Source organism: Thalassophryne amazonica, chromosome 8, assembly GCF_902500255.1.
Source record: "Thalassophryne amazonica chromosome 8, fThaAma1.1, whole genome shotgun sequence".
NCBI lineage: Eukaryota > Metazoa > Chordata > Actinopteri > Batrachoidiformes > Batrachoididae > Thalassophryne > Thalassophryne amazonica.
The window spans coordinates 11,042,776-11,171,177 of NC_047110.1; the positions used below are offsets into that span (position 1 = coordinate 11,042,776).

The window sequence follows — 128,402 nt, forward strand, 5'->3', positions numbered from 1 at the left end:
CAGCCTGACTGGAGAGAAAAAAAAAAAAAAAAATCACTAAGGGCCCTCGGCCAAGGTCTTTAATCCTCTATTTCTCCCAGTGTGTAGTGAGCGCCTTGTATGGCAGCACCCTCACGTTGGGGTGAATGTGAGGCATTATTTGAAAAGCTTTGAGCGTCTGATGCAGATGGAAACGCACTATATAACTGCAGTCCATTTATTTTACATAGCACACAACCTGCTCCTTTTTGAGTGTCTGTTTGAATACGTGTTGAACGTGTGAAATTCAACCTCCACACCACTTTTTAAATGTTGTTAATAGGCCAAGTATAACTTGAATTATGATTAATAATTTACATTAGTTGTTTGGGGGGGATAATATTCTCATATTCACTGGGCGTTTTGCAGACTCCCGTAGTAAAAATGTATTTCCTTATTCAGGGCTGGAATGAAATACTACTCCCTCACCTGCAGCAGGAGAGAGGGGTGTTACCATTGATGGAAAACTCGGGAGCTAACCAAGCAAAATCGCCAACTCCACATGAGTTTGATGATAACCCACAGACCCCAAGTGGGTGTGTGGGGGTGCGCGCGAGCATTTTGTGAACGGGATTTTTTTTTTGTCTCTCTCCGTCTGTGACAGCAAACAAGTAAAAGAAAAATTTTTCTTTATCACTGGTGTAAAATATATTACCAAATAAACAATGATCCCCAATCCACGTAATTTGCTTGCTAAGAGAAGAAAAATGTGGTTTCATGTGGAGCGAAAAGCAGACGGCGATCAGTTTTGAAAGTTGTGTGTTATTGGCTATGCTTGGAGTGTGTTTTAGTGTGTGTGGTTAGTGTGTGGTGTACAACCCCAATTCCAATGAAGTTGGGACGTTGTGTAAAATGTAAATAAAAACACAATACAATGATTTGCAAATCCTCTTCAACCTATATTCAACTGAATACACCACAAAGACAAGATATTTAATGTTCAAACTGATAAACTTTATTGTTTTTGTTGGGAAGGTGTCGTAGCACGGACCCACAACAGGGGGCGCAAATGAACGGACAATGAGTAAGCCAAAAGGTAACAATTTAATGTTGTGACAATACACAACTAAATATACAGAAATTGCAAAGTCAATTAACACCAGGTGACGTGTGGGCAGGCTCGAAGATAGAAGACCCCGACGAGAGAGAGGCCGCGTCCCACACGGCCTCCACCACCAACGGTCTGAAGAACACCGGAGCCGCCAAGTCCCGAGTCCCCAGGTGACCTCTGTCTTCGGCTGTCGAACCTGGTACTGCTGGCAAAAAGCAGAGACAAGATGAATGAGTGTAAGTCCTTACACTCAGTGGTCTACAGTCTGTACACAGTCAGGAAGAGGACCTCCACCTCCGAATCACACACTCGTGCAGCTCCTTGTGTAACCACTTATCTGTAGCGCAGTCGTCGTCGTCACGCCACACGCCAATTCCCCAGATAAGGGCGAACACCACAGGATACCGGCTGCAACAGAAGTTCAGAAATTACTCAATGATATGAGTCAGCAGAGAAGTTACCTCTCGGTAGTCGATTTCTCTGCGGGGAGGTGGAGTTGCAGTCCGGCTTAAGTACTGGTGTAGATGAGTGACAGCTGGTGTGATGAGTGACAGCTGTCACTTCCTCTGGGTCTGGCGCCCTCTTGTGCTTGGAGCCCGCACTCCAAGCAGGGCGCCCTCTGGTGGTGGTGGGCCAGCAGTACCTCCTCTTCAGCGGCCCACACAACAGGACGCCCCCCTCAACGGGCGCCACATGGCGCCCGACCAGGCTTGTCCGGGTGACGTCTGTAGAAATCGGCCAGGAGGGCCGGGTCCAGGATGAAGCTCCTCTTCACCTAGGAGCGTTCTTCAGGTCCAAACCCCTCCCAGTCCACCAGATATTGGAACCCCCGGCCCTTACGACGGACGTCCAGGAGCCTGCGGACCGTCCAAGCAGGTTCCCCGTCGATGAGCCGGGCAGGAGGCGGCGTGGGTCCAGGTGTACAGAGGGGCGAGGTGTGGTGCGGTTTGAGACGGGACACGTGGAAGACAGGATGGATCCGCAGCGAAGCCGGGAGACGGAGCTTCACTGCGGCCGGGTTGATGATCTTGAGGATAGGGAATGGTCCGATGTATCTGTCCTTCAACTTGGTTGAGTCCACACAGAGGGGGATATCCTTTGTTGACAGCCACACCTCCTGCCTGGGCTGGTACGTGGGGGCCGGGGACCGTCGGCGGTCCGCATGGGACTTGGCCCTCGTCCGGGCCTTCAACAGGGCAGAGCGGGCGGTCCGCCACACCCGGTGACATCTCCTGAGGTGGGCCTGGACCGAGGGCACACCGACCTCTACCTCCACCAGCGGGAACAATGGGGGCTGGTACCCCAAACACACCTCAAAAGGGGAGAGGCCGGTAGCAGACGAAACTTGGCTGTTGTGGGCATACTCGATCCAGGCCAGATGGTGACTCCAGGCCGCCGGATGTGCGGAGGTGACACACCAAAGGGCCTGCTCCAACTCCTGGTTGGCCCGCTCTGCCTGGCCGTTGGTCTGGGGGTGGTACCCGGACGAGAGACTCACGGTGGCCCCCAGCTCCTTGCAGAAACTCTTCCACACCTGTGAAGAGAACTGGGGACCACGATCTGAGACGATGTCCGAAGGTATCCCATGCAGCCGCAAGACGTGGTGAACCAGGAGGTCTGCTGTCTCCTGGGCCGTCGGGAGCTTCGGGAGGGCCACGAAGTGGGCCGCCTTGGAGAACCGGTCCACTATCGTGAGGATTACGGTGTTGCCCTGGGACGGCGGGAGGCCCGTGATGAAATCCAGGCCGATGTGAGACCAGGGGCGATGAGGCACTGGCAGGGGTCGGAGGAGGCCCGTCGTCCTCCGATGGTCAGCCTTGCCCCTGGCGCAGATGGTACAGGCCTGAATGTAGTCCCAGACGTCGGTTTCCAGGGACGCCCACCAGAAGCGCTGCTGGACTACTGCCACGGTCCTACGCACTCCGGGATGACAGGAGAGCTTGGACCCGTGACAGAAGTCCAATACGGCAGCTCTTGCCTCTGGTGGGACGTACAGTCTGTCCTTGGGGCCAGTCCCCGGGTCCGGGCTCCTGGTCAGGGCCTCCCGAACGGTCTTCTCCACGTCCCAGGTAAGGGTGGCCACGACAGTGGACTCGGGGATGATGGTCTCGGTGGGGTTCGACAGCCCCGCTTTGGCTTCTTCTTCGTGCACCCGGGACAATGCATCTGATTTTTGGTTCTTGGTCCCGGGGCGATATGTAATCCGGAAGTCAAAGCGCCCGAAGAACAGAGACCAGCGGGCTTGCCTGGGGTTCAGCCGCTTGGCGGTCCGGATGTACTCCAGGTTCCGATGGTCAGTGAAAACCGTGAAGGGCAACGACGCCCCCTCCAGCAGGTGTCTCCACTCTTCAAGAGCCTCCTTCACCGCAAGAAGTTCCCGGTTGCCAACGTCATAGTTCCGTTCAGCTGGGGTCAACCTGCGGGAATAAAAGGCACAAGGATGGAGAACTTTATCAGCCTCCACGCTCTGGGACAGCACGGCTCCTATCCCTGAGTCAGAGGCGTCCACTTCTACTACGTACTGGCGATCAGGATCAGGCTGCACCAGAACTGGTGCAGTCGAGAACCGGCGTTTCAACTCCTGGAACGCAGCTTCGCACCGATCCGACCAGGTGAAGGGGACCTTGGTGGAGGTCAGGGCAGTCAGGGGGCTAACTACCTGACTGTAACCTTTGATGAACCTCCTGTAAAAATTTGCAAAGTCGAGGAACTGCTGTAGTTTCCTGCGGCTTGTTGGTTGGGGCCAATCTCTCACCGCCGCAACCTTAGCCGGATCAGGGGCGACGGAGTTGGAGGAGATGATGAACCCCAGGAAGGACAAAGAAGTGCGGTGGAACTCGCACTTCTCGCCCTTCACAAACAGCCGGTTCTCCAACAACCGCTGTAGGACCTGACGTACATGCTGGACATGGGTCTCAGGGTCCGGGGAAAAGATGAGTATATCGTCCAGATATACGAAGACGAACCGATGCAGGAAGTCCCGCAAGACGTCATTTACCAAAGCTTGGAACGTCGCGGGGGCGTTAGTGAGGCCGAACGGCATGACCAGGTACTCGAAATGACCTAACGGGGTGTTGAATGCCGTCTTCCATTCGTCTCCCTTCCGGATCCGAACCAGGTGGTACGCATTTCTAAGATCCAATTTCGTAAAGATTTGGGCTCCATGCAGGGGCGTGAACACTGAATCCAACAGAGGTAACGGGTATCGGTTGCGAAATGTGATCTCGTTCAGCCCTCTGTAATCAATGCATGGACGGAGTCCGCCGTCCTTCTTGCCCACAAAAAAGAAACCAGCACCCATCGGGGAGGTGGAGTTCCGGATCAGCCCGGCAGCTAAGGAGTCCCGGATGTAGGTCTCCATTGATTCGCGTTCCGGACGTGAGAGGTTGTACAACCTACTGGACGGGTACTCAACGCCCGGGACTAAATCGATGGCACAATCATACGGTCGGTGCGGAGGAAGAGTGAGCGCCAGATCTTTGCTGAAAACGTCAGCAAGATCATGGTACTCCTCTGGCACCGCCGATAGATTGGGGGGGACTTTGACCTCCTCATTAGCTGTAGTGCCGGGGGGAACCGAGGATCCTAAACACTCCCGGTGGCAGGTTTCGCTCCACTGCGTCACAACCCCGGACGGCCAATCGACCCGGGGATTGTGCTTCACCATCCATGGAAAACCCAAGATCACTCGGGAGGTAGATGGTGTTACATGGAACACTATCTCCTCCCTGTGATTCCCAGACACAACCAAGGTCACTGGTTGTGTCTGATGTGTGATTAATGGAAGCAGGGTGCCATCTAGTGCTCGCACCTGCACTGGTGCCGGCAGAGCCACCAGAGGGAGCCCTACTTCCTTTGTCCATCTGCTGTCCAGCAGATTCCCTTCTGACCCCGTGTCTATCAGTGCTGGGGCGTGAAGGGTTAACTCCTCACAAAGGATTGTTACTGGGATTCGTGCCGATCTGCGGGGTCTTTCCGCGTGTGTGTTATGGCCCACCCTTAGCCCAGTTTCTAAGGACGGGCGTTGTAGTTTGACCATTCAGGGCAGTCCCTCTGCATGTGCTCACAAGAGCCGCAGACAAAACACTCCCCGCGGGCCAGTCTCCTTTGTCTGACATTTAATCTTACTTTGGCCCTGCTCGTGTCCATAGCCTCCTCAGCAGGGGGAGCTGTAGCCACACGGGGCTCTCTGGCAGTGAAGCGTGGGGACGACGTCACCTTGTCGGAACCGGAAGGGGGAGGGACGGCTCGTGCCCGGTCACGCCCCCCGGCCTGCTCCCGACGATGCTCATTCAAACGGTTGTCTAAGCGTATAACCAAATCAACAAGCCCGTCAAAATCCCGCGGTTCCTCCTTAGCCAGTAGGTGCTCCTTGAGGACCGGTGACAGTCCATTTACAAAGGCGGCGCGGAGCGCAACATTATTCCAGCCGGACCTCGCTGCCGCGATGCGGAAGTCGACTGCATACTCGGCTGCACTACGGCGCCCCTGTCTCATCGACAGCAGCACGTTTGAAGCGGTCTCGCCTCTGTTGGGATGATCAAACACTTGTTTGAACTCCCGTACAAACCCAATATAAGACGTTAGGAGCCGTGAGTTCTGCTCCCAAAGCGCCGTAGCCCATGCGCGTGCCTCTCCTCGAAGCAGATTAATAACATAAGCTACCCGGCTAGCGTCTGATGCGTACATGACAGGGCGCTGTGCAAAGACGAGCGAACACTGCATGAGGAAGTCCGCGCACGTCTCGACACAGCCCCCGTACGGTTCCGGAGGGCTTATGTATGCTTCAGGGGATGGTGGGGGGTTCGTTGAACGACCAGTGGTACGTCTGATTCAGGCCCAGGACCAGCCAGAGGAGGAGCTGCAGCAGCGCCCTGATCGTGCGCTTCCACCCTGGCGGCGAGAGCCTCCACTCTCCGATTAAGGAGGACATTCTGCTCGGTCACTAAATCCAACCGAGCCATGAAGGCGGTTAAGATCTGCTGCAGCTCACTCAACACGCCTCCCGCTGACGCCTGCGCCCCCGGCTCTTCCATTGGCCGTTCACGCTCGAGCTGACGCCCCTCGGAATCCATGACGATTGGCCGAGAAATCCTGTTGGGAAGGTGTCGTAGCACGGACCCACAACAGGGGGCGCAAATGAACGGACAATGAGTAAGCCAAAAGGTAACAATTTAATGTTGTGACAATACACAACTAAATATACAGAAATTGCAAAGTCAATTAACACCAGGTGACGTGTGGGCAGGCTCGAAGATAGAAGACCCCGACGAGAGAGAGGCCGCGTCCCACACGGCCTCCACCACCAACGGTCTGAAGAACACCGGAGCCGCCAAGTCCCGAGTCCCCAGGTGACCTCTGTCTTCGGCTGTCGAACCTGGTACTGCTGGCAAAAAGCAGAGACAAGATGAATGAGTGTAAGTCCTTACACTCAGTGGTCTACAGTCTGTACACAGTCAGGAGGAGGACCTCCACCTCCGAATCACACACTCGTGCAGCTCCTTGTGTAACCACTTATCTGTAGCGCAGTCGTCGTCGTCACGCCACACGCCAATTCCCCAGATAAGGGCGAACACCACAGGATACCGGCTGCAACAGAAGTTCAGAAATTACTCAATGATATGAGTCAGCAGAGAAGTTACCTCTCGGTAGTCGATTTCTCGGCGGGGAGGTGGAGTTGCAGTCCGGCTTAAGTACTGGTGTAGATGAGTGACAGCTGGTGTGATGAGTGACAGCTGTCACTTCCTCTGGGTCTGGCGCCCTCTCGTGCTTGGAGCCCGCACTCCAAGCAGGGCGCCCTCTGGTGGTGGTGGGCCAGCAGTACCTCCTCTTCAGCGGCCCACACAACAGTTTTTGTGCAAATATTTGCTCATTTTGAAATAGATGTCTGCGACACATTTCAAAAAAGCTGGGACAGTGGCATGTTTACCACTGTGTTACATCACCTTTCCTTCTAACAACACTCAATAAGCGTTTAGGAACTGAGGACACTAATTGCTGAAGCTCTGTAGGTGGAATTCTTTCCCATTCTTGCTTGATGTACGACTTCAGTTGTTCAACAGTCTGGGGTCTCCGTTGTCGTATTTTGCGCTTCATAATGCACCACACATTTTCAATGGGCAGCAGGCCTGGACTGCAGGCAGGCCAGTCTAGTACCAGCACTCTTTTACTATGAAGCAACGCTGTTGTAACACGTGCAGAATGTGGTTTGGCATTGTCTTGCTGAAATAAGCAGGGACGTCTCTGAAAAAGACGTTGCTTGGATGGCAGCATGTGTTGCTCCAAAACCTGGATGTACCTTTCAGCATTGATGGTGCCATCACAGATGTGTAAGTTGCCCATGCCATGGGCACTAACACATCCCCATACCATCATAGACGCTGGCTTATGAGCTTTGTGCTGGTAACAATCTGGATGGTCTTTTTCCTCTTTTGTCCGGAGGACACAATGTCCATGATTTCCAAAAACAATCTGAAATGTGGACTCATCAGACCACAGTACACTTTTCCACTTTGCGTCTGTCCATTTCAAATGAGCTCTGGCCCAGAGAAGGCGGCGGCATTTGTGGATGTTGTTGATGTATGGCTTTCACTTTGCATGGTAGAGTTTTAACTTGCACTTGTAGATGTAGCAATGAACTGTGTTAACTGACAATGGTTTTCTGAAGTGTTCCTGAGCCCACGCGGTAAGATCCTTTACACAATGATGTCGGTTTTTAATGCAGTGCCGCCTGAGGGATCGAAGATCACGAGCATTCAGTGTTGGTTTTCGCCTTGCCACTTACGTGTAGAAAGTTCTCCAGATTCTCTGAATCTTCTGATTATATTATGGACTGTAGATGATGGAATCCCTAAATTCCTTGCAAATGAATGTTGAGAAACATTGTTCTTAAACTGTTGGACTATTTTTTCATGCAGTTGTTCACCAAGTGGTGATCCTCGCCCCATCTTTGCTTGTAAACAACTGAGCCTTTTGGAAATGCTCCTTTTATACCCAATCATGCCACTCACAGTTAGTGTCCTCAGTTCCCAAATGCTTATTGAGTGTTGTTTGAAGCAAAGGTGATGTAACACAGTGGTAAACATACCACTGTCCCAGCTTTTTAGAAATGTGTTGCGGGCATCCATTTCAAAATGAGGAAATATTTGCACAAAAACAATAAAGTCTATCAGTTTGAACATTAAATATCTTGTCTTTGTGGTGTATTCCATTGAATACAGGTTGAAGAGGATTTACAAATCATTGTATTCTGTTTTTATTTACATTTTACACAATGTCCCAACTTCATTGGAATTGAGGTTGTAAATACACTTACAATCATTAACACTTTGATGTTGTGTTGCTAACCGCTATGTTAAATAATGTGCAACATGTCCTTTAAACACTAACTTACTGAAGAAAGAAGAAGAGAACAACTCACCCGGATCTCACATAACGTCCAATCCCATGGGTACCTGATGCGTGTTTCTCTGTCAATGTTCCTAGCATGCAAAACATCAGCTTTGTCTGTTTCTATCATGTCTTTCCGCAGATTGACTCATTTTGTTTGGCTGCGGTTTGGCGCCATTACAAACCAAGTTTTTTTTTTGTTGTTTTTTTTTTACTGCTTTAAGGCAATTTGCGCCCATTTACGGTAAGCATATGAATATTGTAAAATGTTTTTAACGACATCTCAGATTTATACCTCAGGCAAAAGATTGGCAAAAATTCAAGTGTGTAAATATTCAAAAACAGACAATTCTCACATGCCTCAGTAAATTAGCATTTAATTTGCAAATTAGCAATGAGCAATTAGCAAAAAATTATGTATTTAAGAGGAATAAAAGGCTTGAGTTCCTCTTAAACTATTGAGGTTTAAGGGCCCTGTCCCACTTAGGAGGATTTGCGGATGGAATGCGCACAAAAGTGGCCCACATCCGCCAAACAACCGCAATAACCGTGTAACATTCCTGTATGAGTCAGCCGCCATCCGAACACGTCCGTGATCATCCGCAGAGGCACGCATGTCCGCAGCCAGGATTTTTGAGCGGCTCAAAAATCCTGCTGTGGATGAGATCCGCATCACTGCCTGAACACATACTGAAAACATACGCAGGACATACACAACCAACGCGCCGCATATCCCCTGTCATCCGCTGATATCCGCAACCGACGGGTTGACGCAGCTTGGCGGCGGACCGGGACAGCGTGCAAAACAGATATGATGCGTGCCCAGCACGGCCACATCATGGTCGCAAATGGTATGTCGCGCATGCAGACTAGAGCATGACACGGGAGTGGATTTTCACTCCCGTCCCATCCCGCTCCCACAAACAAAATCTCATCCTGTCCCAATCCTGGACTGGAGTAAAAAAAAAAAAAAATCCCATCCCATCCCACTCCTGTAAAGATGACTCCCAATCTCATCCCGCTCCCACTCAAAATCAGTCCCACTCCCATCCCACTCCCTCATGTCTCGCGCCTTGATGATCAATCAGGGACTGAATATGTAGTGTATGTAGTTTTATTGTTTACATGTGCGCGCATGAACGGGACAGTTGGTCCTCAAACTGGGTCCTGCAGAGGTGGAAGGACCACTGAAAGCAGCCGTCATCCAGACTCAGCTCCTGCAGCAAATAATGATACTCTCTGTATTGGGAGCTTTCCACAACAACTCGCTCCGTGTGATGAAGGTCCGTCATGTTAACTTGACTGACAACCGGAGCCGGCGAGCGGAATGGAAGCTCCTCCTATTTGATGACGTACCAGGGTGAATTTTCACAGCAAAAGCAGAGCGACACACCGGGCAAAGGAGGCGCGTCCGTCGCCATGCGACCCCCAAGAATTTGTAGCGTCTGATCGCGCCCGGTGTGAACGCGACATTAAATAGATGAAAATCATCATCTATTTTTGGCATTCCCGCTCCTGCCCGCTCCCGTTCATTTTTATTCCCGTCCCATCCCAATCACGAGACTGATAAAATTTTGACTCCCATCCCGCGGGAATCCCGCAGGAATCATGTGACCCACGGGAATTCCCGAAAAATGTCATCCTCTAATGCAGACAGAGTGGGCACGGATGAAGCGAGTGCATCACGGCCGCTGTGCCCCTTATGGGGGCGCCTCCGCGGTCGCCTTCGCTTCTGTTCCCTGTTATATCCGCTTTTCTTCCTCATGTATTCGCTGATCCACCCCGGGACATTTGTCATTTCCGCCCACCTTTGTTGCGGACGTTCAGCTTTTGTCTCCTCATTTCATGCGCAAATCCTCCTAAACGCCAGTGGGACAGGGCCCTAAGGTTCTAAAAGCATTATGGACTCACACGCCATTCCAACTCATTATAGAAACTTCGCATAATTTATTACCACCATTGAAAAATGTCCGCTACCTATTTTATAAACACTAGCCAATCTAGAGCCTGTAGATCTCCACGGGCAACAAGCTAGTTACTTTTAAGCTTCTGAAAGACTAATTTTCGTGACTGGTGAACTGGGAGGAAATGCTGGCTGCACTTAAGGGCCTGCCTGTAAAATCAGTGCCTTTTTGAGAAAAAAAAAAGAAAAAAAAAAAACTTAAAAATGAAATCAAGGCTTTCAAAACACTATTCCAGATCTCCACAAATCAGGATCCTCCTTAAGAGCGAGTATCTGGAATCTCACTTGGCAGCCTCCTTCGAGTACATAGCAGTTTTGTTGAGCCAGTTATTGAGATGACTTGAGCAATTAATAACCCAAACATCCTGACAGTTGGGCGATAGCTTGAATTGTCGTGTCATATCATGGTGGACGCAATGTCTGACTCCAATAACAAATATAATCTGGTACAGTTCTGTATCTACAAGTGGGGCAGGTGGTTAGAATTTTTCTACAGGTGACCGCATGCTGCCATGTATCAAGGCAGCAGGTGGAGCTGCCTGTGTTTTAACTGTTTTATTACGCATTCTCTTACCCTATTAACAGTTTTATGCCATTGTTTGAGAGTGCACATTTATCTTCTGCTTTTGTGTGTGTGTGTGCGCATGCACAGCGTGCACTGTGCTGATTTTATTAATTTATTGCTTGCTCACTGCACCTCTATGTACAGTGCACCTCCTGGTGAACGTTTTATAATATATAAAGTTAAGAATATCACCATCAGCTTTTCCTTTACATCCATGTCACAGAGGTCTGTATGAATTTGGCTTGTGTGAATTCAGAAATGGCTTTTTGTAATAAGACAGCAGTCATGTGACTTTTTTTCCCCAATTGGTGAAATGTTTTTTTAAAGAAAATGTTTTTATATTTTCCATGTGTGTTTCTTAAGAGTGCAAGCAATTTATCAATTTGTGATACATGTATGGATTGACTCAAACACAGAAATTCCACAGCCTCACCCACATTCACTGCAGAGAACTGTGCTAATAATCCACCACTCTGGTGTATTATCAAAAAACGATAATACCACTGGTTCCATTGATAAGGCCACTGGTTCATACCATCCTACTGAAATATGAATCACTGTGCGACAGTCATGTTTGCCAACAAGTGTTACTCGTGTCATAGGCATGCTCACTAGTGGTGTAACAGATCACAGTTGATTCATGGACCAAATGGGCCACTCACCATAGTCGGTACATTTATGAACTGATGCAGTTTGGTAAAATCATAATCTGAGTGGAGGTTTTAGGAGCTGTGTATGCACGCTGCACCCTGTTGAACGCAGCTTGTTAAAAACAGCTTCGTGCTCCACTTGCTGCACACTCGGTACACTTCTGGATCCAAAAACCAACAAAACTTAAAGCTGAGGACAAAATGTCTGTACAGTCTTGAGCCCACTAAAACTAGCATTGCAGTCAAAACAAGGGCACAGCAAAGCTGGCAAGAAATTCAGAGCTCCAAAACAATCACGAGTATTCCTGACTTTTTTCAAGGACCTGTTCAAGAAGACCACTGACATTAGGGATGGGGCCGATCCAATCCCATATCGGTATCAGGTTCTGATACCAACAGAATTCACAGATCGGAAATTTCACACGTGTGTGTGTGTGCTGAAACGGTTTCCACAGTGCTGCTGGCTGCTCCGCTGGCTTACTTTACCCAGACTGACTCTAAATCTGAGTAAATTAAGTACGTTTATTTATTTTTTTGGTGGTTGTGGCATTTTGGAAATGCGGAAATGCAGCACGTACTCTGGGTGGGCGTGCCATCTGGTTTTCAGGAGATGAAACTTCAGCCACCGACCCAACAATGGCCCCGTAAACATGTATATCACTAATCAGACTTATTTTGTTCTTTTACATTTAAGTGTTTCAACATTTTAACCTACTTGCACTGGTGCTAGTAACAAAAAAATTACATGCACCAAAAAAAAGTTACTTGCACAACCAAAAGTCAGTCTTATATCAACCTTAAAACTCCATCTCTGATGTGTCAGACTCTTCCTCTCTGGGGAGAGTTTGAGGGGAAAGCGGCAGCAGTGGCAGACAGTTTTTTTTTTTTCATGTGTGCACATGAACAAAACGTTCGTGAAGATTATTTTATTTATTAACTACACAGATGTATAATAAAACAAATGGTGACTGGTTTATAACACAATGATGACAGAGTTTGAGGGGAGAGAGAGCAAGGAACCGCAGCAGCAACCAGTTTTTTTTTTTTTTCTTTTCTTTGTTTACATGTGCGTCCTCAAACTGGAGCTCCTGCAGCTCTAGTTATTTGCTGCAGCTCCTGTAGCAAATAATGAAGTCCCCAAATTGGGAGCGTTTCATGAGGATGTTGTGAACCCAGGGACGGTGCTGCTGGCAACGTTTGTCAGCTTTCCACAACAAACAGAGCACAGCAACTCGCTCCATGTGTGAGAGTCATAAAACACAGGGAAGACGAAGACAACACACTGGAAATTGTTTTTTCCTTATTTATTCCTTTAATGGTTCATTCTACTGGTGCTTATAGTTGATAAAACTTGGATATAGTTACTTGCACCAGTGCTAGTGCAGTATAAATTATGTGCACCACTCGAATAATACGTGCACAAACTACAGGGGTCAAAATAGTACGTGCATGTGCTAGTTTGTGCGATATGCTGATGACACCACCATCCTGGGCCTCATCAAGGGGAGGAATGAGTCAGGGTACAGGAGCCTGTAAAAAAAAAATTCTTGTTTATGGAGAGGAGAACGACCTCATCCTCAACAGAGACAAAAGAAATACTAATGGACTTCAGGAATAATCCCCCCTCTGCAGCCTCTCATCATCATCAATCAATCAATCAATTTTTTTTTTATATAGCGCCAAATCACAACAAACAGTTGCCCCAAGGCGCAGGTAAAATCTGACCAATGCTGGACTCTCAACACTACTGCCACAGTGAAAAAGCCCCAGCAGACAGTATACTTCCTCAGGCTGCTGAGGAAAGCTGGAGTGAACCATCGCCCTCGCACCCAGGCCTATACAGGTCTGACAGAGAGCATCCTCACTGCAGGCATCACTGTCTGGTACAGCAACACCACACAGGCAGAGAGGAAGGCTCTTTAAAGAGTCATAAGGATGGAGGAGAGGATCATTGGGACTAAATTTCTTTCCATGGACTCAATATACACAGAGCGATGTCGGAAGAGAGTAGAGAGCCTCATCAAGAACTCAGTGCACCCAGGTCACTCTCTGCTCAGACACACATACTGCATAAACAACCTCAGACACAGAAGAGTGCACACTATCATTACCCACAAAACATGATTTCTTAACAGCTTTTTCCCTGCTACAGTAAGACTGATGGCAAAACAAAAACACTGAACATGTGCAATAATCCCACACTACCTCACTTTACTTCTCATGTGCAATAGTTGCTGGAAATTTGTAAAATTCACCTGTGTAATTTCTCTATAATTTTTTGCTGTCATGCGCAACATTCCCCCATAACTCTTCCTTTCGGGACTTTTAGCTTATTTATTACTATTATTATAATCATTATTAATTCTTTAGCTATTTTCTGATTTATTGATATTTCTTTCTTTTTGTATAGTGAATTAAGAGCCTTCCTCTGTGTTTCCTTTCCTTTTAGAACAAATAGACTCCAAGAGAGCCCCGCACAAGAATTCCTATGTACCTGGATTGTTTGGTTTATGTACAAATAGCAAATAAAGAATGTTGAAAAAAAATTAGTGATCAACCAATATGGGTTTTTCAATGCCTGGTGCCGATATTTAAAGAGGAAAGAGGCCCAAAACAGTGGCATGTGCACTGTAGGATGATTATTACACCTCACCTGGATGATTACAAGACATGACATTTTCAGATAGAAAAGTGGGCATGGCCAAACTCCAAAGGTTGGATCAAGACCAAAAAAAATAATAAATCTTAAAAATCCGTCAGCTATGTTTTGGAGCTACCTACTAGCTACCCATGTGGGTCATTCCATATGAAATGAGCCAAATTGAGAACATCTTCCAGTTTTATGGTCTCAGAATTGCTCTGTTTTTTTTTTTTTTATATTTTGTGGTATGAGGTGCAAGATGAAGATTGCACTTCATTCCAGTTAAATATCTCCACCCATTCCGATTTTATAGGCTGCTGAAAAAGGGGGCATGGCAACGTTAACCCTTTGTTATTGGTTTGTAAGCATTTTTAAGAGGCTCTAACTCAAAAACTAAACAAGATATCAATTTGATTTTTTCAGAATGTATTAACTCTGTCTTAAACTCTCAGAAAAAAAATGATTTTTACAAACATTCACCCTCCACTGGCCACACAGGATCAGGGTGAAAATTGAAATTTGAACGGTACTGAAGCAAAATCAGCTGAATATAGGCACAATTTTCTCACATACCATTGAAGATAGTGCCTTTGCTTTTAGTTTTCTGGAAAGCACATGCCAGGGGCTTCCAAAGGAAGTGAACTCCAGACTGATGCTGTTATTTATTTCAGAGCAATGTTAACCCTTTTCAGCCTTGGTTGCCGGGTGGGGCACTTTTGGACCCCTTTTTTCACCATGTGGGTATCTTCTGATTTTCAAAAACTTTGTATCATCTAAAAGCTCTTGATATGTGCTGCTAGAAAAATTACCCATTGATATAAAACAAACACCCCTACACATAGAATTAAAGCCCTCTTTTCAGGGTATATCCCACTTTTTGCATATATTTTAATGTACAGTCGTATGTACATAAATGTACACAATACATAGGAGTTATGGTGCATAGTTACCTAAAATGCATAAATAATACATGTACAACAGCTCTTTTTCTTTTTTCTTTTTTTTAAATATAAAATATGTAAACCTTGAACTAACTAATTATTTTAACATCCTAATGCATTCTGTTATTCACAATCAACCCTTGTACCTCTGGTTCTGGACAAAAAAAGCCCACAATTTTGCCAGGCTACTCTTAAATATTGACTTCTACTCTGTTGCCAACTTCAGGCTGTCAAACCATCCCTGCACTCTGGAAGCTTCTTGACTAGATAAAACATAGTTCCTTCCAAGTCCAGTGGTGTCTGGAGCATCCATCAAGAGAATGTGAGTCAAAGGTACCCAGCATTCGTCCACCCTACGAGGCCAGTGGAAATTTGAGGCTGGTCCATTTGGGTGCATAAATGAAACTTTGACATCGTCATTCTTTTGAGATTGCTCAATGATATTTGCCAACCACCAATGGCCATCATACAAGCAGGCCACATAATGACCAGGGATACAGTCTGCCAGTTTTAGAGGCTCAGGTATAGGACTACAGCACTCAAATCCGACCTCCTCTTCACCCGACAAACGTTTGACGAGAATGGTACCATTCCTAGTTACACTGAAACAGTGGTTATCCCTGGTACCCAGAACTTTCTTAGCCCCCTCAAATCTCTTCAGCTGCTGCTTTGAGTGCTTCTGAACATCCTCACTCTCAACAAAAATTGTCTCAACCCCCTTGATATTTGCGTGGGCCCACTCAAATAAGTCATGGGGAGTAAGAATATGACCAGAAGCAATTGCTTTCATACTGTGCCTGGCTGCCTCCCGCTTGATTGTGCCCCCTATTCCATCGCAAGGACTCTTTCCATGAGAAGTGGCAAAAAAATGCCATTCTGCTTCCATGCCAAAGTCTTCCTTGTGATGGAGAAGGTTGCAAAAGTTCTTGAAATTTTTATATTGGGAGGCTGCACCATCGCTGAAGTAATATGCTTTGCTTAAAGTTGTCGGGATACCTGTTTTGATCAGGGGCACAATCTGAGTGAGGAAATAATGAACTGCAATTGTGTCGTGTTGCAAGTGATTGCTGATTACACATATGCTTCAACAATGCAGGGAATCATTCATCTTGTAGTACACAGTAAAGGGATGCAGGGTTGCTTGGGAATTATCCCAGTGGTAACCCTGTGCTGCATCCTGTACTACAAACGAGTAATTCTCAGCAAAGTCAAGCAGAATGATGCATTCATCTTCCCCCATGTTAGTTTTTAGCTTTTCCAGAAAAGCCCCCTGATTCTTAGCAATAAAGTGATGGGTGGTTAGTTTATCAACCATGGAAGCCAACTTCTCAGTGTAGGCCTGACAATCAAGAACATGCTCTACAATAGCTGTTCTGTCAACGGTAACCCATTGCTTGAATCTAATTTCCTCAAGCCCTGCCACAGCCAACCGTTCCTCTAGAAAAGAGACAAGTGCCTCATTTCCCGGACATAGCTCACATCAGTGAAGCATGCAAGTTTTTGACTGCACTGAACAGACCATCTTTGACATCAACTCATGATAATCAATTTTATCACCTGGCAAGCTTGCTAACATTAATTTGACATTTTGGTGTATAGTACAAACACATACTGAGTGGTTCCCCTTTGCACCAACAGTAACACATTGCTTGGGTCTCAATTCACAAAATTTGGACAAGCCTCTTATCATCAGGGTACTGCTTTTTAAATTGAATGTACAATTCATTTAAGTTCAACAAAATAAGTCTTTTCTGCACCCGCTGCTTCTCCCCATTCAAATCTTTCACATTTACAAAATCTTTTGCCCCTGGTAGCATTCTAGTAAATTGGTCATTTCCATAGAAAGCCAAGACCTTGTTAATTGTTTCTAAAGCTATTTGCCGACTGCCGGTTTTATTGACTAAGTCAGGAAGAATTCCATTCTGTTTCCGCATTTTTACAGCATTTCTTGCAACATAGTTTGTAACACCAAACCTGCTCACAATCTGTTTCCTACTCCAGGAAACAGGGGCACATGTAAGCAGTTGTATCTTTACTCTTGTTGATGCAGCATCCACTTTCATCTTTAGCTCATCCAAGAAGATGTCATAGTCCCTGCATACACACGGCCTTTTCCATTTAAAAATGAAGCAACATTTTCAACACCGTCACAGACTGTCAAATGTGGGAAAGTGCCTGAAAAGAAGGACATTCCGAGGGAGGCATGGGTATGGTTTAACAGTTTTGCAAACCTGTGTATTGTGTACATTTATGTACATATTACTGTACATTAAAATATATGCAAAAAGTGGGATATACCCTGAAAAGAGGGCTTTAATTCTATGTGTAGGGGTGTTTGTTTTATATCAGTGTGTAATTTTTCTAGCAGCACATATCAAGGGCTTTTAGATGATACAAAGTTTTTGAAAATCAGAAGATACCCACATGGTGAAAAAGAGGGTCCAAAAGTGCCCCGCCCGGCAACCAAGGCTGAAAAGGGTTAACATTGCTCTGAAATAAACAACAGCATCAGTCTGGAGTTCACTTCCTTTGGAAGCCCCTGGCATGTGCTTTCCAGAAAACTAAAAGCAAAGGCACTATCTTCAATGGTATGTGAGAAAATTGAGCCTATATTCGGCTGATTTTGCTTCAGTACTGTTCAAATTTCAATTTTCACCCTGATCCTGTGTGGCCAGCGGAGGGTTAATGTTTGTAAAAATCATTTTTTCTGAGAGTTTAAGACAGAGTTAATACATTCTGAAAAATCTAATTGATATCTTTAGTTTTTGAGTTACAGCCTCTTAAAAATGCTTACAAACCAATAAAGGGTTAACGTTGCCATTCCGCCTTTTTCAACAGCCTATAAAATCGGAATGGGTGGAGATATTTAACTGGAACGAAGTGCAATCTTCATCTTACACCTCATACCACAAAATATAAAAAAAACAGAGCAATTCTGAGACCATGAAACTGGACGCCTTGGTCTTTTCATATGGAATGACCCATGTGCCAAATTTCAGCTCAATATCTTTCAAAACTGCTGACCAATGGATCTCGGTGGCATTTTCAATATGGCCCCCATGGCAACCATATTTGAAATAAAACCAAAGCCTGAGATCAAAACGTGTTGGATATGTTTTTAGGCTTGCTGATTACTACCCATGCAGCAAATGTCAGCTCAATTGCTGCATAAACGGCTGAAAAATCACTATATATGAGCGTTTCACAATGGCGGCCATATTTGAAATCAATTTTCAATTCAATTTATTTTAATTTATATAGTGCCAAATCACAACAAAGTTGCCTCAAGGAGCTTCACACAACTAAGGTTTAAGCTTACCAACCCCAAGACCAAGCACACAGGTGACAGTGGTAAGGAAAAACTCCCTCTGAGGAAGAAACTTCAAGCAGACCAGACTCAAAGGGGTGGCCCTCTGCTGGGGCCATGCTACCAACATTAAAAAACAATTCACAAAACGAACATACAGGAAATGTTGCCGGTGCACAGGACAGGAGGGTTTCAGAAACAGACACCACACCCATCTCTGGATGTAGCCACACCTAAATAAATAAAAGCTACTCATAAGAAAGAGAATAAAAATAAGTTTTAAGTCTTGACTTAAAAATGTGCACGGACTCTGACTGCCTCACTGAGGGCCATGTACTGGCTAACCCAGAATGAGACTGCCCACTCAACAAACTTCCTCAGCCTTCTGGACATGATGAAGGGACGTGGGCTGTTGTACCTGGCTTTTCCCCTTTGGGTACCCCTAGAATGACCAATTTTTACCTTGAATTTTCAAAAGCTTCCCCTCTTCCGCACCATAACACCCCCCCACCACCACCCCCGCTCGCTTCACTCCCTCGACATTACCACTACGCTTAAATTTTATCCTAGCTAGAACCCTGCTAATAAAATGAATTTAAAAGAGTAAAAAGCATAGCAACATACTATGCCAGTATGCTAGCCATACCAAAGGGTAAATAAGTGCGACTTAAGTCTGGACTTGAAAGTCTCTAAAGAATCTGACTGTTGTATTGACGCAGGGAGATCATTCCACAGAACAGGGGCACGATAAGAGAAAGCTCTGTGACCCACAGACTTTTATTCACCGTCGGGACACAAAGTAGTCCTGCACCCTGAGAACGCAAAGCCCGGGCCGGTACGTAGGGTTTAATTAGGTCAGGTAGGAAGGGAGGTGCCAGTCCATGAACAATTTTATACGCTAGTAACAGAACCTTCAAATCTGATCTCACACATACAGGAAGCCAGTAAAGAGATGACAAAATGGGTGTAATGTGGTAAACTTTTGCTTCGTGTCAAAAGTCTGGCTGCAGCATTTTGAACCAATTGGAGACCCCTAATACTGGACTGCGGTAAACCAGAAAATAGAACAATGCAGTTGTCCAATCTGGAAGAGACAAATGCATGAATCAGGGTCTCAGCATCAGCCATAGACAAGATGGGACGAATCTTTACTATATTTCCCAGGTGGAAGAAAGCAGTCCTCGTAATATCTCTAATGTGAATGCCAAAGGACAACGTAGGATCAAAAATTACTCCAAGGTTCCTCACTTTGTCAGTGTGATGCATGACACACAAGCCTAGGCTTAGCGTTAGCTGGTCAAATTGATGCAGATGTCTCACTGGACTAAGAACCATCATTTCAGTCTTAGAGTTTAAAAGTAGGAAGTAGTTCGACATCCAGCTTCTCACTGATGCAAGGCAATCTTCTAAGGATTTTATGTGGATGAGATTACCAGCAGTTATCAGCATGTATAACTGAGTATCATCAGCATAGCAATGAAAGGTAATCCCAAAACACCGCAATATGTGCCCAAGGGGTGCCATATAAAGCGAGAAAAGGAGGGGGCCTGTGGAACCACAAATTTCATGTCACTAAGGTTACAGGTAGTGTTATTGTACAAATCACAGTGAGAACGACTGGTCAAGTATGACCGCAACCATGCAAGGGCACTCCCAGTAATCTCAAAATGATTCTCCAGCCTATTGAGGAGAATATGATGATCCACTGTATCAAGTGCAACACAGATCTAACAGCAGCAGAACCATAGTGGTGTCCGAATTCATTGCAAGCAAAAGATCATTTTTTTCATCTTCATTTTACATATAGTCCCAACTTTTTCTGATTTGTGGTTGTTTCTGTTGCATTTCTGAAATTACAGAACTGCTATAAAGAAAAGTGTGAACATTTTATTGTGTTTTAAAACTTTGTGGAGCAAATGTAAACACCAAACTCTTATAAAGAAGGAAAAAATACACAGACGTGCAGGAAAACTTTGATATAAACTGAACAGAACAATGCAGGCTGACTTGGCTCCTCAGTCACGTTTTGTGCTTGAACACTGCATTACGCTTAAGCTTGAATAAATGCATACCTTTGGAAAATAACAGCTGTTATAGTTCAGAGTTCTCACCTGCTTTTTGTGATCTGTGCCTCTGAACATCAGCTTCTCCACATCAGGGTTTTTTTAACCCATGTATGAGTAATTTTGGCTCAGTTCATTTATATATTTTCATTTTTTAAGGATGTTTTAAGGATATTTGACTGTTTATTTCATCTCATGATCTCATAAATTCAGTATACGACACACACATGGTGTGAACAGGTCGGTGCCATCAGAACTGCGTGGGTAGAAAAAGTGGAAAGAGAAGTAAAGGCAGCTCCATGGTTTGGTTTTGTTTGTGTGCGTGTTTTTTTTTTTTTTTTTTTTTTTTTTAAATCCTCTCTCTCTGCACTGCGATCGCTGTCTCAAGCGCACTGATGGTTCCCTCGCAGGTTGCAGCCAGCTGATTCCGAGCGCGCGCACGCACGCACGCACACACACATCCACACACCGACAGCTCCGGCTGTAAACTGCGCATTTTAAACGGCTTTGAACAAGACGGCCACTGTTTTAATCGGCCATCTTTATTAAAATTTGAACGTCCAAATGACTGCAGGATGGCTCGCTGCCTAAAACTATGAATTGAGAGAAAAACAAAGACTTAAATAAAATAAACAACTCGTCGACTAATAAATTAGTTGTCGACAGTTCCAACAGTCAACGTAGTCGTGACTAGTTGACTAGTCGTGGCAGCCCTATTGCTGGAACAACCAACAGGCCATCCTCAATTTCAACGTCATCCAATGTAGTAATGGGTATCAAGTTTACAAAGCATATCCCTCTATGATTTTTATGGACAAATCTACGGAAACAGGCCACAGTCTCAACTTGATGAATTTCTCTCCCTGACACATAAACTGCACTATACCATAGTGGATTTTCGACACTAATTTCCCAGCTGAGCTAAGGGATTCCACATCCACATTTGTCATAAGCCTTGCAGGGTCTCTAATCACCTGCTCCGTGGCCTGCTGTAAAATGCTAATGTTACACTCCCTGTAGAGCTACATGTTCGCAGACAAAATGACGGCGCCTTCCCCAGTAGGGTGAAGGCCGTTCGACATCAGTAAGCCATGGCGGCCCCAGAACGAAGGCCAGTTATCAATAAAACTAAAGCATTTTCTACAAAATTACGCCAGCCACATATTTAACGCTGTCAGCCTGCTAAAGGCCTCATCATTACCTTGGGAGGGGAGGGGACCAGAAACTATTAATTGATGCCGACACATCTTTCTGGCAAGGTCACAAGTCCTCTCTATGTCCATTTTTGTGACCTCTTACTGCTTCATCCTGACATTATTGGCGCCGTTCATGAATAACTATGTGACTCTATCGCGTGTCATGTTCCTTTGTCTGTCTATCCTTCTGCAGCGTCAGCACCCTAAGATGGGAGGCAATGTCGGGAGATCTGGCCTCAGGAATAATTTAACGTCAGCCGGCGTCTGTAACCTGACTTTGCGGGTGATAGAATCCCCTATCACTAAAGCCCAGCGTTTTGGCCTGGAGATAGGAGTGGAAGTCGTGGACTCAAAGAACTGACATCAGGCATATCCAAGGAAGAAAACTGGTTCACAGTGGTGAGTGTGATCGGGGTACCACAACCGGGCACCAAGCCCTACGTGATTTTCTCCACCGAACCGCAGTCTGAAAGCCGTCCTCCACAGCCAGCATTTCTAGGCTGATGTTAATGGTCACGCTAACCAGTCCAACACTAACCTCGTCTGGAGTGCCTGTAATATCCATCTCCACTGAGCTAAGAAGCTGTTCTAGCTTACGGACACAGCTCTCTAAAAGAGCCACCCTAATTGCCAGTAGTGTACTCTGTGCACCAGAAAATTCAAGAGTATTCACCTTATTCAGGAAGTCAGGGTGGGAGGACAAGTTTAGACATGCCTATCTCGGCTTTCAATGCTTACCAGTCCAGTAAGTATCAGAGAAATTGTGGAGAGCTGGACATGTCCAAACTTGTCCTCTTACACGCCGAAACGGAGGTGTTCCTTTGTCTCGCTTCCAAAGCGAATCGGTCGTTACGTGCGAAGCCTCCGCGTGGCTTTCCATGACAAAATCTCTTGTTAAAAGTGAAATCTGCCGGAAAATGGCTGATGTCCAGCTCTTGTGATAACCAGAGAAAGAGCACACGACAGTCTCGTATCCACAGAGCCATCCATTTAGAAATGGTCCGGTGGCTTGTGCCGCGTCGTCGCAGCTCGGAGCGTGGCACGCCGAGTGTCCTTAAAGGGGTCCTTAAAGCTGTAGTAACAGTCTTTATTCTCTGTGAAGCCCGTAAAATTTTCACCGAAAGCCAGATAAATTTTTCGAATGGTTTCCAGGTGCCAGTCTCTAACAGCTTCTGAAAAAATTCTGATGGAAAAAAGTCCTTTTCATTCCGCCATTTCCAGACAATGAAAATCCGACGAGGGGGCAGGACCACTCCTTTCCAAGGCGTGCTCACAGGCAAATGACGTAACCGACAGGCTTGGAAAAACTCACGCATGCGCACGAGGGTTCAAGCATGTCTGACGTAAAAACATATGAATGAAATCCATATAGTTTTTGAAAAAAGGACCGTTACTTTATTGACAGACCTCTTACTGTGCTGATACCATGCAGTATTTGATTCACCAAAAGTAAATCTCTGTGTATCGCCAATTCCAAACTAACATTATGTGCATTTTCTCACTAAAAGACTACAGCAAATGTAATTATTAGACAGTAAAATTGTATCTGCTATTAAGGCACTCTAACTGAGAGAACATAGCTACTCTGGTTAGCTGTGTAGACTAACACCAACACAATATCTCCCATTTGCCTCGTCTTCCCTTCTCCACTGGGAAGCGAAAAAACTGCACTTTTCGTGACTGCTTCGGTTATTGCAGTCAAAAACAAAACAGTACACCATTTTCCTGTGTGATGTTATGCTGTGTATATATTGCGCAACAGAAGTGGCTGTCTGCATAAGTGGTCAAATCCTGTGATCTTACGCAGGGTTTAAATGAGACTCCCCTGCCCTACTGTCAGCTGTCCTCAGTCATATGCATACAGAGTTTTTTTTTGTTTTTCTGCATTCTGCTGCAAGCAGGTGCTTTTAATTTTTGCACACACACAAACAGATACAGTGGTGGGGAAGACATCAAACGCAATATTCTTTTCACTCATGGTAAGTAGGGATGCACCGATCCACATGGTTTCACTTCTGATCCGATCCCGATACATGAATTTGGATATTATTCCGATGCCAGAGATCTGTTTGCTTTAAATATTAACATTATTGTTATAATTTTTTTTTTTTTTTTGCTTTTTGCTTTATTTTTTTTGTTTGTTTTAATATTATTATTATCATTATTGTGGATTTTATATGAGCTTATTTTCTATCCCCAGTTATGCAGCTTCATGAAAAAATGTTATAGGGAAGGACTTTCTTAAAATGCCAGAAGGTACATCTAAGATGCAAACCTAGATTTGATGTTTTGGTGAAAGAATTAAATAAATGTATTTATTGTTGGGTCAGTGGCTGAAGTTTCATCTCTTGAACACTAGATGGCAGACCCGCTGTGAATACATGAAGCATTTTCGGGACTGTCGCAGAGCATTTCCTCATTTACAAAACTCAACACGAAACCACCAAAAAAATAAATAAATAAATAAACGTACTTAATTTACTCATATTTGAAGTCAAGTCTGGGTAGTCTTCTCATCCTGGCTGTTTTTTTGTTGTTGTTGTTGTTGTTCTGCTCCGGTTTTAAAAAAATCCTTGCATTCTTTAATGTGGCAATTTCTTAAATGTTTGATTCGGGCTGCGACAGACCGTCCGAATCGCAGTTGAAAGGCTTTGCAAATATTTGACGTTGCTGTCTTGGATTTGCGGTGCTCAGAGGACATGTCAGCAAGAGAACGTCTCAGTGCTTGCCTGTTAGCCAGCTACTAATCAGGGAAAGGACCTCCTGAACAGAGGGGTCTCATATACAGCACTTACTCCTTGTCTCAGTGAGACACACCTCCATTCAGCAACCCCCTTCCCTGCTCTGCAGCACACAGAGTAGCAAAGGCAGCACTTGTGGTTCACAAACGTTTTCCTATGTAAGAAAACCCCGCAGGTTGTATTGGATCATTCTCATCCGTGAATTACGTTGGTATCCGAACCCGATTCCGATACTGCATCAGATTGGCCCAATCCCTAATGGTTACAACATGACATTTCACACACACACACACACACACACACACACACACACACACACACACACACACACACACACACACACACACACACAACCCCTGGCAAAAATTATGGAATCACTGGCCTCGGAGGATGTTCATTCAGTTGTTTAATTTTGTAGAAAAAAAAAACAGATCACAGACATGACACAAAACTAAAGTCATTTCAAATGGCAACTTTCTGGCTTTAAGAAACACTATAAGAAATCAGGAAAAAAAATTGTGGCAGTCAGTGACGGTTACTTTTTTAGACCAAGCAGAGGGAAAAAATTATGGAGTCACTCAATTCTGAGGAAAAAATTATGGAATCATGACAAACAAAAGAACGCTCCAACACATCACTAGTATTTTGTTGCACCACCTCTGGCTTTTGTAACAGCTTGCAGTCTCTGAGGCATGGACTTAATGAGTGACAAACAGTACTCTTCATCAATCTGGCTCCAACTTTCTCTGATTGATGTTGCCAGATCAGCTTTGCAGGTTGGAGCCTTGTCATGGACCATTTTCTTCAACTTCCACCAAAAATTTTCAATTGGATTAAGATCCGGACTATTTGCAGGCCATGACATTGACCCTATGTGTCTTTTTGCAAGGAATGTTTTCACAGTTTTTGCTATATGGCAAGATGCATTATCATCTTGAAAAATGATTTCATCATCCCCAAACATCCTTTCAATTGATGGGATAAGAAAAATGTCCAAAATATCAACGTAAACGTGTGCATTTATTGATGATGTAATGACAGCCATCTCCCCAGTGCCTTTACCTGACATGCAGCCCCATATCATCAATGACTGTGGAAATTTACATGTTCTCTTCAGGCAGTCATCTTTATAAATCTCATTAGAATAGCACCAAACAAAAGTTCCAGCATCATCACCTTGCCCAATGCAGATTCGAGATTCCTCACTGAATATGACTTTCATGCAGTCATCCACAGTCCACGATTGCTTTTCCTTAGCCCATTGTAACCTTGTTTTTTTCTGTTTAGGTGTTAATGATGGCTTTCGTTTAGCTTTTCTGTATGTAAATCCCATTTCCTTTAGGCGGTTTCTTACAGTTCGGTCACAGACGTTGACTCCAGTTTCCTCCCATTCGTTCCTCATTTGTTTTGTTGTGCATTTTCGATTTTTGAGGCATATTGCTTTAAGTTTTCTGTCTTGACGCTTTGATGTCTTCCTTGGTCTACCAGTATGTTTGCCTTTAACAGCCTTCCCATGCTGTTTGTATTTGGTCCAGAGTTTAGACACAGCTGACTGTGAACAACCAACATCTTTTGCAACATTGTGTGATGATTTACCCTCTTTTAAGAGTTTGATAATCCTCTCCTTTGTTTCAATTGACATCTCTCGTGTTGGAGCCATGATTCATGTCAGTCCACTTGGTGCAACAGCTCTCCAAGGTGTGATCACTCCTTTTTAGATGCAGACTAACGAGCAGATCTGATTTGATGCAGGTGTTAGTTTTGGGGATGAAAATTTACAGGGTGATTCCATAATTTTTTCCTCAGAATTGAGTGACTCCATATTTTTTTCCCTCTGCTTGGTCTAAAAAAGTAACCGTTACTGACTACCACAATTTTTTTTTCTTGATTTCTTATACTGTTTCTTAAAGCCAGAAAGTTGCCATTTGAAATGACTTTAGTTTTGTGTCATGTCTGTGATCTGCTTTTTTTCTACAAAATTAAACAACTGAATGAACATCCTCCGAGGCCGGTGATTCCATAATTATTGCCAGGGGTTGTATATATATACACACATATATATACACACATATATATATATATATACACACATATATATACACACATATATATATATATATATGTGTATATATACACATATATATACACACACATATACACACACACACACACACACACACACATAAATAAAAAATATGGCTGCTTGTTTGGAAACATAGAATCACTGTAGCATTTTTTCACAGCCTTCTACAACTCCTCCTCATGTTATTATGAATGTGTATAAACTGATCTAAATGCTAGAAATATTGCCACTGAAATTTTCATTATTACTTTAGTAGCAGTTTGTCTTCATTCCATTTGACAGTGCACACTGGGACATTTACTCAGAGTGATGTAGGCAGACTGCGGGAAAGTCTCTGAAAAACAAGTACGAGGTCTATTAGAAAAGTATCCGACCTTATTATTTTTTCAAAAACCATATGGATTTGAATCACGTGTGATTACATCAGACATGCTTGAACCCTCGTGGGCATGCGAGAGTTTTTTCACGCCTGTCGGTTACGTCATTCGCCTGTGGGCAGTCTTTGAGTGAGGAGTCGTCCACCCGCTCGTCGATTTTTTCCATTGTTTAGGAATGGCTCAGAGACTGTTGCTTTGTTTGATAAAATTTTTTTCAAAACTGTAAGGCACAACTGAGTGGACACCATTCAATAAATTCAGCTGGTTTTCGGTAACAATTTTAACGGCTGATGAGAGATTTTGGTCTGGTAGTGTCGCTTTAAGGACGGTCCACGGCGCCTGACGGCGATCTGCGCTTCGAGGCGGCAGCGTCTCGCCGTTTCAAGTTGAAAACTTCCACATTTCAGGCTCTGTTGACGCAGTAAGTCGTCAGAGAACAGAGAACTTTCAGAAGAAGTCGGCATGAGGAGTTTATTCGGACATTCCATTGTTAACGGTCATTTTGTAATGAAAGAACGTGCGGGCAGAGTCGCATGTCGGGCTGGACCCAACCGCGGGGGGTCGCGGCAGGAAAAACACCTCCGTTGGAAATCTTAACGGGCAAGTTGGAACATGCCCAAGCTGTTAAACAATTTCTCAGTTACTCACTTGTTGAAAGCCATCAAAAGCCGCCTGAATTCTACAAATGGTTTTCAACACGGAGGTGTTTTTCCTGTCGCGGCGCACACAGATTTGCCAAGTCGTCACGGAAACGACTCGGCGAATTTGCGCGTACGTCTTTCATTAAAAAAATGTCCTTAAACAGTGGAATGTCCGCATAAATTCCTCATGCCGGCCTCTTCTAAATCTTCTCTGTTCTCTCACGATGTCCTGGGTGAATTAAGCCTTAAATTAGGATGTTTTCAGCTCGAAACAGGCCGACGACAGCGCCTGGAAGCGCTGCAGGACGTCCCGCTCCGTGGGAAGTCCTTACACCGACAGAAACACCCCATAATCTCTCATCAGCCGTTAAACTTTTCACAGAAAACCAGCTTAATTTCTCAAATAGTGTCCACTCGGATATTCCTCACAGGTCCAGAAAAAATTTTGATAAAGCAACGCGCGCCGTCTCGAGCAGCGTGTGAAACAAAGGAATTCAGCCGAGAGGGCGGGACCACATCTCACTCAAGGCCTGCCCACAGGGAAATGACGTCACCGACACGCGTGAAAAAACTCACGCATGCGCACGAGGGTTCAAGCATGATTGGTGTAATCGCATGTCATTCAAATCCATATAGTTAAAAAAAAAAATAAAAGGGTCGGTTTATTATCTAAGAGACCTCGTATGTTGTTTTTAGGCAGTCTCCGTAGTGGTTTGTTTTAACTGCCGTAAGCTTAGAGACAAGTCACGGAAGTACACAAATTAATACAGGAATATCTTCAGACGGCCTCAAGCCACAGCCAAACTCTGAGTTGTTATGAATTATGCGTGACATGTCGTTAAGTTGTCAAGCATAAAGAATGGATTGATTTTAATGTACTTGCAATGCGTTCTGTGTAAGTGCATTTAGAAAAATATGAGTATGAGTATATTATATAATTATAAACAAGTATTTGACCCCCTGTCAGTTTTGCAGGTTTTCCCACCTACAAAGAATGGAGAGGTCTGTAATTTTTATCGTAGGTACACTTCAACTGTGAGAAAGAATCTAAAAAAAAACTCCAGTAAGTCACATTGTATGATTTTTAAATTAATTTGCATTTTATTGTATAAAATAAGTATTTGACCCCCTAGAAAAACAGAGCTTAACAATTGGTACAGAAACATTTGTCTGCCATTACAGAGGTCAGACGTTTCCTGTAGTTTTTGACCAAGTTTTCACACACTGCAACAGGGATTTTGGTCCATTCTTCATATCGATCTTCTCCAAATCTTACAGGTTTGGGGTTTCAGCTCCCTCCAAAGATTTTCTATTGAGTTCAGGTCTGGAGACTGGCCAGGCCACTCCAGGACCTTGAAATGCTTCTTACGGAGCCCCTCCTTAGTTTGGGGTCATTGTCATGCTGGAAGACCCAGCCATGACCCATCTTCAATGCTCTTACTGAGGTAAGGAGGTTGTTTGCCAAAATCTCGCAATACATGATCCCCCATCCATCCTCCCTTCAATACGGTGCAGTCGTCCTGTCCCCTTTGCAGAAGAGCACCCCCAGAGTATGATGTTTCCACCCCCATGCTTCATAGTTGGGATGGTTTTCTTGGGGTTGTTCTCATCCTCCAAACATGGTAAGTGGAGTTGATTCCAAAAACCTCTATTCTGGTCTCATCTGACCACATGACCTTCTCCCATGTCTCCTCTGGATCATCCAGATGGTCACTGGTGAACTTCAAACGGGCCTGGACATGTGCTGACTTGAGCAGGGGGACCTTGCTGCCCTGCAGGATTTTAAACCATGACAGCATCATGTGTTACTAATGTAATCTTTGTGACTGTGGTCCCAGCTCTCTTCAGGTCATTGACCAGGTCCTCCTGTGTAGTTCTGAGCTTTCTCAGAATCATCCTTACCCCACAAAGTGAGATCTTGCATGGAATCCCAGACCGAGGGAGATTGACAATCCTCTTGTGTTTCTTCCACTTTCTAATAAATAATCATAACAGTTGTTGTCTTCTACCAAGCTGCTTGCCTGTTGTCCTGTAGTCCATCCCAGCCTTATGCAGGTCTATAGTGTTGTCCCTGGTGTCCTTAGACAGCTCTTTGGTCTTGGCTATGGTGGACAGGTTGGAGTGTGATTGATTGAGTGTGTGAACAGGTGTCTTTTATACAGGTAACAAGTTCAAACAGGTGCAATTAATAAAGGTAAAGAGTGCAGAATAAGAGGGCTTCTTAAAGAAAAATTAACAGGTCTGTGAGAGACAGAATTCTTGCTGGTTGGTAGGGGGTCAAATACTTATTTTATACAATAAAATGCAAATTAGTAAATCCCTTCGGCTGCTCCCTTGTTTGCATTCGGGGTCGCCACAACAAATCCAAGGTGGATCTGCATGTTGAATTGGCACAGGTTTTTCGCCGGATGCCCTTCCTGACGCAACTCCACATTACATGGAGAAATGTGGCAGGGGTGGGATTTGAACCCGGAGCTTTCTGCACTGAAACCAAGCACATTAACCACTTGGCCACCACCCCTGCTATGCAATAAAATGCAAATTAATTATTTAAAAGTCATACAATGTGATTTTTAGGATTTTTTTTAGATTCTGTCTCTCACAGTTGAAGTGTACCTATGATAAAAATTACAGACCTCTCCAGTATTTGTAGGTGGGAAAACCTGCAAAATTGATGAGGTCAAATACTTATTTTCCCCACTGTACACACACACACACACATATATACATACATATATACGAGGGTAGGCTGAAAAGTTCTAAGGCTCCCCATGAAGGAGTAATGCATTAACTGCATTATAGTGAGCCTTAGAACTTTTCAGCCTACCCTCGTGTGTATATATATATATATATATATATATATATATACACACACAATTATGCATGATTAAATTATGTATTATGTATGTGTGTGGTTAAATTAAATATAGATTTGACCCCCAACTTGCCTGGAATGGCAAGTGACCTCTGGGGTTCAACTAGAGTCAAGCCTGGTAAACAAACTCAGTGGACTATCCCCTGCCAACACTAGTCATGTCAAGGTTATAAGTCTAGAAACAAACTTTTCTGCATAGACTTCTGTTCCCCTTGCAGCAAAACACTGCAATCATCTGGGTGTCTTGTAGGGATGGGAACTGATATGATTATATCAATAGCTACAGCATTATAAAATCTGCTTACTGGCCCCACTTCTTTATTGATGCGTGATGGGCCGACAGGGTTTCAGGATCACTGAAACTTGAAACTTGAATTTTTGCAACGTGGAGCTTTCAGAAAAATATGAAGGCATTGGTAAAAGAAACTGTTGGTGTCTGATGCATAAAATTCTGACAAAGTGAAAGCACTGGAATTGGATCTCGATTCCGATCCATCGCACACAGTAGACAAGTCACAGAACATCCCATTTGGCAGACAAGACGAAAAGGATTCACTGCAGAAACATAAATCCCTTCCAAATGTCAGTCTGTCAAAAAGCAACACTGAAGTCCAGTAAAACACAACAACACAAACCTACATTACAAAACTGCACTGAAAAAGAACCAACTTAAAAAGTTGGTTCAATTGGTAACACCTGAATGAATTAAGTTGTTTGAACTTAAGTTTGTAAGATCAATCAATTCTAATTTACTAAATTAAGTTCAAACAAGTTAATTTAGATGTTACCAAACTGAAACAATTCATTTAAGTTGGTTCAACTATTCTCTTTTTTCAATGTGTTATAAATGACTCTGAAATGAGGCCCCTCATATGCTGACTAGTTTTTAATGTATTTCGATGTAAAACAATGAATTAACTTTGCTCATCCACCTCTGACGTGCATCCAAATCTTCAAATAAAAAACTTGGATGAAATTGTATTTAAAAGTAGATAAAATTAATGAAGAGCAATGCCACTGGATTTTAGTTAGTGCCCAAAACGGACATAAAAATATTTTCCAATTTCTTCCAGACTTGGTGATTTAATGGTGAGCTGCAGCTCGAGCTATCACTCAGACTTTCCTCCTGACATCACATTTATTACTTTATTCTGTGACAGCAGGCTTTAATAACTCCATCAATAAGTGAGTCGGGATTGGTATCGCGACCCACGGATGAACACTGGGTTCGTGAGTTTGCTCTTAAAATAAGAAGGAAGAAAAAAAAAACTTTCTCCACGTCAGACTCGAAGCTCTCACGCACGACGATTTCCATTTAAACGCGGCTGTCTGCTAGCCTGCTAGCAGACTGCTAACGTCAACCAACTAACTAACTTTGGAAAAGTGTCCAAAACGGCTGGTGGCAGCGTCAAAGCGCCGAGCGACAGCTCTCACCTTAAAGTGTGGGTGTGCACAGGCCAGTGAGGTCCTGAATGGCAGCGAGCATTTCCAGCGGTAGCAGAGCGTCCGGCAGCGGGCTGACTGTAGACGTGTCCGTCCACACACCGGGCTGCTAACTCTGTTAGCACGTCGGCTAACCGCGACCAGCTGCAGCCAGGGGGTGCTGTCGATAATTTGTTACTGAAGTCGGCGCGTCCCGCTTCTAAAGCCAATAATAGATCGCCAAAAAATAAACACACGTTTTTGTCACAGTGGCCAACGTGCTGCAACGTAATCCAGCGTCGCCGCCATATTGGATGGGTCTCTTCACAATAGGCTCGCGGGAGTCAATTGGAGAGTGAGCAAATTTGTCGGTATTTTGTGCTGCTTATGGTTGCAATAACCGGCGCAGTATAGAAACCAGATCGCGTGGGATTACCTTTCATAAATAAGATTGAACAATAATTTTGGTTATTTTACCATTTGTAATATTATGTCATCATAATAAACAGCACTTAGTGTAACGTTATTACAGCAGGAACCGCTGCTCTCTCTGTTTCCATCCAACTACAGGTAGTATCGCAACTCAAGCAAATTTTCGTTAATGCGGCAAAAGGAAGAGTGCATTTGTGCACATTTCCATCCACTTGTTATGCACTTTTGTTTCACAATTCTTTGGAATTGAGTGGCGTCTGTATTTCACAAAGTAAGGCTGCACGATTACATCGCAGAATTAACTCCACTGGAGTTACAGATTGTCAGCACAAGCAAGAAGCTGTGCAACACAGTTCTTTTTCAAGACTTTTAGTTCTCCAGCCCCAGTCAAAAGACTAACAAGGTAGTTTAAGACCCTGGAATAACCTGGAACTTTCTTTTCCTGGCCTTGACAGAGAGAGAGAGAGAGAGAGAGAGAGAGAGAGAGAGAGAGAGAGAGAGAGACATTCAAATCAACAATCCAAACTTGTTTCTTTACTAAATTCTAAAATTAATTTATACATTTATCATATGCCATACCATATGCCTTTGTTAAAGAGCATAAGACAAAGTTTTTCAGCAGAAAAATGGGTATTTTTAATGTGTGACAGCATTCTGTATCGTAACTGAATCTCTGCTGTTCCTAACAAACCAAACCGTGGGAAAATCGGGTAAAAATTCGGGGAGTTACGGATTATTGTAGTTGGGGATTCACCTTCCTCAGTACAAATAAATGCACTGGGGGCGCAATAGGGACCCAGCCAAGATGGCGGCCGCGCTGATACGTCAGCTCCAATAGGCAGCGGCAGTCCATGAGACGTCTACGTATATGTCTATGACAGTGACCGTCAGCTTCCTGTGCACAAACATTGGCTGAAGAATAATAATAATATTATTATTATTAGTAGTAGTAGTAGTAGTAGTAGTATCATTATCATTATTATTAAATCCGCAAGGGGGTTTTAATTATAAGATAGAATTTTTTATTTTGACATCAAAAATAATTCCTGTAATAATTCATATACTACTGCTGCTACTAATAATAATACAAATATTAGTAGTAATAGTAGTACGATTAACAACAACAACAACGATAATAATAATAACAACACTAATAATACTAATGACTATTTATACAGTACTTTTATATCAAGGTGTAATTCAAAGCACTTTAAAATATGCAATTCACGTAATAAAAACAATAAAAATTGAAAAACACATACAAAACAGCACGAAAAAGCATGGACCGCTGTTTACATCAGACATGGACAGAAGAGGACAAATCTTTGCTATATTACGCAAAAAAGGGAACATATATGTGGACCAAAATACAATGTCAAATCAGAAGCCATCCAGATTTTGGACACGATAGCTCAAAAGCAATACATTCAATACATGCGATCATCTCGTAACTTAAGGGCACTTAAGTAAAGACACAAGGACACACACGCTTTCTCATGTGGTGAACTGCCACCTGCTGGACGGTTGCAGAATGCTGGATGGATGATGCAGCCGTGTTCGTCAAAGGTAGTGAGAGACAGAGACTGTTTCTGCACAGAAATGTGTGACAATCACAAAAATCATTCAGCTATTTCGTCAAAGATTTACTACAACATGTTAACACAAGCAGATCTATATTTTTCTGATTGTTTCACAGCGATTATGTTCTGAAACTCAAAAGACATATTCCACAGAGGATTGTATATGAACTTACCCACAAAAGAAAAAGGAAGTGTCATATGAGATTATCACTTTTACAGCCAGTTTTCTTCAGGGAAAGATACATGAACATTTCAAAGTAGCTAAATATGTCTTGGGCTTCATCTACACCAATTATTAAGAAATACAAGCAGCATAGTACTGTATGGGCAGTACAGGGGTTTAGTGGTTAGCACTGTTGCCTCACAGTAAGAAGGATCAAGGGTTGATTCCCACCTGTGGCCTTTCTATTCTTAACCTGGGCTTGTGTGTCATACATCACACTACCACTGACACTGCATAAGATTGGCGTAGTCGGTATGCCAATCTTATGCAACTCTACATTGGCCTGGTGTGACAGGGGCTTTAGTGGTTGTGGGTTTGCTTCCCACCTGATCCTGTCATAAATGTCTTGTTATCAAGCAGCTGTTCTGACCTGATCGCAGCACAGAGAGGCGCAGCTGCCCGTGTTACGATGGAGACAATAGTTCACATTATTAATGTCCCCCATGGGAAGGAATGGACAAACATCTGTACTGTAAGGTCTATTGTGGATATAACAACCTGTTCAGATTTGTGGCACCATGCGCACAGAGCTTTCGGTTTGATAGCCGCTGTGTACTGTACATGATAATTCATAATTATTGTGATGAACTGCGCCACATACAGTTCACCTGGGGGGGGGGGGAGGAGCATTATTATATGTAACACTGCAGGTCATACTGGCAGGCATACCATGCCAGATTCATCTTGAGGTTCCCTCGTATGCGGTCAAATCGTTTCGGATCCTGTTTTGCCACCATCGGAATATGTAATTTGTGGTTAGATGGTCCTCAGATTACACATGGACTGCCATTGGATAGGTGTCCCATCTCAATGGTGCCTGAAGAATTATGAACATGCACGTCACACTCTGGGCCGCAGGCCGCTTTTGACCAACTGTGTCGACTTACGCAGATGGCTGTCAGAACGTTTTGGAACTGAAATCCAACACTTTTCAGATGGGCACCAATTCATAACTCCGACGGCACTCTGCGTGATTCTGGCTATGTGTGATGGGGGTATAACGTTATGGAGTGGCCAGCCCAATCCTGTGGGGTTGACATTAAAAATGATGCTTCTGAGGCAAAAATCAAGAAATACAAAGGAATTGTGGAATGTAGTCGTCCTGGGCTGGAATACCCGTTCACAGGTGCCACAAGTTGGTCAACTCCATGTGATACAGATGTGAAGTAGTTCTCAGAAACAGTGGTTATGTAATATTAGTTCAGTGATTCACAGGAAACAAGTATTTTTCAGTTTATACAGTAAATGTTTTTGTAAAGAAAAACGCAGACTGCCATTTTTTGAAGTCTAATATACTGTGTATATATATATATATATTCCCACTTTCTTTAAGCCTAGTGTCCATGTGTTCCCATCAGTTTCCAGGTGGTCTCCAGATAGAAATCAGGAAGCAAACAGCATCCAAAGCTGCAAAAAGGGGCGGAACTGAAGGTGGCAGAGACCTCGCCACTGCTGACACCTATTCACGGGCTGGGACATTTAGCCCCCTGCTTGCTGGGCTTCTGCAGGGAGCTTTAGGATAACAGATCTAGTACAGATCTCCATCTGTGTTTGGTACCAATCTAATGCAGTCAGCTTACAGCAGGGTTTCCGGGAATTTGTAGACAACCAGTTAAGCTGTCACAAGCTTGCCGGTGACCTGGTTGGGTTCCCAATTTCTATCAGCATCAAAATTACGAACTGCAAAAATTTTGTTCGATTATCCCAGCGCTCCAGATGGTGGGCAACTCACTCCAGGATGCCCATGTATGCTTGCACATAGATTGTGGTGGGGTTGGTGATCATCCCGTGAGCTTGCCTTTAGCAATTTTTTTTTTCTATTGGGAAGCCAACCACAACCTAACAGGACGGGTGTGGACAAGGGGTTTTAAAGTACTAAGAAATATGATAATTTTTCTTCATGTTTTGATTTGGAATAGAATGTGCAGTGTTCCCAATGCATTTGTGTCTATGGAAATAAAAACTACAAGGATTTTGAGCTTTACTCTTTTTTAAACACACTGTCACTTTGAACAACTGGTATTAAATATGACGGAAGGGTTGTGTGTTCCATTTTAGACAGAACTGATCAAACGTCAGGCTCACCCACAGCATCACTGATTCAGAGTGAATATGAATGAATTGATGTGTGCTTTGCACTAAGCTCAACATTTTGTTTAGTTTTTGTTGCAGGGCGACTGCCAAAAATCACTGTCCTCTTAGCGCACATTAATTCCTACTAAAATACCATCACAAGAATAAGAGTCAACAAATTAAAAAATTTGTCTTTTAATGCAACATAATTGTGGCAGAGTTACAATTAATCTCATGGAAATAAATCACCAAATGCAGACACAGGATGTTTGGTACAGTTATATATTACAATGTGCCTTGTTATATAATACAGTCGAGCTCTGTTTTAATAAAACGAAGCACAGGGAGACAGTGAATTCTTTGCAAACTGGGCATTTTGCAGATTATGCAGCTGCGCACGACTTGTTAATGAAGCATGTTAAGGTTGTCACAGAGCTTCCTGTCAAAGTTCAGGTGATGTCTGCAAACTGGAGAGAAACAGTGAGGGGAAGTACCAAAATACAGGAACAGGAACATGGAGTGATTTACAGTGTGTGCAGAAGATATCACATTTTTACGGTTTTTGGACTGTGTGGGACATTAACTGTGTAGTGAAGGAACATTCACTTCATCTAAAATACTCTGAGCCACTTTATAATCGTGGACATTTTTCTCCAGAAAATGATCATGTTCACCCTCAAATCAAAAGTCAAACTCAATGTACGGTCTGACTGACAATAAATATTGCACAAGTGGTACTGTCACATAGCAGGACATCTTTACCCCACATACGACTCAGTACCCTGTCCTATGTCATGTTTCCTCAAGACATATTTTTCCAAAAGCAATTCTAATCTTTATATAATCCATATACAAAGGATTTCATGGTGTTTGCATAAAAACAAAATATAACATCAATAAAAGTTGACTTCCAATGTGTAACAATGTGGAATCTTGCAGTGAGATCAAACCCTTCACCGTCCCTGTGTCTCAAATTTCTGGACAAAGACGATACAACTATCCAGTCATGCAACTTTGTTGGGGTGGGGGGTGTTATCTCTTTTAAGCATTCTGCATTTCCTTGCCAATCTTGTAGCTTAGGATCTTATTCCAATCAATCTTGGTGCGTGTCACAGGAAGCTGGCGGCGTAAGGCTTTGAAGGTCGTGTCTGACATGGTCTGGTAGTTCTCGTTGATGGCCGTCTGTTCAAATAAAGAGAGATGAGGGATAATTACCTAAAAGCATCAATATCTCTCTCTCTCTCACACACACACACCATTGCAAACATGGAAGTCTATTATATAGACTCTGAAGCTGCTTTTGTGCTGGTCGCCACAGCAGATCTGATATGGCTCTGCATGCTCATTTTGCACGCGTTTTAAACCGGATGCCCTTCCTGACACAATTCCACATTACATGGAGAATGGACATGGGTTGTCCTGAACTGGGAACCTTGTATTTTGGTAGCAAATGCACTGACCACCCAGCCACCACACCACACAGATTTTCTTTAATACCATATTCACCTGTGGGAGCACCCAGGGTCCATTTCATCATAAATTAAAAAAACAAAAACAAACCAGAAATAACTCACCTGTTTGTGGCCATTTTTGTCCTTTTCTCATTCAATAAATATGTTCCTTGTAATATATATATTACAAGGAACATATATTATTTTCATTAGTTACTTCATCCAAACCATCAACATGTTTATTAGACCCCATTCCTACCAGGCTGCTCAAGGAAGCCCTACCATTATTTAATGCTTCGATCTTAAATATGATCAATCTATCTTTGTTAGTTGGCTATGTACCACAGGCTTTTAAGGTGGCAGTAATTAAACCATTACTTAAAAAGCCATCACTTGACCCAGCTATCTTAGCTAATTATAGGCCAATCTCCAACCTTCCTTTTCTCTCAAAAATTCTTGAAAGGGTAGTTGTAAAACAGCTAACTGATCATCTGCAGAGGAATGGTCTATTTGAAGAGTTTCAGTCAGGTTTTAGAATTCATCATAGTACAGAAACAGCATTAGTGAAGGTTACAAATGATCTTCTTATGGCCTCGGACAGTGGACTCATCTCTGTGCTTGTTCTGTTAGACCTCAGTGCTGCTTTTGATACTGTTGACCATAAAATTTTATTACAGAGATTAGAGCATGCCATAGGTATTAAAGGCACTGCGGTGGTTTGAATCATATTTGTCTAATAGATTACAATTTGTTCATGTAAATGGGGAATCTTCTTCACAGACTAAAGTTAATTATGGAGTTCCACAAGGTTCTGTGCTAGGACCAATTTTATTCACTTTATACATGCTTCCCTTAGGCAGTATTATTAGACGGTATTGCTTAAATTTTCATTGTTACGCAGATGATACCCAGCTTTATCTATCCATGAAGCCAGAGGACACACACCAATTAGCTAAACTGTAGGATTGTCTTACAGACATAAAGACATGGATGACCTCTAATTTCCTGCTTTTAAACTCAGATAAAACTGAAGTTATTGTACTTGGCCCCACAAATCTTAGAAACATGGTGTCTAACCAGATCCTTACTCTGGATGGCATTACCCTGACCTCTAGTAATACTGTGAGAAATCTTGGAGTCATTTTTGATCAGGATATGTCATTCAAAGCGCATATTAAACAAATATGTAGGACTGCTTTTTTCCTCTAGGCTGGACTATTGTAATTCAATATTATCAGGTTGTCCTAAAAGTTCCCTAAAAAGCCTTCAGTTAATTCAAAATGCTGCAGCTAGAGTACTGACGGGGACTAGAAGGAGAGAGCATATCTCACCCATATTGGCCTCTCTTCATTGGCTTCCTGTTAATTCTAGAATAGAATTTAAAATTCTTCTTCTTACTTATAAGGTTTTGAATAATCAGGTCCCATCTTATCTTAGGGACCTCGTAGTACCATATCACCCCAATAGAGCGCTTCGCTCTCAGACTGCAGGCTTACTTGTAGTTCCTAGGGTTTGTAAGAGTAGAATGGGAGGCAGAGCCTTCAGCTTTCAGGCTCCTCTCCTGTGGAACCAGCTCCCAATTCAGATCAGGGAGACAGACACCCTCTCTACTTTTAAGATTAGGCTTAAAACTTTCCTTTTTGCTAAAGCTTATAGTTAGGGCTGGATCAGGTGACCCTGAACCATCCCTTAGTTATGCTGCTATAGACGTAGACTGCTGGGGGGTTCCCATGATGCACTGAGTGTTTCTTTCTCTTTTTGCTCTGTATGCACCACTCTGCATTTAATCATTAGTGATCGATCTCTGCTCCCCTCCACAGCATGTCTTTTTCCTGGTTCTCTCCCTCAGCCCCAACCAGTCCCAGCAGAGGACTGCCCCTCCCTGGGCCTGGTTCTGCTCGGGGTTTCTTCCTGTTAAGGGGGAGTTTTTCCTTCCCACTGTAGCCAAGTGCTTGCTCACAGGGGGTCGTTTTGACCGTTGGGGTTTTACATAATTATTGTATGGCCTTGCCTTACAATATAAAGCGCCTTGGGGCAACTGTTTGTTGTGATTTGGCGCTATATAAAAAAATTGATTGATTGATTGATTGATATAGATATATATATATATATATATATATATATATATATATATATATAGGGTCGCCAATATTCTGTCTGACCGAGCAGAAAGCAGACATCACGCACATCTCCAGTGGCGGGCACAGCTAACCAAAAAGTTAGCTTCAATAGCCGCTAACCCATTTTGGGTCAAAATTCATAGAACATCGCCATCTACTGGATGTGAGTGTAAAAAGCAACCAACTATCATACAGTCGCCATTCGGTGCGCTCCTGTATCGCACAAATAGAATGTTCAGTTTTACAAATGCCTTTTTTTAACAAACGAAAAAAAAAATTACATACTTACAAATACAGATTTATTCAACCAACCAACCAACCAGTGATCATTGAGGCTCAATTTCCCATAATACCTTTGAGCATCTGTGAGTTTTAATGCTCAAACATTCAGAATTAGTGCATTACTTTAAAACTAAAAGATATTTGTGATATTTTCACTTTGTAAAAATGACAGTTAATGTTAATATCAATAAACTGTGTAGAATTAGTTTGGTTTTTAAATCAAAACCATAAGTCAAACCTGCTTTCCTTTTCAGGTCTTCTGCCTCACGTCGGAGGCATTGTATGCTGTGAATGTAAATTACTTTCTTTCCCCCTTTGTAGCAGCCAGGCAGCCAGGTCCCTTCTGCTGGGGTAGTGTTGAGCTCAGCTCCTCACAGCTGCCTGACTGCTGCAAAACACAACAGAGACGAACTAACGTGATTTTAGGGTTTAAAAATGTTTTTGACCGTTCAGTTTTACTTACTATGCCAGCAAAAAAACATTAGCGGACTAAAAGTTAGCGAGACTAAATTTAGCAGAAGCTAATTGGTCCACTGATGGTTTCTGAAGTTAGCTGAAAAGCTAATCCACTAACAAAAAAGTTAGCTTTGCAAATTAGCGGTTAGCGGAACTGTGCCCACCACTGCACATCTCTCGTCTCATTGGCTGCTACCATGTGCTTCCCAGTATCCTTCATGTTTTAAAGTCACTATGGTCCCTTATCACAGACCGTATGCGTTGCTATAGCAAGTAGTTGAAGGCCGTCTGATTGTTTAACTCCTTTCAGGGGAACAATGTAATTTTTTTCTGCCAATGTGCATTTTGATCATATAGGCCATGTTAAATCCCATACTCAAAAGCTAATAAATAAAACTGGAGTGGCACCAAAGAAAATTCTTTTTATGATGTAAATCTTAAAGAACCCAAAGGCCATACACTTTTATGATCCTGGGGAAAATTCTGTGATGGAACAAAATGTCATTTTGGGCTTTTATTCAACAATACTTTTTAAGCAAATGGTATGCCACTCAAATCTAAGAAATTAGACAATGTACATATGACCTGTAACACACACACACACTCTCACTCACTCACTCACTCACTCACTCTAATATTTCACACGTCAACAGCAGAGATTAATAAAATATCAGTTGCAGATTATTAGACACCTGATAATCGTTCTCTGCAGCCTCCATGATCTTGACAAACTCCTTTGCAGTCGAAGCTTCATTCTGAAGAGACATAAAAAACAAAGGACATGCACTAATAAGCAGATCCACACTGTAAACACTGATCAAACACACATTCAAACCCACACAAACATGGTTTAAAGACGACAATTAAATGGAACTGATCAAACCTCAGTGTTTAAATAGAGCTGAGTGTCAGCTCAGAAACATGAAGTGAACAGCAACCCAAAAATGTCAATGCTGCAGGTCAGTACAAATCACTGCCCCCCACCCCCCACCAAAAAAACAACAACAGCAGCACAGCCAAAATCCTCCTCCACAGGATTTGTTTCTGATAAGTCAGGAATAATTGAAAGCCTTTAATTGCTTCAACATTTCTGATGTATAATTCTACAAATTTCCCTCAGCACGTAGCGCTGTCATGTGTCCAAATTCTACCATCAGTAGTAACCGTGAACAGATGCAACATTCTTAAACAGCGTGTCAACACTGTTTAATTTTGTGCGCCATTAGCACACTAATGATAACCAGAGTGCCACTGTTAGCTTATTTTCCTTGTTACACCCTTATGTCACAAGGCACCATTCTATTATGATAGCCAATGAGCAAAAAAAAAAAAAAAAAAAAAGTGCAGAAACGGGATGAAACGGCTTACTCTGGCTTGCCTCCTAACAGGCTGGCTTATAAAATGCAGACCTGGCAACCCACCCAAAACAAAACTAAGGACTTGCACCCTGCTGCACCGTCGCAACAAATGCTTCTGCTTCAAATTTTTATCTTGAAGCACAATTAAACAAGTTTCAAGCTGCACTCACTATGAATACCCCATTGAAGGACGTTCATACATGATTGAAGCTGTTAAGAATATGAACACCTAGAAGAAACAACGCACTACCAACAATTTTGCAAATCGGGATGAAAGTTTTGAACAGCTTGAAACTTTCACACCAATTTTAAAACTGCTGCTGCTGATGGCTGTAACCACTATGTACAGCAAGTTTGTTCAAGATTGACTAAGATGGATCAAGAAGTTACTATGATGCTTCAAAACGTGCCCTGATTTGCTATTCGGGATGAAATGAGAAGGAACGGTGCACTTGTGGAATAACCCCATTAGTTCCTTGTTGGCACCAGTGCTGGTTTACCTGTTACTGTGTTAGCCTCCTAACATTAACCTGAGTGCGTCCGCTACCTTTTCAGAGTAAAGCTCTGCAGTGTCTTCTGAGCTCAGCCAGCATTGATGTGCCAAACCTAATTAATACGCTTGGCAGCAATTTGGACCCACAAGTTCAAACCCCTGCCCCAGTACAAACTATCTCAGTACTGCAGATCGTTTCAATAAGCAGAAATGAACCACGTCATAACATTTGTCATTTATACTCACAGAAATTGTCATGGACTCCTGGATTTCTTTGTGGCTCACCAGTTGAACATTGCCATCTTCATAGTAATGAACCTGGAATGATTTACATTTATCTTGTAACTTTTTCTTCATGACATCAGATTGTCAACAAGACATCAGCTCACATAGACAAACATCAACTCATTCACACAGCACTGAAGAGTCCAGACACTGACGGAAGCAGATTTAAAAGCTTCACAGTCACGAACTGCTATTTAACTGTGATCAACTGGGGAACCAAGGACCTAAGTGAAAACCACTGCTTCCTGTGTGTGTTTGTCTACGTATTTTTTTTTAATCCAGTGAATGCAATGTACTTCCGTACTAATCTAATTCCTACAGCATTTTTTTCCCACAGGGTGGGACAGAGTCTATTGTTTCTGTTTCTATATACGAGGTCTGTCAATAAAGTATAGGTACTTTTTATTTTTTTCAAAAACTATATGGATGTCATTCATATGTTTTTACGTCAGACATGCTTGAACCCTCGTGCGCATGCGCGAGTTTTTCCACACCTGTCGGTGACGTCATTCGCCTGTGAGCACTCCTTGTGGGAGGAGTCGTCCAGCCCCTCGTCGGAATTCCTTTGTCTGAGAAGTTGCTGAGAGACTGGCGCTTTGTTTGATCAAAATTTTTTCTAAACCTGTGAGACACATCGAAGTGGACACGGTTCGAAAAATTAAGCTGGTTTTCGGTGAAAATTTTAACGGCTGATGAGAGATTTTGAGGTGATACTGTCGCTTTAAGGACTTCCCACGGAGCGAGACGTCGTGCAGCACGCATGCGCACGAGGGTTCAAGCATGTCTGACGTAAAAACATATGAATGAAATCCATATAGTTTTTGAAAAAAAATAAAAAAGGACCTATACTTTATTGACAGCCCTCGTACGAGTAAATACCTGGATTTTCATGATGCCCGCCACCTGAGTGGTGGAGGGGGAAATGGCAAATTTCCACTCTGATCTCCAGCGTCCGTTCCTGTGTAATGGAACACAGATGTTAGAAGCACTAAGACGCCATCAAACAAAGAGGAGTCCTTCAGCGACTCATGGAACAGGCAATAGTCGAAATGCTGAGTTTAACAAAGAACAAACACAGAACATTTGTTTTTAAAAATTCTATGATTAAAAACAAATATTTCATATATTAAATGTCATCTTCCTTGCATAAGCCTGTTTACTTGAGTCTTGCACAATCATTTAAATCTGAATTCAGTTGCACTTTGCATCCCAAACCCATTATCTGTGCCCCCCCCCGGCATACCCCCCGAGGAGGGCTCGAGCCACAGTTTGAGAACCTTCATCTTCATGGATCCACAATGCTGTGTGGAAGGAAACACAGGAGATCAAATCCAGGGCCTACAGGATCATTACACTCAACCCATTAGCTCAATAAAATCCACCAACAAAGAGGATTGGTGCAGCTCTTATCCAATGAGGTTAAGCCGATCAGAAGCGGCTCAACAATGCTTCCAAGGGCTAACAGCAGCATTCTTACTGCAAAGTAATCTGTCAGCGAGTGGGAGTTCAAAAAGCTTCCACATTGTTTCACATGTTGAACTGAAGTTTAAATTCCACACAATCAGAAACGGCACTAAACTCGTGCTGGACACTTAAAGAGAGGTCACGCTGACGGCGTAACCACAGTCCTCCCTGCAGTCCTAAACATGGACTGACTGGTCCAGAAGAAGCACGCTGCTGCTGTGCGTCTCGCAATCATTTGTTCTCAGAAAAAAAAGGAGAGGTATGAACCACGTGCACTTTAACAAGCCACACCTACCAGAAGTTTTTTGGTTGAAACTGATGGCACTCGATGCACACGATGATGGTTTGATGCCCGTCAATGGTTTTCCCGTAAATCTGAAGCAAAACACAAAAATACTCTCTTAGCTGCACATTTAAAAACAACCACGAGCTGAAATGACTGACACCACACGGCCACCAACTGTGACCTCTGTCAACGCACTGAAGGGGTAGACATTATTAAAAAATACTCAAGTGGTTTTTCATTGGAAATTTACAAAGGCGTCGTAGTTTGGGAATAAAGTGTCTAACAAGTTAAGCCTTAATGCATACCTTCGTAACTAGTATCAAAGTGGGTGTGACTCTTCCAAAGTTGGTGAGTGTCATAGTGCAATTTAGCGCTGGAATAGTAGGGGGCGGGACATGAAGAACAAGGCAGGGACTTTGTTTCTCCCTGCACTACCCCTGCTGCTGGTCATTTATTTCTGGAGCAATTTGTCCCTCAATGACCTCCACTTCTTCATACAATCATCAACCTGCAAATCAATGTTACGTGCAATTTCCCTCCATGAATTGCTGGTTATTTGATTGTCTTTGTAGTTTTTCAACACCATGTTGTAAAGGTGGCCATATTTGCAGACTTCCGCTGACAAATATTTGATTCATGATCGACGTGCAATCGGAGTGCGCACTGCAAAACCTTTTAAATATGATGGAGTGAATCCGGAAAAGTGATCACAACCCTTGCTGTCTGCGTCGTTTTGAGGTGGAGGTTAAATTTTTGAGAGGCGCAAGTCAGTCTACGAAGAGAGGCTTGGAGAAGGTAAATAGCGATGCAGAGGGCTCTGCGTAGCATAAATCAAGTCTGATACTGTTTTATAAAGACACAAACATGGATGCAGTCTTTTATAGTTTCCACGGTTTTCCCCAATATGAAGCTGTAACAACTGATACAATCTACAGATGTGAAACAAAGATCAAAATGAAGAAGGAAGCAAGCATGAAGAAAAAGAAATGAAAACTGTCACCCTGAGAGTGACCGTTATCTTGCCAAAAGGTGAACAAAAGAGACGACCACGAGGAACGACCGCCAGGAATAAAGGGCAAGGGAATATATGATATTCATGTGAAATTTGGAGGCAAAATTTCAATGTTGTTTCGTAAAATTTAGTGTTTGACCTTTCTCTGACCTTGAGTTTGATCCTGTTGAGTGCTGAAAGGTATCGCCATATGACTGCTATATATGAACTTACAAGAGTCTACAATGATGATTTACATGTTTTGTCAAATCCCTAAAAAAAATCTAAATATTGAAAGTTTTTTTCATGATGACGTCATCAAATGATTTGGATAATTTCATCAAGCCCTTTAATTTGGTGTATTACATGACATGTTTTACTGTAATCTGAAGTTTTACCTAATTTAGGTAACCTTTGACCTCAAGCAAAACCCTGAAGGTCAAGGTCAATTGCTGAAGACAGATAATGGCTTATGGGCAAAGCCTATCACTATGTCCATGCCAAGTTTGGAGGCAAAATTTCAAAACTTGCAACTAGGAAAATTTTTTGTTGAATCGAGTGTTGACCTTGATGGTTCTGTGTGCTGAAAGGTACCTTGCTAGAGCTGCTATATGTGAAGTTGCAAGAGTCTGCAATTTAAACTGTGTGCTGCAAAGTGAGTTAAAGGTGAAAAACGCAATGATTACAAACAAAAAATCTAAAACAAAACCCCAACATACATATCTTGCAAAAACTTTGTTTTGGCAACATAATAAAGAATAGAACCCCAACACATTACTGAGATGTACCACTTCAGTTGGGAGGGAATCATTTTATAGACTCATTCATTCAAATATAGTTGCATTTTACTATGCGCTATTTCCAGGTGCCAGATTTTCTCGTATTTGCTTTGAAAATTAGGAATAAACAATCAGACTGTATAAATGATGAGAAACACAAATGTTCCAACTAAAAATCACACATTTGTTGCTTTTCACAGCTTTCTGAATGTGGAATTCAAGTTTCTCTCATTTTCATTACCTTACTCGAACCTCTTATGTGCATCATGCTTCATTTTTCTGTCTGATTTCTATGCTGTGCTCAGTACTTTTATGGCTCAGAGAGAATGATTAGTGACGCGTTTAATTAGTCTCCCTTTAGTGACTTTTTGCTGCTCCCTTTCTTGTTTTTATTTACAGCAAATACTTGTAGTAAGAACCTTCAGCTGCTCACGTGTTTTCACTCGGGGTCGCCACAGCAGATCAAAGATGGATCTGCAGGTTCATTTGACACAAGATTTATGCCGGGTGCTGTTCCTGGCACACCTTCATATTACATGGAGAATGGGCAGGGGTCGGTTTTGAACCAGGAACCTTCTGCACCAAAAACAAGTGCTTAACTCTAAATCACTAAGGGCCCTTGGGTAAGGTCTTTAATCCACTATTTGCTCCAAGTGTGTAGTGAGCACCTTGTATGGCAGTACCCTGACATCATCGGGGTGAATGTGAGGGATGATTGTAAAGCGCTTTGAGCATCTGATGCAAATGGAAAAGCACTATATAAATGTAGTCCATTTACCATTTAACTGCTTGGCTATGCCACTGCAAATTATCTCAGGAAATTCCTGAGAACCTTCAAACATAATGTTAATCTGCTGGCTGAACATAAGCACCCTCTACTGTCTACATTTGTTGTAATTTCTGTTTGGTTAATGCAATATTTTGGTTAAACACACTAAACTGAAACTACTAATCCACACTGTAGGCACTAATTGTTTCATTTCAACTCCACTGTGGTGGTTTTACAGGCAAATTTACAAAAATAGTCACTGTCACCTACTTACGGACCAACTGTACAGAAGGTCTAATACAGATGATGAGGCCCATTGGTGCTCATGCCTGCATGAAGTTGATGGGAGTCCATGACTTCTCTTGGACAGCACACCAGTCAATCAAAGGTTAGTTGGAACCCCAGCAAAGGCCAGTTCCAGCCAAGTGGACTGGGACCATACAGATGAAAAGTCTTGTTGTTTGACACAAGCCGGTAGCCTGAAGCCCAAACCTGTGGCTTCATTTATCAAATTATGTCCATCCATCCATTTTCTTCCGCTTTATCCAGAGTCAGGTCGCGGGGGCAGCAGCTCAAGCAAAGCCTCCCAGACCTCCAGATCCACACACACCTCCCCCAGCTCCTCCGGGGGAACCCCAAGGCGTTCCCAAGCCAGCCGAGAGATGTAATTCTTCCAGCGTGTCCTGGGTCTTCCCAGAGGCCTCCTCCCAATGGGACGTGCCCGGAACACCTCTCCAGCGAGGCGTCCAGGGGGCATCCTGAAAAGATGCCCGAGGCACCTCAACTGACTCCTTTCGATGTGGAGGAGCAGCGGCTCGACTCCGAGCTCCTCCCGAGTGACCGAGCTCCTCACCCTATCTTTAAGGGAGCGCCCAGCCACCCTGCGGAGGAAACTCATCTCGGCCGCTTGTACCCGCAATCTCGTTCTTTCGGTCATGAGCCAAATCTCATGACCATAGGTGAGGATCGGAACGTAGATCAATCGGTAAATCAAGAGCTTTGACCCCCTACTCAGCTCTCTCTTCACCACGACGGTCCGATACAGCGACCGCATCACTGCAGATGCTGCACCGATCCGTCTAGCGATCTCACGCTCCATCCGTCCCTCACTCGTGAACAAGACCCCGAGATACTTAAACTCCTCCACTTGAGGCAAGGACACTCCACCGACCTGAAGAGGGCAAAGCACCTTTTTCCGGTCGAGAACCATGGCCTCGGATTTGGAGGTGCTGATTTTCATCCCGGACGCCTCACACTCGGCTGCAAACTGCCCCAGTGCACGTTGAAGGTCCTGATTTGACGAAGCCAACAGAACCACATCGTCCGCAAACAGCAGAGACGAGATTCTGTGGTTCCCAAACCAGACCCCCTCTACACCCTGGCTGCACCTAGAAATTCTGTCCATAAAAATAACGAACAGAACCGGTGACAAAGGGCAGCCCTGGCGGAGGCCAACGTGCACTGGAAACAGGTTTGACTTACTACCAGCAATGTGAACCAAGCTCCTGCTGCGGTCGTACAGGGAACGGATAGCCCTTAGCAAAGGACCCCGTACTCCCGGAGTACTCCCCACAGGGTGCCCCGAGGGACACGGTCGAACGCCTTCTCCAGATCCACAAAACACATGTGGACTGGTTGGGCGACCAGGACGAAAACCACACTGTTCCTCCTGAATCCGAGGTTCGACCATCGGTCGAATTCTCCTCTCCAGTACTCTGGAATAGACCTTACCGGGGAGGCTGAGGAGTGTGATCCCCCTATAGTTGGAACACACCCTCCGGTCCCCCTTCTTAAACAGAGGGACCACCACCCCGGTCTGCCAATCCAGAGGCACTGTCCTCGATCGCCACACGATGTTGCAGAGGCGTGTCAGCCAAGACAGTCCCACAACATCCAGAGACTTAAGGTACTCAGGACGGATTTCATCCACCCCAGGAGCCTTGCCACCGAGGAACTTTCTAACCACCTCGGTGACTTCTGCCTGGGTAATGGATGAGTCCGCCTCTGGGTCCCCAGTCTCTGCTTCCTCTTCGGAAGACGTGACGATGGGATTGAGGAGATCCTCGAAGTACTCCTTCCACCGCCCAACAACATCCCCAGTCAGGGTCAACAGCTCCCCATCCGCACCGTAAACAGTGCCGGTGGAGAACTGCTTCCACCTCCTGAGGCGTCGGACGGTTTGCCAGAATCTCTTCGAGGCCGACCGATAGTCCTCCTCCATAGCCTCCCCGAACTCCTCCCAGACCCGAGTTTTTGCCTCTGCGACCACACGGGCTGCGGCACGCTTGGCCTGCCGGTACCTGTCAGCTGCCTCTGGGGTCCCACCTACCAACAAAGATAAGTAGGACTCCTTCTTCAGCTTGACGGCATCCCTTACTTCCGGTGTCCAGCACCGGGTTCGGGGATTGCCGCCGCGACAGGCACCAGAGACCTTGCAACCACAGCTACGAGGGCCACATCAACAATGGAGGTGGAGAACATGGTCCACTCGGATTCCATGTCTCCAACCTCCCCCGGGATCTGGGAGAAGCTCTCCCGGAGGTGGGAGTTGAAGACCTCCCTGACAGAGGGTTCCGCCAGTCGTTCCCAGCAGACCCTCACAATACGTTTGGGCCTGCCAGGTCTGACCGGCTTCCTCCCCTCCCAGCGGATCCAACTCACCACCAGGTGGTGATCGGTCAACAGCTCTGCCCCCCTCTTTACTCGAGTGTCCGAGACACGTGGCCGAAGGTCAGATGATACGACTACAAAGTCGATCATCGACCTCCGGCTCAGGGTGTCCTGGTGCCACGTGCACTTATGGACACCCTTGTGCTCGAACATGATGTTCGTGATGGAAAACCTGTGACTAGCACAGAAGTCCAACAACTGAACACCACTCGGGTTCAGATCGGGGAGGCCGTGCTTCCCGATCACCCACCTCCAGGTCTCACTGTCGCCGCCCACGTGGGCGTTGAAATCCCCCAGGAGAACAATGGAGTCCCCAGTCGGAGCGCTATCTAGTACTCCTCCCAGGGACTCCAGGAAGGTCGGGTACTCTGCACTGCCGCTTGGCCCGTAGGCCGAGACAACAGTGAGAGACCTGTCCCCGACCCGAAGGCGTAGGGACGCGACCCTCTCGTTCACGGGAGTGAACTCCAACACATGGCGACTTAGCTGGGGAGCAATAAGCAATGCAACCCCAGCTCTCCACCTCTCCCCGTGGGCAACGCCAGAAAAATGAAGCGTCCAGCCCCTCTCCAGGAGTTGGGTACCAGAGCCCATGCTGTGCGTGGAGGTGAGCCCGACTATCTCTAGTCGATATCTCTCAAACTCCTGCACAAGCTCAGGCTCCTTGCCCCCCAGCAAGTTGACATTCCACGTCCCAACAGCCAGGGGCTGTGAGCATGGACCGGGCCACCGGGCCACCCGCCCTCAACCACCACCCAATCCTCTCTGCACCCGACCCCCATGGCCCCCTCTGCAGGTGGTGAACCCACAGGAGGGCGGGCCCACGTTGCTCCTTCGGGCTGAGCCTGGCTGGGCCTCATGGGCTAAGGCCCGACCACCAGGCGCTCGCGCACAAGCCCCAACCCCAGGCCTGGCTCCAGGGTGGGACCCCGGCTCCGCCATACTGGGCGACGTCTTGGTCCTTGATCTTTCACTGGTCATGGAGGTTCTGAGCTACCCTTAGTATGACCCGTCAACTAGGACCTGTTTGCCTTGGGAGATCCTACAGGGAGCACAAAGCCCCCGACAACATAGCTCCTACGATCATCCGGGTACGCAAACTCCCCCACCATGATAAGGTGGCAGCTAGAGGGGAGTAAAAAAAAAAAAAAAAGTGTTACAAAAAAAAGTTCTGACCTCTATCACGAACAAAATTTAATGTATGCAAGTACAAAATGTCTGTATCAACCGGTGCACGCCAGCTGTGCAAACATCTGTAAGTAATCAGCTGTTTCCTACAAGTTTGAACTCACATTTGTGCCCATTCAGTCATTTGCAATCAGAAATATAAATATATTATATAATACAAGTATTTGTCCATCACTTTTAAAGGTTTTGACACAATTAGGTTACACATCTGTTTCTAATGAAAATTTTGCTATTTGCATATTTGAGAAAATGAAAAATTATGTGGATGGTGCATTCTGTGTTGTCAGCAAAGCTTTCTATTTTAATCCGGGGCTGGGGGAGGTCACAGTACAATGATATGACCTTTAAGTTTGACTCTTGATCCTAGTAGTACACCCCTAGAGGAGTAAAAAAAAAATAAATAAATAAAACTGGGGTGGACACACTGGATCGTGGGCAGGAAGGGTGAAATTCAAGATGGTGTCCAAGATGGCCGCCATGCCATAAAATGGCCAATAATGTCCCACAGAATTGAGCCATATATTGATTTTGGTGGCTAACCCCATGTTTCAGGGTCAAGGAATCCACTGAAGTAACGCATCTTCATATCTAATTTACTTCTGGTAGAATTCAATATGTCCACCAAAATGGCTGATTCATCATTGAAACTGCCAAAGAGTTGAGCAAACCTGTTGAGTTTGGTGTATAACCTTGTGTTTTCAGGCTCAAGGAAACCAAAGGGATGGGGTTCATCCACATACCGTGCTTGATTTTATTGGAATTCAATACGGCGGCCAAATTTGCTGCCATATCATTGATATGTTTTACATTATGCCTGGGAATTTTTCAATAATAAAAATTTCTTGACACTCACATTATTTGCAGAGCCCGGAAAACATTCAGAAGCTTGATTTAACTTTCAGTTTTAACATCATTTCATGTTCATGAGTTATTACTGTGAATTGCATCCAAGTATCAGTTGTTATAAAGTGTTGAAAAGCTTCAATGGAGAGTTAGTTTCCAATGATAACACCTTCGGGGTTTTTACATGAATCCATGTCACTGGTTTGGCATTTGCAAAATATGCAGCATGGAGGTTTTAGTTCCCTGCAAGGGCCTACACGTTTCACCAGGTCATATTTGAATATCTCATGTGGATCACACACCCTGGCTATATATCCAGCTTCTTTTGGCCACTTCCAATTGGCAAACAACCTCCTTGCCTCAGTAAGAGCACTCATGATGGGCCGTGGCTGGATCTTCCAGCATGACAATGACCCAGTCCAGAACACACAGCCAGGGCAACTAAAGCCCTGGTCCCACCGAATAATGAACGATGAAGAATGAGCCACATAGCATTTTTTTTTGTACAAGTCAAGTTATTCAACAAACGTGGGAGAATAGTGGCTCTTAGAGGCAGAATATTCGGATAACGAGGCTCATCTCTGGGCGTGGCACAGGCTCAGAGATGAGACAGGACAGGCTATTTTGGCTCCGCACTCTCACGCACTTCGTCGTGACAATCCCACCTGCTTTGTGCACTGGATGCTGTGTATATAGAATAATTATTTTGTAGTGGATTAATCATTTTCTGTCAGAGTTTAGCTGTTGAAAACACCTCTAATCACTTCCAGAATCACAGAGGACTATTTCATCTACAGCTTTTCTTTCTCTCTCTTTCCTGCACTGCATGAGATGAACTTATTTAGAACAGTCTAAAAGGTAATTATTTGTAATGGCTTGGCAAAACAGTTGCATGTTCATTCCTTCTCATGAGCAGCTGTAAAAGTATGTTTATGACAGATTTAACATCTCATTGTAATCGATCAGATGAGCTGCGCTGTGTGCGCTGACACAATCACTTGCACTCGCAGTGTTTTTTTTAATTGCACAATTTTCATATACGTGGCAAATAATCACTGAAATTTCTGACAAATCCATACATGGCTAGTCATGGCTTTATTATTCGGTGGGACCAGGGCTTAAAGAGTGGCTCCGTAAAGAAGCATTTCAAGGTCCTAGAGTAGCCTAGCCAGTCTCCAGGCCTGAACTCAATAGAAAATCTTTGAAGGGAGCTGAAACTCAAAACCAGAAAGATCTGGAGAAGATCTGTGAGGACGAGTGGACCAAAATCCCTGCGGCAGGGAATACTTATTTGCCTCACTGTATAGGCATGAATATATTTTTCGTGAACTATTTTTTGTAACATGCGTATGTCTATCTAGATTATTTTTTGCCAAATAAAATAAAAAAGGTAAAAATTTGTAGAATTGGAAACTAGTGTTGCTGGAGGCTTGTAGTCTATGCTCTAGTTTCCTTTACAATTAGGCTCTGTGTGAAGATGAAACCCATCCAAAAGGATTCCTTAGCCCTGAAAACATAGGGTTAGACATCAAACTCAACAGGTTTGCTCAACTTTTTGTTAATATCAATGACGCATTGGCCATTCTGCGGCCATATTGAATTCCACCAGATGTAAATGAGATACGGTGATGAGAGTTGCCTCAGTGTGTTCCTTGGCCCTGAAAACATTTGGTTGTAGCTTAATTCCGAGTCATTGTATGGTATTTGTTATACCACTAGATGCTATGTGTATGCAAGACCAGCGTTATGTGTGTATTTACACATATTTCCAAGCATAAAAGACAACTTGGAAAATTCCACACTGCATAGAAATGTTCATATGTGCAGTTTATGCACAAACCTGTGCGTATGAATGGTTCATAAATAAGGCCCTGGGAATTGAACTCCTGCCAATATATTACGGTTATCTCACAGAGAAGATAGTACTGTCTGTTCAACTGAAAAGACTGATACGCAAAGTTTCAAAAGATAATAACTTGACCAGAACTCTTCTACAGTGATTTTCAATATGGAGTAAATAATGATTTCCCCCCCCCCCCCCCCATTACATTTTTAAGACCTTTGAAAGATGGTGTTAAGCTGTTTTAAAGCCCATTAAGACTACTGCTATTTTGAAATTAACAGATGCAACACTTTATTTTAAAGATGCACAGACAACACTGGGCTGATGGCGGGAGGCAGGAGAGTGAGACATACAGTGCAGACGCCACTGGGGTAGTGCTCCTTGACGTAGGCCCTGACGGCTGAGTCCACGGCGCTCCTCCAGCCCTCCAGTACACCGTCAACATCGTGAGGCAGCGGGTCGCTAGCCTCCTTCCTCAGGTGGTCGAACTTGAAAGAGATTTTGTTTTTGGGATCTAGGACCCGGCCATTCCCGATGTCACCATGTTCTGTGATTAAGACCTAGGAAGAAAAAAAGATCATGAACAACAAAGAGGACAGAAAAAAGCAAACCAGAAAGAAGGTGTTAAAGAAAAGGCCAACAAAAAAAGATGAAGAAAGAAGAACAAAGTACAGAAGGGAAAAGAAAAGACCAAAGGAAGAGTAGATAGCAAATGGTTTTGTCAAAGAAAAAAAAAGAACAAAGAGATGAATGCAGTAGAAGGACAAAGACAAGAACACGTTTCCATCAGCTCTCCTCCACATCAACAGGCAGCCTGCTGGGTAATAGAGGAGGGAGTCTCACCATATGATGTGGGAAAACACGGGCATGATGACATCTTTACATAAGACACTGCAATAATTACTGACACTAACATTCATTCACCAACATGTCAAACCTCTGATCATCTCACAGGCAGAAAGCACAACATCATCAACAAGAGTGTTTGTTAACTTGGAGACGAAGCAAAACCACACACAGACACGGCAATCAACACTGAGAGCTTCACGATTTCAGTCAGAAAGCAGCAATTACTACAACATACACTCACCTGCTCTTCATAGCCCTCAACTTTTACCGGGGTGAACTGGTCCAAATTGTACTGTGCAAATGCACTGCAGAGAGAAAAACCATTTAAATAAATACTTCAATCATGAAACTTTGTCTAGAGCTTACATTTTTGACTGGATTTGATATGTATAGTTGTACTCAAAAGTTTACATACACTGCCATTTTTTTTGGGCCCATTTTTCAGAGAATATGAATGATAACATAAAAACTTTTTTCACTCACGGTTCATGGTTGAGTGAAGCCATTTATTGTCAAATGACTGTTTACTCTTTTTAAATAATGATGACATAAACTACCCAAATGGTCCTGATCAAAAGTTTACATACCCCTGTTCTTAATACTGTGTTTTGGCCTCTTTAACATCAGTGACAGCTTGGAGTCTTTTGTGGTCATTATGGATGAGGCTCTCTGATGGTAAAAGCTGCCACTGAATATGTCTTGGACTTTAGTTACATCAATTATGAAGAAATGCAAACAGTACGGCACTCTGTGGTAAATCTGTGTGGAGCAGACAGTTCTCAAAAACTGGGCGACTGTGCAAGAAGGAGAAGGGTGAGGAAAGCCACCAAGACACCCAGACAACCAAAGTAATAGGCTTATGTGGCTGTGAATGGAGAAATTGTGCACAGTGCAAATTTTGCTTCACCAGTCTTAAGGTGCTTTTACACTGGGCCAACGTAGAGTTACGTAATGCAGCGCATCGACTGCATTGAGCTTATGCAGCCCTACATGGCAATATGCTGAGCAGGGTTCTCACCAGGATTTTTTCCACAGCATAGGGGGGAACTTAGCAAGAATAGCCACGCGAGGAGCATTGCAGGTGTGAGTACTGTAAGAGGGCACTACCCGACGCTAACCTGGTGAAAAATCCTTTTAGGTTTTTTTTTTTTTTTTATAAATCAGTACATACCTGCATTGCTAGATTTTATTCATCCAGCTGGACTCTGCTGAACTTTGCTGGCAGTGAAGCATCAAAACCACAGAGTAGTTTCGGAGGGCCAAAACTACAGAAGAAGAAGAAGAAGAAGAAGGGGTGGGCCAAAGGCCCCCCCCGCAGCATACGCAGCCATTCCTATGTAGTAGATACGGGTCAGTCACAATCAAGGTGTCTTAAGGTGTGTCACCTTAAGACAAAAATCAAAGTAAGTATTTTTCTTTGAATTTAGACCCATTATGAAGACCAATGTCTAGTGCAATATAATCCAAAATTTTATTCATGTATCTCTAGCCAATTTTTTTGGGTGACAATATTAAGACGAAGAGGCAAAGTCACATTTTGACCGTCACGGACTCTACAATAGAAAGGATATCCTTAATACAAGAGTCATTTATTTTACTATTTACTTAAAAAAATTGGTATATGTTTTGGTTATAAGGCTTAACAAACTGTATTCTTCAATATAGATAGAGCACTTCATCATGGATACTCAGAATCATCCATGTACTATTTTAAAACTATATGTCACAGACTCTACGTGTGTAGAGTCCGTGACATGGTGCTACCTATAGCCTTCATCATAACAGGTATAGGACCTAATTATTTATTCCATTCAACTTATATCCTCTAATTATCCTAACACAGGACAATAAAACTACCTAAGTTACATTCACCATGCTATTATTTTTAAATATAGGTATGTCAGACTCTACAGGATTTTCTGAACATCTGAGACCATGCAGTGTGATCATTGCCAAAAACAAAATATTGCTCTGGCCGCAGTAAATCTTGTTTATTTTTTTAGACACCCTTGAGACTTTAAATAAAATTATTTAAAGACCAAAGGATGACTTTTTATTGTTTTCATTCAGCATTTCCATACAATATTGTCTTGAAAATGAAATTTTACAACAGTGTAACTCATTTCTGTAAAACTATGTAGCTGTCTCGGATCACCCAAAATTGATGAAACTTTCTGAAAACAGAAAACAGATATTTGTTTATATCATAGAAAAACATTTACATAAAAGACTACCACACCTTTATTGTTATACAATAAAACATGTTGCATCAATTTTAAAGTGACACAGAGTAACGCCTAATTTCATTTAAAGATGCACCACGTTTCTGGTCATAACTTGTTAAATATTAGGATTAATCAAACCATTTGTTCGGCAACATGAAGTTTTTTTTCATATGCAGATGCTGAAAGCAAAAGCACATCTTCATGACATATGTTTTAGTGTTTCTCATATAACATCTGTATTTTGTATCTATAGCCTTGAATGTGACCGACCCGATAGCACAATGCAACTCTACGCAGGCCAGGTGTGAAAGGGGCTTTAGCTTCATAGTTGGAGTAGAGCAGAAAAGGATATTGTTTCACCAAAACAGATCAAATCTAGGCTTGCATTTCAGATGTACCTTCTGGCAATTTGTAGCTAAACTTTCAGGTCTTTTTTTTTTTTAAGAAAATTCTCCTCTATACCACTTCATCATAAAGCTGTATAACCGGTGAGGTTATTAGGGGAGACAATGGAGTGAAATGGGAAAAGTGACCAATCACAGCTCCTGCAGTCTGCTGTTTCGATGTGTGGTTTAAATTTTTGGGAGGTGCATGTCAGGCTAGGAAGAGGGGCTAGGAGAATCTACACAGCAAAGCAGAGGGTTCTGCATACTTTATTTAAAGTCTTTAGAATGAGGGGAGTCATGGTATGGGCGGAGTGTCACTACTCATGGAGATATGTACTTATGATACACGTGTGACTAGGGATGGGTATTGATAAGGTTTTATCGATAGATGCCATTATCGATTCTGCTTATCGATCCGATTCCTTATCGATTCCCTTATCGATACCTCGTGAATTTTGTACTAAAAGTAGGCTTTACAGGTTTTCTATGTATTTCCTTGAGTCTTAAAGTAAATAAATATGAAATTAGTCACTGTATCCTTGATCTCTGGACATAAATAAAAATAAACAAAACTGTGTTTCGCTTTGAAGTTATTCAGACTGAATTCTATCGTTCTATCTTGACTTGTCAGAGAGCTGTGCAACATTTGGAGCTGTGTGAACAGAACGGAGGATGATTCTCGTTTCTTTCTCGCAACGAGACAGGAGTCCCAGTTAGTAACTTTAATCTGCACAAAAGTGACTCACGACTCATATTCAGGGATGAAAGAGGTGAAAAACAAAAAAAGCTGAAACCCAAAATTACCCCCAACACCACCTGCACGAAAATGTTTGAATTCTAGAAGCTCTGAAATGCAATCTGGGACTATTCCAGACAATAAACTGGAGTGAGTGCAGCATCCATTTAGGTGAGAAAAAAAAATACAACTTTCCTTATTCAAATTCATTCCAGTAGTATTCTGCTCTTACTAGGATGCAGCAGTTTTCTAGTTTGGCAGAAAGTTCTGGAGGAAATCACTGAAGAAATGAACTGAAAATATGGTTTGACCAAAACAAACTGTCATTAAACTTAAATAAGACAGGGATGAAATGGAGGTGTAAGAGTCACTAGGTGTTCACAGGAAGCACTTATTTATGTATGTATTTATTTATTTATGTTAGTTGCTATTATATATTTTCTGTTATGTTTCTATTCAGGTTCTTTTTGTCTCTTTCTCTAAAATTGTATATAATAATCATTAGATTATTAATATATAAGCAAAAATAAATTTAAGGAATATTACAATTTGAACACAAATGCACCCGAACGTGATGAGAGCTGCAATTGCTAAATGCTAACTTTTAACATTGAAAATGCCATAGACATGCTAACGCGTTAGCATTGATCCCGTTTTTAAGTTATAAAATACATCTATCAACTGTTTCAGAAGAACATAACAGGTTGGTTTAACATAGAAAAGGTAAATAATACTCAGACGTATGCTCTTTAGGGTTTTAGCGGGGGAAAATTAAGCGAAAGAAATAATCGAAGCAATTGACCGAAGCATTGCTTCAATCTGCGAACCACGCTTCGATTGGTTCAAGGTTCAAAGCAAAGCCGCGCTGCAGAAAAGTTGATTAAGGACCCGCTGCAGAGTCTGTAATCAATGTAGAGAAATGATAATTTTCCTGACAAACACCCGCCAAAACAACGGCCACTCTGAAGGACCGATAACAGAATCGTTGAGCACAAAGCTTATTGATGTCGGTGGATCGAATCATTTCTTAACGATACCCGAAAGGAACCGGTTCTCGATACCCATCCGTATGTGTGACTGCCTCATAAACTGAAGAAAACATATCTGCACAATTTAGAGCAACATACAGTACATCCAGAAAGTATTGACAGTGCTTAATTTTTTCCACATTTTGTTATGTTACAGCCTTATTCCAAAATGGATAAAATTATTTTCCCCTCAAAGTTCTTCATACAATACTCCATAAAGACAATGTGAAAAAAGATTGAGATTTTTGCAAATTTATTAAAAATAAAAACTAAGAAATCACATGTACATAGGTATTCACAGTCTTTGCCATGAACCTCAAAATTGAGCTCAGGTACAACCTGTTTCCACTGATCATCCTTGAGATGTTTCGACAGCTTAATTGGAGTCCACCTGGGGTAAATTCAGTTGACTAGACATGATTTGCCTTCTTGCTCTCGGTCGGGATGGTCACATTTTTCTCTCCTTCTCCCTCCCCAACTTTCCTGCTACTGTAGCGTGTTTTGTCTGTGAGGCTCCCAGCCCTGCTCCTCTGGAAAACGGCAAAATGGATCTGATCAAGTGGTCTCTGAACGCAATTGATACTATTTTTTCCACAAGACACTCGGGAGCGGAGGACCCGACCTGTCCTGCTGGGACACATGTGGCGGGTTACATGATGGACAGCTGGCGGAGGTGGCAAGTCATGTGCCTGTACACGTTGTCTGTGGAGGACGATGAAGATATTTACTTATTTGAAGCTGTGGTGACCGGGTTTCTGCTGTGTGGAGCGGCCATAGCACTGGTTTACCGGAAAATTAAGAAGGTGAAGGCGGCATTAATTGGCCCGTCCAGGCTGCCCCACATGATTGATTCGATTGGAAGGGCAATGACAGCTCAGTCGAAGGGCGTCAACCGCACGTTGGAATCCATCTCGGGGAGAATGGCTGCACTGGAAAACCACTATGATCGTCAGTAAGACCACATCTCCTCTATTCAGATGTATTTGGGAGCCACTCTGAAGTTTCAGACTGTGGAATCTGCCAGGCGTCTGTTAATCTGGATATCTATTTGGTTTCCAAACACCAGCTGTCCTTCAAGGCCGCTGGGATAAAATCCTCCCCCCGAAGAACACTCCTGATAGCCTCGCTCCTCGTCTCCCCCGCCTCCTTGTCTTCCCCTCCCTCCTTCCCTTCCCAGTCCTGAGATGTTGAGTGTGGGACCTTGAGACTCTGGTGGACTGATTCAGGACTGGGATCCCCCCCCCCCCAGGATGGACAGATAAGGCCTGTTGATGGCGCCTCAAGGGAGGCCTTTCCGGGCTGTCTGTCTGGACACTGGACACATCCAAGTCTCGGCTGTTGTCTGTCGTCTGTTGTGTTTTTTTGTTTTTGTTATGACTGTTTTTCTGTGCTATGGGTTTTTTTTTTGCTCTCCAGTGGTGCTGCGGGAGTTCAACGCAGCAGCAATGGAGGTTTTCTTTTCCCAATTCTTTCATGTGTGTGCTTTTATGTGTTCATGTACCGGACCGGCTTATATGTGTTGTTGTTTGTTAAGTGTGTCATGAGGCCAGTCAAGGTTTGCTCAGCCCTGCTCATGACCGAGGGCAGGGATATACATCTGGAGCTGGGTCCCCGGATGCCAAAAAGGCGACCTCTGCTCCTAACTGGCAATTAGGATGGGTAAAAATGCAGTAAACATTTCATTGTGCAGGGAACATGTTCCTATGTGCATATGACAATAAACTTCTTTTGAATCCTTGAATTTGATAAGACACGCACCTGTCTATATATAAGGTCAGAGTTGACAGTGCATGTCAGAGTACAAACAAAGCATGCAGTCAAAGAAATTGTCTGTAGACCTCCGAGACAGGATTGTCTCGAGGCACAAATCTGGGGAAGGGTACAGAAACATTTCTGCAGCTTTGAGCACAGTGGCCTCCATCATCCAAAAATGGAAAAGTTCAGATCCACCAGGAATCTTCCTAGAGCTGGCCACCCGTCAAAACTGAGGGATCAAGGAGAAGGGCCCTAGTCAGAGAAGTGACCAAAAACCCAATGGTCACTCTGTCAGAGCTCCAGCATTCCTATGTGGAGAAAGGAGAACCTTCCAGGAGGACAACCATGTCTGTAGCAATCCGCCAATCAGGCCTGTATAGTAGAGTGGCCAAACAGAAGCCTCACTTTAGTAAAAGGCACATAAGAGCCTGCTGGGAGTTTGCCAAAAAGGACTCTCAGACCACAAGAAACAGAATTCTCTAGTCTGATGAGAAAGATTGAACTCTTTGGTGTGAACGCCAGGCATCATGTTTGGAGGAAACCAGGAACCATCCCTACAGTTAATCATGGTGGCGGCAGCGTCATGCTGTGGGGATATTTTTCAGCAGCAGGAACTGGGAGACTAGTCAGGAATGAGGGAAAGATTAATGCAGCAATGTACAAAGACATCCTGGATGAAAACCTGCTCCAAAGCGCTCTTCACTGCAGACTGGGGCAACGGTTCATCTTTCAGCAGGACAATGACCCAAAGTACACAGCCAAGATATCAAAGGAGTGGCTTCAGGACAACTCTACGAATGTCAACACTACAGAGTGTAGTGTTGTAGGGTGTAGCAGCACACAACACTACACCCACATCCATCTTATCTTGTGTATAATTTACACAACATTTATCTTAGACCTCTCCAGAAAGTATAGCAGATCATATCTGCGAGCTCATATACACAAACATCTGAAAGGTCTGAAACTTTGGGCATTTAACTTCCCCAGTCAGCAATTAGACACGGATGAATAACATATTTGTGTACCCCGACTGTGAAACAGCCCACATCAAACCTCTGTGCAGTTCTAAACTCACAGTTGAGGCTGCAGAAGGAGCAGGCTTTCAGGAGTGGGGACAAGGTCGGGTTTAAAGAGTCCAAGTACAGATTTGGGAAGATGGTTAGGGAAACTAAACAGCTGTACGCTGAGAAACTTCAACATCAGTTCTCAGCCAATGACTCGACTTTTATCTGGAAAGGGCTCAGACAGATCAACTACAAACCAAATCTCCCCCATTCTGCCAAGGACCCTCATCTGGCAAACCAGCTGAATGAGTTTTACTGCAGATTTGAAAGACAATAGGACACTCCTATTAACACTCACCATGATGATCATCAGCTCCAACCCACCAGCACCTGCTCCTCCCCCACCCCCCCCCCACCCCCAAACTGGGATCTGCTCCCTCATACAACTGCTCACAGCAAAGTCCCCCACCTACTTCCCCACCACACCTCTCTCAATTCATGAGAGGGATGTAAACAAGCTCTTCAAGAGACAAGACCCACGCAAAGCACCCAGACCTGACTCTGCCTCCCCATCCATACCGAAGAACTGTGCAGACCAACTGTACCGGAGTTCACAGACATCTTCAACACCTCACTGCAGACATACCAAGTGCCAGCATGCTTCAAGGCCTCTACCATCAGTCCCATCCCCAAAAAACAAAGAACTACAAGACTTAATAACTACAGACCTGTCGCCCTGACCTCTGTGGTGATGAAGACCTTCCAGCGCCTTGTCCTCACACACATCAAGGCCATCTATAACCCACACATGGATCCCCTGCAGTTCGCCTTCACAGCCAACAGGTCTGTGGATGAAGCCATCAACATGACCCTCCACTTCATCCTCCAGCCACAGCACAACAAAGGATGTACTTTCTGGTGCAGCTAAAGTTCAACCTGCCAAAAACAATGATGGTGAACGTCTAGAATGGCATAATTGAGTCCATCCTCTCCTCTTCCATCACCATCTGGTACACTGCTGACACTGCTAAGGACCGAAGTAGACTGCAGCCTATCATCCATGCTGCAGAGAAAGTAACTGGCTGCATTCTGCCATCCCTACAGGACCTGTATGCCTCCAGGGCCCTGAGGCAAGCAAGGAAGATTGTGGCCAATCCCACCAGCCAGGTCACAAACTTTTTGTCACCATTTCCTCTGGCAGGAGGTTGAGGTCAATCAGGACAAAAACTTTAAGACACAAAAACAGCTTCTTTCCATTGGCAGATAGACTAATAAACAAAGCTAGACAGTTGTTAGATAGTAAAGTACAGATTGGTGATCCCTGCACTGAAATGTACTATACATCTCTTCTCTTATCACCTGCTTTTGCACTGTCCCATTCCATTATATTCCATATTTACTTAACAGTGAATATAGTTTTACCTATTTTTCACCTCTTACGGAAAGGTTGTTTTTTTTTCTTATTGTTTATGCACCAATAACAACAGATCAAATTCCTTGTATGTGCGAACTTACTTGGCAATAAATTAGATTCTGGTTCATTGTTACAGCAGCACCCAAAAACAGAGTTGAAAAGGTAGCTTAGTTTTAAAAAATAAAATATGTACAAAAGGTGACATTTCAACAAGAAATTATAACAGATTACTGCACATATAACATCCTATTGCATGATAGGATGAAAAATTCAGGAAAACAGAGGAAAGACAAGTTGAGATGGCTTGTTTCACAGCCAAGTGTATTGCGACCAGCGAAACCTGACCTTCAGCTGCGCATGGCATTGCACTGCACAAGATCTGTGATATCACGTGCAAAGCTTCTATCCCACTCAGAGCACCCTCATCCCCAGGAAACCACTGCATAGCAGCTCACAAATGCCACCCCAGTGTTGCAGAATTTAGTGTGATTTTAGTTTTTAATAAATTTGCAAAAAAGTTTGTGAATTTTGTGATTTTTTTTAAGTTGGGACATTGTGTAAAATGTAAATAAAAACATAATACAATGATTTGCAAATCCTGTTCAACCAATATTCAATTGAATACACCACAAAGACAAGATAATTAATGTGTTGGATGTTGTTGATTCATGGCTTTCGCTTTGCATGGTAGAGTTTTAACTTGCACTTGTAGATGTAGCGACGAACTGTGTTAACTGACAATGGTTTTCTGAAGTGTTCCTGAGCAAAAGCGGTAAGATCCTTCACACAATGTCGGTTTTGAATGCAGTGCCGCCTGAGGGATTGAAAGTCAATGTTGGTTTACAGCCTTACGTGTAGAAAGTTCTCCAGATGCTCTGAATCTCCTGATTATATTATGGACTATAGATGATGGAATCCCTAAATTCCTTGCAATTTAACGTTGAGAAACATTGTTCTTAAACTGTTGGACTATTTTTTTCATGCAGTTGTTCACAAAGTGGTGATCCTCGCCCCATCTTTGCTTGTGAATGGCTGAGCCTTTTGGGGATGCTCCTTTTATACCCAATCATGACACTCACCTGTTTCCAATTAACCTGTTCACCTGTGGAATGTTCCAAACAGGTGTTCTTTGAGCATTCATCAACTTTCCCAGTCTTCTGTCGCACCTGTTCCAACTTTTTTGAAATGTGTTGCAGGCATCCATTTCAAAATGAGCAAATATTTGCACAAAAACAAAAAAGTCTATCAGTTTTAACATTAAATATCTTGTCTTTGTGGTGTATTCAACTGAATATAGGTTGAAGAGGATTTGCAAATCATTGTATTCTGTTTTATTTACATTTCATACAATGTACCAACTTTGTTGGAATTGGGGTAGCAAAAAACTTTTCATGTTATGATGGGGTGTGGTGAGTAGAAATTTGAAGGAAAACATTAATTTACTCCATTTTGTAATCAGACTAACATAAAACAGTGAAGCACTGTGAATACTATCCGGATGCATGGTACGATCCATTCTAATGTGTCCTTTTCATTCCTGCATTTTCCAACAACATTAAATCACATTCTACGTCTGTAAGCCCCTTTCACACCGGGGCTGCTTTGAGTTTCTTCCTGTGGTGTCATGATGACGCAGGAATGTCTGCGTCAGGTGTGCACAGCAGGGGGCAAAGAGGAGGTGAGGACGAAGCCTGCAGGTCCTCTGCACAGAGGAATCAAGAGTGCACAGTTTGGCTGCAGCCAGACTGTGCACTCTGATTTCTCTTCTAGTTTATGTTTGTTTTTGTGCTGAGCTGCATGTCTGCGCTCTGAGTTCCGTTATAGTTTATCTTTCTTCCTTTGACCGTGAGCTGCACACACACGCGAACAAACCATCCGTGTGTAAATGTGGAGATGTGTGGAGTTATACTTGATGTGGACATGTCCTGTCTCTGGCAATCAGTCTGTGAGCAGGACTTATGTCCTTTTTTAAATGCAGTGATGAGAGAGTTTGAGGGGACAGCGAGGAGCTGCAGCAGCTGCAATTAGCATTTTTTTTCTGTGCTCTTTTTGAGCAGGTAGTTTTACTGCATAGTGTACACGGTATAAAAACAATCCTGCATGATTTATACTTCTGGAACAATGGAACACAGCAGGAATCATGAATTGGCGTCGGGCAACGTTGTATTGTGAGGGTGTGGCTTCCAGTCATGTTGAGTACCGTTGCGTTGCTCTGACTTGCGCTGAAACCACTTAATTTGTGCATCCTGTGCTCAACACAGAAAAATGAACCGTTTAATTTTTGACGTCTGATTCGCCTCATCCTTTGCGTCCCTCGCACTGTTGTGGTGTTGAGCTACATCATCTTGGCACTGGGCTGCTTCCACATGGCGTCGTCATGGAGCCACAACTGGAAGTGGGCCTGGTGTGAAAGGGGCTTTAGAAGTAATCGTCTACGAGGATGCAGACTGTGGCCTGTAGTCCTGATCAGTCTCCAACTAATAATGTGTGTTCAGAAATACAGCCATGCAGAGCCTTAGTTCAGCTGAGGACCCACATAAAAGATAAATGTGGGGACATTCCACTTCACAAACTGAAGTAACACAATGGTGAAAACATGAGTGTCATGGTTTTGAAACATGTTATTTTTAAGTAAGTACACATTTTCATCACGTAAATACAATCATAAAACAAAGATTATGCATTGTTGAGGAGTTCTTAATATTCTGGACTGTGAGCGGACTCTGCAAAGCACAGGTCACAACCCTGCATGTTGTCCATCTTTCCATGCTCCACCCACTGCTAAAGAAGTCAGGGGTGATCAGCCAATTGACAGCTGGGAAACACTAAACTTAATTAACCCTCTGGGGCCGACGCCGTCGTATATGACAGCTAAGACCAAACTTTACTAAATTATAAATAACTTTTTACTGATATGACATAGAAACGTACTTTTTTTTGCTGAAAAGGTAACGCCACGGACTTTCGAGCCAGCCACCAGCCATCTTTGTACTCTTTATAGAAGCTGTGTGATGACGTGTGCAATGTGAGTGTCCAATCGGAATTGGTTCACCGACACATGGTTTTCCAAAATTCAATCGTAGGGCAGATTTACCTGATGTGAAAAGCCAAAGATCATTTTCAGGAGTGATATGTTACTAGTTGGCCCGTTTGAATACCCCCTGGGTGCTCCAATGAGTACATCCAGTGCGCCCTGCACCGTTACACACAGCGATCAGTGAAAGCAGATGGAGAGCCTCTGATGACAATCTCACGTGCTCAAACAAAGAGTGTGTAACTATCAGGATTGCTCCACTAGTTTGCATGTGAATGTTACTGGATAACTCTGTTGCTTTTACCATAAAGACAAAAAAAAAAAACCCCGCATAGACCATTTTGTATATATATTGTTCAAAATGTGCATTTATGTATATTGTTTGACCTTTTTGTTGTACAGTCTTTCACACAAGACCTCAAATTTCCTTTATAAAGTGTCAAAAGAGTTGTTTATTATAGTTTGCTGAGTGTTTTGAATAAATGTGTGGAAAATTATTTCCGCTTTACTTTTTTCTTTCTTATTTTTGATTGTAAACCTTTATTACACTTATAAAACACAACAAAAGCATATATATTCTGAAAGCACAGGTTGTCCAAAAAAAAAAAACAGACATAAAACTTGACTGTGGGATGCAGGGAGAGCTGTTAACAGCAATAATAAAACATTTATGCCAGGTGAGTGAACTGTCCAAAAAATGCCCTCGGACCCCAGAGGGTTAATAAGCTGTATTTGAAACAAATGCACATGAGAAACATGAGGGAAAGATGTTCTCCAGCAGCAGGGTTGGCGACCCCTGCTGTACAGCAGTTATTCAGGAGAGTTAATTTTTTTAAAGCATTTTCCATTATGTGACAATGTTTGTGGTTATATATAAAATATTTCACTATTTTGCACTTAAACATGGAGGAATGCATCAGAGAGAGTGAAAACAAGAGCATGTGAGTGCACTCAATGCCAGCCGTCTGCATAGTCACAGCGAGATCAATTATAAGTCTTTTTGAAACAACTTTCTGACCCATTAAAGCTTTCTGTAAGATGTAAAAGATCCTACAAGAGAAAACTTACTGTGCTGCACCTTCCCTGAGAAGATTGTCATTACTGAGCAGCAATCTCACATCTGAGGAACAAAACAGTGAGACAGTTAGAAAGAAACAGACGAGTACAAACTCTTATATCCACACACTTTTAACCACTGCAGTGTTTACAGTGAGAAACAAAGCAGTTGTGTAAAAATGAGCCGAGTAAAAGCTCACAAAAGACACCAGAGATGAAAGGAGATCGTGGAAATGAAGAAGGATGTTTTTTAACACTGCACTTCAATGTCATATTTTTGTTAAACTACTTGAAGCTGAAAGTATTCATCACACAAAAACTATCACTATCCAAACACATGAATCTGATGTGTCTGGAGAGCTGTAGTGAGAAGGAAAAGAAATTCGTTTGCCAATCAAAAATGATTCAGTTCAAATCTGCTCCACGGTGGATGAACTCATTTCACTTCATGTCACTAAAGTGCAAAACATTTATTTAGCCTTTTGATGTACATGTGACAAGGGATGTTATTGTTTGTTCAATTAACTTTCTTTTGTTAATATGAAATTAATTTTTCAACTTTTAGTTTTAATTTTAGTGTCTGAATACTAAAGTGGAAGTGGACATGGTAAACTGTCTGGGGCGGGTAATACATGTTCTGTTTTTTGGCTACTCCATTCTGAACGAGCTTAACTAGTTGAAAACAGGCCGACATGCTGAACAGACGCTACACTCAAGCTCGACACACATCTTTGCACATACATCATGGAAGAACAAACACACTGATCAAGTAATCGACATTAATAGAGAAGAGGGTGGGACAGGATGACTGTATTGTGCATCAATCAGTAAACTGCATAGTACTTCCTCCATTACTGTCAAGAGAAAAAAAAACAGAGATTTTCACCCCAAACATCAGTGACACACTTCTATTCCTACGTAACACCACAATGAGTAACATTTGGACAATGCAAAATGAGCTATATGAAACAGGGCAGGAAAGATATATACTCACCATTGAAAACTTCGTTGAACTCTCCAGGCGGGGCGTGAATTACGAAGTTAGCAGCTATACGTACCTGCAAACAAGACAAACACCAGACTGAAGATCCTGAGGTGGCTAAGCCCTGTTCAGTGCAAACATATACACTCAACAAAAATATAAACCCAACACTTTTGGTTTTGCTCCCATTTTGTATGAGATGAACGCAAAGATCTAAAACTTTTTCCACATACACAATATCACCATTTCCCTCAAATATTGCTCACAAACTAGTCTAAATCTGTGATAGTGAGCACTTCTTTGCTGAGATAATCCATCCCACCTCACAGGTGTGCCATATCAAGATGCTGATTAGTGCACAGGTGTGCCTTAGACTGTCCACAATAAAAGGCCACTCTGAAAGGTGCAGTTTTGTTTTAGGGGGGGGGGGGGGGGGGGGGGTACCAGTCAGTATCTGGTGTGACCACCATTTGCCTCATGCAGTGCAACACATCTCCTTCGCATAGAGTTGATCAGGTTGTCAATTGTGGCCTGTGGAATGTTGGTCCACTCCTCTTCAATGGCTGTGCGAAGTTGCTGGATATTGGCAGGAACTGGTACACGCTGTCGTATACGCCGGTCCAGAGCATCCCAAACATGCTCAATGGGTGACATGTCCGGTGAGTATGCCGGCCATGCAAGAACTGGGACATTTTCAGCTTCCAAGAATTGTGTACAGATCCTTGCAACATGGGGCCGTGCATTATCCTGCTGCAACATGAGGTGATGTTCTTGGAAGTATGGCACAACAATGGGCCTCAGGATCTCATCACGGTATCTCTGTGCATTCAAAATGCCATCAATAAAATGCACCTGTGTTCTTCGTCCATAACAGACGCCTGCCCACACCATAACCCCACCGCCACCATGGGCCACTCGATCCACAACACTGACATCAGAAAACCGCTCACCCACACAACGCCACACACGCTGTCTGCCATCTGCCCTGAACAGTGTGAACCGGGATTCATCCGTGAAGAGAACACCTCTCCAACGTGCCAAACGCCAGCGAATGTGAGCATTTGACCACTCAAGTCGGTTACGACGACGAACTGGAGTCAGGTCGAGACCCCGATGAGGACGACGAGCATGCAGATGAGCTTCCCTGAGACGGTTTCTGACAGTTTGTGCAGAAACTCTTTGGTTATGCAAACTGATTGTTTCAGCAGCTGTCCGAGTGGCTGGTCTCAGACGATCTTGGAGGTGAACATGCTGGATGTGGAGGTCCTGGGCTGGTGTGGTTACACGTGGTCTGCGGTTGTGAGGCTGGTTGGATGTACTGCCAAATTTTCTGAAACGCCTTTGGAGATGGCTTATGGTAGAGAAATGAACATTCAATACACGAGCAACAGCTCTGGTTGACATTCCTGCTGTCAGCATGCCAATTGCACGCTCCCTCAAATCTTGCGACATCTGTGGCATTGTGCTGTGTGATAAAACTGCACCTTTCAGAGTGGCCTTTTATTGTGGGCAGTCTAAGGCACACCTGTGCACTAATATCATCAATGATTGTGGAAATTTACATGTTCTCTTCAGGCAGTCATCTTTATAAATCTCATTGGAACGGCACCAAACAAAAGTTCCAGCATCATCACCTTGCCCAATGCAGATTCGAGATTCATCCCTGAATATGACTTTCATCCAGTCATCCACAGTCCACGATTGCTTTTCCTTTGCCCATTGTAACCTTGTTTTTTCTGTTTAGGTGTTAATGATTTTTGAGACATATTGCTTTAAGTTTTCTGTCTTGACGCTTTGATGTCTTCCTTGGTCTACCAGTATGTTTGCCTTTAACAACCTTCCCATGTTGTTTGTATTTGGTCCAGAGTTTAGACACAGCTGACTGTGAACAACCAACATCTTTTGCAACATTGCGTGATGATTTACCCTCTTAAGAGTTTGATAATCCTCTCCTTTGTTTCAATTGACATCTCTTGTGTTGGAGCCATGATTCATGTCAGTCCACTTGGTGCAACAGCTCTCCAAGGTGTGATCACTCCTTTTTAGATGCAGACTAACGAGCAGATCTAATTTGATGCAGGTGTTAGTTTTGGGGATGAAAATTTACAGGGTGATTCCATAATTTATTCCTCAGAATTGAGTGAGTCCATATTTTTTTCCCTCTGCTTGGTCTAAAAAAGTAACCATTACTGACTGCCACAATTTTTTTTCCTGATTTCTTATAGTGTTTCTTAAAGCCAGAAAGTTGCCATTTGAAATGACTTTAGTTTTGTGTCAGGTCTGTGATCTGCTTTTTTTCTACAAAATTAAACAACTGAATGAACATCCTCCGAGGCCCGTGATTCCACAATTATTGCCAGGGGTTGTATTAATACAATCTGACAAAGCAGGGATACTTATTTTTATGACAAAACTGCATGATCTTCTGAAGTAATGCACGGCAAACAGTCCGTCAGCCTCAACGATCGCGCCATATTCATTATCGCGCGTCACGTGACCAGTGCCAGGTCGAGCAGGTGTCAGGTCACTAGGAGTAGGATCTCCTACTCCTAAATGGGGGCCGGTATCCGGCCCAGTATGGCAGTGTTCAGGCTAGGGAGCACACCAAAACAGTAGTACAACAATAACCATTTCCAAGGAAAACAGAAAGCAAATAATAATAAAAAAAAATACTCCACTAAATTATGTTAAAATAGAGTGAAAACAAAAACCTTCTGGTAGTAAATTAAATTGTTCACAAACAGTTTTTTAATGTGTACAGGTTAAGATTTGCTAGAAATACTTGAAAGGCAGGACACTTATTGCTATATTTGCCGTTGTGGATATGGAATTTACTACAGATTATCAAAACATTTAGAATATAAAAATAGGCTATAAGTGTTTTCATTAGTGACAAATCCACCGTGGGCAGCACGGTGCCTCAGTGGTTAGTACTGTTGCCTCACAGCAAGAATGTCAAGGTCATGGGTTTGATTCCCACCTGTGGCTTTTCTGTGTGGAGTCTGCATGTTCTCCCTGTGTTTGCGTGGGTTTTCTCCGGGTGCTCCGGTTTCCTCCCACATTTAAAGACATGCAGGTTAGGGGAATTGGAAACTTTAGCCTCCAGGTGTCCTTTGCATAAGAGGTCTCAATCTCAATGAGTTTGGTTAAATAAATATTAAATTTAAAAATCCAAATATACCATATACATGCGCCTGAATACCTTGGACGTTCTGCATGAAATTCTTTCTGAAAAGGGAGTAAGTGAATGCATGACCACATGTACAATATTACGTTTTTCGTAATGCCCACGTTTCCATACATTTTAATAAAATGTCATTTACTCAAAAATAACTGACCCATTTAGTGCCAGACTGTGATAGATCTGTTCCACCTTGTGTGGAACCCTGGCATCAAAAACACTCAAATTGACATCGTCATGTGACTACTACTGATACAACAAAAACATCTGACTGCATGTGTAAAATTACTGACTTTACAAAAAAGTTAAAATTCCCCATGCAAAACAGAAGTTATTGTGGTCACCTCAAAGACCAGCACACACTGAAGACACGGAAGCGATGATAAAAACCTCATTTTTTGCTTTTTACAATCTGTTGGGGTCATGAAATTAAATGAATTGAGGTGTGCATTTAATCAACTTTAATAAAAAATAACAATTTAGGGTGGGCATTTAGGCAACTTACATTAAAAAAGAGGGTGTTTATAAAACCTTTTCAAAAACAGAACTTGACAATATAGTTTAAGATTTACACAATCCCAAAATAAATTAAATAAATCCTTTGGAAATAAACCACCTGGATTAAAAAAAAAAAAATCTGGATTAAAGTGTAGGTGACACCAAAAAGTGCACAAATAACCACTAAAAATAATGAAATGTTGATATTTAAAAACATCCTGAACAATAAAAGTCAATAAGTGCGCAGGTGAAGGATAAACAGCTGTCTGAAGCCTGCGCTCCATTTCACCCCTCAGCCGCGACCATATTGTTGCTACCTCATCACCGGAATGGCACCTGCTGATTCAAGCCCAAATCAATTGTACAACCCCAATTCCAACGAAGTTGGGATGCTGTGTAAAATGTAAATAAAAACAGAATACAATGATATGCAAATCCTCTTGAACCTATATTCAACTGAATACACCACAAACACAAGATATTTAATGTTCAAACTGATTGTTTTTGTGCAAATATTTGCTCATTTTGAAATGGATGCCCGCAACACGTTTCAATAAAGGTGGGACAAAAGACTGGGAAAGTTGATGAATGCTTAAAGAACACCTAACTGGAAACAGGTGAGTGTCATGATTGGATATAAAAGGAGCATCCCCAAAAGGCTCAGCTGTTCACAAGCAAAGATGGGGCGAGGATCACCACTTTGTGAACAACTGCGTGAAAAAATAGGCCAACAGTTTAAGAATGTTTCTCAAAGTTCAATTGCAAAGAATTTAGGGATTCCATCATCTACAGTCCATAATATAATCAGAAGATTCTGAAATTTTGGAGAACTTTATACATGTAAGCGGCAAGGCCGTAAACCAACACTGAATGCCCGTGACCTTTGATCCCTCAGGCGGCAACGCATTAAAAACCGACATCATTGTGTAAAGGATCTTACTACGTGGGCTCAGGAACACTTCAGAAAACTATTGTCAGTTAACACAGTTCGTCACTACATCTACAAGTGCAAGTTAAAACACGACCATGCCATGCAAAAGCCAAACAACAACCTCCAGAAACGCTGCTGCCTTCTCTGGGCCCGAGCTCATTTGAAATGGACAGATACAAAGTGGAAAAGTGTGCTGTGGTTTGATGAGTCCACAGTTCAAATTGTTTTTGGAAATCATGGGCGCTGTGTCCTCCAGACAAAAAGAGGAAAAAGACCGTCCAGATTGTTACCAGCGCAAAGTTCAACAGCCTTCATCAGTGATGGTATGGGGGTGTGTTAGTGCCCATGGCATGGGCAACTTACACATCTGTGATGGCACCATCGATGCTGAAAGGTACATCCAGGTATTGGAGCAACACATGCTGCCATCCAAGCAATGTCTTTTTCAGGGACGTCCCTGCTTATTTCAGCAAGACAATGGCAAGCCACATTCTGCACATGTTACAACAGCATGGCTTCATAGTAAAACAATGTGGGTACTAGATTGGCCTGCCTGCAGTCCAGACCTGTCACCCACTGAAAATGTGTGGCGCATTCTGAAGCGCAAAATACAACAACGGACTGTTGAACAATTTAAGTCGTACATCAAGCAAGAATAGGAAAGAATTCCACCTACAAAGCTTCAACAATTCGTGTCCTCAGTTCCCAAACACTTATTGAGTGTTGTTATAAGGAAAGGTGATGTAACACAGTGGTAAACATACCACTGTCCCAGGTTTTTTGAAATGTGTTGCAGGCATCTATTTCAAAATGAGCAAATATTTGCACAAAAACAAAGTTTATCAGTTTGAACATTAAATATCTTGTCATTTATAAACATTAGCTTATGTGGAGTATATTAATGTTTTGTTTTTAAATGTTTAAAGATGCACAGTACTGTGTCTATTTTACAGACGAGGATGTGACAACACCATGTCTGTGTATCTGAGAGTAGTGCCAATCTAAGCGGGCCATCTACCCTTCGCTGTAACACTTCCTGTTTAGGTCACATGTTGTATTGACAGTGTGATGACCCCTCCCTCTGATGTTTACTAATATAACCATATAAGGAAATAAAAATGTGCTGAGCACTTCTCGATCTCTCTCTCTCTCTCTGTCTCTCTCCCTCTCCCTCAGCGCAGCTTGGCCTGGCTCCCCAGGCTCACTGAGGAAGCTGCTGATGTGCACTTGTCCCTTGGGCCCTGATTAGTAGTGTGTGTATACAAGCACTCGCACGGAGCAGCAGATTGATTCTTGCTAATGAGCGATGCTGAAAGAAACAAAGGGAGGAAAGCGCCTGTCTATGAAATGAGAATTAACGTGCATTAGTCTATTCCCCTGTCACGGCACCACCATAACCCACTTGTGCTGAATGGCATAAAACACAGAATTTATACTTGCGGATTTGTGTGAATGCACATACAAAAGAAAACTGTTTGAGCTGAAATTCCTGCAGAAATCAGCAATGCCAGCACACTTTGTACACTCACACACTCAGCTAGCATTACGGTGGACATTACTCATTTACTGTAACAACTTTATCAACAAACTGCCTCTAATGTGGAAACAGGAAGACACCAAGAGATTTAAGTTGTTTAGATCACTTAGTATGAACAGAGGAAAAAACACACTTGACTTCATCCAGGCAGAAAACTAACTGCTCTGGCTGAATCAAGCCCAACATAAACACCAACGTCTGGTGTAACAAATGATGAACAGATGGTGGAGCTGTAACTCAATCAGCACATGAATTACCACTGAATACACGGCTTATATATTGTTATTAACATTTTATTGCACACCATATTGTCAATCATTGTTTTGTTTGGAAGTGCAGTGATGATTTATGGAGACGTGTGTCATGCAAACAAGCAACGGTGACCTCCAGTGGCCATCAGTACCCTGCTATTAGAAACAGGACTTCCCAAATAACAGGCCTGTCTGTCTGCCTTTATTTTTAATGTGAAAAGATGCTAACATAGACCAAAGTAGGAAATTCTTGACTGTATCCATCAGAATCCCAAATTTTAGAAATGGTTATGGAGTTCTTCAAACACAATGACTGATGACACGAGATATTTTCTATACAGCGGTCCCTCGTTTATCGCGGGAGTTACGTTCTAAAAATAGCCCGCGATAGGTGAATTCCGTGAAGTAGCAGCGTTATTTTTTTTTTTACAATTATAGATGTTTTAAGGCTGTAAAACCCCTCACTACACACATTTTCTCACTTTTCTCTCCTGTGTAAACACTCTCAAAGTTCAAACCTTAGTAGAAAAATAAGTCCAGTATTATAGAATGAAACCAAAGATCAAAACCTGTTTTCAGGCCCAAACATTTGTTTGAGAAATAAAAATAGAACGTTTTCCTATAAATAATTATGATGGCTTTTAGAACTAACAAATTTAATTTTAACAATCAACCTACGAGGTTGGACACATAAGAAATTATTAATAGTAACTGACCAGTATCCCTCTGATCGCGCCTTCATCGTGGCGCTGCTCCGCCGCGTGTTTTTCCACCTTGGGGCAGGTGTCTTTTTCAGAGTGATATGGGTAGTTGTTGGCGCTCTTTTTTTCTTCTGAGCTAGAAGATTCTTATAAACAGACACACGCAGAACACAATGCGCATGCTTTTTCTTCGCTGCTGGAGCGCTCTGCTCTCCTGCTGAACTATGTTTGGAAAATGAATTACTGAATTTCCGGACAATACAGTTGTATTTAAAAGTTTGGGCACCCCTGATATTTTCATGATTTTCCTTTATAAATCATTGGTTGTCTGGATCAGAAATTTCAGTTAAATATATCATATAGCAGATGAACACACTGATAGTTGAGAAGTAAAATGAAGTTTCTACTATTTACAGAAAGTGTGTAATAATTATTTAAACAAAACTGGGCAGGTGCATAAATGTGGGCACCCTTGTCATTTTATTGATTTGAATACATTTAGCACTAATTTTTGGAACACAAAATTGGTTTGGTAAGCTCATTGACCCTTGACCTCCTTACACAGGTGAATCCAATCATGAGAAAGGGTATTTAAGGTGGCCATTAACAAATGTTTCCCCCTCTGCATCTCTTCTAACGAATGGTAACATGGGAGCCTCTAAACAACTCTAAAATGACCTGAAAAAGTGGAAGGATATAAAAAGCTATCTCAGAGATTTCAGCTGTCAGTTTCCACTGTGAGGAACATAGTGAGAAAATGGAAGACCACAGGCACAGTAAAAGTTAAGGCCCAAGTGGCAGGCCAGGAAAAATCTCAGATAAGCTGAAGTGAAGGATGGTGAGAACAGTCACAGTCAACCCACGACCTGCTCCAAAGACCTACAACATGATCTTGCTGCAGATAGTGTCTGTGCATCGTTCAATTACCCAGCGCACTTTGCACAAAGAGATGCTGTATGATGCTGTAATGCAGAGGAAGCCTTTTCTGCATACACGCCACAAACAGAGTCGCTTGAGGTATGCTAAAGCACATTTGGACAAGCCAGCTTCTTTCTGGAATAAAGTGCTGTGGACTGACGAAACAAAAAATTAGTTATTTGGACATAAGGGGCAGTATGAATGGCTGAAAAAAAACACAGCATTCCAAGAAGAATACTTGCTACCTACAGTAAAATTTGGAGGTGGTTTCATCATGCTGTGGGGCTGTGTGGCCAGTGCAGGTATGGGAATCTTGTTAAAGTTTAGGGTCACATGGATTCCAGTCAGTATCTGCAGATTCTTGAGAACAATGTTCAAGAATCAGTGACAAAGTTGAAGTTGCGCCAGGGCTGGATCTTTCAACAAGACAATGACTCTAAACACTGCTCAAAATCTACTAAGGCATTCATACAGAAGAACAAGTACAACGTTCAGGAATGGCCATCTCAGGCCCCACACCAAAATCTGTGGTGTGATTTTAAGCGGGCTGTCCATGCTCAGAAACCAACAAACCTGAGATGTTTTGTAAAGAAGAATGGTTCAAAATACCTTCAACAAGAATCCAGAATCTCACTGGAAGCTATAGGAAGCATTTAGAGGCTGTTATTTCTGCAAAAGGGGGAGGGGGGTCGTCTGCTAAATATTGATGTACTTTTTCTGTTGGAGTGCCCAAATTTATGCACCTGCCTAATTTTGTTTAAAGAATTATTGTACACTTTCTGTAAATCCTATAAACTTCTTCTTCACTTCTCAAATATCACTGTTTGTCTGCCATATGATATATTTAACTGAAATTGCTGACCCAAACAACCTATGATTTATAAAGGAAAATCATGGAAATTATCAGGGGTGCCCAAACATTTGCATACAACTGTATTTATATAAATGTACTGTGACTGACTGATGAGTCATGGAGTGTTGAACTCAGCAGTAGCAGCAGCAGGATGTCTAAGCAGCTGAGCTAATGATTTATCGCAGCTGGAACAGATCAGATCTGTGTAACTTTCAACACTAATATTTGGGAATGTGTGTGTCAGAGCAAGTTAATACTTTCCTTACATAATTTAATGTTATTTTACTGGCTCAATATCCAGGCCAGAACAGCATTTTAACATGTATTTTGTAAGTTTTTTCCCGTGTGTGTTCACTCACGTATCCACAGTGAAAATGCATTAACATCTGGGCACGTCGTCAATATTTTGTCCAGTTAGGAGGTGTCATGTTGTCAGTAGGCAGCACTGGACTGCGGACTCTTGTACTTATCTTAAAGGTGATAGAGAGAGGTTGAATGGGGCATTAATCCTTGTTCTGTGATGTGATATGTAGCCCAAAAAAAATTGGTTGGGTCTGTAATGGCTCAGAACCTTCCCAAAAGGCTCTCTGAAATAGCTATGTTACTATGCTGGGTTTCGAATGCCTCGTTTGCTTTTAATGGTATCGTTTCGGAGCTTATTTGGCAACCTCATTATGAAATGCACATAGGTGTTGGCGCTGATCGGTTGCCGTTGTTTGATTGGCTGCCCTTGCTCTCACTGAAAATGCTGCTAAGAGGATTAGGAAAGTCTCCAGTTGAACTCAGAACAGAATGAAAATGATCGCTGATTCGCTCATTTCGCTGTCAATCAAAAATGGATTCAGCCTCAGACAGATCATTCAATCATCATGCAGAAGCTGAGGCCAGCCCACTGCCGCATAGACCCCCAGACACGCAGAGCCTCAGACGGGCGGGACAAAGCCCAGCATTTATCCAATGACTCGTCTCGTTTTGCTGCACTTGTGTCGCTATTGAAGTCTGTGGACGACGATTTAAAACACTGTGAAGCTGCGGGTTTGAGTGAGAGGAAATCTGCGTCGTTACCAGTGATAAGAAGCTGATTCTGAACAAAAGTTGAGCGCGCATTGTAGCGAAAAGGAGATGACAGTAATCTTCACTAACTTATTTAACAGATCACGTTTCAACATTGCTGTTGAGTGATAAATCTTGTTCCTCGCCCACCAACATAAAGTCAGCCAGAGGCTGACTGTGACAAAGTCCAGTCACAAAATAATAATGATAATAATAAAAAAAAAAAAGATCCGAAATAAATTTAAAACAAAAGAAAATGTGATACTTACAGGCTGTGCTGGGGTTGATTTTGTCGCAAAGTCGGAACTGACCCTCTACTGAGTATTAAATGCCGACTGAAGCCAGCTCGAAATTGTGCAAGGTTTGTGAAACAGTCCTCCGTGAAATGCGCAGAGCAAAGAAATATTCGGCGGTTGTATGTACTGGGGATGCGGTTAAAAATGAATAAAAGCCATTAATCGCGTACATTGCTTTCCGTGGGAAGAATACGTAAAGATCGTAGTCCGCTATGACAGCCTGGGAAGGCACACCTGTAGCTCGCCATTGCTCCTCTTCCAGTGGTAGGAATGGGTGGGCACAACCTTATGAATAATTAATTTCGAAGGGGCGTGTGTGAAAGGGGGTGGGTGTGGGTGTGTGTGTGTGGGGGGCTATTGGTGAAAAAGTGACGTAACTTTTCTCTCAAAAACGGATTGGCCTGTTTTCTAGGGGCAATTCAAAAAAAGGAGAAATACTTGAAATAGAGGTTCTGAAACTTGCTGGCACTTCGTGTGTATTCCCCACAGCGGGGAGACTCTGAACTAACACCAAAAACATGAAAAAGATGATTTTGATTCTCTAGCCCCTTTAACCTCTGTGGGGTTTACAGGTGGTTTTGACCGTTAAACTTGACTCACTACGCCTGCAAAATTCTTTTTTTTGTGTTGTAAAGCGGAACTAAATGTAGCAGCTGATTGGTCTGCTGATGGTTTTCAAAGTTAGCTGAAAAGCTAATCTGCTAACGAAAAAGGTAACTTCACTAATTAGTGGTTAGTGGATTAGGAGAACTGTGCCCACCACTGGTACTTACATTGAACATACAAATTAAAAATCACGCTTTTAGTGTATAGATAACTTACTGCCCCCTGCTGGAATTGCGTGCAAGTCCAAAATGTAATCATCAATGTCCATTGTTCTTTCTTGCTAGGTAATATCCATAGTTTCTCCAAATATATTATCCCTATCAACATTCCTTTTTGGTGGCGGTCATCCTTGACAAAAAATACATAAGCAACCCAAATGGCAAATGTCAGCTCTACACAGTTTCTCCGTGATTAAAGTTAAACTCACACGTGCACACGAGCTTTTATTTTTACATAGAAGACATCAAACACACTACACTTTTCACTCACAGTAACGACAACGACACAATCCACTCATGATAACAGCAACACGACTGACTAAACCAAGTGAACTACAAAAAGACAGTAAATCAATAGCAGCAACAACACTGTTAAACTAACATGAATCATACTGTTGTTAACTAATATTGACAATTTCTCCAAAAATATTCATCCTATCAACTTTCCATTTTCGCAGTGTTCATCCAAGACCCAAAATACATAAGCATACCAAACGACAGCTCCCCCCAGTTTCTCCGTAATCGAAGCTATGCACACATACACGCACACAGAAGCCACTTGGCTATGATAATATGGATATACACACAGAGCAAGATTTTGGAAACAAAAGTTGTGTAAATGGGATTCTAAATTTATTTATTTAACCATTTTAGTCTCACTGAGATCTAGATCTCTTTTACAAGGGAGACCTGGACAGGATAAAGTTTCCAATTCACCTAACCTCCACACCTTTAGATGTAGAAGGAAGCTGGTTATTGGTTCAAATATCGAAATATGTAACACCAAATTGAACTCTGTCTTTGCTGACATGGTTTCAGTGTACTCTCGAAATATTTAACCTCAGTAGGACCACAGTAATGATACTTCTTCTTTCTGACTGTACAGCCTCACAGCCAGAAATAACATTATGCCATCCTATTAAACATCTAACCATCTTTTTCTCTTTTTATGTAATGCTACACCATCATAATACCCATCAATGTTCTGAGCAGTTTATCCAGGGTGCTGGAGCCTATCCCAGCAAGTACTGAAGACAGACATCTCCACCTACAAGAAATTTAGAGCTGCAGAGTCACCTGACATCTTTGGTTAATACCAAAGTGTATGGCTTTATTTTGGGAAGAATCCTATTTAAACAGGGCTGTGAAATAAAGATTGTGAAATCTGAGGAAAATTTGCAGGGGGTTGAGGCGGGGTCTAGGGCCCGTGGGACACCAGAAACCAAATTAATTTTGTACCTGATGATACATTTTCAGCATCTCCTGGAAGAAAAAAATCTCAAAAGAAGTGCATATTTAAATGATCCTAGATTCAACCTTTCATTTAAACTGTCAATGATAATGTTGAAATAACAGAATATGACATGGAAGTAGGACCTGGAATGATTTTCCTTTTAACTGTAAACCAAATTATGCATTAACTCAGAACAATGAAAAAACTCAGTCTACATGAAATTCATGAAGACTGAAAAGACTGTTAAAGCATTTCAATAATGGTAAAAATATCAATAACACACCTTATAGCAAAAAAGTCACATATTGTTGTGTAAATTCCTCTAAATCCACTCAAAATCAGTGTCTTTTTTCCCATGAAACTCTACATTAATAAAAACTCATTTACATTCTTGAGTAAATTCATGTAAATCCATTCAAAGTCACAATGTATTTTTTCCAATGAAAGAAAGTTGAGATTAATAATAAAAAAAAAGAGTCACATAATCTTGTCTGAAATCCTGTTTGAACAACACAATGTTTATTTTCCAGGCAGAGAAAAATTCTTACCGTGTTTCCTGATGGCTTAGTTCAATTTTCCCCATTTCTTTTATCTTTCAGGTGTGTTCATGAAGCCAGCGACAATTTGATGGATTTTTGTCCTTGTAAAACTTTTTCAAACCATTTTTCTCGCCATCTTCCCTCTGTCTGGTGTAGCTCCATGTCACAGACATGCTGCAAAGTTTGTCTTTTAAAAACTTGAGTGCTCTAAAAGTTTGCAATGTTCACATGCTACGTTTAGCTTCAGCATCTTTCAGGAGTCACACGTCGTCGCCGCAGCAACCAACCAGTCCTGCTTTTCGACAACTGTCGTAACAGCTACGCTGTGAGTTGCATTTTTCTTCCGCAAAGTTCCGCGGATCCAAGGAAAGATTTATATCTGTAATACACAGATAAGTGTCCGCGGACTTATAAAACTTGCACGATGTTGTAAAAAAAGGAACCGTTTTGCGATAGGCATTTTAAAAACTCAGTGACGATCATGATTACAGAGTATAACACTAACACTCCCATGATGAAATCCGCGAAATTCCTCTATCTGCTGAGTTCTCACAGCCCTGTATTTAAACAAATTGGTTAAAAACAAATTGGACCACATCACCAAATCAAATCTTGAGCAAACTAGAGATCTGTGATGTGACTGAGAAATATATACACACACCCCTATAAGCTATAGGGGTTTCTACCACTAAAACAACACTGGCAAGCCCTATTTTATCTAATTTGGAGTGATTTTCGATGCACTGAAAACAAGAATAACGAACAAAAAAATTACATTTATGTTGTAATATTTGTAAGTTCAAAGATAAGTTTTTGCATATTTCTGTCAAAGTCTAAGCTAATAAATTAAAAACTGTTGAAATGTTAAAAACATTAATATTTACTGGACACAGCATTTACTTTCTTCTTAAAAAAAATAACAGTAGTTTTAAATCCAGTAAAAGAGGCAGTTTTTCTGTCATCCTGATGTTTTGTTTTTTTTGTTGGGGTTTTATTTTCAACAATTTTTGAGTGGGACTGCATGGCATTTCTTTTTAAACAATATAATGCCTAATTACCTTGTGTGAACAAGAGCTGAAACCTGGACTGATTTGTCAAACCTGCTCTTTTAAATTAAAATTCTGTGAATCAGTTTTCCACTCTCCCCTTTCACTGATGGTGCGCTCTCTCTCTCTCTGAGCTTTTTGGAACCACGATACTTTCAACGGTAAAATAAACCGGACATTTCTGAATATATCATCACATACGGGCACAGAAGGACCTCTGGATTATTTACTTTCATGGCGGGGTTTTTTTTTTTTCTTCAGTTCTGCGTGCAGCAGAACTGCTGCCCGTCACAGCTCTGTGGCCACAGAATGCGCTTTGTGATTTAATAGGAATAAAATGAGAAATATATTTCTTATTTTAATTATTGGTTTAAAATTGCAAAACTATGACTCTATAAGCTTTAAATATGATCGAATTGGTACATTTTCAGCAACATTTCAGTTCTTTTTCAGAAATTCTGTGCTGGGTGGCATAGTCAATTTGAACCTTAGATCCAGGTGGAAATTTGCAGTACCGGGTGGGGTCACCCACCATGGCTATAAATATACACACACACACACACACACACACACACACACACACACACACACACACACACACACACACACACACACACACACACACAGCAGCTGGAAAGTATTCACAGCATTTTAATTTCCACATTTTAGCTATGTTATAGACTTATTTCAAAATGTGGCAAATTCACTTTTCCCATCAGAATTGTACTCACAACACCCCATAACAACATGAAAAAAGTTTTTCTTTTAATTTTCTGCAAATTCATTAAAACAAAAAAACACTTCAAAAAATCATGGGTATAGAAGTATTCAAACCCTTTGCTCAATACTTTGTTGATGCACCTTTCACAGCAATTACAGTCTCAAGTCTTCTTGAATATGATGCCACAAGCTTGGTGCACCTATCTTTGGACAGTTTTGCCCATTTCTCTTTACAGCACCTCTGAAGCTCCATGAGGTTGGATGGGGAGCATCAGTGCACAACCATTTTCAAATCTCTCCATAGATGGTCAATCAGATACAGGTCTGGGCTCTGGCTGGGCCAGTCAAGGACATTCAGGGTTGTCCTGAAGCCACTCCTTTATCATGCTTGTGTGCTAAGAGTCATTGTCCTGCTGAAAGGTGAACCGCTGCTCCAGCCTGAGCACACTGGAGCAGGTTTTCATCCAGGATGTATCTGTACATTGCTGCATTCTTCTGTCCTTCAATCCTGACTCCCAGTTCCTGCTGCAGAAAAACATCCCCACAGCATGATGCTGCCACCACCATGCTTCATTGTAGGGATGGTGCCTGGTTTCCTCTAAACATGATGTCTGGCATTCACACCAAAGAGTTCAATCTTTGTCTCATCAAACCAGAGAATTTTGGAGCTCTGACAGAGTGACCATCAGGTTCTTAGTCACCTCTCTGACTAAGGTCCTTCTCCCCTGATTGCTCAGTTTAGACGGGCAGCCAGCTCTAGGAAGAGTCCTGGTGGATCCAAACTTCTTCCATTTGTGGATGATGGAAACCACTGTGATCTTTGGGAACTTCAAAGCAGCAGAAATGTTTCTGTGCCCTTCCCCAAATTTGTGCCTTGAGACAATCCTGTCTCGGACATCTACAGACAATTCCTTTGACTTCATGCTTGTTTTGTGCTCTGACAAGCACCATCAACTGTGGGACCTTATATGTAAACAGGTGTGTGTCTTTCCAAATCATGTCCAATCAACTGAATTTACCCCAGGTGGATTCCAATTAAGCTGTAGAAACATCTCAAGGATGATCAGTGGAAACAGGATCCACCTGAGCTCAATTATGAGCTTCATGGCAAAGACTGAACACGTAATTTCTTTTTGTTTTTATATATAAATTTGCATTTGTCATTATGGGGTGTTGTGTGTAGAATTCTGAAGAAAAAAAAAATTTCATGCATGGACAAATGAAAGAAACTTAAATTTAATTGATGTATTCATTTTTTGTATATTTTCTTTTACCCTGTTTTTATGAACAGCGCTTTTATTTTATTTATTTAATTTCTATCCTTTGGCTTGGTATGACATTTTTAGACTTTTTACATATTGATGTTTTAACTCTTCTTGCTTTTTTATTTTATCTTGGGGCCGTCCTTGTTGTTCTTTTAGCCTTGGCACTGTTGTCATTTTGTCTTGTTCTGTGTTTCTCTGTGTGTTTACAAAATGAGATGACTCACTGTAAACCAAATTCACCCAAGGGTATAATAATAAATTGAATCTGAAAACGTGGGAAAAATGAAGCGCCGTGAATACTTTCTGGATGCACCGTATATTTAGAGAAAGAAGCCCAAAAAACACCTTCACCACAGTGAAGGCGGTGGGAATATTATTCTGTGGGGTTGCTTCAGTATGCCTGGAACTGGGAATCTCCTCAAGGTGGAAGGAATCATGAAGAAAGAAGTATATGTGAAGATTTTGAAAGAAACCCTCCAACGATCAGCAGCAAAACTGGGTCTGAGTCTTTGCTTTGTTTTCCAGCATGACAGCAACCCCAAATATACGTCGCTCCAGGTGAAGAACTACTTCCAGAAAACCAAAGTGAACGTTGCTGACTAGCCTGCACAAAGCCCTGACTTGAATCCCACTGAAAATTTGTAGGAAGAACTGAAGAGCGAGGTCCATGATATAAGACCTCAGTTGTGGGGGGAGCTTGAGAGATTTGTTAAAAAGTAATGAGCTGGGATTCTTCAGGAGACATGTCTGAGACTTATTGAAAACTACAACAAATGACTGCAGGCTGTTAAGAAAACACACAACTGACTATTAGCATTAGAAGTGGGCTAATAATTTTGACCCTGGTAGTTTTTGATTTTTGTAAAATAATTTGTGTGCAAAGCAAAATAATTTAAGCATCTAAAATAAAACTAGGATGATTATAAACGCTGTGCTGAAAATTCCTTGTTCTGTTAAAACAGCACTTGGAAAATTTTGAAAAAAAAAAACGTTAATAGGGGGACTGATAATTTTGTCCTCATCTATGACACACACACACACACACACACACACACACACACACACACACACACACACACTGTGCGGAGGCTTCGTGCATAACGACCGATTCTCTGTTTGAGCGAGACAAAGAACACCTCCGTTTCGGCGTGTCATGGGAAAAGTTGGGACATGCCTATCTCAGCTTTCAATGCTTACCAATCCAGTAAGTATCAGAGAAATTGTGGAGAGCTGGGCTTGTCCTAACTTGTCCTCTGACACGCCGAAACGGAGGTGTTCCTTTGTCTCGCTCAAACAGCGAATCGGTCGTTATGCACGAAGCCTTCGCGCGGCTTTCCATGACAAAATCTCTTGTTAAAAGTGAAATCTGCAGGAAAATGGCTGATGTCCAGCTCTTGTGATAACCAGAGAAAGTGCACACGACGGTCTCGTATCCACAGAGCCATCAGCTTAGAAATGATCTGGCATTTTCTGCCTCGTCGTCGCAGCTCGGAGCACGGCGTGCCAAGCGTCCTTAAAGCTGTAGTAACAGTCCTTATTCTTTGTGAAGCCCGTAAAATTTTCACCGAAAGCCAGATAATTTTTCAAATGGTTTCCAGGTGCCAGTCTCTAACAGCTTCTGAAAAATTTTGATGGAAAAAAAGTCCAAATCATTCCGCCATTTCCAGACAATGAAAATCCGACGAGGGGGCGGGACCACTCCTTCCACAAGGCGTGCTCACAGGCGAATGACGTCACCGACAGGCGTGGAAAAACTCACGCATGCGCACGAGGATTCAAGCTTGTCTGACGTAAAAACATATGAATGAAATCCATATAGTTTTTGAAAAAATAAAAAGGACCGTTACTTTATTGACAGACCTCGTAGAGGCTCTTTTGCTGAGTCTGGATGCTGAAAAAGCTTTTGAGTCAGTCAGATGGGCATTCTTATACAACCCTGGCAATAATTATGGAATCACCGGCCTCGGAGGATGTTCATTCAGTTGTTTAATTTTGTAGAAAAAAAGCAGATCACAGACATGACACAAAACTAAAGTCATTTCAAATGGCAACTTCCTGGCTTTAAGAAACACTATAAGAAATCAGGAAAAATAACTGTGGCAGTCAGTAACGGTTACTTTTTTAGACTAAGCACAGGGAAAAAAAATATGGACTCAATTCTGAGGAATAAATTATGGAATCACCCTGTAAATTTTCTTTCCCAAAACTAAAACCTGCATCAAATCAGATCTGCTTGTTAGTCTGCATCTAAAAAAGGAGTGATCACACCTTGGAGAGCTGTTGCACCAAGTGGACTGACATGAATCATTGCTCCAACACGAGAGATGTCAATTGAAACAAAGGAGAGGATTATCAAACTCTTAAAAGAGGGTAAATCATCACGCAACGTTGCAAAAGATGTTGGTTGTTCACAGTCAGCTGTGTCTAAACTCTGGACCAAATACAAACAACAGGGAAGGTTGTTAAAGGCAAACATACTGGTAGACCAAGGAAGACATCAAAGCGTCAAGACAGAAAACTTAAAGCAATATGTCTCAAAAATCAAAAATGCACAACAAATGAGGAACAAATGGGAGGAAACTGGAGTCAACATCTGTGACCGAAATGTAAGAAACCGCCTAAAGGAAATGGGATTTACATACAGAAAAGCTAAACGAAAGCCATCATTAACACCTAAACAGAAAAAAACAAGGTTACAATGGGCTAAGGAAAAGCAATCGTGGACTGTGGATGACTGGATGAAAGTCATATTCAGTGATGAATCTCGAATCTGCATTGGGCAAGGTGATGATGCTGGAACTTTTGTTTGGTGCCGTTCCAATGAGATTTATAAAGATGACTGCCTGAAGAGAACATGTAAATTTCCACAGTCATTGATGATATGGGGCTGCATGTCAGGTAAAGGCACTGGGGAGATGGCTGTCATTACATCATCAATAAATGCACAAGTTTACGTTGATATTTTGGACACTTTTCTTATCCCATCAATTGAAAGGATGTTTGGGGATGATGAAATCATTTTTCAAGATGATAATGCATCTTGCCATAGAGCAAAAACTGTGAAAACATTCCTTGCAAAAAGACACATAGGGTCAATGTCATGGCCTACAAATAGTCCGGATCTTAATCCAATTGAAAATCTTTGGTGGAAGTTGAAGAAAATGGTCCATGACAAGGCTCCAACCTGCAAAGCTGATCTGGCAACAGCAATCAGAGAAAGTTGGAGCCAGATTGATGAAGAGTACTGTTTGTCACTCATTAAGTCCATGCCTCAGAGAGTGCAAGCTGTTATAAAAGCCAGAGGTGGTGCAACAAAATACTAGTGATGTGTGGGAGCGTTCTTTCGTTTTTCATGATTCCATAATTTTTTCCTCAGAATTGAGTGATTCCATATTTTTTTTCCCTCTGCTTGGTCTATAAAAGTAACTGTTACTGACTGCCACAATTTTTTTTCCTGATTTCTTATAGTGTTTCTTAAAGCCAGAAAGTTGCCATTTGAAATGACTTTAGTTTTGTGTCATGTCTGTGATCTGCTTTTTTTCTACAAAATTAAACAACTGAATGAACATCCTCTGAGACCGGTGATTCCATAATTTTGCCAGGGGTTGTATAAGATATTAAGATGAATGGGGGTACACTGTGATTTTGTTCATGTTATTCGTACACTGTATAATAGCCATCTGTGAGAATTAAAATTAACTGATATTGCCTGCCTGTTGTTGCACATGTCTGTTACATCACATCACCACGTGACGCTTCCTGCTCTGTGTTTGGGAAAATGGCGACGGCAAAACACAGCTGGACTTTCCAAGAGACAACGCTCCTCAACGTATTAAAGGAATTTAAGTGTAAAGTCTCGACGGATGCAAAGTTCACAGCACAGACTTGTTGTGTCCGGAGTCAGGAGGTCAGCTGAGCAAATTAAAAACTGCTAGGAAGCAATGAACAGCACTTTCTACAAGAAGTTTAAAATCTGAGCCACTGCTTTCAAAAAAAAAAAAAAAAAAGCCCCAAAGCTTCTTTATCGGACATTATCATCACTTTACTGAGGCGTTGCTAGGCCGGTATTGTAGCTTTACATCGCCGCTACCTGGCTATACCAGCCCGCTGTGCATAAACAAATGACGTCATAGCGCGCGCAGCCCAGGAACTGTCCGCAGGGGGGGGGGGGGGGGGGGGGACTGTCCGCAGAGGAAAAGATGAAAAGGTGAGAAGTGTGTTTTGGTCCCAATATGGATATTCCGGATGATTTTCTCATGGATAGTACGACAATGAACAGCAGCTAAAGCAGCCAGCTTGATGAGGACGCACTGCCGAATTTGGAGAGCAGCGCGCGCCAGCCGACACGACAAAAGTTAAAGTGAGCCAACTTTTTATGTACGCGCTACGTGTTGTGTATCTCAGTAAAAAGTGATAACGCAAATAACATGCTGTTGTCGTGCGTTATGCATTTTCTGAGTCCCTCCAACGAGGGTGAATAGCTTTCATTTTGGGCGACTGGGCATGAACGTCAGGCCTCTGAAAATGCATATTGCCCTCCAAAAGCATGTTATTGTATTATAACCTCATTTGTTTTGCTCCGTCTGTCTCTATCTGGGATGTTTGTGTTTTGCTCTTAACTATGTCACATGCAGAGAAATGCCGAGAATTGCAGAGAGATGTTTTTCATAAACGCACCTGTTTCCTCACTTCGTGAGATCAATAAAAAAAACATCACAAACCACTAATTATGAGTGCAAGGAGATTTACATTCATGAGTACTTTGATGCTGTGTTGCTAACTGGGACGTTAAAACAAATGCGCCATGTCCTTTAAAGAATCTGGCAGACAGAATTGTCTCTTATGTGACCAATATTCCAGAGGCACATGTACACTCTGAACAACTGACAACTCAAGACCTTAAATACCCAGAAGTTCCCTTTAAATACTTTCTGAAAATTTTCATGTTTGATATCTTTGAATCAGGATTTCAAGAGAATCACTAAAACAGAGCTGGAATGGAAAATTTTCAGAGAGGCGCTTCTTAAATGAAGGCAGTTAGTTTGAGGGAAAGGTGTCGCCTGTCAGAATGTGTACGAGGTCTGTTAGAAAAGTATCGGACCTTTTTATTTTTTGCAAAAACCTGATGGATTTGAATCACGTGTGCTTGCATGAGCAAACCTTGAACCTTCGTGCGCATGCGTGAACTTTTTCACGCCTGTTGATTGCATCATTTTCTGGTAAGCAGCCTTTGTGTGAGGACAAAAAAAGACAGAACGACTGGAACAGCGCTGAATCAAATTTTGCCAGAAACTGGGCGACAGCCAGGTGGAAACCATTAGGAAGATTCAGGCTAGTGACAGACAAACAGGATGTAAAACTGCGAGCAACCACTTCCTTATTACGATGGTTTGTGGCTAAAGAGTTTGCCTCCTCCATCAGGTGCCAAATCATCACTTCTTTTCTAAATGTAGAACCTAACAAAGTCACAGAGTTCCCATTTAAATTACAGACTGACAGCAAATACAAATTCTTCTGGCAGCATGGCTTCTGCACTGTAATTAGAAAGCTGGCAGACAGAGTATTGGTACTTAGCACAGTCTATGGGAGAGTTGTAAATTTTCTAATGATTTTAACCAAGCAAGTACGATGGAGGCTTGAGAAAATAATTGAATAAGCAACAAAGAAAATAATCAAACTTTCTGCAAACTTCATCTTGTTTAATAAATGTTTACATTTCTTTTTAGAACTGTTGATATCAACACTTTGTACACTCCAACATAGAAGCATTCCACAATTTAATTCTACAAAAATAAAAGACATATTTGCCATGAGTTTTTACATGAGGTAAGCTGTATGAGAAATTCCTGTGACGTGTACCGTAAATTAAATATTGTTAATATGTCACATAAATAAGACAGTGCAGTTTTTTATTCACAGTGATTCCCTGTGCCACATTTTTTTATGTTACAGCTTTAGTATGAGTTAAAACTCAGCACACACAACAACACTTCGACAACTGCTCCACCTATATTAAAAGCACACCCGCCCAAAACACACTCGCCTTGGTTTAATGATTACTTATGTGGCCTCAAGCACAAGGCTAGAGGTTTCTGCCACGTTTCTGCTTAAAACTGTCTTGTTTCTGTTTAAAACTGACTTTAGAATGATTTAAGGGGTTTTAATTTGTCATATAATGGTTAATAATCACATTATTCCCTTTGATCGCTTTGGGTGTAGAGAGTCAGGCTCAGAGTCACTCTCAGACGCATGCGCATTGAAGGTTCAGTGAAGGCAGGGCGGGCCAATTCTTAGAGTGGACCGTTCAGTCGGTGACACAGACAAACAGCCTGAAAATGACCACGCCCTTTTTCATCCCGGGTGTTACTTCAAATACAGCTGTATTTTGTAAACTGCAGCAGCTATAGATTTTTCAAGGTATTCAAAATGTTCAGAATGACCAATACATGTTTGGGAGGGTCATAGAAAAGTGTAAAATTTCTATTTTAATATTTTAAGAAAAAATGGGTAAAATAAGTGGGTCAACTTATTCCCGTACATCAAAAGAAAGACTTTTGCCAAATATAATGAAATTTTATTTTCAGTCATTATCAATGGAATACTGATTTAAAGTGAAAAATATCAAACTTGTTTATTTAGCAGACAGCAATATCTACAGATGTTAAACGTTTTAAAGATTATCAGGGAAATTTCCCAACAGCCAACTGCTCAGAAACCCGGAAACTTTAAGTTACGAAATATGTGGCTACTGCAGACTGTATGTAGGTCATTTGGCCTAATGTTTTCTAGTAGTTTTCTCTTAAAATATCAAAATTAGAAATTTTATACTCTTCTATGACCCTTCTAAACATGTACTGGTCATTCTGAACATACTGAGTACCTTGGAAAATCTGTAGCTGCTACAGTTTAGAAAATACAACTGTATTTGAAGTAACACCCGGGACAAAAAGGGCATTTTCAGGCTGTTTGTCCCGGAAAAAGATTTTGACACATAGCTCAAGTTGTTGACTAGGGTCATATTAGTCTAGAACAGTTGAGTTATGCTCTCCTAAATGATGAACATACATGTCTAAGCTAGGTCCTAGACTACTACAACCACTGAAACTGAGACTCATTCAAACATAGACAACATACGAGGTCTGTTAGAAAAATATCCGACCTTATTATTTTTTTTAAAAACCATATGGATTTGGATCATGTGTGATTGCGTCAGACAAGCTTGAACCCTCATGCGGATGCGTGAGTTTTTCATGCCTGTCGGTTGCGTCATTCGCCTGTGAGCAGGCTTTGAGTGAGGAGTGGTCCACCCCTCTCGTCTATTTTTTATTGGGAATAAATGTCTGAACGATTTGGAGCTTTGCTGTATCAATTTTTTTCCAGAAACTGAGAGACCTCCAGGTGGACACTGTTCAAAAAATTAATATGGCTTTCAGCGACGATTTTATGGGGATTAAACAGATTACGGGGTGTTACTAGCCGCTCGGCGCAAAGCAATGCCATGATGAAGCCTCACGGGACATGTTCTGGCATGTCCAACTCATGCACAATCACAATCGGATATTCACACGACTGGAAAGCAACCGGAATCCATCTGAAATCCACCTGAAAGCTGTCCTGAGAGACCAATACCGAGGTGGTTTTGTCCCACGTAATGAACGGAGCCATGGAGCGTCCCTCCGCTTTTCTTTCCATGAAAAAAACTCCTGTAACGGTGTAATGTGCCGGAAAAAGTGCTGATGTCCACATCTTCTGCCTTTTTGTGAAAGTCAGACGAGGTCCCGGATCAACAAAGCTTTCACTTTGGAAATGATCTGGTTGTTCCAGTGGGGTGTCAGCCTGTCGATGGGGGCTGGGAGCGCGCCACGCTGTCAGGAGTTGTGGGCCGTCCTTAAAGCAGCAGTAACACCCCGTAATCTGTTTAATCCCCATAAAATCGTCCCTGAAAGCCATATTAATTTTTCGAACGGTGTCCACCTGGAGGTCTCTCAGTTTCTGGAAAAAAATTGATGCAGCAAAGCTCCAAATCGTTCAGACATTTATTCACAATAAAAGTAGACGAGAGGGGTGGACCACACCTCACTCAAAGCCTGCTCACAGGCGAATGACGCAACCGACAGGCATGAAAAAACTCACGCATGTGCACGAGGGTTCAAGCTTGTCTGACGCAATCACACGTGATTCAAATCCATATGGTTTTTAAAAAAAATAATAAGGTCGGATACTTTTCTAACAGACCTCGTAAGCTCTTATTCTCAGGTAAATAGTAGGCAAGCCAAGCAACAATTTGAAAGATGCAGCATAATTAATGGGGGTAATTAGAATATTTTGTCATAAAAAGGTCCTTTTCACCTGCTTTTTGGGAAACATGCAAAAACTCACATAAAGCCAAGTGATATACTATTTTTGGTGGCATTTTCTGAAAGTACACTATTTGTCTATAAGGAAAACACAAGAAAATGTATTTAAAGTACCAACTTATTCCACAATATTTTTTTCACACCGATAAAGAACTGGGTCCAAGAGTTCCAATAGCCACATTGGAAAATGCTAGGGGCGCTGCGGTAGGTCACTTGTGGGCATGCACCACCAACCTACCAATGCGGCTGGCACAAAAAACACCATTTTGAATCTATGTTTAGGCAGTCGAAGTAATGCCATGGCCTAGAAACAGATTATTAAAATCATCAGAAAGTAGTGAAAAGATAGGAATGTTTCAACCATGGGTTACAGAAAGCAGGGGCTATTAGATTTTGCGTTGACCGCAGATGAGATTGGCCTACCGGTGAGAGAAGACGACAATCACGAACGGGAATACCAATGATGTAGACTGGACATTGATCCGTTGGATGAACACCACCAGTAAAATGTCAGCCCTATGACACAACTTCACCCACTGAGATCTTAATTAACTTGACGAGTATTACGCGGAAATGGGTGAAATGTAACGCCTTGAATTTAGCCATACTTCAGGAGAACAATTTTTTGATAGATCATTTTTTTGTTTCCTTGTGTCCGATTTGCAGTCAGATACCCAACAGTTATACACAAGCATGTCTACAATCTAATTCTTTGGAAAGATTGATCAAATTTAAGCGTAATCTGTCATTTCTGTGACAGAAATGTGCCATAGCAACGACCCGGACTTCCAAGCTCTAGATACACAAGCAAGCGCCCCTTGCATCATAAATGCTAGGGGCGCTTGCTTGTCATAAATCATAAATTATGCTTACGGCAGCAAATTTACTGGTGCTTTGTATTTGGCAGCTCGTACATGAACATTAGGAGGCGCCCTAACAACAACACCTACATTTGAATCAAGTGTCCTACCTATCAAGACATTCATCCAAGGCTTAGTGCACATGCACACAACACAAAAACATCATTCTTCAGCAGACAGTATGTTTCCATTTTATTAAAGTTAATACTTCATTTTGAATAGTTGAATTTACTTATTGTGCGTGGCTTGTTTTTGAATGATATTTTCTGTATTAGCATACATGTATAAGAATGGTGTTAGCTTTGTGGACTTTGGGTGTCTGGTGTCGCCAATAAAGTGCTGTTTAGATTAATCCTGCATTCCAGTTTTGCTGGTTTTATGTCATTTGAAACAGCAGATACTGGCTAGATGATGAATGTATAAACTGTACTGTAAACCACTTAACAGATGCGTCTATAAATTCAGCATATGGTAGGACGTTTCAACAAAGTAGGATGGTTTGTCTGAACACCAGAACGAAAACAGCAGCTGTCAAAATACGAATCAACAACTAATTTCAGATCTAATAATGAGCATCAAATACATATCTGCCTTGGTGTCTTTTTTTTTTTTAATTTAGTGTGTTTTCCTCACCATTTTATCGTCCCCTTGTGAATGAATAATCGACGTAGTCAGAACTAATCGACAGTTTAGTCGATAATGAAACTCGTTTTTTGTCTGTGGTTACGCCAATATTAAAATCGGTGGCAGAACACCACTTCCATATTAAAATGCTAATATAGGTGCAGAATGTGACAGCAAGCGGCTGCATTTTGGAAGTATAGTTAGCAGCTACGCTAAACTAAGCAGCTAACAGCGATATTTCCTGGAAGAAAAAGTTCAATAAAACAGACCCCGACGTGTCAGACGGCTCAGAAGCCTGAGGGAGCGAAGCTTCGCGGGATTTATTTTCAGTCAGCGCCGTACAAGGAGCCTCGGTTCGCAAACCAGCGGAAGTTGAGCTAAAAATAAGAACAGCAACGCTGGACCGAAGCCTGACTTTTTAATAAACGCGCCAGAAGACAGCATGCACAAAGGGACAGAGTGTAACGCAACTCAAAATCCGCGCACTAACTTCTTCGCTGATATCTTTGTAGTGGTTAAAACCTTATTTTACCTTTTCGTCGTCAGATAGCTGCTCATCATGATCCGCCATCTTTTCTTCCGGCACCACCAGTTTGCCAGAGGCACGCCCCGCACACTCCCCATTGGCCGAATTGTCTGATGGACGTCAAGCTATCGGCCATATTGTGTGGGGTTCCTGTGTGACGTACCAAAGCCACATGACAGAGAAAACATGAAATACTTTATTTGATTTGACTTACAGTGAACGTTAATAAAATACATGAATCAGCAGTGGGGGATTTTCACGTTTCCGGGTTTCTTATGCGGAAGTAACAGGTAGCTGTGCATATGTACCACATGGTGCATATATTGTGCATCCATATCTCACAATATGCACCCAACTCGTAGTGTATATAGTCAGTCCGAACGGGGGACTGAAGCGACTTGCAATTCAATCAATCAATCAATCAATTTTTTTTATATAGCGCCAAATCACAACAAACAGTTGCCCCAAGGCGCTTTATATTGTAAGTCAAGGCCATACAATAATTACGTAAAAACCCCAACGGTCAAAACGACCCCCTGTGAGCAAGCACTTGGCGACAGTGGGAAGGAAAAACTCCCTTTTAACAGGAAGAAACCTCCAGCAGAACCAGGCTCAGGGAGGGGCAGTCTTCTGCTGGGACCGGTTGGGGCTGAGGGAGAGAACCAGGAAAAAGACATGCTGTGGAGGGGAGCAGAGATCAATCACTAATGATTAAATGCAGAGTGGTGCATACAGAGCAAAAAGAGAAAGAAACACTCAGTGCATCATGGGAACCCCCCAGCAGTCTAAGTCTATAGCAGCATAACTAAGGGATGGTTCAGGGTCACCTGATTCCAGCCCTAACTATAAGCTTTAGCAAAAAGGAAAGTTTTAAGCCTAATCTTAAAAGTAGAGAGGGTGTCTGTCTCCCTGATCCGAATTGGGAGCTGGTTCCACAGGAGAGGAGCCTGAAAGCTGAAGGCTCTGCCTCCCATTCTACTCTTACAAACCCTAGGAACTACAAGTAAGCCTGCAGTCTGAGAGCGAAGCGCTCTATTGGGGTGATATGGTACTATGAGGTCCCTAAGATAAGATGGGACCTGATATTCAAAACCTTATAAGTAAGAAGAAGAATTTTAAATTCTATTCTAGAATTAACAGGAAGCCAATGAAGAGAGGCCCATATGGGTGAGATATGCTCTCTCCTTCTAGTCCCTGTCAGTACTCTAGCTGCAGCATTTTGAATTAACTGGAGGCTTTTCAGGGAACTTTTAGGACAACCTGATAATAATGAATTACAATAGTCCAGCCTAGAGGAAACAAATGCATGAATTAGTTTCTCAGCATCACTCTGAGACAAGACCTTTCTAATTTTAGAGATATTGCGTAAATGCAAAAAAGCAGTCCTACATATTTGTTTAATACGCGCATTGAATGACATATCCTGATCAAAAATGACTCCAAGATTTCTCACAGTATTACTAGAGGTCAGGGTAATGCCATCCAGAGTAAGGATCTGGTTAGACACCATGTTTCTAAGATTTGTGGGGCCAAGTACAATAACTTCAGTTTTATCTGAGTTTAAAAGCAGGAAATTAGAGGTCATCCATGTCTTTATGTCTGTAAGACAATCCTGCAGTTTAGCTAATTGGTGTGTGTCCTCTGGCTTCATGGATAGATAAAGCTGGGTATCATCTGCGTAACAATGAAAATTTACGCAATGCGTCTAATAATACTGCCTAAGGGAAGCATGTATAAAGTGAATAAATTGGTCCTAGCACAGAACCTTGTGGAACTCCATAATTAACCTTAGTCTGTGAAGAAGATTCCCCATTTACATGAACAAATTGTAATCTATTAGATAAATATGATTCAAACCACCGCAGCGCAGTGCCTTTAATACCTATGGCATGCTCTAATCTCTGTAATAAAATTTTATGGTCAACAGTATCAAAAGCAGCACTGAGGTCTAACAGAACAAGCACAGAGATGAGTCCACTGTCTGAGGCCATAAGAAGATCATTTGTAACCCTTCACTAATGCTGTTTCTGTACTATGATGAATTCTAAAACCTGACTGAAAGGTCTTCAAATAGACCATTCCTCTGCAGATGATCAGTTAGCGTGTTTTACAATTACCCTTTCAAGAATTTTTGAGAGGAAAAAGGAAGGTTGGAGATTGGCCTATAATTAGCTAAGATAGCTGGGTCAAGTGATGGGTTTTTAAGTAATGGTTTAATTACTGCCACCTTAAAAGCCTGTGGTACATAGCCAACTAACTAAAGATAGATTGATCATATTTAAGATCAAAGCATTAAATAATGGTAGGGCTTCCCTTGAGCAGCTGGTAGGAATGGGGGTCTAATAAACATGTTGATGGGTTGGATGAAGTAACTAATGAAAATAACTCAGACAGAACAATCGGAGAGGAAAGAGTCTAACCAAATACCGGCATCACTGAAAGCAGCCAAGATAACGATACCGTCTTTGGGAGGTTATGAGTAATTTTTTCTCTAATAGTTAAAATTTTATTAGCAAAGAAAGTCATGAAGTCATTACTAGTTAAAGTTAAAGGAATACTCGGCTCAATAGAGCTCTGGACTCTTTGTCAGCCTGGCTACAGTGCTGAAAAGAAACCTGGGGTTGTTCCTTATTTTCTTCAATTAGTGATGAGTAGTAGATGTCCTAGCTTACGGAGGGCTTTTTTTTTTATAGAGCAACAGACTCTTTTTCCAGGCTAAGTGAAGATCTTCTAAATTAGTGAGACGCCATTTCCTCTCCAACTTACGGGTTATCTGCTTTAAGCTGCAAGTTTGTGAGTTATAACCACGGAGTCAGGCACTTCTGATTTAAAGCTCTCTTTTTCAGAGGAATACAGCATCCAAAGTTGTCTTCAATAAGGATGTAAAACTATTGACGAGAACTCTATCTCACTTACAGAGTGTAGGTAGCTACTCTGCACTGTGTTGGTATATGGCATTAGAGAACATAAGAGACGGAATCATATCTCTTAACCTAGTTACAGCGCTTTCTGAAAGACTTCTAGTGTAATGAAACTTATTCCCCACTGCTGGGTAGTCCATCAGAGTAAATGTAATGTTATTAAGAAATGATCAGGACAGAAGGGAGTTTTCAAGGAATACTGTTAAGTCTTCAATTCCATACCATAAGTAGAACAAGATCTAAGATATGATTAAAGTGGTGGTGGACTCATTTACATTTTGAGCAAAGCCAATTGAGTCTAATAATAGATTAAACGCAGTGTTGAGGCTGTCATTCTCAGCATCTGTGTGGATGTTAAATCGCCCACTATAATTATCTTATCTGAGCTAAGCACTAAGTCAGACAAAAGGCCTGAAAATTCACAGAGAAACTCACAGTAACGACCAGGTGGACGATAGATAATAACAAATAAAACTGGGTTTTGGGACTTCCAATTTGGATGGACAAGACTAAGAGTCAAGCTTTCAAATGAATTAAAGCTCTGTCTGGGTTTTTGATTAATTAATAAGCTGGAATGGAAGATTGCTGCTAATCCTCCACCTCGGCCCGCATTCTGGTAGTTAGTGTGACTCGGGGGAGTTGACTCATTTAAACTAACATATTCATCCTGCTGTAACCAGGTTTCTGTAAGGCAGAATAAATCAATATGTTGATCAATTATTATATCATTTACTAACAGGGACTTAGAAGAGAGAGACCTAATGTTTAATAGACCACATTAACTGTTTTAGTCTGTGGTGCAGTTGAAGGTGCTATATTATTTTTTCTTTTTGAATTTTTATGCTTAAATAGATTTTTGCTGGTTATTGGTGGTCTGGGAGCAGGCACCGTCTCTACGGGGATGGGGTAATGAGGGGATGGCAGGGGGAGAGAAGCTGCAGAGAGGTGTCTAACAAGACCAGGTTTTCCCTAGAAGCTTTGCCAATTATCTATGAAGCCCACCTCGTTTTTTGGACACCACTCAGACAGCCAGCAATTCAAGGAGAACATACGGCTAAACATGTCACTCCCGGTCCGATTGGGGAGGGGCCCAGAGAAAACTACAGAGTCCGACATTGTTTTTGCAAAGTTACACACCGATTCAATGTTAATTTTAGTGACCTCCGATTGGCGTAACCGGGTGTCATTACTGCCGACGTGAATTACAATCTTACCGAATTTACACTTGGCCGTAGCCAGCAGTTTCAAATTTCCTTCAATGTCGCCTGCTCTGGCCCCCGGAAGACAATTGACTATGGTTGCTGGTGTCGCTAACTTCACATTTCTCAAAACAGAGTCGCCAATAACCAGAGTTTGATCCTCGGCGGGTGTGTCGTCGAGTAGGGAAAAATGGTTAGAAATGTGAACGGGTTGGCGGTGTACACGGGGCTTCTGTTTAGGGCTACGCTTCCTCCTCACAGTCACCCAGTCGGCCTGCTTTCCCGGCTGCTCGAGATCTGCCAGAGGGAAACTAACGGCGGCTAAGCTACCTTGGTCCGCACCGACTACAGGGGCCTGGCTAGCTGTAGAATTTTCCACGGTGCGGAGCCAAGTCTCCAATTCGCCCAGCCTGGCCTCCAGAGCTACAAATAAGCTACACTTATTACAAGTACCATTACTGCTAAAGGAGGCCGAGGAATAACTAAACATTTCACACCCAGAGCAGAAAAGTGCGGGAGAGACAGGAGAAGCCGCCATGCTAAACCGGCTAAGAGCTAGTAGCTGCGCTAAGCTAGCGGATTCCTAAAAACACACAAAGTGAATAATGTGTAAATAATTTAGAGGTGATTCAGCAGAGCGAGTGCTTTAGTTACGGCATGTGAAGATTACACTGGGAAACAAATCATTATCTAGTTAACTAGATCAATCTAACTGCGCAGATTAAACAGCTAACAGATACAGCAAACACCGCTGTGCTCCGGAACAGGAAGTGATACAATACCGCAGTGAGAGCCAACCACCAGTAGAGGCCAAGCAATATATATATATATTGCTTGCCTCTACTGGTGTTGGTTCACATCCATGACTGTTTGTCATATATTTGCCTGTACATTAATTAATATATCCGCAATTCATACTGAGACATCTGTCATTTTTGGCCACTTTTGCTGCGGACGACAACGAATGTTCAACATTTGTGTACTCAATTCATGCTCAATTAATCCCCTCCCCAGTGGGACCTGGCCTTTAAGAAAGCCTCCTCTGTACCACTTCATCAAGAAGCTGTAAGGTGATGCAAAATGCAAAACGTGTACTATACACAATTTCTCTAATCACAGCCACAGCAGCCTGTAACTTCTTCTTGTTGTCTGGGTATCTTGGTGTCTTTTCTCACTCTTCTCTTTCTTGCAGACTCGCTCAGGATTTGAGAACTGTCTACTCCATGCAAATTTACCATAGAGTGTTATACTGTTTGTATTTCTTCATAATTGCAGTAAATAATGTCCAAGACATATTCAGTGACTTGGAAATGTTCAATGTATCCATCCTGACTTGTCTGAAGAAAAACTGGCAATAAAACTGATTATTTATATGTATTATATCAAAGGGGCTGATTACTTAAGCCTCGGTCCCACCGAGTGAAGAAGGAGTGAAGAAGAAGCCACGCACCCTATTTTTTTTTGTTTCTTGAACTATCGTGGCATTATAGTGGCTCAGAGTGGCTCAAGATGAAAATGTGGGTCATTCTTCAATCACCCCACACCATGCATGGCTCCTTCTTCAGCCTTCATTATTCGGTGGGACCGAGGCTTTATGCAACCCATCATCTTGGCTTTTATATTTTGATTAATTTAAATCAAGGTAGAGAGATTTGTTTTCAGTTTGACTTTAAGAAACATTATTTTCCAAATTTTTATATTGAGAAGGCTGATTTAATTTTGTACTTAAAATGGCATAAATAAATTAAAATGCATGAAATACCAAGGGCCAAATACTTTTGCAAGCCACTGTACATTCACAATGTCATGTCAGTGACATACATACTGATGCATGTCACTGACAAGCATGTAATGTTCATGACAACAAAAAAAAAACCCCAAAACAAAACAAAACAATTGTAAATTTTTTATATTCACAATACAGTCCATACTATAGGCCAGGGTTCTTAGCAGGATTTTTTTCTCAGTGTAATGGGATGGAAAAATCACCTTAAGAAGCTGGGGGTTCGGGGACTGCTTAGGATTCGACCCCACTGAAGCTTTTGTTTATGGGCTTATAAAGGGCCTTCTTTGGTGTGTTTTTTGTTGTTGTTGTTGTTTTTTACACTTCAAAATGTACAGTAATCAGAAATTAATCTTGAAGTTTAAAAAAAAACTTTTGGAAGGATTTTCTATAATAACCTGCTGTGTATAAATTAACACATTTGCTGATCCAAACAACCAATGATTTATAAAGGAAAATCGTGGAAATCATCAGGGTGCCCAAACTTTACATACAACTGTCTTCGATTAATTACAAGAAAACTCACCTTCCAGTGCTGGTTTTTCTTAATCCTTCACTTTCTTCCTCTTTCTCTCGGCTTGTTCAAGCTTTCGTTTATCTGTGAATTTTTGGTAGCATTCCCGTTGAAAACAAGCTTGGTTTGGTATTGGAATTTCGGTTGCTCGTACACACTGTGGTACTGGTAGTAGTACTCAAGTTAATAAGTGCCAGAAAATCTGTTGCAATTTGGGAGATTTCTACATCACACTCTAATTTTTTCCAAAGCATGAGAAAGTTGAGCGATTGCCATCTTGGATTTGCATTCTGCAGAACCACAAAAAAGCTTACAAAAAACAGCAGTAGAATGATTCTCCTATCACCATGCTGTGAGAAGCTTTTTTCCGCTACTTTTTGGAGTGACACCGAGCTGAGGTAGGACTGATGACTTGGTGGGGTATCGATTGAACTGCGACAGTGTGCAGAGCCGCAAGGAGGAGCCGGAGTTCTGGCCTCATCCCTGGGCAGAGCAAGGCAGGCAGCCACGATGATGGAGCAGGCCAACTCAATCTGAAATTCCTCACTTTTGAATATATACAAACACCCAGTTTGACCAACGGAGCTTAGTTCTGTATCTTACTGGAAATAATAAAACATGATGTTTACTGCATTGTTGAAGTTTTAATGCTCGGCTAACGTTAGCTTAGTCTTTTAGCAGAGTTGATCTGGGTGAACGCTTTAATTACCGAATAAAGCTACAGCTTCTTTGTTCTGAGACCACAAAAAGCTCAACTTTAAGTAACTTTTTTTTTTAGTGTTTTTTCCATTTTTTTTTTTTTTTTTTTACTGTTTAGTGTTTCTTTATATTTATTTTTTATTTGTCCCAGTCAGGAACATTTGCTGTGCAGGCAACTTCCAGTGATAAGCTGAACACCATGAAGTCCAGACAAAAGAAAACATCTCTACTCTTCAAAATGGGTGAACTGTGTCTTCAAAAACTCCACCAGAGGTCAGAGCTGCAGAAGAGACCTTCATCTGGTTAAATGTCCGGAGAGTCCACCAAACCAACACCTGCTTCTAAATAAAAGGCTCTTTAAACAGCAACTATTTTATTATTTTTTAAAAAGCTGTTTCATTTTATATTTTAACAATAAATGAATGGATCATTAAAAATGTCCATGAAATCAAAGTTAAGTCAAAAGACATTTACACAGGTAGATGCTCTGTGAGCAATTTTAAAACATTCACAATCAACTAGTCAAATTCATATTTTAGAAATTACTCTGTCCTGATCACAATATTACAGGCAATCACATATTCTGACGTAATTACAAGTTGAAATGACTCAATTAAAAAATGATTTCATCATGAGGATTATGTCACAGAAATCCTACTTTACAATCACGCTGCAGTCATCGTTAAATTATCTCCTTTTGCATTTATAATAAACATTTGTACGAGGGTCAGTCAAAAAGTAATGCCATATTTATCCCAGCAGGCTCATTTTTTATAGAATTAGTTTAAATTTGGCATAAAGGTAAAGGCACATCTTCTTGAGAGTGAAATGTCTCGTTTTGTGTTTCAGGTTTGTATGAGTGACTGAAGTTATTTCAAGATGGCCGCCCCTTTGGACGTTCGTCAGAAGCAACGTGTTGTTGTTGAATTTCTTGTTGCTGAAGGAGAAACTGCTAATAACATCCTCAAAAGACTAAAAAATGTCTATGAAGGTGACACTATAGAGTATAGCAATGTGTGTAGATGGGTCCGTCGTCTGAAGGAAGCTAAAGAGGCAGGAACTGCATACTTAGCAGACAAGCCTCATGCTGGCCGCCCTTCAACTGCTGTCAACCCTGCCAACAAACCAGAAGCAGACGCTTTAATCAGAGCTGATAGGCGCACAACCCTTGAAGAGTTAGCATTGGAGCTTGGAGTATGTCATGGTAGTGCTCACAGCGTTGTTGAGTCACTTGGGTTTTCAAAAGTCTATGCCCAGTTGGGTATCAAGGCAACTCACAGCTGAGCACAAGACTGAAAGGGTTAACTGCTGCACTGAGCTCCTTGAATTCAGTCAAAGAGACAACATTCTTTAGAAGGCTTATTACAGGTGATGAAACTTGGATTCATCACTATAAACCTGAATCAAAAAGGCAATCGATGGAATGGCATCACCCGACATCTCCAAAACCCAAAAAGTTCAAACCACAAAAGTCAACCGGAAAAATCACGGCGAGTGTCTTGTGGGATACTCAAGGAGTGATTCTTATTGATTTCTTGCCAAGAGGAGAAACAATTAACACTGAAGCATATATTGAGACCCTAAAAAGACTAAAAGCAAGAATTCGACGAGTAACACCCGACTTGGACATGAATAAAGTTCTTCTTCAACACAACAATGCCAGACCTCACACGACCATCAGGACAAAGGAGGAAATCACATAATTTGGGTGGACAACACTGCGCCATCCTCCATACTCACTCGATTTGGCACCATCAGAGTACCACCTCTTCTCTCCCATGAAAGAAGCATCGAGAGGCCACCATTATGCAGATGATAAGGAAGTAAAAACTGCTGTCAAGAAATGGCTTCGTGAGCAGCCAGCAGAGTTTTACGAAGCTAGGGTACATGCCCTCATTTGAAGGTGGAATGTTGCTATTGAAAGAGGTGGTGACTATGTTGAGAAGTAGGGATGTGATCCTTTGAGTACAGCTTCATTTTTATGTATAACACATTCTGTTTTGTTCTTTATTTTTCATGCAATAAAACAAATGACGTTACTTTTTGACTGACCCTCGTATTTATTTACAGTGTTTGTTTTTCTGATTGAAATGAGATATGAATAATTTACAAGATTTAAAAATGTACACATTTCCATGCCATTTTTTGTCTAAAAATAAATGTCCAAAGGTCCTTATATTAAACACACAATCATCTAATCTGAAATAACAGCTAAATTATGAATTTAATTTACAGATGAAGAAAGGTTTCTAAAGATAATAATAAGTAATAAGTATTCTAATTTTTTTTTTTTACACCAATCAAATTATTTTTGAGGTAAAAAAAAACATTTGCAAGGATTTTCTTCAGAAAACTGTTGTTTATAAATGAGCAGTTCTGTGACATGTTCTCTACCACCGATCTGTATATCACAGTGTTTTATACAGATCAGTAGTTTCTGCACTGCAGTCTTCCATGTTTTGGCCTGATGCCTTGTTTCTATTGAACAGTACGAAGCTACGTCACAGCGCACAGCAGCGTAGGTTGGATTGGGCTGAACTTAGACCGTGGCAGCCTGACGACAAGTAGCAATGTGCTCTCCTGGCGAAGCGTCTCATTGAAAATAATGCTTTTTAGACTGATTCACGATGCTTCTGCTGCTTCCGGTGTGAAAGCCCCTTTACGCATCTAGGAACATCCTCTAACCTTGTCTGGGAACACCCTCTTCCTCTGACCTTGTCTGGGACAGCCAACCAGCTGTGGACAAACTGCTGTGTGATGACCAACTTCCAGGGACCACTAGATTTGAAAGTCTATATTCCTGTTGAATAAAGCATAGTTTTGTCTTCATTCAAATATTACAGCGTAAATTCACCCCTAGAATGAAACCAGCATACACATTTAGTCACGTGTCTCGTGGTGTGAAGCAAGGCGGGGGTGTGGCTTTTATTTACAAATCTAGGTTTTCTTTATATAGCTGTTGGGGGTCACAAATATAATTCGTTTGAGCATCTGACTCTCCGTTATGCCCATGATGCTAAGTACTGTCAGGGTCATAAAACTGGAGCTCAGCTATGTTTTTTGTCACTGTTTATAGGCCCCCTGGCCCATATTCTGACTTCTTAGATGAATTTGGTGCGTTCATCTCTAGTTTGTCAACTAGTGCAGATAACAGTTTGATTATTGGTGACTTTAACATTCACATAAATAAGCCCTCTGATCCCCTTAGCAAATCATTTATGCAAATTGTGGATGCTTTAGGATTCCAGCAATGCATTCAGGACCCGACACACATTAGTGGAATACCCTGGATCTGGTTCTTGCACGTGGGTTTGCTGTCACAAATATTGACATTTTGCCTCTCACATCTATAGTCTCTGACCATTCACTTATCAGAGTTACATTTACGCTGCCACATTTAGTGGAACAACAACCTTATCAACAACTGCAGCATCGTATTAAACCCTCGACTATGACTGAACTTGAGGCCAGACTTGTTGGGAAAGTGTAGGAACACGGACCCACAACAGGGGGCGCAAATGAACGGACAATGGAGTAAGTCAAATAACAACGCTTTACTGTTGTGAATGTGCACAACGAATACAACCAATCACAGAAATGGACAACAGTCAATTCACAAAAGTGTCGTGTGGGCAGGCTCGAAGATAGGAGACGCCTCTCCAAGGTAAGACCGGTACCACACGGCTTCCTCCGCCACAGGACCCCGGGAATACTGGAGCCGCCAAGTCCCGAACTCCCAGGTGGCCACTGCCTCCGCGTGTCGGACCTGGTACTGCTGGCGAGGAAACAAAGTACAGTCAGATGGGGGCGCGTTTGCACCCAGGACTCCGAACAGCAGGAAAGTTACCTCCACCTCTCGTTGGAACAGTAATCCAAATAACTAGCTCAATCCAAAAGAATACACTCTGTTAGCGTCAATACGTTACCTCTCCGGTAAAAACGATATCTCGGCAATGAGGTGGAGATGCCGTCCTGCTGATATACCCCACTGATGATTGCCGTCAGCTGTCTCAGGTGATGGGTGACAGCTGTCACCGAGGCTGCTCCCGTGAGGCGGGGCGCCCTCTGGTGCCTGGAGCCCGCACTCTAGGCAGGGCGCCCTCTGGTGGTGGTGGGCCAGCAGTACCTCCTCTTCAGCGGCCCACACAACAAGACTACCTGATATTTTAGCTTTGAATCTGGAGAATGCTAAATCAGTGGACAGCCTCGCGGATAGTCTAAATTTAATGCTTAAAACTACACTTGATAAGATTGCCCCTCCTCTTTTAAGGGCACACCCTCCTAAGGCACAGTCACCTTGGTTCAATGATTATTTGCGTGACCTCAGGCAGAAGGCTAGAGGTTTGGAACGGAAATGGCATTATTCCAAATTAGAGGTGTTCCGCCTTGTGTGGTGGGATGCTATTTTAGATTATAAGCATGCACTACTGGCCACGAAGCAGACCTATTACTCTGATTTGATCAGTAAAAACAAACATAACTCAAAGTTTTTGTTTGACACGGTCGCATTTCTTATTCACGGGCAGCCACCTGTTAGTCATTCTCCCTTTTCAGCACAGGATTTCTTGGATTATTTTGAGAAGAAAATAGAAGATATTAGGCTGAGCATATCTCAGCATGCCTTGGCCCAGCCATTAAAACCTGCTATGGAGGTGGTCACTACCATTGAGGTGTTACCTAGATTGACAGAATTTAATAGTATTTCATTGGGCATGCTGACAAAACTTGTGGCGTCTACAAAAAGCACATCCTGTTTATTTGATCCCATACCAACAAAATTGTTTAAGGACCTATGGCCCACTCTTGGGCTGACTGTGCTGGAAATTATTAATCTGTCATTAACCTCTGGATCTGTTCCGAAATGTTTTAAATCAGCAGTGATTAAACCATTACTTAAGAAATCTAATCTTGACCCTAGTGTATTGAAAAATTACAGGCCGATATCAAATCTATCATTCTGTTCCAAAATTTTAGAAAAGGTGGTTTCACGGCAGCTCGTATACCACCTCAGTGAGAATGATCTTTTTGAGCCGCTGCAGTCTGCTTTTAGGAAATATCACTCCACAGAGACAGCACTCATTAAGTTGTGAATGATCTTCTGTGAGCAGTGGACTCAGACACCACTACGGTTTGGTGTTGTTAGAACTCAGTGCTGCGTTTGATACTGTGGATCATCATATTTTGCTCAATAGGTTGGAGAATTTTTTGGGGGATTACTGGAAGTGCCCTTGTCTGGTTGATGTCATATCTGTCCAGTCGTTCTCAGTGTGTCTTGTATAATGTCACTACCTCTGACCTTGCTGAGATTTGGGGTTCCACAGGGATCTGTTTTAGGCCCCTTGCTTTTCTCCCTGTATGTGGCACCCCTTGGGCGTATACTGCAGAGTTTTGGGATTGCCTTTCATTGTTATGCTGATGATACTCAGTTGTACATGCCGATAACTGTGGGAAATCTCACTCCCATAAAATCCCTGGAGGACTGTCTTCTATCAGTGAGAAGTTGGATGTCTAGTAACTTCCTACTTTTAAACTTTGATAAGACTGAAATGATGGTTCTTGGTCCAGCGAGACATCGGCATCAGTTTGACCAGCTGGCGCTCAGCCTGGGTTCCTGTGTCATACATCACACGGACAAAATGAGGAACCTTGGGGTAATTTTTGATCCCACGTTGTCTTTTGACCTCCACATCAGGGATGTTACTAGGACTGCTTTTTTCCATCTGAGAAATATAGCGAGGATCCGCCCCATCCTGTCCATGGCTGATGCTGAGACCCTGATTCATGCTTTTGTTTCTTCTAGACTAGATTATTGTAATGTTCTATTTTCAGGGTTACCACAGTCCAGCATTAGGGGTCTTCAGCTAGTTCAGAATGCTGCCGCCAGACTTCTGACACGTAGCAGAAAGTCTGAACATATCACACCCATTTTGGCATCTTTGCACTGGCTCCCTGTCTGTGAGAGCAGATTTTAAGGTTTGTTATGACTTATAAGGTTGTTCATGGATGGCGCCATCTTATCTGGCTGATCTGGTGGAACTCTAGTGCTGGCCCGGCGCTTTGCGGTCGTAGGATGCGGGACTTCTCTGTGTTCCCAGGGTGAAGAAGAAGTCAGCAGGTCATAGAGCCTTTTCGTATCGTGCACCCACGCTGTGGAACAGTCTTCCTGCGACCGTGAGGCAGTCTGAGTCTGTGGACATTTTTAAGTCAAGACTCAAAACCTATTTTTATTCTCTTTCTTATGGATAGTTTTTATTTTTATTTGTTTTATTCTTTTACTTCTGTTTTATTTATGTATTTGAATTTTTTATTCATTTTAATTATTTATTCAATTTATGTTGACTTGTTTTATGTAAGGCGCCTTGAGACGGCTTTTGCTGTGATTTGGCGCATTATAAGCTAATTAAATTAAATTAAATTAAACCTCCATCCTTTTGCACAACAACTTTGCACATGGATCACACAGCTGTAGCGTATATAGTTTGCATATTGGCCCAGTTCTATTGTACTGTTTATCGTTAGTTATATGTATATATTGCATATATTGAATATGAGAAGAGTCACTCATTTGAGATGTAAAAATTGTATTTAATATTTGTGAATGACACTAACATTTAGTAAACATTAAATAACCTAATAACACATGTCTGAGTTTTATTATTATTATTATTTACAGTTAGTCGGCTCCTAAATGTACAGCTGAGAAGGTGAGACCAATGTTTTCTGGTTAGTAGTCATCATGTAGCTTTCTGCACCGACACTGGTATGACAGGGGTGAACTTCGTGGCACAGGTCCAAACCTACAGTCAGCCATGGAAAGCTCAGACAGGCCACACAGTACCGTGGAGGTCAGTGATTTCACTCCTTCACCAAGAGACAATAATGTGTCAGGGCGAAGTCTTGAAATAAATTAAGCAACATAAATAAATAAATGTGCTAAATTGACCTTCCATGCATCTCTTGCAACTTGTTTTGATTTTCAGTTCTGACGTCAAAAGTCATTCTGGAAAACCACTGACTGCAATGTTTTAACTGGTACATCATTGTGAACAAAAAGTGGCAATATACAACAATCAACATTATTAAACAGCTGGCTATATGGACAGGTAGAACATCCTCAGGAGCTTTCTGCAGATGCTAAATGACCGCAAGCTCCTCAGAAAGTACAGCCTGCTCTGTCCCTTCCTGTTCAAGTAGTTGGTTTGGGTTGTCCAGTCCAGTTTGCTGTCCAGCCACAGCGCGAGGTACTTGAAGGAATCCATAGCCTACATCTTAGCTCCCTCAATCAAAACTGGTCACAGACTTGGTCTGGACTTCCCAAAGTCAATGACCAGCTCCTTTGTCTTCAAGGTGTTGAGCTGTAGATGGTTTGTGTGGCATCTGGCAGCAAAGCCCTTCACTAGACTCCTATACTCCTCCTCTATGTCATCTTTGATGCTGCCAACAATGGCTGTGTCATCTGCAAACTTGTGGATGTGACACAGCTCAGAGTTGTAGCAGAAGTCAGAGGTGTGCAGCGTGAAGAGAAGAGGGGCTAGCACTGTGCCCTGGGGTGCTCTGGTGCTGTTGATCACAGTGTCAGATGTGGTGTCCCTCAGCCTGACATACTGTGGCCTATCGGTAAGGCAGCTGGAGATCCAAGTGTCCAGGCAGGGGTCCTCTCGCATACTGTTCAGTTTGTCCTGGAGCACAAGGGCCTGGATGGTGTTGAAGGCACTCAAGAAGTCCAGGAAGAGAATCCTCACTGTGCCGTTTCCCTTATCCAGATGCAAGTGGACTCAGTAGAGGTAGAGGACGGCATCCTCCACAACAACACCTGCCCGATATGCAAACTGCAGCCAGTCCTGGGCGTGTGGGCACTCTTCCTAGCTGGAGGCTAAGGTTGAAGATACATTGTACATTGTTCTCCCAGTTCAGTCATGCAGGTCTCCAGTAGTCGGTGACACACCTTGTCTGGGCCTGCCGCTTTCCTGGGATGAAGCTTCCTCAGGTGTCCTCTGACCTGATCCACAGTGAAGTGGACCAGGGAGGAGGAGGATGGGGCTGCTGCTGTGAACTCTGGGGGGAGGTGTGCTGATGGAAGAAGTAGAGCCGTCTGCATTGAGGGAGAGGGTGGGGGGGGGGGCATGGACTGGTTGAACCTGGTTAAAGAAGTTGCTAAGTTTGTTCACCCTTTCCGTTGTCCACCCCCGTCTCTGGTCTTTGTTTTATGGTCTGTGATGGCTTTCACACCTTCCCAGTCTTCCCTCATGTTACTTTGTTTCAGCTTCTGATCCATCTTTCTCCTGTAGCTGTCATTTTCTTCCCTTATGCAGAGTTTCACATCCTACTGTGCTGCCTTCATCGCCACCATGTGTCTGCTTCTGAAGGCAGCCTTCTTCCTGTTGAGGACAACTTTGACTTCCTGTGTTACCCATGGTTTTCTGTTAGGGTAACAGCGGACAATCTTGGTTAGCAGACCGCGTCTGCACGGAAGTTAAGATAATCCATCAGACAGCCTGTCAGCCCCTCTATGTCCTCACCGTGTGAGTTGATCAGCTCATCCCAGACTGTGGTGTTGTAGCAGTCTCTCAGGGCACTTTCCACTTTAGGGGACCACCTCCTGATAGAGCGAATGGTTACCAGCTGCCTTTGGGGGAGGGGTGTGACTCTGTATGCATCCCTCACATTAACATACACTAATTCAATTGTTCTTGTTTCTTTTTGGATAGTCCACAGCCTGATGAAAAGCAGCTAAAATAGAGCCCAAAGTGGCATTGTTAAAATCCCCAGAAATGATCAGCAGTGCCTCAAGGTGCAAACAGTTCTGGTTGTAAAAAGGCTTTACTGAGGAGGATAGCAGAGGTCGGTGCACGAGTAAGCAGTCCAGAAAACACAGCAGTACAAAAATCATCAGGCTGAGGCGTGGTCGATCAACTAAGAATGGCATTTGTGTCCCCTCTGAGATCTCTGAGTTCCAGGACTCAGCACTGGAACGGAGCTCATAGCTCATGAGTCCTGGAGAAACTGCAAACAGAAGCTGTGGAGATCTGTGGGCACATTGGTGGACCCACCTGCTCTGGTTCCTTATCCAGAACAAAAGAGGGATCATCTCCTTCATCATGAGAACCCTCACTGTCTGACGACACGCTGGGTGCTACGGCTTGCTCCAATAAAAAAAAAAAAACAAAACGCTGGTGTGCCGTGGTCACTGCTGTATCACTGTATTACATTACTAAGCCATACATTTTGATTTATAACAGAAAACTGTCAAAAGGGGGAATAAATATAAGTGTAAAGATGATTGAATATATCAGAGCAGTAAATTGATCAGTCCATGTGAACGCGCATTGACTCCCCATGTGCGGTTATTTCCACCAGCTGATCACTGATCCACAACATGAATTCTGCCTTCCAGAACAGCTCTTTATATAATCATTTGAATCATCTACCTGTTGCCACATGTACATAAGGGCTGGATTGTCATTCCTACACTCATATTGTTATATTTAATAAAAATAATAAGCACGCGCAAGAGCTGCTGCTGCCGCTGCATTCAAGTACCATCGGAAATTACACAACTTTTTTGTTGTTTCAAATTCAGCAGTTGCTTGTGGCAAAATAATCAATTGTATCCACTCAAAAGATTAATTCTGGCCTATATAAGGTGCCTGAGCCCAGTGAAGCTGAGCCCCCACTTAGATTAAAAAAATTTCTGACGGCACATGAACACAGCGGCAGCAGTAGCGCTCACAAATGGCTTCTGTATGGTGTGAAAACATTCAGCTGGTCGAACGAAGTCAAACTAAACACTAACATCACAAAAACTAAGCAAATGATAAAAACATCAAGAACGACAGCAAAATGAAATACGGACTAATTGAGGTTTTTGGTGGAATTTGTTCAAATTTCAACAGTTTAAAATTCCTGATGAAGCGCCACCTGCAGGAACAAAGCTGGGCAAAGGTTAAAACAATGCCAACGAAAGTCAACAAAAGTCCAGATTTCTTGTTTCATTTGTGATTCGTTGCCCTTCATTAAGTGTTGTGTGACTGGGCCATTAGACAATAATTGTCCCATCTGAGCACTCACTGAAGACATAAATGAGTCCTGGCATTTAGCGAGTTCACTAAACCCAGAACTAAGAGCAGTGAGCTATTCTTCCTGCTGAGCTAACTGCCTACTGTTGTTATGGATAAGACATGGATTGAGGAGCGGTCCAGTATCTGACTGAACCCAGCATGAAATAATCAGAAGCAGTTCCAAAAAGAAAACACATTTATTTTTCTCCCTTTGTGCTATACATGAAATACTAAATAATTAAAGTTCTGGTGAGGTGAAAAGGCGGCGCGCTCTCTCAGCGTCTCAACAGTCGGAGTCCGAACGTTCAGGACTCAGGAGTGACTTTCCCAGACTGTACTCTGCGAAGGAGGAACAGAGATGAGATTATTCAACACTTATTACTACGAAATATTGTTTAGAGGCAAACTTATCAGCTACACGTTTAGGTCTGGTTTCAAACTTAGTTCAAAGAGGCTGCTGCTCACAGCTAGTGGAGGATCATTAATCCGCATGCCACTGCCGTGAGGAGCACGCCAAACAATTTCCACCAATAATTACTTATAGCTGCGTATAAACGCCAATTTACATTCACGGATAAACTTTTCAGAATATTCACCTCTGTCGTGTGCTGACAACGTTTGCCTCTCACCCTCGTCCTCCTTCACAGGCGCGATGTCAGACTCTGAAACGGCCCTCAGCGTCCCCACACGGTCGTCACAAGGTCGTATTCTCCGGCAATCTTATCCAACTCACTGCTGGTTTAAATGTAGTTCTTCATCACTACATTGGTACCAGCTGGAAGTCCTCAGATCTGCACGTGAACATCACAGGTGTCGTGGATTGTCCTGATAGACAGCCGCACGAGAATGCAACAGGTGCAGCCAATCATTGTAACAGAGGAGAGAGACTCTTCTGCAGCACATTTTCCTCAGAGAACAGCCCCAAATCACCTGGGAAGGAAAATAAACACAAAACAACCCAACCTTGTCCAGCCAAACCCCCCCCCCCAACACACAACAACTGTGGTGGCGTACTGCTGGCCAAATTGATCTATCAGGCTGGTTGGCCAGGAATGGCTGGACACAAATGCACAGGTTGAAAACACAGCTCTGGTTGTAAAAAGGCTTTACTAAGGAGGATAGCAGAGGTCGGTACACGAGTAAGCAGTCCAAAAAACACAGCAGTACAAAAATCATCAGGCTGAGGCATGGTCGATCAAACAGGCAGGAGGTTAGGAACACAATGAGGCAGGCAGGACTATGGAACACAAGGAACAGAGCTGGAAAGAAGGCACAAGGCGCATCAATCTGGCGAGGGACTAAAGCACCCACTGAGCTTAAATAACCCCAGGTGATGAGCTGCAAATCAGGAACAGGTGTGCGTGGAAAGCACCAGAACAAGGGCGTGGCCAGAGAGAATGAAACACCCACCACCAAGAACCAAGAGACAGACAAGAGAGATAGAGACAGACAGACCCAAGTAGAAAGCCCAGCAAGAGAATAAGCACACAGAAAACCAATGAATCAGAAAAAATAACAAACAGACCAGAAAATAACAAACAGATAACCAGACAAAAACTCAAACCCTGACATTCAGTAACCAGAGAGTACAACACAAGGAACATGGGAAAGCTCGGCATAATACACAAGACAATCTAGCAGTGAACACAGGAGGAGAGAGAGTTTAATAGACAAGACATGATTACACAGATGAGAAACCACCTTGGGAGACACAGGAAAAATCCATGACAATGCACAAGAGACAAGGGATATCAAAATAAAACACAGGAAGTGCAGGTAGACAGGACAGACATGTGATAATGCCACCCCATCAAGGTATTGCTCCAGATGGACAGGAAAGTCCAGGTGGGAGTGGTAAAAGTCCAAAATCATGGAGAGATCCAAAATGGCACTGCTGGGGACCCAAGAGCGCTCCTCAGGGCCATACCCCTCTCATTCCAACAAAAATGGTGACCACTGATCACAGGGACGCACAGCCAGGAGCGGTGGACTGTGTTAGCTGTGAGGCCCCATCACACCATCTAGGGGGATGGGGGAGGAGAGACCACAGCACAAATGTTACTGCGAGGGCTGGGGTTTAATGAACCTGGGAGCTAGCTTTCTACATGGAGCTCATAATGGTAGGTCTTGTGTGGAAAGCCAGACTCCCTGCCCCTCACATAATACAGTGCCATGGACCGGCGCTGGTGTGCTGCCTGCTGATACCTCAGAGAACAGCTCACCAACTCTGACCGGGCCCTACGCCACATGAGGCAACAGTGGTGAATTAACGTGACTGCTGAGGGCACCACCACCTCAGGCCTCCAACTTTGGGAAGCGTGGAGGCTGGTAGCATAAACACAGTGGAATGGTGACATACCAGTCGAGGAGGAGACCAGCAAGGAATTGTAGGCATACTCCACCCAAATGACCTTGTCTGCCCATTTGGTGGGGCACTGTTAGAGTTTTTCAGAGTTAGACCTGAAAAGTTTACACACACACACAGAAATGATCACCCAGGAGAGACTGAATTTCTTTATCCTGTACAGGAGAGAACAAACGAGAAGTTCCTCAGAAAGAACTTGTCGTCCGTCCTAAGATCCCGCCCATTGCCTCTCCTATTTATTGAATATCGTTGCATACAGCATATAGGAATGACGATATCACAACACAATGGAAAGGACACAAAGTCTGGTCTTACACTGACATGAGCCCTGTCTCCTAAGCTTTCCATAACAATGTCAGGTTGCCATGCTCTCCTTCAAGGCTGAACCATTAATCAAAAGTACACATCTGTGATTAGTTTAATCATGACCCCAGCCTACCAGTCTGACATTCTAGATAAAACAATCTGCACATTGAATGGTCACTTGCTCAACGCATATGATTGCTTTTGCCATAAGTAATTATTTAGAGGAATAATGGTACATGAACTTTCAACATGATATACGTATATAATGGAGAACAGAAATCAAAGACATGATACAGAGAGTACATCAAAGTGAAGACATTATATTTGATAATACATATATTGACAATATAGAGAAAAACCCTGTCAGGCACTGAGAGATGAAACACCATAATGAAGTCTCCAACTATGGTTGTAACACTTCATCTGACTTGTTATTTGGGGGTGGTACCCTGAAGACAAACTGACGAAGCACTGGAACGTCAGCAGAACTCCCTCCAGAAGTTGAACACAAGTTGGGGACCCATATCAGAGACGATATCAACCAGAGGTCCATGCAGCAGAAAACATGTGAAGGAGTGCCCTCGACAATCTGTTTGTCAGATGGAGGTTTGGTGAGAGGAATGAAATGAACCATTTTGGAAAAGCGATCCACATAACAATAGGAGTATGACTGGATGGATTAGGCCAGCAGCTGAGAATCTGGAGGGTTTGCTTTGGGCACACACAGAACATACCTCTCCCACATTCCCTACTGTCTTTAGCCAGGTGGGCCACCAGAACCATTGCTGAATGAAGTGCGACTCACCACTGGATGACACGTCAAATGGGAAGAGTGTCCCATTGCAGTACCGGTACTCCGGTCTCAGGTGGGCACCTGGGTGGACCCTGGATCCTGGCTAAGGCTCTCCTCACCGAGCATTCCACATCCCAGGAGATGCGCCCGACCCACACAAGAGGAAGGCAGGGTGCAGAACTCTCCCCTGGATGCACCATCCCTACAAAAGGCGTGGAGAAAGAGCATCGGGGTTGACATTTCTGGAATCAGGACAGTAAGACAGAGTAAATTTGAAACTGGTTAAAAATGGAGCCCACCTGGTTTGTTGAGAAGTCAAACGTTTGGCAGTACGTATATACTCTAAGTTCTTGTGATCCGTCCAAACTAAAAAGAGCTGCTCAACAACCTCCACCCAGCGTTGCCATTCCTCCAGTGCTAGCTTGACTGCCAGGAGCTCCCAGTTACCAACATCAGTGGTGTCCAAAGTATTCCAGAAAGGGCCAAGAGAGTGCAGGTTTTCTTTGCAGCCACTGACTCCAGCAGGTGATTTCACTGATTAACATCACTTTGAGCAGGTGGGACGAATTCATTAGTGAATGCTCGGTCTCCAAAATAAAGGTCAAACAAGGTTGACGTCCATTGGATTCTATGACATATGACATATGTTACCTCGTAACATGATAACTAAGCATGACAGATGGGGAAAACTATTCCTTTTTAAAATGCCATTACTCAGCCAATGATTACATTTTTTTTAACAAAATTGGAGCAACTTAACTTTTGACCCCTGTACAAACCTGAAGCTGACCTTTTGTTGGGAAAGTGTAGTGACAGGGACCCACAACAGGAGGCGTAAATGAACAGACAATGAAAGAGTCGAATATGAACACTTTACTGTCGTGAATGAGCACAACCACAATACAGAGGACTACAGAATTTTGCAAACAGTCAATCCACAAAGATGACGTGTGGGCAGGCTCGAGGATAGAAGACGTCCGTCCTGAGAAGAACCGGAACCACAGGATTTCCTCCGCCACCGAACCTGGAGAATACTGGAGCCACCAAGTCCCAAGTCCCCAGGTGGCCACCGTCTCCGAGTGTCGGATCTGGTACTGCTGGCGAGGAGCAGAAACAATAAGATGTGGGTGTGTGTACACCCAGTAACAACAATGGTGGAGATTCCACCTCCACCTCAAATCACACACTCGTGCAGCTCCTGTTTAAACACTTATCTGGTTGGGGTGTGAGGCGACGCCGTCGCTGTTCACACCAAACGCCAATCCAGCAGATAAGGAAACACCACAGGAAAACGGCTGCAAAAAGAGCTCAGATTATTTGTCAGAGTTGACTACAGCTGAGAAGTTACCTCAACAGGTCGAAGATATCTCGGCAATGAGGTGGAGATGACGTCTGGGTTTTATGGAGTAGTATGATGAAGTGAAGATGGGTGACAGCTGTCATGAGATAATGAGTGACAGCTGTCACCCCCGGCTGTGTCCGTGGCGGCGCGCCCTCTCGTGCCTGAAGCCCGCACTTCAGGCAGGGCGCCCTCTGGTGGTGGGCCAGCAGTACCTCCTCTTCTGGTGGCCCACACAACACCTTTGTCACCATTTTTGCTGTTTTTAACCCATAACTCCATGGAATTCAGTCATAGATAGTCCAAACTATACCTTTTGGAATCATTATGATCAGACAAATAATGTGGTATAGTTTTCAACATGATTGGAGCATTTTAAAAGTTTGACCCCTGTGTAATTCTTCAATTGACTCCTACCTGGCTGCGTATTGAAAATTCAGGTGGCTAATTGGTTATTTCAAAAGAGTAATGTCTAAGGAATATTTGTGCCAAATTTAAAGCTTGTATCACCATTGCAGGATTCCGCTATGAATATTCTCTTATCTGCTGCACTATATAGGATTCAAAAAGGAAAAATGCCACAGAACAAACAGTGGTTTTTGAAGGTCACTGGCACCCTGTATGAGGAATCACCACTCACTTTTTCTATCTACCTGTCGAGAATTGAGAACCCATATGTCAAAGTTGGCCATTTTATTATATTTTTAATGTAACACAATCTGAGGTCATTTTGGCATCAAATTCTGAACTGACCAAAATTCAAGTAAAATTTGCCTGATGGAAAACTAACTTTGCCATTCCTAATCAATTCTACTTGAACGGTATACGGTGAAAATTTCATCAAAATAGGAGTAACTAGGGAATTTGACATTCACTCAGGAAAAGGTCACTTTGCTAATTTACACCACAATATTCCACACTACAGGACACTAAAAACATTTAGGAAACTATATTTCCTAAATTCTGGTACACAGGGAATAGCAGTACAGGCTTGGAGAATGAGAACTGTTATGTGTCGGACGCAACCCGGAGAACCGACCAGCGTTTGAAGGACCCAGTATGAAATAAGCAGAGCACGGTACAAAAGATAACAAAATTTAATAAACATAACAGTGATGTGCTAAGTACAAACAAATGAGTGCACGGACTGGCGAGGTGGTGATACGGTGCGCTCCCAGCTGCACAAACGGTCCGGAGCCAGAAACAGTTCGGACCCAAGGACCCCGCCGACACCCCCCCAGGTGGCCCGCGACAACCGAGTCTGTGAAAGAAGAAACCATCATGTGAGTCCACACTCAACACACAGAGAGACCACGCAAAGGTGTACATAAACAGCAAACACTTCCTGGCTTAATTACTAATCAGCTTCCCACCCTGCAGGCATGGAACCCCCTGTTCACATACTCAAACTGCAGTGGAAGCTGATTAAACGACTAACATAACAGCTCAATACAATAAGGTGTGAGGGACACCAACATATACTGACTGTACTAATGTTAGTCACAAAACCTAACGTACCTCAGGAAGTGTGCTGACGAGCGTGAAACCTCACCCCCTCCTCTTTCACAGACCATGCATCAAAGGACGTTCTCTGCATCCACTGATGATGAGATGGCTCTCGAGACGACGATCTCACCCGTCTGGCAAGGTCGAGTCTCTGGCAAATACACACTGTGTACTCCAGACTTAAATGCCACCATGCTCCAATCCGTGTAGAAGCACCACAGCTGTGAGTCCTGACGAGCTGCACTTGATCAGCCTCAGGTGATCGGTTGAGGTCCTGAAAACTCAGCCACACAGCCACTCAGTCCTAAATGCGTACCACCTGGAAGGAAAAACAAAAGACAGCACAGAAGACAGAAACAAAAGGCAGCCAGCCCCCCCCACCCCACCCCCCCCCCCCCCCCCCCCCCCCCCCCCCCCCCCCCCCCCCCCCCCCCCCCCCCCCCCCCCCCCCCCCCACCCCCCCCCCCCCCCCCCCCCCCCCCCCCCCCCCCCCCCCCCCCCCCCCCCCCCCCCACCCCCCCCCCCCCCCCACCCCCCCCCCCCCCCCCCCCCCCCCCCCCCCCCCCCCCCCCCCCCCCCACCCCCCCCCCCCCCCCCCCCCCCCCCCCCCCCCCCCCCCCCCCCCCCCCCCCCCCCCCCCCCCCCCCCCCCCCCCCTCCCCCCCCCCCCCCCCCCCCCCCCCCCCCCCCCCCCCCCCCCCCCCCCCCCCCCCCCCCCCCCCCCCACCCCCCCCCCCCCCCCCCCCCCCCCCCCCCCCCCCCCCCCCCCCCCCCCCCCCCCCCCCCCCCCCCCCCCCCCCCCCCCCCCCCCCCCCCCCCCCCCCCCCCCCCCCCCCCCCCCACCCCCCCCCCCCCCCCCCCCCCCCCCCCCCCCCCCCCCCCCCCCCCCCCCCCCCCCCCCCCCCCCCCCCCAGCCATACAACAAGAACATTCACTTTCAAAATCAGCTTTTTTACTCTATATTTCAGTGTACAACCCCAATTCCAATGAAGTTGGGACGTTGTGTAAAATGTAAATTAAAAACAGAATACAATGATTTGAAAATGCTTTTCAACCTATATTCAACTGAATACACCACAAAGACAAGATATTTAATGTTCAAACTGATAGACTTTGTTGTTTTTGTGCAAATATTTGCTCATTTTGAAATGGATGCCTGCAACACATTTCAAAAAAGTTGAGATGGGGCAACAAAAGACTGGGAAAGTTGATGAATGCTCAAAGAACACCTAATTGAAAGAGGTGAGTGTCATGATTGGGTATAAAAGGAGCATCTCCAAAAGGTTCAGCCATTCACAAGCAAAGATGGGCGAGGATCACCACTTTGTGAACAACTGCGTAAAAAAAAGTCCAACAGTTTAAAAACAATGTTTCTCAACGGTTCAATTGCAAGGAATTTAGGGATTCCATCATCTACAGTCCATAATATGTTCAGAAGATTCAGAGAATCTGGAAGAACTTTCTTCACGTAAGCAGCAAGACCAAAACCAGCATTGAATGCCTGTGACTTTTGATCCCTCAGGCGGCACTGCATTAAAAACCAACATCATTGTGTAAAGGATCTTACCGCGTAGGCTCAGGAACACTTCAGAAAACCATTGTCAGTTAACACAGTTCATTGCTACATCTACAAGTGCAAGTTAAACTCTATCATGCAAAGGAAAAGCCATACATCACCAACATCGAGAAACGCCACCTTCTCTGGGCCCAAGCTCATTTGAAATGGACAGAAGCAAAGTGAAAATGGACAGAGGCAAAGTGAGGAAAAGTGTGCTGTGGTCTTATGAGTCCACATTCAAATTGTTTTTGGAAATCATGGATGATGCGTCCTCTGAACAAAAGAGGAAAAAGACCATTCAGATTGTTACCAGCGCAAACCTCAAAAGCCAGCATCTGTGATGGTATGGGGGTGTGTTAGTGCCCATGACATGGGCAACTTACACATCTGTGATGGCACCATCAATGCTGAAAGGTACATCCAGGTTTTCGAGCAACACATGCTGCCATCCAAGCAACGTCTTTATCAGGGACGTCCCTGCTTATTTCAGCAAGATAATACCAAGCCACATTCTGCACGTGTTACAACAGCATGGCTTCGGTAGTAAAAGAGTGCGGGTACTAGACTGGCCTGCCTGCAGTCCAGACCTGTTGCCCCTTGAAAATGCATGGCGCATTATGAAGAGCAAAATACGACAACAGTGACCCCGGACTGTTGAACAACTGAAGTCGTACATCAAGCAAGAATGGGAAAGAATTCCACCTACAAACCTTCAACAATTAGTGTCCTCAGTTCTCGTGTATTGAATGTTCATTTCTCTACCATAAGCCGTCTCCAAAGGCGTTTCAGAGAATTTGGCAGTACATCCAACCAGCCTCACAACCACAGACCACGTGTAACCACACCAGCCCAGGACCTCCACATCCAGCACGTTCACCTCCAAGATCGTCTGAGACCAGCCACTCGGACACCTGCTGAAACAATCGGTTTGCATAACCAAAGAATTTCTGCACAAACTGTCAGAAACTGTCTCAGGGAAGCTCATCTGCATGCTAGTCGTCCTCATCGGGGTCTCGACCTGACTCCAGTTCGTTGTCGTAACCGACTTGAGTGGTCAAATGCTCACATTCACTGGCGTTTGGCAAGTTGGAGAGGTGTTCTCTTCACGGATGAATCCCGGTTCACACTGTTCAGGGCAGATGGCAGACAGCGTGTGTGGCGTCGTGTGGGTGAGCAGTTTTCTGATGTCAATGCTGTGGATCGAGTGGCCCATGGTGGCGGTGGGGTTATGGTATGGGCAGGCATCTGTTATGGACGAAGAACACAGGTGCATTTTATTGATGGCATTTTGAATGCACAGAGATACCGTGATGAGATCCTGAGGGCCATTGTTGTGCCATACTTCCAAGAACATCACCTCATGTTGCAGCAGGATAATGCACGGCCCCATGTTGCAAGGATCTGCATTAATTTATTTAAATGCACTTTGCATTTAATCATTAGTGATCGATCTCTGCTCCCCTCCACAGCATGTCTTTTTCCTGGTTCTCTCCCTCAGCCCCAACCAGTCCCAGCAGAAGACTGCCCCTCCCTGAGCCTGGTTCTGCTGGAGGTTTCTTCCTGTTAAGGGAGTTTTCCTTCCCACTGTAGCCAAGTGCTTGCTCACTGGGGGTTGTTTTGACTGTTGGGGTTTTACATAATTATTGTATGGCCTTGCCTTACAATATAAAGCGCCTTGGGGCAACTGTTTGTTGTGATTTGGCACTATATAAAAAAAAAAATTGATTGATTGATTGATTGATCTGTACACAATTCTTGGAAGCTGAAAATGTCCCAGTTCTTGCATGGCCGGCATACTCACCGGACATGTCACCCATTGAGCATGTTTGGGATGCTCTGGACCAGCGTATACGACAGCTGTGTGATAAAACTGCACCTTTCAGAGTGGCCTTTTATTGTGGGCAGTCTAAGGCACACCTGTGCACTAATCATGGTGTCTAATCAGCATCTTGATATGGCACACCTGTGAGGTGGGATGGATTATCTCAGCAAAGGAGAAGTGCTCACTATCACAGATTTAGACTGGTTTGTGAACAATATTTGAGGGAAATGGTGATATTGTGTATGTGGAAAAGTTTTAGATCTTTGAATTCATCTCATACAAAATGGGAGCAAAACCAAAAGTGTTGCGTTTATATTTTTGTTGAGTGTATATATATATATATATATATATATATATATATATAATTAACTGTTATGGGATTTATGTACAGTATGTATGAATGTGTGTTTACCTGTGAGTATTTTGTTGGGCCACAATATGGAAACAAGCATTTTTTATGTCCCGCGCGGTGCTTCTCATGTTGTCCATCCATCCATCTGTCCGTCTGTTCGTCTGTCTGTCCGTCCGGCCGCCTGTCCGGCCACAATTCATTTGCCACAACGTAGCTCGGCACCTATTAGTCACAGAAACTTCATATTTGGTGGGTACATGCCTTGGAGGAGTACTTCGCATGGGTTTGAAGGCCAGTGACCTTTACCTACTTTTAAAAAATTACCAATAGTTGCATTTATTCAAAGTCTACTGACTTTTTATGGTCACTGTTGGCCACATCCTCTAAATAAATATAATGTCAATCTCCAATTTTTCCACTGTATATCCCAGTTTACATCAAACACATGAGAGTTCAACCAAATACCTACCCCACACATGTACATATTACTGCACTTTACATGGAAAATAGTACTGCACGTGGGGCATTTCGTGACAAATGTCTCTAGTTTTGATAACTGTCGGTTAGTGAATTAGCTGAACTGTGCCCACCACTGGTGGTTCCACATTTTGTTTTTGTTTGCGGATATTCTTCCGGTTTCTGCGTCTTTCATGTTATGTGTGAAGAGACCCTTAAGGATGCACCAATATCATACAAAGTATATGGATGGATGGATGGATTGATGGATGGCTGGCTGGCTGGCTGGCTGGCTGGCTGGATGGATGGATGGATGGACGGACGGACGGACGGATGAGGTCTGAGAGCATACACTGGTGCTGCATGATACCACATCCACTACAATATAGAACTGTCTGGGGCCCTGCATGGCACCCATCCGTTCAGATAACTGGCTCATCCCTATTTCTCAAATGTAACTGTCTGTCTGCCACAGCCAGGTGAAACATGGACATCCCCTTGGACTTGACCAGCCACTGGGGTCCTCAACACGTGGGCACCTATGTGCTGGATCATGAACAGAGAAATGGCCAAATTGTCACAGCTAACATTCCCAAACAATGGAAGTGATACTCCTGTAAAGTCATTTTAATAGAACCCAAGAATCTTCTGAAAAGACCAAGTACCATAGACATGTAGTCGGGACCTTAGGTCAATGGTGAGAGTCCAAGTCTCATAGCCACAGAGTAAGACAGGAAAAACCAGGGGACTCATTGACACCATTCCACACTCACAAAATGGGACCTACACAGCAGTGTGATTTATAAAAACAAACTTGATCAGCAAAATGTGCGTATATGTAAGCAAACTGTGAACCACATGTAAAAACATTTTGGAGAAGGTGCAGTGGAGCCAGTCAGAAAATTGTGAGTCATAACTCACACATTTAATTGCACTTAATAATGCATGTTTCATAAACATGTACTTTAACATAAATTTATAAAAACTATTTTTATATGTGATAGTGAGCCATAATTATTCCAGAGGGCACTTCAATTGTTAAATATATATAAGCCAAATCAGATCTTACATCAAACCACACACTTAATATTTCACTAACACTATCTCCCAGTGCAAATTCTGACATGTAAATATACGAGGTCTCTTAGATAATAAACCGACCCTTTTATTTTTTTTTTTTAACTATATGGATTTGAATGACATGCGATTACACCAATCATGCTTGAACCCTCGTGCGCATGCGTGAGTTTTTTCACGCGTGTCGGTGACGTCATTTCCCTGTGGGCAGGCCTTGAGTGAGATGTGGTCCCGCCCTCTCGGCTGAATTCCTTTGTTTCACACGCTGCTCGAGACGGCGCGCGTTGCTTTATCAAAATTTTTTCTGGACCTGTGAGGAATATCCGAGTGGACACTATTCGAGAAATTAAGCTGGTTTTCTGTGAAAAGTTTAACGGCTGATGAGAGATTATGGGGTGTTTCTGTCGGTGTAAGGACTTCCCACGGAGCGGGACGTCGCGCAGCGCTTCCAGGCGGAGAGCGAGCCGCGGATCACTCCACCAGAGGGACGTTGTTTTTTATGTTTTTACACTTTTAAACACAGGTGTATAATAAATAGTTTTTGTTTGGAACCGCTTTCTGGTTATTTTTAGCGCTGGGTCCTGTCTGACGCAGGTTCGCTCCTCAATCCGCGTCGACACATAACAATTCAGGCGGCTTTTAATGGCTTTCAACAAGTGAGTAACTGAGAAATTGTTTAACAGCTTGGGCATGTTCCAACTTGCCCGTTAAGATTTCCAACGGAGGTGTTTTTCCTGCCGCGACCCCCCCGCGGTCGGGTCCAGCCCGACATGCGACTCTGCCCACACGTTCTTTCATTACAAAATGACCGTTAACAATGGAATGTCCGAATAAACTCCTCATGCCGACTTCTTCTGAAAGTTCTCTGTTCTCTGACGACTTACTGCGTCAACAGAGCCTGAAATGTGGAAGTTTTCAACTTGAAACGGCGAGACGCTGCCGCCTCGAAGCGCAGATCGCCGTCAGGCGCCGTGGACCGTCCTTAAAGCGACACTACCAGACCAAAATCTTTCATCAGCCGTTAAAATTTTTACCGAAAACCAGCTGAATTTATTGAATGGTGTCCACTCAGTTGTGCCTTACAGTTTTGAAAATTTTTTTATCAAACAAAGCAACAGTCTCTGAGCCATTCATAAACAATGAAAAAAATCGACGAGCGGGTGGACGACTCCTCACTCAAAGACTGCCCACAGGCGAATGACGTAACCGACAGGCATGAAAAAACTCTCGCATGCCCATGAGGGTTCAAGCATGTCTGATGTAATCACACGTGATTCAAATCCATATGGTTTTTGAAAAAAATAATAAGGTCGGATACTTTTCTAATAGACCTCGTATTAGTGATAGCTATGAGTGGATTATTGTGATTATTTGGACAAAGTATTATGTCCTGCCTGCTGCTATTAGTATGAAGCAAATAGTTCCAATTTTATTTTGTAAATGGGCCCACATTATTGCTGTTCAAATGTCATTAGGAGAGATTTTATCAGCACGGTGGATTAGTGGTTAGCACTGGTGCCTCACAGCAAGAAGGTCGTGGGATTGATTCCCGACAGAGTGTGGAGTTTGCATGTTCTCCCCGTGTCCGTGTGGGTTTCCTCTGGGCACTCCGGTTTCCTCCCACAATCAAAAATATATTTAGGGTCTGCTCCTTTCTCTTCCCCTGACCAAGGCAGTGTCTAGATCTGGAGTTGGTCCCCAGGCGCTGGACTGTGGCTGCCCACTGCTCCTACTGGTTGAATTGTGTCTCTGTTTGGGGGTGTATAAAATAAAAGCACCTACTTGTGACAGAATGCAAAATAGACAAAAGGCTGTGTGTGTGTGTGTGTGTGTGTGTGTGTGTGTGTGTGTGTGTGTGTGTGTATATATATATATATATATATATATATATATATATATATATATATATATATATATATATATATATATATATATAAGAGCTACCTATTTTATAAACACTACCCAATCTAGAGCCATGGGCAACACGCTAGTTCTTAATATAATTTCTCATGTATGTGTGTAAATACTTAGTGGAACCTGTTTCTGTGCACTGTGGTCCAACGTATCATGTGTACTGTCATGTTCCCCACATTCACTGTGATGGAGATGAATTGAGTGAATTTCTTTTTTTAAGAGTGTAGTTTGTGAGATCAGTGTTTGGAACGTGTTACTGTACATTCTGGCCATGTCAGACCCCACAGGGAACAATCAGCCCAAGTTGCCTTGCAAGCCAAAGTATTTGTAACTGCATGAGGCAGGAACAGCTCAGCAACATGTACCAGCTGCTACAGGAGTAGATAGATGGACTTTAAGAGTCCATACAAGATGAGGACAAAATTATTAGCCCACAATTTCATAGGGAGCTATAATTTATGCAAGATGAATAACGTTTGCATGTGCTTTTTTTATTAACAGAGCAAGAACATTTCAACACAGCACTTCTAAACAGTCCTATTTATATTTTGGATGCTTACATTATTTTATTTCGCACACAGAAACAAAATTATGTCACAATTTCATAGGGGAGCCAATAAATTTCTCCTCCACTGTAAAAGATCATCTCATGCCATTGGACATGTCAAATGACTTAAGCCTGGTGCACCGAGCTGAATGAGCTACAGGAGCTTGCAGCTGATGGTGATGCACACAGTGCTTAATTTGTAAAGTGGGAGGTCCCGGAGCGCAGAGGATGGGTGGCTCCGGTGCAGAAGAAAAAAAAAAGGGGGGGGGGGGCTTGCGAACAACGCTGTGTGCCACACCGAAATTAAACTGGGCATGTATTGTAGGCCTAATAACACTAGTCACACCAAATCCGGACAGAGTACAAATTCCTGTTTAATGATGTACAGTGGTCCCTCGTTTATCGCGGGAGTTACGTTCTCCGCGTTCACACCGGGCGCAACGCGAGCGACTGCAGCCACATGTTGCCATGTAATCCCTATGTAAGGACACGTTTTGGCGCCAAACCGCGCAGCGTGAAGCGAGTGAAGCGATTTTGAGCGTTTTGTGCGTTTGTGGCGCGATATTGCGTCGCGTCACGTCGCGTTGCCCTCCTCCCCAAGTCGAAAAATCTGAACTTTTTTGTCTCTTCGTGCCGCGATGACCAATCAGGGACTGAATATGTAGTGACGTGGAGATGTCTGGAGTTTGACTGAAGATGTGAACATGTCCTGTATCTGGTAGCAGCCTGTGAGCAGGACTTATGTCTCTTTTGTCCTTTATTTCACAATTATGAGAGAGTTTTTGGAGCGAGCAGCAGCCCCACAGCAGGGGGAGCGGAGTTTATCTTTTTATTTTACGTGAACGCGAGCGAATCGTCTGTGTGGAGAATATTTTATTAATTAACTACACAGATGTATAATAAAACAAATGGTGACTGGTTTCTAAACACAATTATGACAGAGTTTTTTGGGGGAGGAGCGAGCTGCAGCAAGCAGCGGAGTTTCTTTTTTTTTTTCTATTGTTTACATGTGCGCGCATGAACGGGACAGTTGGTCCTCAAACTGGCTCCAGCAGAGGTGGAAGGACCGCTGAAAGCAGCCGTCATCCAGACGCAGCTCCTGCAGGAAATAATGATACTCTCTGTATTGGGAGCTTTTCACAACAACTCGCTCCGTGTGAAAGGTCCGTCATGATGACTTGACACCGAGCGGAAGGGAAGCTCCTCCTATTTGATGACGCACCGGGGCGAATTTTCGCAGCGAAAGTCCACCCAAGCAGAGCGACACACCGGGCGAAGGAGGCGCGTCCGTCGCCACGCGACCCCCACGAATTTGTAGCATCTGAGGGATTAACATTTTCTCACTTTTCTCTCTTGTGTAAACACTCTCTTTTTTCTTCTGTGCGAGAAGATTATAAACAGACACACGCAGAACACAATACACAGCTCTCCCTTCACTCACTGCCTCCGGAGGTACGGATGCGGGATCCGCAAAGAATCCAAGTCCTCTCTCGGTGGCCACGGAGCTCTGCGGCTACGGTCAACATCCGGAACAAAACAGTAAGCGTAGCCTCTGGACCTGTTGCCAGATTTGGCGCAGTTCCGCACAGCAGACAGGAGAGCGGCGGTATGAGTGGCAGTGAGAGCAATCGCGGTGATTTTTTTAAATATTTTGTTAGTCAAGAGAGGTGGCGGATCACAGATCCATTATAAATAGCTGGCGGAGCCAACATCAGAGGTTCTGGAGCGCGTCCGTCAAATTAAGCCCTGGATGCACATCTCAATGGATGGAAGGTCTGTCCCAGTCAACACTGTCCACCCCAGCCCATAACTGTGTCCCCTGTCTTTGTGGAGGATCCCATGCAGGCCAGTCATTCACTGATGCCTATAGAGTCACTCGTTCTCTTCATCCTCCCCATTTCAACCACTCATCCTGCTGTTGTGCAGTCATCATCTGACCTGAGGTGGGTGTCCTCAATGACTCTCAGGCAAAGGAGAGCTTCTTGGATGGTGCCCTCGCTCAACAATTAGCAGTCTCAAAGGAAACCCTCAAAGAGCCACTGCAGGCCAATGCCCTGGATAGTCAGCTGCTGACACTGTTTATGCACAAGACTGCACCTCTGATATTTCAAATGCCGGGCAATCACACCAAGCACACAATTTCAAATCCCTGACTCTCCCCTCAACCCTGTTTTTTTAAGCTTTAAAGGTTTTAGGGGAAAGATATAACCGACATATTGAATGGGCTTCAGGCTGTATTACAGAGTGGGGAACTCTATGTGTTTCTCCACATGGTTGCTATTTAACATTGCGTCTAAGACTTCCAGACACCAGCAGATGGCAGTTCCCCATCTGGACCCCTCAGGGTCCCATTGGAATACCTCAGTTGATGGGAGGCTGTCAACAAGAGCGAGCTGTGCCACTTGCTTACCACCGTACAGGCACTATGACGATGCCGTAGACCTCTTCCCTGGTATCTCCCCTCCTAAGGGTCAACTCTACTCCCTCTCTGGACCTGAACTCCAAGCCATGATGACATACATCCAGGAGGGGTTGACTGCCGGCATTATCCATCTCTCTTCATCTCCTGCTGAAGAAGGATTTTTCTTTGTTGTAAAAAAAATGGAAAATCTCTTTGAACCTGCATCAACTACTGTGGACCGACTGAGATCACCATAAAGAACAGGACCCCCCGCCCCCCCATCTTAGGCTTAGTCTGCAGGATGTTAATACTATTATGAAACTTGACCTCAGGCGCACTTACCATTGAGTGTGAATAAGGAAGGGATATAAGTGGAACACTGCCTTTAATACACCTAGTGGACACTATGAATACTTGGTTACGCACTTTGGACTAGCTAATACACCAGCGGTATTTTCCTGGTCCCCGGGACCTACACAATTCCATATCCAGTGTATAGGATGGGCCAGTTATGGCAGCAACACACTGTTCATCAGTTGCTCGAAACGATATCTCATTGTAAATTTATAACTGTGTTATTATGACAATGACAAATAAA

At 43.1% G+C, this 128,402-nt stretch overlaps 1 protein-coding gene and 1 long non-coding RNA gene across 2 annotated transcripts; both read right to left on the reverse strand.

The window, feature by feature from the left end:
• Window positions 1–28,958: 28,958 nt before the first annotated feature.
• Window positions 28,959–32,097, reverse strand: LOC117515256. Its single transcript, XR_004562117.1, has 3 exons — window positions 31,936–32,097; window positions 30,887–30,892; window positions 28,959–28,969 (listed from the first exon to the last, which is right to left on the reverse strand). It is a non-coding gene; the product is annotated as an uncharacterized LOC117515256 (long non-coding RNA).
• A 4,313-nt stretch (window positions 32,098–36,410) lies between these two features.
• LOC117515255 (F-actin-capping protein subunit alpha-2) lies at window positions 36,411–94,332 on the reverse strand. Its single transcript, XM_034175735.1, has 10 exons — window positions 94,202–94,332; window positions 67,994–68,057; window positions 67,012–67,063; window positions 54,600–54,663; window positions 53,863–54,069; window positions 44,436–44,515; window positions 43,556–43,634; window positions 42,638–42,709; window positions 41,233–41,295; window positions 36,411–37,413 (listed from the first exon to the last, which is right to left on the reverse strand). Exons 1-10 carry the CDS (start codon window positions 94,238–94,240, stop codon window positions 37,273–37,275), a joined length of 861 nt encoding a protein of 286 aa, XP_034031626.1. The 5' UTR covers window positions 94,241–94,332; the 3' UTR covers window positions 36,411–37,272.
• Window positions 94,333–128,402: the final 34,070 nt, after the last annotated feature.

Excerpts from the sequence above, each read along its gene's own strand:
- LOC117515255 (XM_034175735.1), bottom strand. The coding sequence starts at position 94,240 with ATGGCGGATCATGATGAGCAGCTATCTGACGACGAAAAG. Across the intron at positions 67,064-67,993 it reads GTTCAACGAAGTTTTCAATG|ATGTGAGATTGCTGCTCAGT; the intron begins GTGAGTATATAT and ends TTTGTTCCTCAG. Across the intron at positions 37,414-41,232 it reads CTGCAGAGAACGATTATCAG|ACGGCCATCAACGAGAACTA; the intron begins GTGTCTAATAAT and ends TTATTTGAACAG.